General features: G+C 35.5%; 4 protein-coding genes, 1 non-coding gene and 1 pseudogene across 31 annotated transcripts; 5 read left to right on the plus strand and 1 right to left on the minus strand.

Annotated features, from left to right (window-relative positions):
* Positions 1-13,126: 13,126 nt before the first annotated feature.
* LOC141684419 (uncharacterized) lies at positions 13,127-19,638 on the plus strand. Of its 4 annotated transcripts, none has more exons than XM_074489395.1 (13): positions 13,127-13,262; positions 13,365-13,461; positions 13,542-13,670; positions 14,088-14,246; positions 14,582-14,797; positions 14,928-15,005; positions 16,614-16,954; positions 17,052-17,162; positions 17,273-17,760; positions 17,975-18,143; positions 18,612-18,851; positions 18,935-19,069; positions 19,155-19,638. In XM_074489395.1, exons 3-13 carry the CDS (start codon positions 13,547-13,549, stop codon positions 19,275-19,277), a joined length of 2,184 nt encoding a protein of 727 aa, XP_074345496.1. In that variant the 5' UTR covers positions 13,127-13,262; positions 13,365-13,461; positions 13,542-13,546; the 3' UTR covers positions 19,278-19,638. The 4 variants fall into 4 exon arrangements, with proteins under 4 accessions (XP_074345496.1, XP_074345498.1, XP_074345499.1 ...); XM_074489396.1 differs by having other exon boundaries at positions 13,142-13,262; positions 13,344-13,461; XM_074489397.1 differs by lacking the exon at positions 14,582-14,797.
* A 1,028-nt stretch (positions 19,639-20,666) lies between these two features.
* On the plus strand, positions 20,667-33,888 carry LOC141683850 (protein CHROMATIN REMODELING 5-like). Its single transcript, XM_074488638.1, has 20 exons — positions 20,667-20,897; positions 21,869-21,931; positions 22,023-22,137; positions 22,421-22,472; positions 23,831-23,894; positions 24,720-24,806; positions 24,884-25,083; positions 26,959-27,150; positions 27,231-27,298; positions 27,867-27,966; positions 28,057-28,280; positions 29,176-29,264; positions 29,367-29,575; positions 29,647-30,608; positions 30,697-30,918; positions 30,991-32,121; positions 32,208-32,275; positions 32,348-33,460; positions 33,547-33,614; positions 33,687-33,888. The coding sequence occupies exons 8-11, from the start codon at positions 27,031-27,033 to the stop codon at positions 28,066-28,068; spliced, it is 300 nt and encodes a 99-aa protein (XP_074344739.1). The 5' UTR covers positions 20,667-20,897; positions 21,869-21,931; positions 22,023-22,137; positions 22,421-22,472; positions 23,831-23,894; positions 24,720-24,806; positions 24,884-25,083; positions 26,959-27,030; the 3' UTR covers positions 28,069-28,280; positions 29,176-29,264; positions 29,367-29,575; positions 29,647-30,608; positions 30,697-30,918; positions 30,991-32,121; positions 32,208-32,275; positions 32,348-33,460; positions 33,547-33,614; positions 33,687-33,888.
* Positions 33,889-34,892: 1,004 nt separating this feature from the next.
* LOC141683846 (putative 12-oxophytodienoate reductase-like protein 1) lies at positions 34,893-51,564 on the plus strand. 24 transcript variants are annotated; one of them, XM_074488626.1, is made up of 20 exons: positions 34,893-34,958; positions 35,030-35,131; positions 35,858-35,939; positions 36,027-36,094; positions 36,181-36,248; positions 36,321-37,563; positions 38,464-38,563; positions 38,652-38,719; positions 38,806-38,873; positions 43,631-43,757; positions 43,846-43,913; positions 44,000-44,067; positions 44,142-44,220; positions 48,621-48,740; positions 48,937-49,056; positions 49,262-49,330; positions 49,572-49,633; positions 49,777-49,827; positions 49,912-49,986; positions 50,747-51,564. In XM_074488626.1, the coding sequence occupies exons 17-20, from the start codon at positions 49,631-49,633 to the stop codon at positions 51,299-51,301; spliced, it is 684 nt and encodes a 227-aa protein (XP_074344727.1). In that variant the 5' UTR covers positions 34,893-34,958; positions 35,030-35,131; positions 35,858-35,939; positions 36,027-36,094; positions 36,181-36,248; positions 36,321-37,563; positions 38,464-38,563; positions 38,652-38,719; positions 38,806-38,873; positions 43,631-43,757; positions 43,846-43,913; positions 44,000-44,067; positions 44,142-44,220; positions 48,621-48,740; positions 48,937-49,056; positions 49,262-49,330; positions 49,572-49,630; the 3' UTR covers positions 51,302-51,564. The 24 variants fall into 24 exon arrangements, with proteins under 24 accessions (XP_074344727.1, XP_074344729.1, XP_074344728.1 ...); XM_074488628.1 differs by having other exon boundaries at positions 49,575-49,633; XM_074488632.1 differs by having other exon boundaries at positions 34,903-34,958; positions 49,777-49,822.
* Positions 51,565-52,356: 792 nt separating this feature from the next.
* On the minus strand, positions 52,357-98,837 carry LOC141685797 (uncharacterized; annotated as a pseudogene).
* A 12,482-nt stretch (positions 98,838-111,319) lies between these two features.
* LOC141685798 (uncharacterized) lies at positions 111,320-111,877 on the plus strand. The gene is made up of 2 exons (XM_074490883.1): positions 111,320-111,563; positions 111,630-111,877. The coding sequence occupies exons 1-2, from the start codon at positions 111,320-111,322 to the stop codon at positions 111,875-111,877; spliced, it is 492 nt and encodes a 163-aa protein (XP_074346984.1).
* Positions 111,878-137,724: 25,847 nt separating this feature from the next.
* LOC141687868 (small nucleolar RNA R71) lies at positions 137,725-137,831 on the plus strand. The gene has a single exon (XR_012561347.1). It is a non-coding gene; the product is annotated as a small nucleolar RNA R71 (small nucleolar RNA).
* Positions 137,832-144,179: the final 6,348 nt, after the last annotated feature.

Raw genomic sequence — 144,179 nt, forward strand, 5'->3', positions numbered from 1 at the left:
TCTACAAAAGCCTTCAGAGTCTATAATTTGAGAACAAAAGTGGTCATGGAATCTATCAATGTCTCTTTTGATGACAAGAAGATCACTAGACTTGAAGATTGCATTGATCATGATCAGCTGAGATTTGAAAATGAAGATTCATATTCTGATACCTCAAGTCCTGACAGTCTAAGTCCTGATACTGTAAATTCTGATGGATTAAACTCTGATGTTATTGAAACTGTGGTGACTACGTCAAAGGAAGATGCACCAATGCAGGGGGAGCATACTCAAGATATTATCACATCTCAAGAAGCATCAGAACATACATCTGGCTCTTCAAATTCTGATTCGTCAAGTTCTGATAAGCCAAGTACTGACAGTACTGAAAAGCTAAATACTGAAGGATCCAACTCAGAGAGCATAGTTTCAGGGGGAGCATCAGAAAGTGAAACCGAAGACAGCATGAATCATGGGGGAGCATCCAGTTCTAGAGAAAATCTTCCATCTGCAAGGAAGTGGACAAAATCACATACACCTGATTTGATAATTGGAAATCCTGAGGCAGGTGTCAGAACTAGAACAGGTACTTCGAATGAATGTCTTTACAATTCTTTTCTCTCTCAGTCTGAGCCAAAGAAAGTGGAAGAAGCTCTTCAAGATGCTGATTGGGTGAAAGCAATGCAGGAAGAGTTGAATGAATTTGAAAGAAACAAAGTCTGGACCTTAGTGCCAAGACCTAAGAATAGATCGGTTGTTGGTACAAAGTGGGTATTCAGAAACAAAACTGACAGTGATGGCATAATTGTAAGGAACAAGGCAAGGCTGGTTGCAAAAGGATATTCTCAACAGGAGGGAATTGACTATGATGAAACATTTGCGCCAGTTTCTAGGTTAGAAGCCATAAGGATATTCATGGCTTATGCTGCTCACAAAAAGTTTACTGTCTTTCAAATGGATGTGAAAAGTGCTTTTCTCAATGGAAAATTGGAAGAGGAAGTATATGTTGAACAACCTCCAGGCTTTGTAGATTCCAAACATCCAGATTATGTCTACAGGCTTGATAAAGCACTTTATGGACTTAAGCAAGCTCCTAGAGCATGGTATGAGACTTTAGCTCAGTTTCTTCTGGAAAGTGGATTCAATAGAGGAACTATTGACAAAACACTGTTCTATCTCAACCATGGCAAGGACTTACTTTTGATCCAGATTTATGTTGATGATATTATTTTTGGGTCTCCAGATGACAAACTTTGCAAAAAGTTTGCCAAACTAATGCAGTCAAGATATCAGATGAGTATGATGGGAGAACTTAGTTATTTTCTGGGCCTTCAAGTCAAGCAGAGTGAAGAAGGAACTTTTATTTGTCAATCTAAGTACACCAGAAACTTGCTGAAGAAATTTAGAATGCAAGACTGTTCAAGTGCATCCACTCCCATGGCCACTGCAACAAAACTGGATAAGGATACTGGTAATTCAGTAGATATTACTGATTACAGAGGTATGATTGGCTCACTTCTCTATCTAACTGCTAGTAGACCAGATATCATGTTTGCTACCTGTCTTTGTGCAAGATTTCAAGCAGATCCAAGAGAACCTCACTTAACAGCTGTAAAAAGAATCTTTAAGTATCTTAAAGGAACAGCTGATCTAGGATTATGGTATCCTAGAGAATCAGATTTTAAATTAATAGGTTACTCAGATGCAGATTTTGCAGGTTGCAAAATTGACAGAAAAAGCACAAGTGGTAGCTGCCAATTTCTTGGAGGCAGGTTGGTTTCTTGGTATAGCAAGAAATAAAAGTCAATTTCCACATCAACTGCAGAAGCAGAGTATATTGCTGCAGGAAGCTGCTGTGCACAGATTCTCTGGATGAAGAATCAGTTACTGGATTATGGGTTAACATATTTCAAAATCCCTATTTACTGTGATAATCAAAGTGCTATTGCTATGACAGGTAATCCAGTTCAACACTCTATGACAAAGCACATCAGCATCAGGTACCATTTCATCAGGGAACATGTGGATGAAGGTACAGTGGAATTGCATTTTGTTCCCACAGATCAACAAGTAGCAGATATCTTCACAAAACCACTGTGTGAAGCTACCTTTACAAAATTGGTAAATGAACTTGGAATGATTTCAGGTTCTTTCTCTAAATCTGCTTAAACTTGTTCTATGTTATCAGACTTTATGATCAGTATTTACAGAATTAATCTCTTTGTATATTCTGTGCATTAATTGATAAATGTCTTTAAGTACTGACTGTTGTCTGATATATGTTTCTAAACTCTGATAAGTGATATGTCTGTTTCAGTAACTATTCAATCCTATGAGGATAACTGTGCTAGATACTGATCTAGTAATCTTCAATAAACAAATGATTCCATGGAAGAAGTAATTATTTAAGTGGAAATCTTATGACACTAGCAAATTCTGATAACTGAGCTTAGTTAAGTTTACTTTGTATATCTTATTACTAAGTCACAAATTAGAATAATGCTACTCATCTGTTAAGTTCTGATACTAGTAAAACTGCTAAATGTACTAAGTGCTGATAGACCTCTCTTATTAAAAAAAAAAAAATCAAAGAATAAAATCAGGTACTCCTTTGAGATCTAGAGTAAAAATGTGAAAGGGACGACCCAAGTGCATTGCTGGTATTAAGTAAATATGCATTAGAAAAGCAAAATATTTTCTTGGTGACTTTTCACACTCTATGATTACTGGAGAAATACTCTGATAATAGCATAAATTTTGATAAACAGTCGTGACTCACTTACACTGAGAAGCCACTGTAAAATAGAATTTCAAAAGATGCATAAAATTAGCACAAAAACAGTTGAGGTGGACTCATGCATGAACTCATTTATCAGTAGGTTTCAGGATAATGACAGCTCTTTAGCAAAATTTTAATTATAACTTATTTCTAAGATGTACTGAAGTGAATCAGACTTTACTCTTTGTCTGTTATTTAGCTTAATGCACACACTAATCACTCCATCTGAATGATGAAAATTTCTGTGGTGGTCTATGTTATTTTAGATAAACAGTCACTGTGTCCCTTTGCACAAATTCTGAGGACATGTTCTAGTTATATGGTCTGATGATTAAGTCCTGAAGACTATAACTCAGAACTTGTATGAAAACTTACTAAGATAGATATTCCTTGTTCGAGTTAAGACATTATGTTCTGATGACTGTTAAGTTCTGATGACTGTTAAGTTCTAAATCCGAAGCTTCTGGTAAAAAGTCACTTCCAAAACTGAAAGGTATTGTGATTAAAGAAAAGGCACAAACTGAAGCAACATTTGCTAAATCACAACCAAAGATAGATCCAAGATCCAAGGGTAAAGAAAAGGTTGGTGAACCTGTTAAAGTCTATGTACCTCCTGAAGATGAAGAAATTACTGATGACAAAGATAATCTTGCTCTGACTTCAAGAAAAGTTCTTAAAACAACCTCTGACACAGCTCAAGTTGTTCAGAGTCAAGAAATTAAAAGTTCTGATATTCAAAAGAAGCAAGTAACCTCTGACACAGCTCAAGTTAACTTGATATCAGAAGGAAGATCAAATACACTCCTACCAGGATTCACTAAAGCAAAACAAACTCAACCTTTGAAGACTACTGCAAGTCGTTTTGAAGCTAGAGTAGTTACTGGAAAGGAAGCAAGAGATAAAACTGGATTGGGAAGTGCTGATGAAAGAAGAGTACACAACACTACAAATGATCCAACTTCCTTGTGTGAACCAGGAATTGGAGCAACTCCTGAAAGATTGAATCAATTGGAATCTGTACAAATGGTTTACCATACCTACTTGAAGGAACACATCTTGTTGTATTTCATGACAGATGGTAGGGTTTATCATATAAGACAAAATGCCATTCCATTGAAGTATTTTGAAGAATTGGAGCATGTATTATTCTTACTTCAAGTGGATGACAGATTGACAGGGACTGCTGCAAATTATTTGAAAGAACAGATTCAGAGACAGAAAAGACTTTATTCTGTTAAGTCTGACAACATATATGTTCCAAAGTACAGAAATCACAATGGTGATATTGTTGATATGAAGCCTAATACTGCACAGATCAGAACATATCTTGGTATTAAGGGGCTTGAATTCAATCTAGAGTCTAACAAAGCTTATGTCATAAGACTAGATCGGGAGTTGAGAAGAGCAAAGATTAATGATCTCAGAGCTGCAATATTTCAAACTGGTGAAGATACTGCAGAGCTTAAAGATGTCAAACGGAGAATGATTGATGAACTCAGATATGCTGAGAAATGTTTGTTGAAGAATTATCTCAGAACAACTCCTGACATCAGAGAGATCAGAAAATGATGAAGCCAAGTCAAAGATCTACAACTACTTAAATTCTGATGTGTATACAGACTAAAGTTGTTATCAGAAGATGAATTGGTAAAAGCTTTAAGGACTGTAAGTTGTAGTTATCTTGTCTATTTCTCATGCATTTGTACTTAATGTTTTTGACATCATCAAATATCTGTTAAACTTGTATATTTTGCTAATTTACAAGTTGGGGGAGATTGTTAGATATATTTGATAATGTCATGGCTAATATGTTTTATGTTTAGATTTCAGATCTTATTTGAACAGAACAAATCAGTACTTAACTGATCAGTACTTATACTGGACGTCAGAACTTAAGGGATATCAGTACTTATGTTATCAGGACATAAGCATCAGGAGATAGATATCAGAACTTAAGTGCTGAAGGATGATCAGATAAGGACAGTAGCTGATTAAAGTTAAGAAGATCAAGATAAACATAAGAAGAGATATGCATGAAGAAGGAATTCCGTAAAGAATGGAATACTTGGAAGGAAAGATATCTGATTGATATATATTAGGAAGCAGAATTATATTCCATATCAATTAGCGATTATCTTGTAACTGTGTAATATATAAACACAGACATAGGGTTTACACTATAAGTGTTATCATTATCGAGAATATTATTTACTGTAACCCTAGCAGCTCTCGTGATATTTTGTTCATCACTGAGAGATAACAGTTCCAGATTGTAACAGAGTTTATTGTTTCAATAAAGTTTGTTTTCTGTTACATAAGTTCTTGAAGTTTGATTTGATTGTAATAAACACTGTATTCACCCCCTCTACAGTGAAAGTGTGACCTAACAGTATCCTTGAGATGGGCCGTAGAGCCTAGGTACCCGACTGGATCTATATAGTGAGATATAGATCTGCACTGTATCCTGGCAGATCAACATAATATAGGTGCGAACTAGTGTCCAGTCTAATTTATTATTGATCGCCATTAACGGCATTCTCTCTCGAAAAGTTTTGTGATTCCAAAACCGGACAAAACCTTGATTCTGGAGAAGAATCTGGGAATCGCTTGTCACTTTTGGATTATAACTAAAGGCTGGTAACCGCCAATATTTATTCTCTCAACTCCTTCAAATAAATAGAATCGTTTAAAAATTATTTAAAGATTTTGTCTGAAAATTTTCCTTTGATATTGATGTTTGAAACTCAATTATATACTTTCCGGTCATTTTTGGCTCACTCTTGCTTTGTAAATTCTTATTTCTTTCAGAAGCAGATAAGGATAAAAGTGAATAGCTTTCGTTAAACAGCAAAAATTAGAGAAATCTCCGCGGCAAGAGGACGAAGATGTTAGAAAAATATGACAAGGACGTTAGCATAAAGGTATTTACACTTGTATTGTAGTTGTTGTGAATTGTAGAAGGTTAGATTCTTGTTTCATATCATAACCTGTAAACGATCCGGATTCAAGGGGTTAATTGAATATTCTTTTATTATATGTAAAGATTATTTGGTGACACCAAATCTTGACCCCGGATTTGGATTGTTACAACATGCACATTATTTTAGTAATATATGTAGATGATATCCTCCTCGCTAATACTAATGTGAATTTAATGCATGAGACAAAGAGATTTCTTCATAAAAATTTTGATATGAAGGATCTGGGGGAAGCATCCTATGTTTTGTGTAATAACCCCAATTTTTGGAAAATTTTTGAAACCCTTATGAATAGTGTTTTTGCTGAATGAGAAAACTTTTCATGCCACACTATGTAGGGGTTCTGTTATGGATATTCTGAGATTTTATTAGTACTCTATATGGTATATAAGTGTATGTAAAGATCGTCAGAATCCAATTCCGAACACTTTGATTTTTCCCGGAAATCCACTAGATACGGAAAGAATTGAGTATAAGGTAACAGGATAAAAAGGATTTAAATTCAAGGATTATAAGAGAGGATCATAAAAAGGGATATAATGTATTGAGAAAGGTTAAGGGAACCCAAGTAATAAGATCCCGGGTATGATCCCTCAAACGAGAAACGAGAACGAAAGTTAAGTGAACCGTATAACAGATCAGCGGTCATTAGGCAAACAATTAGGAAGCTAATCAAAGAGATTAGAGGGGATGATGTCACCCAACCAATGAGAAGAGGGCAAGTAAGGGATGATGACATAACAAATGTGACATAAACATGACATGAGGGGGAAGGAGGTGTGGTTGATTTAGAACCACACAAAGTTGATGGTTAAAAAGGTAATTAACCAAAAGCAAGCTAAAAACAACCAACCAAAACAAATCAAAGCAAAACACAAATTTTTTTTTTCATCTTCTTCATCTTGCTCTCGGCTTTTGAAAGAAAAACAAGGAGGAGTTTTTCAAAAACTCAAGCTACACACCTTCAAAAATTATAAGGTTTGTTTCTTTAGCTTCCATAATTCATAACTTAGTTATGCTATAAGTTTGGATCCAAGAATCCAAGGTTTACCTAGTTAATCAATTCCTAAAAGTTTAGGGTGAATAGTAACTTTCAAGAACAAATTTTTGATTCTTGATTTTATTTGTAAGGACAAGGTAGCTTAAGCATAGATCAAGGCTTCCATGGGCATTCCAAGGATCTTTCATTTATTAAAAGCTTCAAGAAGGTATAAAACTTCAAACCCTAGCTTTACTTTTGAGTATTAGGAATGGTTTTGATTGTTATAGTTCATGAGGAACATGATCCTGGTATACTTAGAGTGTGGTTGGATTTGTAATGAGTTTGAAGTTGTAAATCTTGATTATTGGTTAATGAACTTAAGTATAGCTTTTAGTTCATGTTTGAGGGTAGTATAAAGTTGATAATATTGAGTTGTTGGGGCTGTTTGAGTGTGTTTTGGATGGATGTTGGTTGTATGATTGATTTGGGGTTGATTGGTGGTTGTTTTGGAATGGTTTAAATTTGGGAAATCGCGTAAACATAGCCGTCGTAATGCCCGATTTACCGTAGACTGTTTTTGTTCTTAACATCAGAACCCTTGAACTCACTGCTAGGTTTTGACCATTGCCATGATTAGATAGTTCATGTTACGAGCTTCGTTTTGATATGTGGTTCGTTGGATTCCGATGAACGGTTTAGGAGAAACGGCCGTTTTAAGTAACGACGTTTCGCGAACGAACCCTTACCCCTCGCCTTACTTTGAAACATAGGTTAAAGACCTTAAAGGACTAATTGAAGTATGAAACATTTATGTAGGGTGTAATAGGAAGTTGGTAAGACACTCGCGAAGGAATCGCCTTAAAACTCGTAATGGTTAAATTATTAAAAATGGTGGAGCCGAGGGGACTCGAGTGACTTAAGAGAATCAGTAAGCGCGAAAGCGAACGTTAGGACTCTAAATGGTTAAAGTCTAGTTTCTTAAGCGACCGGGGTTTAATTCCGACTTATGTTGTTGTTCATAGGTTATCGGACCCACTCTAAGCTTAAGCCTATCCGGGAGCACTCAGGCAAGTTTTCTACCCGTTATACTGTTGTTGTGATGTATATGTGTATATGCATGATCCTGCGATAAATGCATATTTGTTATTAGCAAATTCTTGCGATATATTGTAGCATGTGATATGGTATATATGCATGCCTGTTTCATATTCTTGGATTATATATCTGTTGGTTAAAATGCTTATAGTTGCATAATACCTATGCTAGAGATAAGCGGTATTTGAATTTACCCTTAGTATAGGGGATCAAAAGGTGAACATATTTTTAAACCGGGAGTCAATGTTCCCGAGTATAATATATATATTTTTATATATATATATGGTTATAGTTTTCAAAAATATTAATCGAATAAGGTTTATTCGATAACTTTAACTTTATTTTATTATTGAATATTATTTCGAATATTCATCCGAGGACTTATGACTCCTTTATATTATTATTGAATATTATTTCGAATATTCATCCGAGGACTTATGACTCCTTTATTTTATTATTGAATATTATTTCGAATATTCATCCAAGGACTTATGACTCCTTTATTTTATTATTGAATATTATTTCGAATATTCATTCGAGGGCTTATGACTCAGTTTATATTATTTAATGATTATTAATTGGATAGTCATTTGAGGATGTATTGACTCCTTTATTTTATTTAATGAATATTATTTATAATATTCATTCGAGGTATTATGACTCCGCTTATTATTTAATAATATTCTTTATTTTATTTAAGAATAATGTTCGATAATCAAACTTACTTTTGATATTCAAATAAAGATATTACTTTCGTATAAGTATATCTTTGGTTATTTAATACTCATTTCAAGTATAAGTCTTACAACTTCTACTTCGATTATTTGTATAAAGATTATTCTTTATGGGAATATTATTTAAATAATAATATTCAGACATTTTGTAAATATATTGGGACTGATTTACTTCATTAAATCAGCATTACTCCAAACACTCTTTAAAGTGTTTTCGAGTCTTCAAAATGATTTTTAAAAGTTAGAGCGGATCCCAAAACTCATTTTTATATTTAAGATCTTCCTTTTAAAAAGGGGATTTAAATACTCGCTCAAAACCTGAGGGATCCGGCTCTATGGTGTATTTTATATTCGCAACAAGGTTGCAGTTTTGGTAAATGAATTGATTACTTACCCAACGTTCGGGAAGTAAGTCCATCTATCGAGTCGGCATAAGCAACATGGGCTCAGTGGGCGTCCATGATAGTGTAAGTGGCTCAGTGGGAGTCCATCAAATGCATAAGTGGCTGAGTGGCAGTCCAACATAAGGTCCTATTGCGACCAGGGTGATGACCAGTGGGGAATTCGTCCATCTACTAGTAGAAAAGGTTACTTATTGGTATCTTTGCCTGATCAGCAAGATATCAGGTTTATGCCAAAATTCTTTCCTTTCCAAATTTATTGGATATTGCAATTCTGTTCATACTTTACATGACAGAGGTTTTCAGGAAACGTATGTATATATATAGGTGTATATATATATCGGGACTTAATAAAGTATATCATATCTTCATTTCCTTCAAAATATTTCAAAGATTGAATCTATTCAAGTCTTATCTTGTAGTCTCATCAGTGTGATGAACTTTTGAAACTAATTATAACTTGAACGGTGGTAGTTCAAGTAGTATTTGGAAAAGATATAAGTATATTGGAGTATCTTGTAACTTCATCTTTTAAACTTATATCTAGTAAATGATTATCTTATGCATGACAAAGATTTTTAGAAAAACGTTGAGACAAGGTTAGATATATGAGATCACCTTGCAACGATATTTTTATACAGTTATACACTGGAACTCTGTGTGTATTATGCAGGGAAGAGGACTTCCCATATTTTGAAAAGTATATATGTATATATATATACTGAATATTTTGCGACTTCATTGCATTAAGATATCAACTTGGTTCATTTCTTTTGACCAAGACTTTCTTGAGTACTATGAGAAGGCTCATATATTGTTAATCATTATACATATTATTTTGGTGGGCTTGTTGCTCACCCTTGCTTTCTTCTTTCATCACACAACATCAGATAGACAAGATGAACAAGATCAAGCTCCCAATTCGCGAGCGGATAGGAAACGTTCCGCAGTTTCCTGTAGGCGTTGATGCCATTGTAGCTGAGGTAGGATCTACCAATAGGCTAGGCTTTCAACTTTTGATGTACCATATTTATGTATATTTAAGGTGTATTGGCATATAATTGTGGAATAAAACGACTTGTGATTATTTTTGGATATTCATCTCTGAGACTATAACTTGTGGTGTGTGTGTTTATTGTGGGGTCACAGTATAGAGTAGTTGATAATTTATTAAGATTGGGTGTTATTAAGGGAAATGGAACTCGTGACAACCCGGATCCCCGACCCCGGATTTGGGGGTGTTACATTTTGGGCATTGAAATTTATAGGAATAGATCTCAAGAAGTTTTGGGTTTATCACAGAGAGCTTATATTGATAAAGTTCTCAAACATTTTAACATGAAAAATTATTCTCCATGCGTTGCTCCTGTTGTCAAGAGTGACAAATCTAGCTTGAAACAATATCCTAAAAATCAGCCGGAGTTAGATCAAATAGAGCATATACCTTATGCTTCGCCATTTGGGAGTTTTATGTATGCTCAGGTATGCATACATCCAGACATAACATATAACGTTGAAATGCTAGGGTGATACCAAATAAATCCAGATTCGTCTATTGGAAGGCTGTTAAAAATGTCATGCGGTATTTGCAAGATACAAAAGATTTTATGCTCATAAATTGAAAGACGGATAATCTTGAGGTTGTTGGTTATTTCGATCCTGATTATGCTGGGTGTAAGAATGACTTAAAATCTACTTCATGTTATGTTTTTATGCTTTCCGGAGGAGCTATATCATGGAAAAATGCTAAGCAAACGTTGCATACCTATTATACTATGGAAGCTGAATTTGTGGCTTGCTATAAGGTGACAAAGCAAGCTCTATCATTAGGAAATTTTGTCACGAATCTCAAAATAATTGACACTATTTCTAGACCATTGAAAATTTATTGCGATATTTATGCTAATGTTTCTTTCTCTAAAGACTACAAGATAAGTGATGCGACAAAACACATAGTTATAAAGTATCTTGTAGTGTGAGAAAGAGTTCAAAAACAACAAGTGTCTATTGAGCAAATTAGTATAGTTGCTATATTGGCGGATCCAATGACAAAAGATTTACCGCCCAATCTCTTTCGAGAACATGTTGCTAGCATGAGTTTGGTTGATAATCTTTCTTATTGATATGGATTTTATTGTAAGACACTATTATTATGATCACTTTATGTTATGGTTTTTGGACAAAATATTCAGTTTGTTACTTTTAATTTGTACATATTTGAAGTTTATGGTACACACATTTATCGTGGATGTATTGATTTTGTTGTTATGTATGATATATTATGTAGTTCATGACTTTAAGCCAATATCTTTGTTAAATTTTATTATTATACTTGGATTGTAAGTGGATGACGGTTTTATATTTGTATATTAGTTTGATACTACCTTTAAATCTATTCTTGTATGATGTAAGATTTAGTCTGTCTTATGGGATGCAAAGCTAAATAACGAAAATCTTGTTATATGTATGGTGATGATGAATTGACCCTTGACCAAGTGGGAGAATATTGTATTCGACGGTATCTAGTCCATTATTTGTGGGTCGTCGGGTATTATTATTAATCCTCTATAATAATACTTGAGCCTAATTAATAACTAAATATATAAATAGTACTTAATATATATTTAACTAATACATTAAGTTCTATGGAGACTACTTTTTTTTGGAGACATTGGAGACCACTTATATTCTGCAAGTTAAATATTGCATAAAAATATTGTAAAACATATTATTTTGCGAATCATGTTCTACAAAGATCCTTATTTTATTCAAAATCTTGAATATCATATATCTACTGCATGTAAAACATTACAAAAATATTTTATTCTGCAAAATATGTTAAGCTTGCAGAACATTTGTTCAGCTTGCAGAACATATACATTCTACTTATTAAACTTAAATGATCTTCAATAATTTTAATGAATTAGTTATACTCGTAAAACATACTTCACAAAATAATATATTTTATAGTGTTTTGATTGCAGAACATATGTGGTCTCCAAGGTCTCCGATGAAAACGTGGTCTCAACAGAACTTTTCTCCCAATATATAATATATAATGGCTTAAGTATCCGGGCCCGTAACTTTGATGGACGTTTATGGGTTTAACCCATTGGTCCCATTATTTTCTCTATATAATGAACCTTATATTAGAACAAAATGATACGTTTTCTTATAAAATTCAGAAATACACACACCCCATCGTTACGTATAGAGGAGAATAGTGAAGGTCAAATCACTCAAAAACTTAAGCTTTTCGCTCTATCTCAAGATCATCAATAACCTCTTTCTATTCAGATCCGCTTTCGCTATTAACTTATACTCATAGTTTTGATCGGGATATGCATGATTAGGTCATATTTATATACATGATTTAGTGTAATATAAGTCTCCTTCTCCAAAAACATCAGAACATTATCAGGAGAATTGTCTAACCAATCATACTGCCTCTGACCCAAGGTTTGGAATGAACAGATTCACCAAGGTTTGGAATGAACGTATTCATGAGCTATTTTATTGAAGTTTCCATTAGCAAATGACCAACCAATACTAGTAAAATCTCTAGGAATATGTATAATATTCTCAACAATAATATAAAACTGACTTCGATCTTAGTTCTACGATGAAATTATAACAGTTATCGGTAATTATAACAACAAACTCTTTATAGATACAGATACATTACTCAGAGAGATAATTATTCATATAAAAATTAATATTTATTTTAAATAAATGATAACTAGATCATTTATAAAAAAGTTATGTAATTTTTCTTAATATTACAGAAAATAATCTATAATTTGAATAACTATTTAAAATTTGTCAAAAGTATATAAACTTCATTAAAATTATTAATTTGATCAAAGTTATTAAAAATATATATTCAATAACACATTCTTATTATATTTCAAATTTAAATTATAAAATTTTAATTCAATTATAATTACTTGTATATTTTTGAAAAGTTACTTTCACAAACATTATACATGAATTAAAATATAAATTTAATAATTACCAAGATAATGTAAATATACAGCATTTATATAAAATTAAATAACAAGCATAGTCAAATTTAGGACAAAATTAAAACTCCAAAACAAATAAGGTTTTGATTTGAGTAATTATTTATTAGTACAAAACTACAAATAGCCATAGGGTATATAAATTAAGAGAATTATTATATGTTGTAAGTTGTAAATTGGGGGAAAATACAAGAGCGTTGTGGAGGCTTGAAAAATCTACTAGTGAGATTGCAAATCTGCGGCCCTAGGGTTTGAATTTAGCCCCAACTCTACTCGAGCTTCACTTTTCCCGGTAAAAATCCAATCTTTCGCATATTTACACTAGTCTAATTGTTCATTCCTGATAGATTACTAATTGTCTTATTAATATTAGTCTTGTATATTGTTGTTTCAGGTACTTGTTATTTATTTGAATTAAGATTATTATATTTGCTAATTGAGTTGTGGTTCCGCATTGCATTACTTGGTAGAGGCGGGTTTTAGTTATCAAGGTAGTGCCTTTTTTTATTTGAATTGAGATTAATTGTGTTTGAATACGATGACGGATGAGTAATGTGGATTTCTTTGTTAGGAACCATGCCTCGTAAAGTTAAGTTCGGAGTTGATCATGATGACGATGATGAGTATGATATGTATGACGATGATGATTATGATGATGACTATGATTATCAAGAGGACTCTCCTGGCGTGCAACAGAAGGGTTAGTGTTGATTCTTTTTTTCCGTAATTTTTCTTTTAGTGCTGTTACAGTGTTTTTGTGACGGAATTTGGCATACTTTAGAAGCAAGTTCTGGACTTTGAAAAATTTATGAATAATTACGTAATTGGTGATCAATAGCTGACAATGGTATCGTACGATTGGTGGAGGCGTTGAAATTGTGCTTGTTGTTTCTTGGATCCAGCCTGGGACGATCTCTGGTAGAGTTTGTTTGGGGAATTATTTGTATATAGTATAACTTAAATTTCACTAATTTGGCAGTCTTAAATTTAATCAAGGCGCCATAATTAATAGATGGAATACAAAGTATCTGATGTTATTGTTTTTTTTAAAACCATTGTAGTATGCTTAAGTTATTTCAAGTTCATTGGCATGGTTTGTGCTTTTTTGTTGTAACAGATGTAGAATCTAGAACAAAACATATCAGTATTGATTCAGCAGTATGGCGGTGCCCCATATGCACATATGATAACGAGGAAGATATGCCTTGTTGTGATATTTGTGGAGTTTTCCGTAACCCTTTGGTGAAAAGTGGTGACAACAGCAATGTGACTCCAGGTATGTGTTCGCTACTTGACATGTGTGTTTTGAACAGGTTTCTTACCCTTTCTTAGCTTGATTTATAGGTTATAGTTGCTCTGATTATTGTCATATTTTATGTGTCATTGCATTTTGCAAGCTTTCCATAGCTCAAGTATGTCATGAAATAATTGGTAAATGCAGTATTTTCTAAAAGCCATTTAGTTCCCCCCATTCTTTCTTTTATCTCATCCTACATCCTTGTTTCCCTTTTTTTCTAGCTCTAGGTTACCTATCCGCTGTACATGTGACCTTGTTTCGTAGACCCAATCTCCTTTTCTAGGACTTTTATAGATCAGATCTTTTTCATGCAGTTGATGGCATATGCAAAGATTCCGGAGTATCCATAATGGCCAAATCTCTGTTTGCGTCATTGCCGCACACAAAAAAGGGTGTAACAGTTATACCAGAGAATGTTGATCTATTGGAAAAAGAGGACAATAATACTTACAAGCCTGGAAAGACAAAAGGACAATTTCATGATATCAATAAGGCCTTTAACTCTCAAAATGATTACAAGTTTAAAATAGGTTTGCATTATGTGGAACAGAGGACCCCATTTAAAGATAAATCACCTATAATGTAGAGTATTAAGTGTTCAACCTAGTCATGCTTAACTTCATACAATTAAATATTAAAAACTACTCATATATTTTTCAGTCCCTTTCAAGTTTGATGTTCCATCACCAGATGACATAGTATCCACTGGGATGAGATCTTCAAGATTAGGTTCTAAAGGTATTTAATGTCAACTTTCAATTTCTATGACGAACTCTAAACACCATTTTTTTCTTTTGAATCTCCTTTATGCTTAGCTGTGCAAAGAATGTCCAATAATATGCTTGTGGTTGAATTTCTCAACTGTCAATGCCTAATATAAAGTATAGGTTAAAAGTTGGCTATTATGAGATGAATGAAGAGGAAAGACAATAAAAGTAAAGAATAAGTAGAAAAAAAAAGAATTAATAGAGAGATGGAGAAGAAATCAAGAAAGAGAAAAACTGAAGAAGAAACATGAAACACGATTATAAGAACATTCGATAAAGGAGTTTAAGGAGTCATTTGTAAGTTACAAACTGAAGTCAGGGGCTCAGTTTGATTCCTCTGAAATGGATAGTCAAATGCACTGGGTCAGAGTAAAACAGAACACAAGGGAGGTAAGACAGATTGCAGTTGAGAATGCACCTTGCATTTTTACAAGTGCACTAGGACACCATGAGAACAGTACTTTAACCTTTATGAGTTATTTAGGAAAAAAATCTTTTGGGGTAGTGTAATCCAAGCTTAAGTAATAAGAGGCAAAAGAGGAAAGAAATAAGAGGCGAAGGAAGAAATAAAGAGTTTTAAGCAAATAAAAATTATAGAAACAAATGTAAGCATATCTACTGCTTAAACAGGGATAATACTTCATGTGCTAGGGTTAGCGGTTTTAAAATTCGCAAATTTTTTCTTTTTAAATGTTTTATGACTTGTTTATGTAAGAAGTTGATATTATTCTCCACCTTGTCTTTCTTAATAAAAGATGCCAATTAGAGACAAAAGATGAGACTTTGATCAGTTAAACTAGACGATACAGCTCGATGAATGTAATATTATCGGACTGACTAGGCAAAGTAGGAGATTATAAAGAAAGCATTTGAGGAACTCCAGCCTTGTTAGGTCTATTAGTACATTGAAAAAGTAATGATAAGTAATAACCTTAAAAAATACGTTCCCGTCTGTTCAAACAGTAATGGATTTTTTTTGTGGAAATGTGGTCTAGTGGCTTAGACAAGGAGAAGCAAGAATGCAACACATCAGTAATTTTTTCTCTTTGAAATACTTTTAAAGTCTTTAGCTCTCACATCATCACGTGTAAAACAAATAATGTGAAAGGATAGATAGTTTTATAGATAAAATGGGCTAAGGACTGCCCATTAACTCTAGACAGAATCTCAGCCTTCTGCTGCAGATTGTGTTTCTTTCTTTAGTGAAAAAATAATAGACACACGGGATTGGTTAAGGGGATTCAGTAACATTTTGCAAATCCTGACGCTTTCTCCTAGACCTCAATCTCCCTCATGGTCCGCTCCGTATGATGAATCAAGTTTCTTCAAGTCATGATTATGCTTCTTCTCTCCTCTTTCTATTCTGATTTTTTTTTACATTTTTCTATCTGAAGATCTGTGCTGCATTCCTTACTGAAGTCCTGCTATTATATCCTGTATTGCAATTATGTTTATGAAGAATTCCTGTTTGCGGATATTTTTGTCATCAACAATTTTCTTTCTTTTCCATATGCTTTTAAACTGTTTATTTAATGGGTTTGAACAATCATTAGCTCCATCTTTTTATTAAAACATGCAGCCCCTGCTAGCAAGTTATCTATGTTGCACGTCCCTCCAAGTGCTATGGACAACAGCAAGAATAGTTGTGGCCCTTCGTTAAGAACTAAGCATTCTGATGTCCCGGCAAATGCTTCAAAAATTAATATTGACAGCGCGGAAAATGAGGTTTGTACTTCAATTGATGGAAGTGAGAAACAAAGACTATCCTCTAACCTGAATCAAATGTCGTTGAATGCAAAATCTGAAAACTCGAAGGATGTAAATGGTAAAAGGGTAACATCAGAGTTGCAGTATAAACCCGAGGAATGGATGTTGCCCGAAAAGTCGGAGGATACCTTAAGTCAACTTAATCTGGCTATTGTAAGTCTACCTTCTTTTTTACTTTTTCATGACTCGCATTATTAGCTTTTCTTTAGCTCTGTAAACTGTCAAGGTTATTTATCACACATCTGTTCAGGTCGGCCATGTTGATTCTGGAAAGTCAACACTCTCGGGAAGGTTATTACATCTTTTAGGTCGAATATCCCAAAAGCAAATGCACAAGTACGAAAAGGATGCAAAAAATCAAGTAAGTTTTGGATTATGCTAATTTTATGAATGTTTTAAATATATTAAGCCACCGTTTTCTGAATCTGTAAATGTTCAAATTGCTGTGGTAATTAATTTGTGTATTATCAGGGAAAGGGGTCATTTGCTTATGCTTGGGCACTGGATGAAAGCACCGAAGAGCGTGAAAGGGGAATAACTATGACAGTGGCTGTTGCCTATTTTCAAACAAAAAAATATCATGTTGTTCTGCTTGACTCTCCAGGACATAAAGATTTCATTCCTAATATGATATCTGGGGCAACACAAGCAGATGCTGCAGTTCTTGTTATAGATGCCTCACCAGGCTCCTTTGAAGTAGGAATTGACAGTTCTGGAGGACAGACACGGGAGCATGCACAACTTATCAGAAGTTTTGGTGTTGATCAACTGATAGTCGCAATTAATAAAATGGATGGCGTGGAATACTCTAAGGACCGATTTAGTATGATCAAACAGCAACTTGGAACATTTCTCCGCTCTTGTGGTTTCAAGGATTCTTCCCTATCTTGGATTCCATTGAGTGCTATAGAAAACCAAAATTTGGTTGCATCAGCTTCCGATGTACGCTTGTCATCCTGGTTGGTCTTCTTCTTTTTTCTTGTTATTCTTTACACTGTCCTTTTAAATTGCAACTACAAGTGGTGGTCCATGCTTAAAGTTTGTAACATAAATTAAGTGCTGGTTCACCTTTACTTGTATCTGGTACATCATTTGTGAAGCTGTCCCGACCTTATTAGTTGCATTATAAAAAGTTTTTGCATCTTATTATGAAGTTTGTCTGGTAAATTTCAGGTACAGTGGACCTTGTCTGTTGGATACAATTAATTCTATTCAGCCTCCTACTAGAGATTATTCAAAGCCTCTCCGGATGCCCATATGTGATTTTATAAAATCACAATCACAAGGACAGGTGTCTGCATGTGGGAAATTGGAGGCAGGAGCACTTCGAAGTGGATCAAAAGTATGTACTATGTTGCATGTTTAAATTAAAAAATATAATTTCTATTTTACAGATTTGAAATTATGCAGTCCTCCCTCTCCCACACCCCCTCTCTCTAACTTGCGTCTACGGATATATTGTTCTTGTACAATGACCGCAACTGCCTCTCCTTCAAGTAACCCGCCTATATAGGACTGATGCTTTTTTTTTGAATCCAGACGTCCAATACTGGACATTGTTATATTTTACTGGTTGCTGAACCTTTTTAATGTGTAACGTCCTTACTATCTGAGTGTGGTTTGTCTTCTGTGCGATGTTGTATGCCGAGTGAGCAATGTGAAAAAGTCGTGGTTCATGATAAAAGTATCTTACGAGTGCAAGTTTATTTTGTCCAAAAATGCTATTGCTATCTATTTTCATCATTTATCATCTCTTTTCTGGTTTGGCAAATCAGTTATACTAATTATTTAATATGGATGTTGGTGTTAGGTCTTACTTATGCCATCAGGAGATATAGGGATTGTTCGTTCCTTGGAACGTGACTCCCAAGCTTGTGTTGTTGCAAGGGCCGGAGATAATGTAGCTCTAAGTTTGCAAGCCATTGAAGGGAGCCGGGTCAAGGCTGGAGATGTGTTATGTCACCCCGATTTTCCTGTAGCAGTTGCAAACCATTTGGAGCTGAAGGTTCTTGTATTGGATGTCACCACCCCAATACTCTCAGGCTCACAGGTTGGTTGGACCTCTTTTTTACGTTAAGTCTGATTTTTATGTCAAAAACGATTAAACAATTATTTTGTTTTCAACACAATTAGTTGGAGTTCCATGTACATCACGCAAAGGAGGTTGCAAGAGTGGTGAAGATATTGTCACTGCTTGATTCCAAGACCGGAAAGGTGACTAAGAAAGCACCACGATGTCTACTATCAAAGCAGAGTGCGGTACTGGAGGTATGTAAATAATGGTAATTCTGTAATTATATATTGCCCCATTAAGTCAGAGAGCCTTACCTGATGCGATCTCTCATATTTTTAGGTGGTTACTCATGAGCCAGTGTGCGTTGAAGAGTTTTCAAGTAGTAAGCCTCTGGGAAGGGTGTTCCTAAGATCAGATGGAAGAACAGTGGCTGTTGGTGTAATAACTCGGATACTAGAGTAGAGTTCAATTATAGAATCTTGTAGCCAAGGTCATAATCATAGAATCTTGTCGCCAAGGTCATGATATCTTGATTATGTTGTGCCCGATGAGTGTATATTATGGAAAGGTGATTTCGGTCACTAAAGCATGTGGCAATATACTATTTACAATTTTGGAACAAGAAAGCATTGTGCACAATTATTATGCCTATGCTTAAATTACTAGTCAGCTTGATAGTTTCTCTGTAATTTTCATTTATCTGCGGTTTGTAAACACAAAAATTATACTTCTCAAATAAAGAAAATTTAGGGCCAGTTTAATTTGTAAACACAAAAAATTATAGTTATCAAATAAAGAAAATTTAGGGCTAGATTAACTTGTTTATCGGATTCAAACAGTCTGGTCTTTGAATATGAGGTACCTTTTTTCTTTAAAAAAAATAATTAGTAATATTTGACATCTTAACTTCTTTGCTGATATTAGTTTTAAATCTCGTTGCTGAATCAATGTTTTAATTCTTTCTTGATTTAATTATAAAATAAAAAATCTAGGTTCCGTAAATGAGAGTAAAATATAATAATATATTATATTAGCTCCATTAACCTACGTACATTATAGTATTAGGGAAATTTAAATTTGACCCTATGCTTGCTTTTTCTCAGCAGCTTTACTCAAACCTATATATAAAAATATCATTCCAAGTGTTACGGACATTCCATTCGAATCTAAAAAAAAAATTACCGATAAATAAATGATTAAAAAAGAATAAAATTATAAATAAAAATATTCAATTTGACCATGAACAAAACATGCCTTAGGCAAGTTTTTTTTCCCTAATTCTATATCCTCAATTTCGTGTCAAAAATAAAGTTGATGCCAAATAACTTTTCTTTTAAAATTCATAGTTATAAACAAAAGAAATTTGAGCCACTTAAATAGATGACAACACTGTACTAAATTATATTTTAATTTGATTTAAATATTTTTTTCTCATGTGTGTTCAAATAATACATATAAAATAGTGAAATAAAATGAATATATTAATAAAAATACTATCTAAATGAAGACTAGAATTGTTTGCAATTTTGTAAGGATGAATGTTGAGATATATTTGATTTTTTGAACAAAATTTTTTAGCGTATAAACATGTAATAAAAATTTTATTAATTTGAAATTAATGAACAAACATTCATGAATAGAAAGAGTTTATTAATTTGAAAATTAAATTTATAAAATTTTAAAAAGATATTTATTATCCTTAAAATTAATTAATTGTCAATATAATGCAATAAAAAAATAAGAAGAATAAAATTATTCTTGAAATTAATTACTCGGAAATGAAGAATTAAAACTAATATTTTATACCAGCTATAAAAAACACAACTCTGTTTGTATAAAAAGACTCACAACTCTGTTTGTATAAAAAGAGAGAAAAAAAAGGGTCGAGAGAGAGAGAGAAATAGATTAGAGAGAGAGATACACGGAGAGAGAGAGAGATATGGAGAAGAAAAGAAGGGGTTTTCTTTACAGGAAAGATGGCTTCTAAAGAGTGTCATATTATTTATGGAGAGAGAGAGAGGAGAGTAGAGAGAGAAAGAGAAAGAGAAGAACAGAGACTGAGAAGGACTCGGAGAAAATAAGGTATAATTTATATCTGTTTTTTCTTTTCTTGAATTTTTGCTGTTAATTTGGTTTGAGTTTTGAAGAATTAGGGGTCTTAAATATCTGTTGGGCGTATATATTTTTGTGGGTTTTGAAATTTTTAGTTCTTGATATGAGTTTTTAATGAGTAGCTGCTTTCTTTATGTGTATACATGTAATCGGTGTTCTTGGTTTAAATTTCTGATTAATTCTTAACTTTATCGATTTTCTTGATTTCTGGTTGAAAAAAATGTTCGGGTGTGATATGATATGTGTTTGTATGTATATGATTGATTTTTTATATAGGTTTTTTTTATTCCTAATATAAATTCTTGAATATATGTGTATATATATAGATATATGATGGTGGGTTTTGAGTATATCATTCAGTGTTCTCGCTCTGCTTTTTTATGAATTATTGATGGGTATTTTGTGTGTGTGGTTGAAAACTATCTGAACTTTAACCAAAGGTAAGTTTGCTGAAATTGTATCTGCCATTTTAGTAGGTTGCAAGATAGTAGTTCAGTCCACTATTGTCTGAAATTGAACTACTCTGTTACGTTGTGAGTATTCAAACTTCGAATTGTTGCATTTTTTGTGAAACATGTATGTATTACGTTGTGTTTGTTGTACTTAAATAGAACTTAGATAAAGTTCTGGAATGATCATCTACGTCATGTTTATGTTATTTGTGGCGTTTTGAATTAATCATTTCTGAATTTAGTTGCTAAGAATAGTATCATTGTAAAATTGCTATGGTATAAGAAAGACCTGCCTTGTTACAGTTTTAACAGCAAAAGTTAACGCGGACTTGTTTTTATGAGTGAAAGCCAATGGCTTGAAGCTATGATTCATTGGATTTTAATTTGATAAACATCTTCTTTGTGCTGTGTAGATTTTTGTTCATGTAACATCTTTATTTTCTACAAAGGATGACTTAGTTCTACTTTTCAATTTACCATGTGGCACAGCCTTTCAGATCGAGGTCCATGACATGAGCAAGGAATTGGACTTAAATTTCACAAAACAAAACGGTCAGGTTCAGCATTGATACAGTACTGTTGTTTACGTCATCCATTACTTTTCCATGTCATTATGTGTTAAATTATTTTGATGAAACGTCAGGTGGAAAGGGTAATTGCAGAAAGAATCAGCAAGGAAAGTTTAGATAATTTGGAGTACTTGGTGAAGTGGCAAGGACTATCTTATGCTGAAGCAACTTGGAAATAACCAATTAAAAGTTAATAACACTGCTCTCACTATATACAATCTGCGCATAATTATTATATAAAGTATCTAGCTTCTGATTTTTTTATGTCAGTTTCGGTTGGAAATATCCAAATTGGTCTAATACATGGAAATACATAGTTCTCTGATATAAATGTAATTGTGATTTTTTCTTTTATTTATAGAGAAGGTAGTGGAAAGCTACTCATCTCGCTTTTGTTAATGATTGTATGTGTTATTTACATCTGTACGATATTGTAAATACTCTGACACACAAGTTATGCCTGTCATATTAGGGAGAAATACTTGGATATATCATTTTCTCAAAAAGATATCGATGAGTTTAAGGTAATTCTTCTCCCCATATCATGATTCGTCCTATTTGCATCTTTCTGCTGAGTTTCTTGCTTTTCATTTTTTTTGGAAGTTATGACTTGCATGTCTACTTACCTGTAGTAGTTAAGTAGTGTTGCCTTCTACGTTCAGTACTCTGTTAGTTATTGACCACATTACCATTTGATGATACCCATAAAAAGACAAAGGTGATACAGTGTACTATGGATAACGTAACATTTAACTTTTATAAGAAATACATGAAGGCTCGTAGTCAGTCCCATGATTTTAGAAGTGTTCTTATCTTATGAAAGTGTGATTATTTTTTCACCATCTTTCTTAAGACATGATTTTATTGCATTTATGTCATCTAAATGTTATATGCTTGAAGGAAATTCATGCGTGTATATATGTCTTATGTCTATCGTTCCTATTTTTACCATCAGTTTTTTAGATTCTTTATGTTTCTTTGGTTCAAGTGTATCATTGACTTTTTGTAAGTAAGGAAGATGTGCCGAAATATTAAGTGGTCGTTTAAATTTTCTTACCAATTTGAATAATTCCCCTGTTGTGATCTACTTTAGAAAAAAATGAGTACTATAATTTCTGTTCCCCTTTTTCCACAAGTAGGCAAAGAGTTTTATTCACATAGCACGTTGACGTAAAATTAGCTATATATATAATATAATTTTGTATTTAAGTACCAATTTTTATATTTAAATATCTTATTTTTTGCATCATTTTTTGTTTGTAAGCTCTCAACAAAAGTTAGTCATGTGGTCAAAGGGTTAGAATAGAAGAGAAATGGAAACAATCCTTTTTTTAAGTAACTAAAGGAAGTGTCAAGTACTTTGTGAAAACAACTGTTTCTTGGCTGTGTTGTTAGTCCACATAGAAGAACAGCCCAGGTGGCGTACTTTTAATTCTGAATAGTTTTGATGATCTAAAACATTGTAAACAGTTGCAGTTATCTCAATAAGCCCTATTTGTAAGATATCTGTAAATTTGAAATAGAAGGATAACTTTTTGGACAACCAGAAATCAGGTATGCGAATAAAATAATAAGGTACATTTTTTCTTAAATCTAATGCCAACAAAATGTTGCCCTATTTGGAATCAGATTATAAAAAGTGGTTTGCTCTTAATAAACAACACTTCCTTGTCAGGTATTTAAAAGTGCCACTTAGGGAAAATTCTTTCCTGTAGCTGCACCATTTTTTCATTTGTGTTGCGATTACTTTTCCGTCTGTTTGCTGTTTTAAAAAACATGATACTAGTGACTTGGACATACGCACTAGTACTTCTACTTCTGTAATGATTAAATGAATTCTCGCGTCTACAAAAGAACTTTTGTTTTATGTTGTTGTATGCAGGCCCACGAGGTAGCATTAGAAATACAGGGGAAAATGGTAGATGTTCAACAAAGGAGAAGCAGAGGTGTGCCTCAAACATTGTTTTGTTATATGGATGTTTGCATCTTGTGTTGTCTGTTTTTACTTTTAAGATGTGACTATGAATCAAATTTCCAACTTGCGTGGATAGGTGACCGTGCATATCTGAGCGTAAACACTACTTGATAATGAAACTTGACCCATCATTTTATTCATTTGTTGGGTCAAGTATATTCATTTTACTGAAGGAACCTTATTTAAAATTAATTTTTGCTCAAGAAGAGTCCACTTCTAAGTGATGGTATATTGGTGTTAAAACTTTATACTACATCCATTCTTCTGACAAAGTTCCATTTTGACCTGTGGATTTTTTTTTTTAAATTCATTCTTGTGCCATCGATGTACATTGGAACTCATGTACCTTGGTGGCGAACATGCAGTTTCAAATGCTATATTTAAAATTTACAAAGGATACTTATGTGGAACACATTTTTTTATAGTATTGTAACTAGAATAGTGGTTCTACTATTTAGCAAAATGAAAATTAATAGAGATGATTTTAAGGATTGTTTTCTTGCTAATTTGTGCTTAAAATTTACTTTTCTTGATTGTCAAAATCATCCATTCTAAATTTAGTATGAAGAAACCCTTTTAAAGTTGATTATGTGTATTTTCGATGGAGTCATTTTCTTTTCCTTGAAGTTTGAGGAAGCTTGATGCACAGCCTGAATGGTTGAAGGGTGGTAAACTCAAAGATTATCAGCTTGAGGGATTAAACTTCCTTGTTAACAGTTACCAGCAGTTAGCTTCATGCTACGTAAGATTTTTCAGCAGTGGAATAATTCTAATGCAATCTAGTTTGACAATGCAGTTGGAGCAATGATACTAATGTTATATTAGCTGATGAAATGGGGTTGGGCAGAACTTTTCAGTCGGTTTTATGCTTGGTTTTCTGAAGGTACACTGATAATTCTGTTGCTTTTGTTCTGGAAAAGATGGAAAGTGTTTCTAATAACATTTTTTTTCTTACTACAGAATCCTCAACAAATTTATGGTCCATTTGTTATTGTTGTTGTTCCATTATCGACATTATCAAATTGGGAAAAAGAATTTTAAAAATGCCAGCCCGAAATGGATGTCATTATATATGTTAGAGCCCGTGCAATCCGAGGGGTATCAAATTGACCGTGGTTTAACTGATTCATGTTTTTGCCTATGTATGCATGTTGACTAAGGTAGATTGGTAACACTCTTTCTGCATATTAATTATAGATACATGAAAATTTTCAAGCATATCTGTTATATACAGTGTGAAACAACATTAAATATGGTAACCTGAATAAAAACTGAGCTATCTTAAATTTTACCCTAGATTAGTCAAGCTTGAGGGTTGAGGCTCGACTTGATACTTGGCTACTCTTATTTTGAGTTGTTAACCTGTTCAAATACTAGTATATATATGTGTGTGTGTGTGTGTGTGCATGCAATTAAATATTTTAAAATTTTAGGAGCTGTACAACATTACTAAGATAAAATATGTGTATTTTATTATATTATGTTTGTTAGTATTTTATAAGACATCATTTGATGCTGCCGATGACTTTAAAATTGTAGAAATGATGGCATAATTTGAAAGATATGCAACTGATTTTCAGTAGTCTGCTGGAAATTTTCTTTCTGGCATTGAGGGATAACTTTTGATGATGAAACTAGACGCTTACTAATATTTCCATTGTGTTGATTCTTTTTAATCCGTTTGTTGTGAATGTAAAATTGAAATGTAGAAAGTAATTGAATGTCTTGAGAGATTATTAGCAGGACATTTTGGGGAAAGTTGTGAAGTCAACAGTATTAGTTGAAGTATATGTAATTTTAACAAAACTCTTATACCTATTCATAATCTTATAAAAGTGTGAAGTAGAACTAGGTCTACGGTAGTAAAATGACGTGAAAGCTTGTTAAAAGTCCATTTTGTTATATAATGTGAAGTCAACAAAAAATTCAAAGGATAAATAATTTGTACAAAGTTCTTAACTTTTGTGCATAATCTTGAAAGAACAGGAACTAGAACACTGTGTACTGATTATATTTGTCAGGTTTTTCATGGTTTTAGTGTTTTTTCTGTATGTTTTTGGTGTTTACTGATATTCTAATCAGAGTAAAGAGAATTAGCAGAGATCAGAGAGATTGAAAGAGAAACATAGAGATTTAGAGCAGAAACGAGAGAGAAACGTAGTTTAGAGGGAGATTTGGGATCAAAACCCTATAGGGAGAAAGTAGTTATAGAGAGAGGAAGAAGATTGGTGAAAACTAATTTCCTTTCCATAAATCACATTCATAATCCAAAATACAAGATGCACATCACTATTTATAGACGAACTCCTGTAACTAACTCCTAGAAAGAAAAAGACATACTACCCTTATTAATGTTACCATTACAATACTAATGCAGTACTTCCTGTAATATTATAATGCGTTTTTCAAATACTTTGCCAATTACAGTATTATTTGCAGTAAACAGCATATTTTTTAATCAGAGGTGATATTATTTAGACATTACTGGTTAAATATAAGCTTAATGTAATTGTTATCTTGAAGTAATTGAAGTTTATATTTTGCACTATGTCTTCAGGTGATACCTAAAGAAAAACAAATGACAAAGATGGTCTCCTTGCTTATTTTAATAAAATTCTTGGTTGAACTCATTTGAATTTATATAATCATTTTCATTGCATTGTTATTACTGGTAGCTTTAAAAAATAAAAGATGATAAACATTCCTTTACCACAATCAATATTGAGAAACATTAGGAAGCTTATTACTTAAATGAGAATGTAGATGTTGTAAATGTTAAGTTGTTCTCAGAACATATGCCGCTTAGTTACTTTTCTACAATAACCTCCTTCTGTCCAAACTTCCTATTACTAGCAGCATTAACTTGAATGTAGATGTTGTAAATGGTAAGTTGTTCTCAGAACATTTGAGGCTTAGTTGCTTTTCTGTGATCATCTCCTCACTTAATGGAAGATAATAACCCCCTTATGTCCAGACTTCCTATTACAAGTAGCATTACCTAGTTCATTTTAATAATACATATTTGTATCTTGTAGGTTTGTTAACAATATGAATTCTACTCTGATAATAAGAATGGAAGGGGCATAAATTTTGATGCCCTGTTGACTATGTATGAAGTACTAATGAAGGACAAGGGAGTGCTTTCTAAGTTTAAGTGGAACTATCTCATGGTTGATGAAGCACATAGGTTAAACAACAGTAAAGCTGCAGTATATGTGTCACATGTGGTATTGGCAATTCTCACAGAGCTATAGGTACGGTGCTTACTCTCTGTGCAGATATTTGAAATACAAAATATGGTTTGCAGGAATTCAGAACTAAGATTAAATTGCTTATAACTGGTACTCCGCTGCAGAACAACGTCGAGGAACTTCGGTAATTTCCTTTTGCTTATAACTGGTAAACCACTGCATAACAACATCGATGAACTTTGGTAATTTCCTTTGTCTATTGTAGGGGTCTAGTCAGCATTTTATCTTATTTATTATGTGTGTGGGTTTGAATTAAGTGTATTATTAGGTAAATTCATATCTATATCTTTAAATGATAACAATTAGGTTTACAAAACTATACACCAGCTAAAAGTAGAGAACTACGTGGATTTGATCCCTATTTAACTAGATAGGGTACTTGGGCACCTTGAGAGAGTTTCTTATACTAGCTAATGGAAACTAGCTCAAGCTCAATCCAAAATGTAATAAACATTTTATAAATTCAAGGAAAACCACAAAGTTACAATTTTTTGCCCAAACCGGGGTTTTACTTAATTATATATCTTCGAGGATCCATATAAAGTATTAATAAATATAATATACAGTCCTCAATTCTATAAAATGTGTTTTTTTATTACCTGTTTACTAGTTCAAATATGTATTGATATGATATTAGGTATTAGTAAATTGTGTATTATTTCATATGATTGTATTATCTTTATACAATATAGAATAGGGCAAGTTTATGAACACATCGTAAAAGGGATCCTACATAGTGGTCTTGGTGATTATAATTTGAAGTCATGGTCTGTTGAGGTGGCAGAGGTCAAGGTTAGTCCTCTAAAATTTTAAATCATTTTGATTGAATTTTTATTTTGATTAAAAATTAGTTTTAAACGAGATTGATTTTTTTTTTGACAGCTTCTGCTCTAATCCTTCTACAAAGTTGTTTTGATGTGCTTGGGAAAGAGAGAAGCAACATTTCAGATGCAATTTGATCGAATACATTTTAGATTATTCATTTTATATTTTTTAAAGAATTATAATTAACTTTGACTATTTGGTAAGATTTTGCAGGATTAGAAGTGAGGTTGATGAAGACTTTAACGTATTTGGTGCAAAAGACTTTTTCAGTAAATTACAAGGTAAGTTTTATGTATATTTTGATGTCTATAATAAAACTTTAATAATTACTTTTATTTTGATATATCTTGTAGGATTGAGTATAAACCATAGTGCAACTATGTTAGGGAGATATTGGCATTTCGAAAAGGACCTAGGTAGATCTTTTTTTTTAGAATAGCTCGTACTACGTAGGTAACTTAGGTAACTTAGTGTTATATTTATTAGGGTATTAGATGGACTATATAGTTATCAAGTAGGTTCAATATCTAGATAAAGTGGCATGATAACATACATGGATAATAATAAAGTACGCAGTGTGCCCACATCTCTAGGATCTCGGGTGTAACCTAATAATGCATGATTTTAATCATGTTAAATAAGGAAATGAATACCTAAATCTACCACCAATGATCTATTTTAATCTTAAAAATTTTGAAACAAAATCTTATAATTTCTATAATATATTAATCGTGCGAATAAAATAAATCCGCAATCTTTCAAATAAGTTCACATATATCTTTAAATGATAACAGTTGAGTTTATGAAACAATATACTGACTCAAAGTAAAGAACTACGTGGATTTGATACCTAATTAACTAGATAGGGTACGTATGCACCTTGAGAAAGTTTCTTATACTAGTTAATAGAAACTAGCTCAAGCTCAATCTGAAATGTAATAAACCTTTTATAAATTCAAGAATAACAACAAAATTACAATTTATTGCCCGAATCGGGGATTTTTACTTTATTATATGTATTATTAGGATCCGTTTAAAGTATTGATGACTGTACTATACAGTCCTCACTTCTACTATTGTGTTTACTAGTTCAAATATGCAAAGATATTATATTATGGATTAGTAAATCGTGTATTATTCCATACGATTGTACTATCTTTTTACAATATTGAATAGGGCTAGGATATGAACACATCGTAAATGGGATACTACATAGTGTTCTTCGTGATCATAAAGTGAAGTACTGGTCTGCTGGGGTGGTAGAGGTCAGTGCTTTAAATTTTTAAATCAATTTGATTGAATTTTTATTTTGATTAAAAATTAGTTTTAAATGAGATTAATTTTATTTTCACATGCTTTTGCTCTAGTCCTTCTGCAAGGTTATTTGATGTGCTTTGGAAAGAGAGAGGCAATATCGCACCTGCAATTTGATCGAAGACATTGTAAATTATTCATTTTATATTTTTATAAAATTATAATTAAATTTAACTATTTGGTAAATTTTGCAGGATTAAAAGTGATGTTGATGGAGACTTTAACGTACTTGGAGCAAGAGACGTTTTCAATAAATTAGAAGGTAAGTTTTATGTATATTTTAATATCTATAATTAACTTCACTAATTGATTTTGTTTTGATATCTTTTGTAGGTTTGGGTGTATAACCATGTTGCAAGTACACAAGGGAGGTATTGGCGTCTCAAAAAGGATCTTGGTAGAACTTTTTTAAAATAGCTCGTTATAGTTATTAGGTTAACTTAGTGTTATAGTGTTTTAGTAATTAGGGTAACTTAGTGTTAGAATTATTACGGTACTATATGGACTATATTATTATAAAGTCGGTTAAATATCTAGATAATGTAGCATGATAAATAAGATGTTAATAATAAAGTAAGCATTATGCCCACATCTCGAGGACCTCGACTGTCACCTAAATAATGCATGCTTTTAGTCATGTTAAATAAAGAAATTAATACCTAAATCTACCACCTATGATATATTTTAATCTTGTAAATTTTGAAACAAAATCTTATAGTTTCTCTAAGTTATTAATCGCGCGAATCAAATAAATTCGCAATCTTTCAAATAAGTTCACATATATCTTTAATTGATAACAGTTGAGTTTATGAAACAACATACTACCTCAAGGTAGAGAACTACGTGGATTTGATCCCTGATTAACTAGTTAGGCTACGTAGGCAAGTTGAGAAAGTTTCTTATACTAGTTAATGGAAACTAGCTCAAGCTTAATCCAAAATGTAATAAACCTTTCATAAATTGAAGCATAACCACAAAATTACAATTTATTGCATGAATCGGGGATTTTGTTTCTTTATTATATGTATTATTAGGATCCGTTTAAAGTATTGATAATTATACTATACAGTCCTCAATTCTAATATCGTGTTTTTTGATTACGTGTTTACTACTTAAGATATGTATAGAAATTATATGACGTATCAGTAAATTGGGTATTATTCCATAGGATTGTAATAACTTTTATACAATATAGAATAGGGCTAGATTATGAACACATCGTAAAGGGGATACTACATAGTGTTCTTGGTGATTATAAAGTGAAGTCAAGGTCTATTGGGGTTGCAGAGGTCAAGGTTAGTCCTTTAAATTTTTAAATCATTTTGATTGAATTTTTATTTTTATTAAAAATTAGTTTAAATGTGATTGATTTTATTTTGACAGGCTTCTGCTCTAGTCTTTCTACAAGGTTATTTGATGTGCTTGGGAAAGAGAGAAGCAACGTCGCACATGCAATTTGATCGAAGATATTTTAAATTATTCTTTTTATATTTTTATAGAATTATAATTAACTTTGACTATTTGGTAAATTTTGCTGGATTAGAAGTGATGTTGACGAAGACTTTAACGTATTTGGTGCTAGAGACGTTTTCAGTAAATTATAAGGTAAGTGTTATGTATATTTTAATATCTATAATTAAACTTTGATAATTGATTTTGTTTTGATATCTTTTGTAGGTTTGGGTTTATAACCATGTTGCAACTATGTTAGGGAGGTATTGGCGTCTCGAAAAGGACCTTGGTAGAACTTTTTTAGAATAGCTCGTTATAGTTATTAGGGTAACTTAGTGTTATAGTGTTATAGTTACTAGTGTAACTTAGTGTTATTGTTATTACGATACTATCTGGATTATATTTTAATGAAGTGGGTTAAATATCTGGATAATGTAGCATGATAAATAATTTGTTAATAATAAAGTTAGCAGTATGCCCACATCTCCGGGACCTCGGCTGTCACCTAAATAATGCATGCTTTTAGTCATGTTAAATAAAGAAATGAATACCTAAATCTACCACCTATGATATATTTTATTCTTGTAAATTTTGAAACAAAATCTTATAATTTCTCTAAGTTATTAATCGCGCGAATCAAATAAATCCGCAATCTTTCAAATAAGTTCACATATATCTTTAATTGATAACAGTTGAGTTTATGAAACAACATACTATCTCAAAGTAGAGAACTACGTGGATTTGACTCCTAATTAACTAGATAGGGCACGTAGTCACCTTGAGAAAGTTTCTTATACTAGTTAATGGAAACTAGCTCAAGCTCAATCCAAAATGTAATAAACCTTTTATAAATTCAAGCATAACCACAAAATTACAATACAATATATTGGCTGAATCGGGGATTTTGTATCTTTATTATATGTATTATTAGGATCCGTTTAAAGTATTGATAATTGTACTATACAGTCCTAATTTCTAATATCGTGTTTTTTGATTACGTGTTTACTAGTTAAGATATGTATAGAAATTATACGACGTATTAGTAAATTGTGTATTATTCCGTAGGATTGTATTATCTTTTATACAATATAGAATAGGGCTAGATTATGAACATATCGTAAAGGGGATCCTGCATAGTGTTCTTGGTGATTATAAAATGAAGTCAAGGTCTATTGGGGTTGCAGTGTTCAAGGTTAGTCCTTTAAATTTTTAAATCATTTTGATTGAATTTTTATTTTGATTAAAAATTAGTTTAAATGAGATTGATTTTATTTTGACATGCTTTTGCTCTAGTCCTTCCACAAGGTTGTTTGATGTGCTTGGGAAAGAGAGAAGCAATGTCGCACATGCAAACATGCAAGTTGATCGAAGACATTTTAAATTATTCATTTTATATTTTTATAAAATTATAATTAACTTTGACTATTTGGTAAATTTTGCAGGATTAAAAGTGATGTTGACGAAGACTTTAACGTATTTGGTGCAAGAAACGTTTTCAGTAAATTATAAGGTAAGTTTTATGTATATTTTAATATCTATAATTAAACTTTGATAATTGATTTTGTTTTGATATCTTTTGTAGGTTTGGGTTTATAACCATGTTGCAACTATGTTAGGGAGGTATTGGCGTCTCGAAAAGGACCTTGGTAGAACTTTTTTAGAATAGCTCGTTATAGTTATTAGGGTAACTTAGTGTTATAGTGTTATAGTTTTTAGGGTAACTTAGTGTTATTGTTATTACGGTACTACATGGATTATATTATTATGAAGTGGGTTAAATATCTGGATAATGTAGCATGATAAATAAGTTGTTAATAATAAAGTAAGCAGTATGCCCACATCTCCGGGACCTCGGCTGTCACCTAAATAATGCATGCATTTAGTCATGTTAAATAACGAAATGAATACCTAAATCTACCACCTATGATATATTTTAATCTTGTAAATAAACAAAATCTTATAGTTTCTCTAAGTTATTAATCGTGCGAATAAAATAAATCCGTAATCTTTCAAATAAGTTCACATATATCTTTAATTGATAACAGTTGAGTTTATGAAACAACATACTATCTCAAAGTAGAGAACTACGTGGATTTGATCCCTAATTAACTAGATAGGGTACGTAGGCACCTTGAGAAAGTTTCTTATACTAGTTAATGGAAACTAGCTCAAGCTCAATCCAAAATGTAATAAACCTTTTATAAATTCAAGCATAACCACAAAATTACAATTTATTGCCCGAATCGGGGAGTTTGACTTTATTATATGTATTTATTTGGATCCGTTTAAAGTATTGATAACTGTACTATACAGTCCTCAATTCTAATATCGTGTTTTTTGATTACGTGTTTACTAGTTAAGATATGTATAAAAATTATATGACGTATCAGTAAATTGTGTATTATTCCGTAGGATTGTATTATCTTTTATACAATATAGAATAGGGCTAGATTATGAACATATCGTAAAGGGGATCCTGCATAGTGTTCTTGGTGATTATAAAGTGAAGTCAAGTTCTATTAGGGTTGCAGAGTTCAAGGTTAGTCCTTTAAATTTTTAAATCATTTTGATTGAATTTTTATTTTGATTAAAAATTAGTTTAAATAAGATTGATTTTATTTTGATAGGCTTTTGCTCTAGTCCTTCCACAAGGTTGTTTGATGTGCTTGGGAAAGAGAGAAGCAACGTCGCACATGCAAGTTGATCGAAGACATTTTAAATTATTCATTTTATATTTTTATACAATTATAATTAACTTTGACTATTTGGTAAATTTTGCAGGATTAGAAGTGATGTTGACGAAGACTTTAACGTATTTGGTGCAAGAGACGTTTTCAGTAAATTATAAGGTAAGTTTTATGTATATTTTAATATCTATAATTAAACTTTGATAATTGATTTTTTTTTGATATCTTTTGTAGGTTTGGGTTTATAACCATGTTGCAACTATGTTAGGGAGGTATTGGCGTCTCGAAAAGGACCTTGGTAGAACTTTTTTAGAATAGCTCGTTATAGTTATCAGGGTAACTTAGTGTTATAGTGTTTATAGTTACTAGTGTAACTTAGTGTTATTGTTATTACGGTACTATCTGGATTATATTTTTATGAAGTGGGTTAAATATCTGGATAATGTAGTATGATAAATAAGTTGTTAATAATAAAGTTAGCAGTATGCCCACATCTCCGGGACCTCGGCTGTCACCTAAATAGTGCATGCTTTTAGTCATGTTAAATAAAGAAATGAATACCTAAATCTACCACCTATGATATATTTTAATCTTGTAAATTTTGAAACAAAATCTTATAGTTTCTCTAAGTTATTAATCGCGCGAATCAAATAAATCCGCATTCTTTCAAATAAGTTCACATACATCTTTAATTGATAACAGTTGAGTTTATAAAACAACATACTACCTCAACGTAGAGAACTACGTGGATTTGATCCCTGATTAACTAAGAAGGATACGTAGGCACCTTGAGAAAGTTTCTTATACTAGTTAATGGAAACTAGCTCAAGCTCAATCCAAAATGTAATAAACCTTTTATAAATTCAAGCATAACCACAAAATTACAATTTATTGCCCGAATCAGGGAGTTTGACTTTATTATATGTATTTATTAGGATCCGTTTAAAGTATTGATAACTGTACTATACAGTCCTCAATTCTAGTATCGTGTTTTTTGATTACGTGTTTACTAGTTAAGATATGTTTAAAAATTATATGACGTATTAGTAAATTGTGTATTATTCCGTAGGATTGTATTATCTTTTATACAATACAAAATAGGGCTAGATTATGAACATATTGTAAAGGGGATCCTGCATAGTGTTCTTGGTGATTATAAAGTGAAGTCAAGGTCTATTGGGGTTGCAGAGTTCAAGGTTAGTCCTTTAAATTTTTAAATCATTTTGATTGAATTTTTATTTTGATTAAAAATTAGTTTAAATGAGATTGATTTTATTTTGAGAGGCTTTTGCTCTAGTCCTTCCACAAGGTTGTTTGATGTGCTTGGGAAAGAGAGAAGCAACGTCGCACATGTAAGTTGATCGAAGACATTTTAAATTTTTCATTTTATATTTTTATAGAATTATAATTAACTTTGACTATTTGGTAAATTTTGCAGGATTAGAAGTGATGTTGACGAAGACTTTAACGTATTTGGTGCAAGAGACGTTTTCAGTAAATTATAAGGTAAGTTTTATGTATATTTTATATCTATAATTAAACTTTAATAATTGATTTTGTTTTGATATCGTTTGTAGGTTTGGGTGTATAACCATGTTGGAACTATGTTAGGGAGGTATTGGCTTCTCCAAAAGGACCTTGGAAGAACCTTTTCAGAATAGCTCGTTATAGTTATTAGGGTAACTTAGTGTTATAGTGTTATAGTTATTAGGGTAACTTAGTGTTATTGTTATTACTATATGGATTATATTATTATGATGTCGTTTAAATATCTGGATAATGTAGCATGATAAATAAGTTGTTAATAATAAAGTAAGCAGTATGCCGACATCTCCAGGACCTCGGCTGTCACCTAAATAATGCATGCTTTTAGTCATGTTAAATAAAGAAATGAATACCTAAATATACCACCTATGATATATTTTAATTTTGTAAGTTTTGGTACAAAATCTTATAGTTTCTCTAATTTATTAATCGCGGGAATCAAATAAATCCGCAATCTTTCAAACAAGTTCACATATATCTTTAATTGATTACAGTTCAGTTTATGAAACAATATACTACCTCAAAGTAGTGAACTACATGGATTTGATCCCTGATTAACTAAGAAGGATAGGTAGGCACCTTGAGAAAGTTTCTTATACTAGTTAATGGAAACTAGCTCAAGCTCAATCCAAAATGTAATAAACCTTTTATAAATTCAAGCATAACCTCAAAATTACAATGAATTGCCCGAATTGGGCATTTCTACTTTATAATATGTATTATTATGATCTGTTTAAAGTATTGATAACTGTACTATAGAGTCCTCAATTCTAATATCATGTTTTTTGATTACGTGTTTACTAGTTAAGATATGTATAGTAATTATTTGATGTATTAGTAAATTGTGTAATATTCCATAGGATTGTAGAGGTCAAGGTTATACATAGTGTTCTTCGTGATTATAAAGTGAAGTCAAGGTCTATTGGGGTTGCAGAGGTCAAGGTTAGTCCTTTAAATTTTTAAATCATTTTGATTGAATTTTATTTTGGTAAAAAAATAGTTTAAATGAGATTGATTTTATTTTGACAGGCTTTTGCTCTAGTCCTTCTACAAGGTTGTTTGATGTGCTTGGGAAAGAGAGAAGCAACATCGCACATGCAAGTTGATCGAAGTCATTTGAAATTATTCATTTTATATTTTTATATAATTATAATTAACTTTGACTATTTGGTAAATTTTGCAGGATTAGAAGTGATGTTGACGAAGACTTTAACGTATTTGGTGCAAGAGACGTTTTCAGTAAATTATAAGGTAAGTTTTATGCAAATTTTAATATCTATAATTAAACTTTAATAATTGATTTTGTTTTGATATCATTTGTAGGTTTGGGTGTATAACCATGTTGCAACTATGTTTGAGAGGTATTGGCGTCTCGAAAAGGACCTTGGTAGAAATTTTTTAGAATAGCTCGTTATAGTTATTAGGGTAACTTAGTGTTATAGTGTTATAGTTATTAGGGTAACTTACTGTTATAGTTATTACGGTACTATATGGACTATATTATTAAGAAGTGGGTTAAATTTCTGGATAATGTAGCATGATAAATAAGATTTTAATAATAAAGTAAGCAGTATGCCCACATCTCCAGGACCTCTGCTGTTACCTACATAGTGCATGCTTTTAGTCATGTTAAATAAAGAAATGAATACCTAAATCTACCACCTATGATATATTTTAATCTTGTAAATTTTGAAACAAAATCTTTTAGTTTCTCTAAGTTATTAATCGCGTGAATCAAATAAATCCGCAATCTTTCAAATAAGTTCACATATATCTTTTATTGATAACAGTTGAGTTTATGAAACAATATACTACCTCAAAGTAGAGAACTACGTGGATTCGAACTCTAATTAACTAGATAGGGTACGTAGGCACCTTGAGAAAGTTTCTTATACTAGTTAATGGAAACTAGCTCAAGCTCAATCCAAAATGTAATATACCTTTTATAAATTCAAGCATAACCACAAAATTACAATTTATTGCTCGAATCAGAGATTTTTACTTTATTATATGTATTTATTAGGATCCGTTTAAAGTATTAATAACCGTACTATACAGTCCTCAATTCTAATATCGTGTTTTTTGATTACGTGTTTACTAGTAAAGATATGTATAGAAATTATATGACGTATTAGTAAATTTTGTATTATTCCGTATTGTATTATCTTTTATACAATATAGAATAGGGATAGATTATAAACACATCGTAAAGGGGATCCTGCACAGTGTTCTTGGTGATTATAAAGTGAAGTCAAGGTTAGTCCTTTAAATTTTTAAATCATTTTGATTGAATTTTTACTTTGATAAAAAATTAGTTTAAATGAGATTGATTTTATTTTGAAATGCTTTTGCTCTAGTCCCTTTACAAGGTTATTTGATGTGCTTGGGAAAGAGAGAAGCAATGTCGCACATGCCAGTTGATCGAAGGCAACTTAAATTTTTCATTTTATATTTTTATAGAATTATAATTAACTTTTACTATTTGGTGAATTTTGCAGGATTAGAAGTGATGTTGACGAAGACTTTAACGTACTTTTTGCAAGAGACGTTTTCCGTAAATTATAAGGTAAGTTTTATTTATATTTTAATATCCTACAATTAAACTTTAATAATTGATTTTGTTTTGAGATCTTTTGTAGGTTTGAGTGTATAAAGCGTCTCGAAAAGGACCTTGGTAGAAGTTTTTTAGAATAGCTCGTTATAGTTATTAGGGTAACTTAGTGTTTTAGTGTTATAGTTATTAGGGTAACTTAGTGTTATAGTTATTACGGTACTATATGGACTATATTATTATGAAGTGGGTTAAATATATGGATAATGTAGCATGATAGATAAGTTGTTAATAATAAAATAAGCAGTATGCCCACATCTCCATGACCTCGGCTGTCACCTAAATGGTGCATGCTTTTAGTCATGTTAATAAAGAAATGAATACCTAAATCTACCACCTATGATATATTTTAATCTTGCAAATTTTGAAACAAAATCTCATAGTTTATTTAAGTTATTAATCGCGCGAATCAAATAAATCCGCAATCTTTCCAATAAGTTCCTATATATCTTTAATTGATAACAATTGAGTTTCTGAAACAACATACTACCTCAAAGTAGAGAACTACGTGGATTTGATCCCTACTTAACTAGATAGGGTACGTAGGCACCTTGAGAAAGTTTCTTATACTAGTTAATGGAAACTAGCTCAAGCTCAATCCAAAATGTAATAAACCTTTTATAAATTCAAGCATAACCACAAAATTACAATTTATTGGCCGATCGGGGTTTTTTACTGTATTATATGTATTTATTAGGATCCGTTTAAAGTATTGATAACTGTACTATACAGTCCTCAATTCTAATATCGTGTTTTTTGATTACGTGTTTACTAGTTAAGATATGTGTAGAAATTATATGACGTATTAGTAAATTGTGTATTATTCCGTATTGTATTATCTTTTATACAATACAGAATAGGGCTAGATTATGAACACATCGTAAAGGGGATCCTGCACAGTGTTCTTGGTGATTATAAATTGAAGTCAAGGTTTATTGCGGTTGCGGAGGTCAAGGTTAGTCCTTTAAATTTTTAAATCATTTTGATTGAGTTTTTACTTTGATTAAAAATTAGTTTAAATGAGATTGATTTTATTTTGTTAGGCTTTTGCTCTAGTCCTTCTACAAGGTTATTTGATGTGCTTGGGAAAGAGAGAAGCAACGTCGCACATGCAAGTTGATTGAAGACAATTTAAATTATTCATTTTATATTTTTATAGAATTATAATTAACTTTTACTATTTGGTAAATTTTGTAGGATTAGAAGTGATGTTGATGAAGACTTTAACGTATTTGGTGCAAGAGACGTTTTCAGTAAATTATAAGGTAAGTTTTATGTATTTAATATCTATAATTAAACTTTAATAATTGATTTTGTTTTGATATCTTTTGTAGGTTTGGGTGTATAAAAGGACCTTGGTAGAACTTTTTTAGAACGGCTCGTTATAGTTATTATGATAAGTTATTGTTATAGTGTTGTAGTTATTAGGGTAACTTTGTGTTATAGTTATGTCACACCCCAATTTAACGATAGATATTATACAATCATTACAATAGTTAACAAAAGGAAGTAAATACAACCGGATCCAAGATCTTACAGTTTAAGGTTTGGAACAACCCAATACTATTAACTATTACAACCTGATTTTTATTATCGAATCCTCACACAAAACGATCACTAATTCAACCTGAGCTCGAACATACGAATCGGCATCACAGGTCTTACGCGCTGTCTGCTTGAATCTAACCATATCTGCTAGTTGTAATATCAGGGTGAAAGCAAGTAGTGAGCCAAATGCTCAACAAGCGCTATAATATACATAAACAAGAATGAAAGAATAACAATGGAAATGAAAGATTCAACAATATAGTATCAAGAGATAAACTTTCAGGGTGATGGCATCTTTTCTTGTAATAAAACAATTCAAAACCATTCTTTATCAAAAACCATTTTATGATGCTACGGATTACAGCCGGTGATCAGCCGCGAAGTAATCCCGAACCTCGCTGGGTTCTAAAACATTAATGGGATCCCTAGGCAACCTTCAAGCCTGCAAATTAAGAGGGGAAAGGACTTGCGTCTCAGTCCAGATCCACTATTTAAAGAAAATATTTGTCCCCCTTTGGGACTGAAAATCCAAATTTTAACTTTTAAATTTTAAAAATTTATTTGATGCCAAGTGACGGTTAAACAATGAACATCTTTATCAAGGGTTCTAGATCAACTTTAAAGCCATGATCAACGAGACTGATACCTTATCAAATGGAATCGCAAAGTTTCTATTCTCAAGGAATCTGACAATGAGGTTTCACAGGGTTGTTGGATAGTAATAAGGAACTAAGTCAAACTAGGTTCAAGGTAATGGTTCCAGATAAGACATAGGTATTAAAATATAAAGAAGGTGAGCATCAGTTCAAAGTATAACAGGGTAATCATGTTTTAGGGGTAAGAATAGGGTTATCAAGCAATCATGAACGACTTTAAGGAATAACTGACTTTTAGGTATCAAGATAAGGTTACTGAGTATAACTTGGACAGGGTTCAACATCACAATTACTTTGGTATATTAGCATGGTATGACTTTTGAATTACTTGCATAGAAATCTTCAAGTAAAGTTAAACTACTTGCAATAAATACTTGAGGGTTCATGGTACTTGCATATAATACGAAAGATAGATTTGAAACCACTCGGATCATATATACCAAGGTGAATTAGAATACTCGCATCATATATTAAAGCTGGGCTAACACACATTTGCAGTATAAACAAAAGGTAGGTTGAAACACTTGCCTTGAGAAAGGCTTGACTTGACTGGCAGGTGGGAGCAACTGGAGCTTCACTCGACTTTAATGGCAAGTTTACCCTCGTCTCGAGAGCCTACACAAAATAATAATAACCCCATTATAATATATACTCACTAACTCAACCTAAATACAAACCGAAATTACGCACATTGGCACTTAGGCCTATATACACATACACACTTGTAATCACCTTATAAGCATAATAGTTCACATAGCCACACATGTTCACATAACACATTTAAGTACATAATAATATATCCACACACTATATTGTATCACTAGGCTCGGAGATCTCACTCCACTTACTCAAGTCACTTAGTTATGCCAAACTAGCCAAAACTCTTAATATCGACCTCATAACTCGAAATGCCTTTTCTAAACCATCAAGTTCATATGGACCCTGACTTAGGCCTTACACTCTACTGACCTCATACTATCTTACAATTATGATGGTCAACCTAGGCCTCACTCATAAGTGCCCTAAAACCAAAGGTTAAGTGATTGTGCTCATTATAGTGATTTCAGGATGACACCAATGGGTTTTTGAGTACAATTGACACCTTTACACTTCAAGTTTACCTCCCAAACTTTTACACTAGACTCTTCTGATCATAAGGCAACTCCCAAACGTGGTGTGGCTCAAGGGCCTAGCATGGGCCTACCTGGGCCTAAGCTTAAAGTCCAATGTTCCCTTGTTTTCTGGACAGAAAAGTGTCCTGATTTGCACTAACTTATGACACATAATTCTAACTCAATTCCTATGAACTTTGGCTGGAAAAACTCATCTGACACTCCTTCTAACTAGGGCTAACCAAGGCCTAGTTGCAACAAAACTGTCCCCTGGACAGATTTAGTGTTTTCACTCGTGCACCTAACCAAACAACCTACAAACCTCTAATAAACACCTGAAATCTAAAGTATATTCCTAGTGCTAGCTTCTGGTGACTTGGGCCTCAAAGTGCATTACAATGACAAGGTCAAATCTCACTCTAAACCTCATGGAACCAAACTGAAATTCCGCAGACTCTAATGTACCCCTTTTCACCATGTTCCCACTTGACAAACCAAACCAAACATCAACCAAAACTCAAACCAAACCCCAACCAAGGCAACCTACTGAACTAACACTCCCACACACAACATTGGCTTAGTGGAGATCATCCTTACCTAAGGTGCAATATAGCAAAACAAGAGTTAACACAATATACTAATTACAAGTCATCTCAAATTCGAAAGTAACACTTAAATCCTTCAAATATATACGAATCAAAAACACATAACAAGGAGCACAAATCATATTTGATATCTTAACTCAACTGAAATTAGAGATTATTAACAAAAATCAAACCAAATGATCAAGAACTTTCGAAAATCATGAGTTGAACCTATGCATGCATGCTTTCGAGTTTACAAGCCAAAAACAATATGGTTTCCAAAATAATTTCATAATAAAATCAACATGCAAGCCTAGCATTAACCATAACTATGTGATCACTTAGCATGCAAAGAGTTTTATCAAGTTTTTATTTCCAAAACCAAGCTATTATCACATAAACATTCAAAAATCAACAAAGCAACAAAGAAACACCATTAAGAACCATTCATTTGGCTCCCTTATGGTCATGGCCGAATGAAATGGAAGGGAAATGACCATATAAACAAGAGTTTCACTCTCATGACTTGGCATTTCACCATTCCTTGTAGTTCTCTCAATAATACAACCTTAAATCCATGAGGATCAAGATTATATTTTGAGTTCTAGTTAAAACTATGACATGCAAGATCAAAACATAAACTTTTCACCCTAAACTCTTTGGATTATTAAAGAACAAGATATGGGGAGTGAGATTACTTAAATGGAAGGATGTTTGAATGAAAAATGAAGAAAAGGAGGGGGTGGGCTTCGGCTAAGGGAATGGCCGAGAGGGGGGGGGTTTGCCGAGAGAGAGAGTGGAGAGGGAGGAGAGAGTGAGGTGAGGGTGGAGTGAAGTTTGATGATTATAACATCTTGTACTTGATTTTTATTATTTTGATTTGACTAAAAGAAGTGAGTGGAATTGAGAATTGACAAGAGTAACCTTCAAGCAAACTTGTGCTATTTTGCATGCAAGGATAAGGTAGTAATTTGGCTAGTGAATTAGTAGTTAGTGGGTTTGGAAATTCCAAGTTTACTCTTAATTTGTGTTTGGGAGCAAAATGCATGCATGGACAACTAAGTAATTTGCAAATTAAAAATCAACTAATTTATATAAAACAATTTCTATAAATATAAATGCACATCCATAAATCACAAAATATATGCCATAAAATAGCTTATGATTTTAGAAATTTAATGATATAAAATTTGAAAATTTATTGTTAAAAGATTTTTAAAATCGATTTTTCATATAAATGAAGTACTTTTGATTATCATTTAAAAATACTAAATGATAAGATTTTCCTTTCAAATTTTTTTATATAAACTAATACATTAAACTATTAATTTTTTGGTACTCAACATATAGATCATCCACATTTATAATTCCACACAATTTAAATCTTAATTATAAACACACAATTATATATATAAGATTTAGAAATACCGGTTGTAACAAGTTATTACGGTACTATATGGACTATATTATTATGAAGTGGGTTAAATATCTAGATTATGTAGAATGATAAATAAGTTGTTAATAATAAAGTAAGCAGTATGCCCACATCTCCGGGACCTCGGCTGTCACCTAAATAATGCATGCTTTTTAGTCATGCTAAATAAAGAAATGAATACCTAAATCTAACACCTATGATATATTTTAATCTTGTAAATTTTGAAACAAAATCTTATAGTTTCTCTAAGTTATTAATCGCGCAAATCAAATAAATCCGCAATCTTTCAAATAAGTTCACATATATCTTTAATTGATAACATTTGAGTTTATGAAACAACATACTACCTCAAAGTAGAGAACTACGTGGATTTGATACCTGATTAACTAGATAGGGTACGTAGGCACCTTGAGAAAGTTTCTTATACTAGTTAATGGAAACTAGCTCAAGCTCAATCCAAAATGTAATAAACCTTTTATAAATTCAAGCATAACCACAAAATTACAATTTATTGCCCGAATCGGGGAGTTTTACTGTATTTTATGTATTATTAGGATCCGTTTAAAATATTGATAACTGTACTATACAGTCCTCAATTCTAATATCGTGTTTTTGATTACGTGTTTACTAGTTAAGATATGTATAGAAATTATATGACGTGTTAGTAAATTGTGTATTATTCCGTAGGATTGTATTATCTTTTATACAATATAGAATAGGGCTAGATTATGAACACATCGTAAAGGGGATCCTGCAAAGTGTTCTTGGTGATTATAAAGTGAAGTCAAGGCCTATTGGGGTTGCAGAGGTCAAGGTTAGTCCTTTAAATTTTTAAATCATTTTGATTGAATTTTTACTTTGATTAAAAATTAGTTTAAATGAGATTGATTTTATTTTGACAGGCTTTTGCTCTAGTCCTTCTACAAGGTTATTTGATGTACTTGGGAAAGAGAGAAGCAACGTCGCACATGCAAGTTGATCGAAGACAATTTAAATTATTCATTTTATATTTTTATAGAATTATAATTAAATTTTACTATTTGGTAAATTTTGCAGGATTAAAAGTGATGTTGACGATGACTTTAACGTACTTGGTGCAAGAGACGTTTTCGGTAAATTATATGGTAAGTTTTATGTATATTTTAATATATCTATAATTAAACTTTAATAATTGATTTTGTTTTGATATCTTTTGCAGGTTTGGGTCGAAAAAAAGTCTTGTTATTTGTATTTTAAAATTAGCATGCTCATGCTAGTGGTGGCTACTGTGGCTACTGGTAATGACTTCTGTAAGAATATTTGTTTGTACTCTATTAACATTTCTTTGTATTTAGGGTATTGGATCTTGATGAGGATAGAACACATAATTCATGAGATTCTTAATTTTTCTGATTAATGAACTTTGAGGGACCTCTTAAAATCACTAGAACTTGGAATTTCACGCCGGTCTTTAGAACAGTAGAAACCAGAGTCTCGTGATTGGTCCAAGTGAACTCTCCAGTCTGAATCGCTTTTTTAGAGTCAACGGTCGTTAATGCTTGTGGCTGAGGAGTACCATATGCTTATGAGTTAGGCGTTAAGGGTTTGGAAAACAGCTTTAAATAAAACCGCTGATATGTAGTTTATGTGGAATCAGGAACTTCAGAATATGGTCTTAATCAAACACTTTTCTTTCCAACTTCATTCCTCGACCAGATTTTTTTCGTACTTCTTGAGATTAATATGGACCAGAAATTTGGACTTTGAGATTGTGTCAAATTGCACGTGGAGGCTATGGGCTTCAGAAATTACTAATTATAGTTTAGTAGTTCTCTAGATAACAAGTTGAGACCTAATATTGGCCATTGTCCTACAGTTCGCGTGATATAAGTAAAAAATATGTGACTTAAACCGTCAAAACCTGCATCCTCAAGTGACCTGGGAATGCTTTAATTATGGTGGAAAGTTGTTTAGATTTCATGGGAATTAGGTTTTTTAAATAATATAGGATGACTTATTGTATATAGCGGGTTGTATTGTTTTTTTAATAATTAATGATGACTTTTTATTTAGTTTGTAGCTGAATGCTATGTTTGTGATAAAAAAATTATTTTCCCATCTAAGTAAAGGAAACATGACAATTGGATTGGTTAATGGAAGCTTGATATTGATCAAATATCTTATACAGTACCTGAGGAGATGGACCTGCTTGCTATAGTGTTAGGTTTCCTCGGACATGAGATCTCTTGGTCTAGAACTTTGTAGATCAAGTTGGACAGATTGATGGTAGGAAAGTATAGGTTGGTATTTATCTAAACAACCCATTTGTGTAACATGTGAATAAATACCTTAAAAGAATAGATCAAATGAGAACCTTAACTTCCATCATGGAGTACAATTGATAGAAGTGTCAACTTTAAGTCCAGGAGCAGAGTCCATGTAGCTCCCTATATTTTGACGTTTAGATTTATTCAGAAATACATATGTAAATAGAAATATTGTAAAATTATAAAGTGTATGCTAGAATCTCAACAAGACTAGTGGCTTGCGATATTTAGTCCCATTATTATTGCACATATTTAGTCCCTAGTTGTTCCGGATGATAGCAAATTTGTGTTAACGGGGTAAGTATGTGATCCACTAATGGGATGACATGTAACATTCTTCAATAAATAGGAAAAAAGCCCCGCAGTAAGATCCTTGTTTGGACACAAGAACTCACAGGAGTTTGCTTCAACTCAGACGAGTTTATTCCCGTCACTAGGCCATTTTGGTAGTGGAAGAAGCCCAGTTTTTGCAGGGCAATATCTAAACCTTATGCTTAAAGATGAGATGAGTTAAAACAATGCAGAGAGTGCGAACTGGGAACTCAGGGAATGAGTCATAACCAAGTCAAAGAAGAGCCGTAAAAGAGCTACATTCAGTTCTATAGCTAAAGAAGAGTGAAACAAAGCCATAGTCTCTTTCTTGGTATTAAATCCAATGATTATATTTAATAGTGTTACAGTCAATCCAATTTTTAAGGAAGATGGGGAGCCAAGGGGTTTTATGATTGTGAAACTACTATATGCTACTGATAAATTGTTAATTTTGTTAGGAAAGAAAAAGATTATACAAAATCACAGTGAGATTTATAATTAATAGTGTTACATTCAATCCAATAATTTTGTACAATTCATATTAAATTATGTCTGTGTATAAATGAGACAAATTGTGTTAATTACTTATACATGGAGAAATCAATATAGTTTCATATTTAAATTATTTTTGAATAGATCTAACTTTATGTATACTTGTCTTTGTTTTGTCAATAATAGATACATACACTACTTGTATTCAAGCAATATTTATGTCAATGAACTCTACTTGTATTTGAGAAAAATTTACTTTATTACGTGATAAAATTTGAATATTACTTTATAATCTCAAGATGGGGACTTTTTTTATTTTATTTTTATACATGACATGTAAAATATAGGTGTCCTAGCCAAGTAATATAGCTTAAAAATAGAAAATTATTTAGGATTATGATCAAAGTCTTATTTAGAAATTAAAAGCATATCTTAGATTTAGCAGAACTAAAAAGAAGGCATAGCTTGAATTACTGATCCAACGTCACTAAATTTGAGCTTGCATGGAATGTTTGTTAAGTTGTCACCTTGATTCGAGGTGGATAGCTACTAGATATATTCAGTGATTCGTCTTTGAGTTGAGTGTAGAAAGAATATTTATTGACAAAGGGAACTTTCCAAGGACCACTAGTTGCTTACCTTTGTGTTTGGTAGTATTTTGACCATCTAGCAGGTGTTGGATCTTTTTTAATTAACTTGCTTAGTTTCTGCACACTTATACTGTCCTGCAATCTGATCCCCTATTGGAACATATTTGGGAAGTTACGCCGGTGGCAAATCGATGACATTAAACACATCACAAGAGTCCTTTTCTGGAACTGAGTAGAATTGCCAATACGCATGCATAATAGGGTCTAGCTGCTCGCCACATGCACATATAATTTTTAGTATGAATATTGATAAGCCGGATTGTTTTCGGATTCCCGTTCACAGAAGTAGGCCTCAATGGTGTACATGAACGCTTAGATTGGTATTCCTCCGGCTTCACAGCCGTGGTAGCAATCCAGTTATCTTTGTCCAACACCAGGTACCTGTTATTGTAACTGCATCTACGTCCAGTTCCAGTTCTGGAGCTATGAACTTCGAACAATGCCTCTTGGCTCCCTTCATATTCGCCACGAAAGTTGACAAACTGCTTGTTCTCCCCCTCTTCCTTTACACATATTGCATTAATTTTTTGTTCTCGTGTGACCGGAGCGCAACAAGGCTTGGCAGCGCCACAGTTATTTTAGTCATTTTCTTTTTACTGTATAAATATCAGATTATATATCTTTGAATTGTAGAAAAGAATGCCCAAAGCTTCACATGAATCACCCTTTATATAGCAAAAGACATATACACTTTGTAAAGTTACTGGATAAAAGTATTTACACTTTCTCTGTTTCTGGAAAATGGACTTCAAACTTTGCATCTGCGCGCCCTACTTGTTCACCACGAAACTGGACAGACCCATTCATCTTGCCATTTCCTTTATGTTGCCATAATATTTTGCTATGTTGTGACTGGAGCTCAATAAGCCTTGGCATTTGGCAACGCTACAACTGTTTGACTCATCTATTATATATATCTACTTATCTCTATAAAGTAGTATCTAAGGCGTATGACATGGCATAACTAGAATTGCAGTTTGCTATTTTATATCTATATATCTATCTATATCTATCTATCTATATATTTATATAAAGTACTATCTCTATTTCATTTTAACTGTCTCTTGACTTTTCTGCATACATCTCAAGATTCATTGATCGCATAGTAAAAATTATCATTTTTAATATTTTCCTTTAGTAAATAAAAGTTTAAGTAATATATTTTTATTCATAAAAAGAAAATTTTAAAAATTATTATTTTAACTATGCGGTCAAAGCACTTTGAAATGAGTGCATAAAAATCAAGCGACTATTAAAAAGAAACAGAGGGAGTAATATCCAAGGCGTATGACGTGGCATGGCTAGAATTGCAGTTTGCTATATTATATAGTTTCTAAAGCATCCAGTGTTCTTTCTATAATTTTGGGATAATAGGAATGAAATTAGAACTTTTTCTGCAACTGTTGGTCTTCTTGTTGCTGTTTCATATATTATGGCCAGTTCTTATTCAATTTCCTTGCATGATGGTTCAGCTTTAATGTGGAGAAGAAAATGAACCATCATCCCCTACATATGCATCTCTGCTCATTTGCATTTGCACTTGCAATCATTTTATCCATTTATCTAACCATATTAACTATTGGAGTTAGTTATTCGAGTTTCAGTGACTATAATTTTCTTTGGAATTCAATTTTTACTGGTTTTTTTATATGTGGTTAAAATGCTTACAAAGTGGGAGGCCCCATCATCTGTATTCCGCTTCGGTGACCTTTTGACGTTTTGAAAGATCAAGTGATCTCAAGCCTAGGTCCTGCGATACCAGGCCATTAATCTATAACCTATTTTAGCTTTTTTATTTTCCATAGATATGCTTCGTTGTGCTGCTTAAGTTGTTATTCATGTGCAATTTTTGGTATTATTCTACTAATAGTGGTCTCATAATCTTTAAATTATCTTGGATGTTATTCCTTGTATAAGGTTTACTGTGTTGGATTTACAACATTAATGGACGAGGAGCTGTTTTGGAGTGTCAAGTGGAGGTGTACCTATCTTTCATTACATCTGTCTCTTTCTCCCTCTGTGTGTTCCTACTTATATGTTAGTAGTATTTTTTTCCCCTTCACTCTTCTCTTTTTCATGCAATTTAGCCTTTATAATTCGTACAAAAAAACAGGACCGCATATTTTGGTTCGTGTTTATTTTTCTAAATTTTCAGGCTTGTGATTAGAGGGATTTACCTTGAGGGGATGCATACAATTTTAACTTACATGAGCTCTTCTGGAATCTTTTGTAGGTTAAGGACTAGATGATTGATTTATATCTTGGATCGGAGTTAGAAAACATATTCAGTGCAAAGTGATTTAAAGAAGGTGTATTGATTAAGCTCGAGGTTGGCTAGCTATAACATTTTTAGGTAATTCTCCTCTAGGCGAAAAGAATTAGGCATCATCATCTTATCAGTTACGAACATTACTATAATGACTAAAACTTAGGTACATATATACAAGTCATAGAATAATGTGAAAATCTTCTATGTACTGTGCAAATACTAAGCAATAACCTTTCAACTTAATGGGTATAACCTTTTTTTGGAAATTAAGTTCATTTTTGAATGCTAGAAAATGCTATGGTTTTGTTATCCTAACTGCTCTATGCTGATGGAGAGCTTGTATTTGTATTCATTGCAGGTAACTTTCTCTTATTTACATATATATTGTATATTTTGCTAATCCAGTTTTTAACATAAACTGACTGCCGTACTTTATGAGAATAAATTGCAACAGAAGTATAGGGTGAAATAAACACTACAACCATTTCTTATGGCAGTTTATTTGACTTCCCACCTGCAACCACATTCTTTGGAAAATCAAGAGTTGATGTAATTAATTATCTTATCTTTTTCTCTAACATGAGTTTATTGCTTTGTAGAAGTTCCTTCCCTGTAAGAAGCAAGGTTGGATTTTCAATTAGGACAGCAGTGAGAACAAATGGTTTGTGATAACCACTTGTCTCTTAGCAGATCTGCATAACATCCGATTATTAAAAGAAATTATGTGCATGTTGCAAGAAGAAAGGCAGGATAGTGTTTTGCGTTCACTAACCCCTTCCAAACAATCCAATGTTCTATTTGCAGGACTTGCGTTTAAGAGACTTGGAAGGAGTTTGGGCCATGGTGAAAGGCAAGGTCACACACTTCATTCTAGAGTAAATTTTAATGTCACTCCAATGGTTGTTTAAATATATTAACTGATTTGCTTAGCTGAAACAGAATATATTAACATGCCTCGAAATGGATCTATTAACCAACAGAAAACATATTTATCCAAAGCATGTGCTTTTACAGGTAAGAAATAGACATTGTTGTACATGTGTTGATGTATACCTTTCTGTTAGCATGCTGTAAGAAAATCCTAAATGTTTCTCACTCTCAAGTCACACTAGCTAGCTAGGTTCTACTTTAGATCTGAGATTTCACAAATGACTATAGTTGGGGCATTGTCTTCAACATTCTCTACTGGAGTTCCCCGTTTATGTGAGGTTTAGAAAATTTGAGTTTTGTGGTCTTAAATTGCAACTGTTATGTAAGCAACCACCTGTTCCTGACAATCACAATTCACAAGTGCCGGAAAAAGAGAAGGCTTAATGACCTTTTGGCCCTTAAAGTATGGGCCAATATACCTATCAGCCCCAAAAGTATGGAGTCGTACCCTTTGACCCCTAGAGAATACCGTTCCCTTTAGCCCTTTTCGTGATGAAAACGACATATCGGACTAATCGGAGGGTAACACAGTTGTTATTGTAGAAAATGGCTAAAAGGAACGATACCTAATACTATAGGGGTTAAAAGGTATGGAAAACCGGCTTTTACTAAAATTGTTTCTAATCCAAGTTGTTGTTGATGGCAGGATGATTTTGTAGTTGACATTTTCTTCAATACAATATACTTCTGTATACGGGATGGGAATGAGGGAGAGAAGGATCCATAAATTTAACTTACAAATATGAAAACATTGGCCTATTTCAATGAAATAAATGAATGTTTTGTTCTGTCTATAATTATGGGTAGAAGTTGCTTGCAATGATGGTGCCTTTTTCTTTCTCAGAATCCAGGTTTTGATGGAGTTGAAATCCATGGTGCTCATGGATACCTAATAGACCAATTTTTGAAAGATCAAATCAACGACCGAACAGACAAGTATGGGGGCTCCTTGGAGAACCGTTGCAGATTTGCTTTGGAAGTTGTTGAAGCTATGTCAGAAGAGATAGGAGCGGATAGAGTAGGCATAAGGCTTTCTCCTTGTGCAAATTACATGGAATCAGGTGATTCAAATCCTGAAGCTTTGGGACTTTATATGGCTGATTTATTGAATAAATTTGGTATTCTGTACTTGCACGTGGTGGAGCCGAGGATGAAAACTCTGGGAGAAAGATTCAGATGCTCCGAGAGTCTCGTGCCAATGAGAAAAGCGTTTAATGGTAATTTTATTGTTGCCGAGGGTTATGACAGTGAAGATGGTAATAATGCAGTGGCTGAGAACCATGCAGACCTTGTTGCCTATGGCCGTCTGTTCTTGGCAAATGCTGATCTGCCCAAGCGGTTGGCTACACTGATTATCCGTTTCTTGATGAAACAAACAGTGTTTAACTGTAAAACATGAAACACTGAGGTTAACCTGTTGTATTCTGTCAGTTGGAATTTATTATTGTGTTGTAGTTTATGCTTATGATAAACTGTTCTCGGTGAAACCTGGCTCTTCAGTGGCATTCCATTTAGTCTTCCTACTCGTTGACATGGCAGGGTGGTAACAAGCGTGAGCGAAGTTCTCATCTAACAAACTAGTTTTTTTTAGGGTGAATAATGTTCAAACACATCTGAAAATTATATTCTGGTCAAAATATGGCAGCCTTATAGGTGTGTGCAGAGGTTTTTTCCCCCTAAATAATGACGTTTTATGTACCAACTGTCCTTATCAGTCGTAAGTGTGTAATATCATATTTACACGTCTGGTTGAATTTTACCTTGGAAAAATGCTTCAGAATCAGAAATTCAAATCTAATAAAAATATCCCAAATTACCCTGTAATAGGCGTCATGTCATTTGGAATAATTTTTAGCTACCAGTTACTGATAAAGCTTTACTGATAAAGCTTTACCCTTCACTTAAAAAAGAAAAATTGAAGGCTAAGAAATTGGAAAATGTTTTCAACTTGGCAACTTGTAGTTAAATTCTTAGTTCAAAATATATACGCAACTTACTGCCATGATTGATCTCCTCGAGGCTTTGTTATGAGTTATGACTGAGTTTTGCACTACATATATACGCAACTTAGTGCCCTGATTGACCTCCTCGAGGTTTTATTATGAGTTATGACTGAGTATGAGTTATGACTGAGTTTTGCACGACTGATGTTTGGTAACTTTTTTAGTTATAATTTGTTTTGAACTTGTAGTTGTATCATATAACTAATAAGTATATTATTAAGCCCGTTTTCCATACTTTTTAACGCCTATAATTTTTTTTAGCCCTTTTTTATAATAAAGATTGTTTTACCCTCTGATTTAGTCTAATATGTCGTTTTAATCACGAAAAAAGCTAAAGGAAAAGATATTTAATATTCTATGGGGTCAAAAAATATGACTCCATACTTTTGGGACTGATATGTATATTGACTCATTCTTTAAGGGCCAAAAGGTCATTAAGCCAAAAAGAGAATCATTGTAACTCTAATAGGCTTAATGACATTTTCAGCCTCAATGTTTGCATCAGTGTACCCATAAAGACCTAAGTTTGAAAGCATACATTTTCAGCCCTTCGGTATCTAAAATATGCTCTTTTACCTTTGAGTCAAAACGACTCAGAAAACGGTACGTAACCGCGGGGATATTTTAGTAATTATTCAGCCGATATTCAGATACTTTTGAAACGTACCTTTTGGACGTTAAACTTTGAAATTGCACACATAAACCCTAAAATCTACATATTTCTTAAGGGTAGGAGTGTTCGTATATTTCTTAGCTCAGAGGGATGAAGAACAAGAAGAGGATAGTGAGCATTTGTATATTCGATGAGGTTCAAGGGTTGATAATCGAATTCGTACCTTTCCAATTTTTGAATCCATTGTTGAAGATACACCATGATTTCCACTTTCTAATGGAAAAAACCATCTTTCATGTTTTTCATGTAAACCACGCAGATAATCGATGCTCACATCCCCTTCCCCATTCTCTTATGACAAGTATCAGGGCTTGCTCTTAGATAAATGAAGGCATCTAGGCAAAGGTGACACAACAGGATCAAACCAAGAGTCGTATATGCTAATTTCCATTTCATTCATCCACTTTGCTTGATGAACAACTCGTACAAACACCTAAGGGAAACATAATTAGACATTGTTGTGAATATATTGTGTACTTGATGATCACTTAAACAAAATGTCTAAGTAGATTTTACTTAGTAAAATTATGTAGCTCTCGACGGATAAGAATTATAGTCCTGACGGATAACTCATTATAGTCCTGACGGATGATTAACTTATTATCCATCGAGTGAGTAGCTTATGTAATAATAAGTTTGTAGCACAGTGATGTATGCACCTTTGTATAGAATCTGTAGTAGCATAAAAGTCATGTTGACTTTAACTAGATATGCAGAATATGTTGATTAATTGTACATAAGCAATGTCTTGTAATTCTGTATAAGTGAAATGAAGTCAAGTGCCAAAATAGCTACCGACGGATGATTAACAAAGCCTTCGACGGATGATCAAATAACTATCAACGGATGTTTAACATAGCAGTCGACGGATGATCAATCATGTCATCGACGGATGATCTGAAAGTCGACGGATGATCATATCAAGAATTCGAACATCAGTTGGACAGTGAAAGCTGACACACAACCGTCGAGTTGGATACAAACACACTGTGGAAGCCCATTAACTGGGTAATAGAGGACGAAAAGCAACAAAGATCAAGACTGTTAGATTTTATATTTGTTCAGTCTTTTTGACTTTATAATCTTGGTAATATATAAACCAAGAGAGTAGCAAATAGAAAAATGACTGAGATAGCTGAGAAACACACAAACAGAGAAATCTTTGTAAGCATAATCTTTAGCATTTCCTGTATTCTCAGTAGTTCCATTTTGTAAGCAGCTGTGAGCATTTCTGCACACAGAGTCCTCTCGATATATTATATATATATCTCTGGTGGAATTGTTTAAATCCACCAGAAAGTTTTTAAAGACTCTTGTTTTTAATTACTTATGTTTTGATTCATTCAAGTTTAGATTCCGCATTGTGCTAATCAAAACAAATATATCTATAATCGAGTTGAATATTTTTAGTTCAAGAAAAAAATTCAAGAATTCCATTCAACCCCCCTTCTGTAATTCTTGCTATATTGTTAAGGGACTAACAATTGGTATCAGAGCAAGCTCTTAATCTACAAAGAGTTTAAAGATCAAAACAATTCAGCAAGATGAACAAGAAAGATGTTGGAGTCAAGATTCTTTTTCTTGATAAAGATAATTACCATCATTGGAAGGTAAAGATGCATCTTCATATGCTTTCTCAAGATGAGGCCTATGTGGACTGCATAGAAAGAGGCCCTCATGTTCCAATGAGAGCTGCAACAGGAAATGAGCCATTTGTTCCAAAGCCAAGGCATGAATGGTCTGATCCTGACATTGAACAAGTCGGGAAAGATAAAAAGGCCATGAACATTCTGTTCAATGGTGTGGATGCAGACATGTTTGATAACATCATCAACTGCAAGACTGCCAAGGAAGTTTGGGACACAATACAGATAATCTGTGATGGTACTGAGCAAGTAAGAGAAAATAAAATACATCTCCTGATTCAGCAATATGAGCATTTTCACAATGAGGAAAGTGAATCACTCAATGACATTTTTAGTAGATTCCAAAAACTACTAAATGCTCTTAAATTGCATGGAAGAGTCTATCAGACTAAAGACTCCAATCTGAAATTTCTCAGATCTCTTCCAAAGGAATGGAAACCAATGACAGTCTCATTGAGAAACTCACAAGATTATAAGGAGTTTACTTTGGAGAGACTGTATGGCATTCTGAAGACCTATGAGCTTGAGATAGAGCCAGATGAAAGAATGGAGAGAGGAAAGAAGAAAGGAGGATCCATTGCACTAGTTGCTGATCTGGATAAGGAGAAGGAAGTGAAGATGGAAGCTGTGGAATCAACTTCAAAGGTCTGTGAAAGTAAGGGTAAGGGGCTAGCTGCAGAAAATGAAGATTCATTGAGCCAAGATGACATGGAGGACATTGATGAACACCTAGCATTCCTTTCAAGAAGATAGCCAAGCTCAAGTTCAAGAAGAACTTTGGAGCTGCCAAGCCAAATAGAAACATGGTGGATAAATCAAAATTCAAGTATTTCAAATGTGGCTTGGCAGGGCATTTTGCAAATGAGTGTAGAAAGTCAGATTCCCTATAAGAAAAGATTTGAGTCTGTAGATTACAAGCAAAAATTCTTTGATCTACTCAAACAAAAGGAAAGGGCTTTTATTACACAAGAGAATGACTGGGCAGCTGATGGCTTGGATGAAGATGAAGATGTAAGCTATGTCAATCTAGCCCTAATGGCCAACTCTGATGAAACAGAGACAAGTTCCTCAAGCAATCAGGTAATCACTACAAACCTTGCACATTTATCTAAAGTTGAGTGCAATGATGCCATAAATGACATGTCTACAGAATTGTATCATTTGCGTGTTACACTTAAGTCCCTCACTAAAGAAAATGCTAAAATCAAAGAAAACAACTTGTTTTTGAGTGAGAGGAATAATGTGCTTGAGTCTCAGTTTGTTGAGTTTGAGAAACTAAAAATTGAGTGTAGGATTGCCAAGGAGGAATTAACCGAGTCCTTGAAAAAGGAAGAAATTTTAAAGAAGCAGCTCGATCGTGAACAAGAGGTGATTAAAGCATGGAAAACATCCAGAGATGTTCATGCTCAAATCACCAAGGTTCAAGGAATTGAGTCCTTTTGTGATGAAGCCTGGAAAAAGAATAAGGAGAAACTAGAACCTATTTTGGTAGATGGGTTGCTAACAGATGTAGACTCGACGGATGATGAGGACTATCCGTCGGATAACAAAAAATGTTATCCGTCGAATGATAAAAATCCTCATCCGTCGGTTGTAAGCAAACCCATCAGCAAAGCCAAATTAACCAAGCTAAATGATAAGTATGGGTCTGTTTCCAAGAACTTTGTTTTAGGAGAATCAAGTCAAGCTAAGAAAGGGAAAAAGGGTAATGTCGGTCACATGACTGTCAAACAGTTAAGTGACAGACTTGAGAAAATAGAGGTAAAAACAGAGACTGAAAAGAAAAACAATAGGAATGGTAAAGTAAGGATTAACAAACACAATAACTACACACCTGATAAATATGCTCCTAGAAAGATCTGTGTCAAGTGTGGTAGTGTAAATCATTTGTCTGTTAATTGCAAATCTCCCATGTCTGTTCAACCTCAATTTCCTAACATGAATGCCATGCCTCCCATGCCTGTTAATGCTATGCCTACACAGAATATGAATGCACAGTTTGCTAACATGCCATTTGCACCTAATCCATATTATGCTGCATACAATATGCCTCAAATGCCATTTAGCATGCCTTACTGGAATAACATGTTTGCACCAAGCATGCCATTTCCTGTTAGCCATAACATACATGATAATTCTGTTGCATCTAGTAGTTTCAAAGGCCCAACCCAAATGACTAAGGAAGAATCTGAAATTCCTAAGTCAAATGAGTTAAAACCTAAGAAACAGAAGAAGAAAGCTAACAAGGCAGGACCCAAGGAAACTTGGGTACCAAAATCAACTTGATTTGATTTTGATGTGTGCAGGGAAACAGAAAGAATCTTTGCTACTTGGATAGTGGCTGTTCAAGACACATGACTGGTGATTCTACCCTGCTCACAGAGTTTGAGGAGAGAGCTGGCCCAAGTATCACTTTTGGAGATGACAGCAAAGGTTACACTGTGGGATATGGCTTGATTTCAAAGGACAATGTCATCATTGAAGAGGTTGCCTTAGTGGATGGTCTCAGACACAATCTGTTGAGTATCAGCCAGCTTTGTGACAAAGGCAACTCAGTAACCTTCAACAAAGAAGCCTGTGTTGTGACCAATAATCAAAACAACAAAGTGGTTCTCACTGGTGTGAGAAGAGGAAATGTGTATCTAGCTGATTTCAACTCAACTAAAGCAGAATCTGTAACTTGTCTTCTCAGCAAAGCAAGTCAAGATAAAAGTTGGCTATGGCACAAAAAGCTATCCCATTTAAACTTCAAGACTATGAATGAGCTGGTAAGGAAAGAGCTAGTTAGAGGCATTCCTCTAGTGGAGTTTACAAAGGATGGACTGTGTGATGCCTGCCAAAAAGGGAAGCAGATTAAAGCATCATTCAGGAAGAAACTTGATTCAGCAATTGAAGAGCCTCTGCAACTGCTTCACATGGATTTGTTTGGACCAGTCAATGTATTGTCAATTTCTAAGAAAAGATTTTGCCTAGTAATTGTAGATGATTTCTCAAAGTTCTCTTGGACATATTTCCTAAAGTCTAAAGATGAAGCTAGTGAAATCATCATCAATCACATAAGGCAAGTTAACAATCATCCTGATTTCAAAGTTAGAAGAATCAGGAGTGACAATGGAACTGAGTTCAAGAACTATGTCATGAGAGCATTTTGTGAGGAAAATGGGATCTTGCATGAGTTTTCAGCAGCAAGGACTCCACAACAGAATGGAGTAGTGGAAAGAAAGAATAGATCTCTTATTGAAGCTGCAAGGACAATGCTTGAAGAATCAAAATTACCAACATATTTCTGGGCTGAAACTGTAAACACTGCATGCTACACTCAGAACATCTCTCTGATTAATCAAGCAAGATGCATGACACCTTATCAATTGTTCAAGAACAAGAAGCCAACTCTAAACTTTCTTCATGTTTTTGGCTGTAAATGCTATATTCTGAGAAATTAAACTGATCAAAATGGGAAGTTTGATGCTAAAGCAGATGAAGGAATTTTTGTTGGATATGTTGTTGGTAAAGCATATAGAGTCTACAATCTAAGAACTAACATTGTTGTTGAATCTATACATGTTGTGTTTGATGATAAAAAGATTGAAGGACTAAAAGATGGAGATTACCATGAGAGCCTCAAATTCGACAATGTTGAGATGGTCAGTGATGAAAGTGATGATGAGAGTGATCAAGAAACAGTGTCTAAGGATAATGCAGACAAATTTACCACAAATGAAGCACAAAACTCAACATCCGTCGAGTTACATAATGCTTCATCTGTCGGAAGGCAATCTGTATTATCCGTCGGAAGACAACCTGCCTCATCCGTCGGTACTCAAAATTCACCATCCGTCGGGTTATCAAAAGGAGCAGGAAGTCAAGGCAGATCACCCATAGAAAGTACCCCTATCTCAAATCAAAGATCCACAAACTCAGGGGGAGTTTCTAGCAATCAAAACTCAATCACACATCAAGACAACATTGAGGTCTCTTCATCTAGGGCTAATCTACCTCAACCAAGGAAATGGACAAAAGATCACCCCTTTGAACTGATTATTGGTTATGTTTCTTCCAGAGTTCAAACCAGGAGAGCAACTCAAGAAGAATGTCTATACAGCAGCTTCCTGTCTAAGGAAGAACCAAAGAAGGTAGAAGAAGCCTTGTTAGATCCTGATTGGATTTTAGCTATGCAGGAGGAGCTAAACCAATTTGAAAGGAATAAAGTATGGAAGCTGGTACCCAAGCCTAAAGGAAAGAATCCAATAGACACCAAATGGGTATTCAGAAACAAGATGGATGAAAATGGCATAGTAGTAAGGAATAAAGTAAGATTGGTTGCTAAAGGCTATTGCCAGCAAGAAGGAATAGATTTTGATGAAACATTTGCTCCTGTTGCAAGACTTGAAGCCATCAGAATCTTCTTAGCCTATGCAGCCCATGCCAATTTCAAGGTCTATCAAATGGATGTCATAAGTGCCTTTCTGAATGGAGATTTGGAGGAAGAAGTGTATGTTAGTCAACCTCATGGCTTTGAAGATCCAAATTTTCCAGAATATATCTATTATCTACTAAAAGCACTTTATGGACTGAAGCAAGCACCTAGAGCCTGGTATGACACTTTATCAAAGTTCCTTTTGGAAAATCACTTCACAAGAGGTACTGTAGATAAAACTTTATTTTTCAGAAATGTTAATGGCTCTAGCATACTTGTTCAAATTTATGTAGATGATATTATTTTTGGATCTACAGATGAGAAACTTTGTAAAAAGTTTGCCAAACTGATGCAAAGTAAGTATGAAATGAGTATGATGGGTGAACTAACTTACTTTCTTGGTTTACAAGTTAAGCAAGTGAGTGATGGAATATTCATTAGTCAAACTAAATATATTTTTGATCTTTTAAAAAAGTTTGATCTAATGGATTGCACATCTACAAAAACTCCCATGACTACTGCAACTAAGCTTGAACTAAACACTACTGAAAAGTCTGTGGATATTTCAAGCTATAGAGACATGGTTGGCTCACTTCTATACTTAACAGCTAGTAGGCCAGATATAATGTTTGCTACATGTTTGTGTGCTAGATTTCAGGCTGATCCTAGAGAGTCTCACTTGATAGCTATTAAGAGAATTTTCAGATATCTCAAAGGAACACCAAAACTTGGCATTTGGTATCCTAGAGATTCTGGTTTTGATCTAACTGGTTATTCAGATGCAGATTATGCAGGTTGCAGAATTGATAGAAAGAGCACAACAGGAACCTGTCAATTTTTAGGAGACAAGCTTGTGTCCTGGTTCAGTAAAAAGCAAAATTCAGTTTCTACTTCTACAGCTGAAGCTGAATATATTGCTACTGGCAGTTGCTGTGCACAGATTTTATGGATGAAAAATCAATTGCTAGACTATGGTTTGCAAGTTGAAAGAATTCCTATTTTCTGTGACAACACAAGTGCAATTGCCATCACTGAGAATCCAGTGCAACATTCAAGGACAAAACACATAGACATCAAGTACCATTTTATAAGGGAACATGTAATGAATGGTACTATAGAGTTACATTTTGTTCCAAGTGAGAAGCAACTTGTAGATATTTTTACCAAGCCACTGGATGAATCCACCTTCTCTAGGTTGGTAAGTGAGTTAGGTATGCTTAATTACTCTTAAATTTATTTGAATTATTTTTGTTAGTCCCTTAACAATATAGCAAGAATTACAGAAGGGGGGTTGAATGGAATTCTTTACCTTTTTCTTGAAATAAAAATGTTCAACTCTATTATAGATATATCTGTTTTGATTAGCGCAATGCGAAATATAAACTTTAATGAATCAAAATAAGAGTAATTAAAAATAAGAGTCTTTAAAAACTTTCTGGTGGATTTAAAGAATTCCAACAGAGATATATATTAATATATCGAGAGAACTCTGTGTGCAAAAATGCTCACAGCTGCTTATACAAGATAGAACAACTAAGAACACAGGAAATGCTAAAGATAGTGCTTACAAAGATTTCTCTGTGTTTGTTTCTAAGCTCACTTAGTTTTCTTAGTTCTTTTTCTATTTTCTACTCTCTTGGTTTATATATTACCAAGATTACAAAGTCAAAAGGACTGAATAAATATAAAATCTAACAGTCTTGATCTTTGCTGCTTTTCGTCCTCTATTACCCAGTTAATGGGCTTCCACAGTGTGTTTGTATCCATCTCGATGGCTGTGTGTCAGCTTTCACTGTTCAACTGATGTTTGAATCTTGATATTATCATCTGTCGACTTTCAGATCATCCGTCGATGACTTACTTGATCATCCGTCGACTGCTATTTTAAACATCCATTGAAAGTCATTTGATCATCCGTCGAAGCTTTGTTAAGCATCCGTTGATAGCTATTTTGGCACTTGACTTCATTTCACTTATACAGAATTACAAGACATGGCTTATGTACAGTTAATCAATCTATTCTGCATATCTAGTTAAAGTCAACATGACTTATATACTACTACAGATTCTATACAAAGGAGTATACAACACTGTGCTACAAACTCATTATTACATAAGCTACTCACTCGATGGATAATAAATTACTCATCCGTCGGGACTAAAATGAGTTATCCGTCGGGACTATAATTTTTATCCGTCGAGTGCTACATTATTTCACTAAGTAAAATCTACTTAGATGTTTTGTTTAGGTAATCATCAAGTGCACAACATATTCACAACAATCTCCCCCTATTTATGTCTACTGGAATTGTAGCCATAAATTAAGAGACACTTGATGATAACAAAACATCCTAAACATATATCTTTAAAGATAAGTAGATAAAACTGAAAGTGCTTCAATTTAAACAAGGTATACAAGGTTTGTCTCACAGTCAATTCAAGATGCTCCTCTAGCCTGAGCAGATTTTTCTAGTTTCTTGAAGGTCTGGATCTTCTTCCAAGCTTTCTGTTGTTTTTTTCAATTTGATTTCGGAGCTGTCTGTGGAATTCTAATTCATCAGATTCTGAGAGATCTAACATTTCTTGCATTTCCAAAAGAGTCTCATTGCTAGAGATACTCAATTGGTCTTCTAGTCTGAAGAATCTTCTCACACCTTGTCATCCATGAATTCCATCAGCCAGTAGGGCCTTAGATGCACTCTTCTCCCTGTGTATGGGATGATAAGAGTTTTGGGTAGGGCATCTTTGGCTCTAACACTCCTTAGCTCTTCAATCTTCTTCAACACTAATCTTCTTGCAGTTACATTAAACCCAAAGTTTTTCTTGAAGGATGAATAGACTATGATCAACACAGCTTGGCTTTCTTGAAGTATCCTGTGAAGAGGCCACTGAATCTCCCTTCCTCCTTTGTACTTGAATACCAACCTTTCAGGTAGGTTTCTGTATGCATCAATTGCCCTTACCTCATCCAGCTCCTCCAGATAAAGGTTTAGGTCTGAAAATTCCTTGATGTCACACAAGTACAAGTAGTCTCCCTTGTTGATCTTGGGTTGAGCTTTGACTACTGCCTTGGATTTGAGAGGTGACAACTTCACTTTCTTGACTGCCCTTGATTTTGTCCTTCTTGGCTTGGTGAGAATTGGCAAGTTGAAGTCAGGAATTGGTAATTTATCCCACTCTATTGGCTCATCCTTTGGCACAATAGGCTCTCCATGTATGTTCCTGTAGGGGTCCACCACCCTTATGTCTTCAAATACCACAGAGGGCTTTGATGCTTGAGTTTCAGCTTTAGTGGATTCCATTGGAAATTGATCTTGCAATTCCTTGTTAACAATATCCAACTTTCTTTTTGTTCTTTTAGCCAATTCTTTCTTTCTTAGAGATTTCTTCTGTTCTTCAATCTTCTTCTTTGATCCAGTAGCTTGAGTTGGTTGAGAGGGAATTTGTTGAGAAGAGTTCACAGCCTGTAGCTTGGTCAAGATAGCAAACTGTTCTTTCTTTTGTTTAGACTTCTTTGCATCTAGAGCAGCTTGCCTCTTTTCCTGCTTCAATCTGGCTTTTTCTTCTTCCTTTGCTTGAGCAAATTGTGGATGTCCAGCTACTACACAAATTTTCTTTCCATTTCTGAATATCTTTGCAATTCTCTCTCTTGAGACTGAATCAGCTGGATCTTTGTAGAGAAGAATAGATCTTGACAGAAGCTTCTTTTCATCAGGCTTGGGTGTCTCATACACAGTATCCATAGGGTTCTTCAAAGATGACTTTGGATAGTTTGCCCTTGGTTTAAGAATTATCTCAGCCTTTGTAGTCTTGATGCAGGAAGATTGTCCTTTCTCCAGATAGTTCATGGTCATCTCATTCACATTGATTGGCTTGACATGTGAGTGATGGATTGCTGACTGATCTGGTTCCTTGACTAATTGAAACTTTCTCTGTATTTCCTCATCAATCTTTTTCCAGTTGATCAGAGTCAACTCTTCTTTATCAGCATCTTTCAAACTTGCTGCTACTGCATTTATAAGATTTATACCATCTGCAACTAGTGGCTTGGAGATAGTAATTGAAGGTACAATTACTTTGCTGATTTGAACTACAATGTTCTCCCCCTTAGTTGGTCCTTTCTCCCCCTTACTTGATTCTCTCTCCCCCTTTTTGTTATCATCAAGTGAAGGAGTTAGGCCTTGTGCTTTAGCCAGTTGCATGAGAAGATTTGTCTGAGTCTGTTGATTTTGAAGAAGTAGGGCCACTGAATTCTCAATAACTTGAACTCTGGTCTCCAGCTTGGCTATCTTCTTTTCAGAATCTGATTCTCTTCTCAACCTTTGTAATAAATCATGCATGGTACCATATGGCATTATTGAATCCAGTTTCTCAGAGTTGTATATCTTTAAGTCAGCTATCTCCTTTTTCAATTCATCCATACTGATATTCTGTCTGGAGTGTTGGATCTTCATTAAGTGCAAGGAGTCTAGATGAGCTTTAAGAACAGCCTTGGTACCAGCATCTGAAACTTCCTGAAGGGTTTGTTGAATAGCTGTTACTTGTCTTACCAAAGACACCTCAAATTGTCCTGGTGTAAAGTCCTTTGCCCATGCCCATTCAGGTAAACTTAAAGCAGAACTTTGGCCTTTAGCTCCCCCTAAGTTCATACTTCCATTCAAAGAACTAGAGTCATCATCATCAGAATTTACTCCAAATTCTTCAGATGGCTCTCCAGCTTGAGGAGGCATCCTATTGACAGCAGCTTTATCTCTTTGAAGAGATTCTGTGGTGTGCACTAAGTGTAAAGTCTGCTCTGCCTCAACATTGCCCTGAGCAGCCAACAGTTGATAGGATGAAACAGGGTGAGTAAAAGTGTTAGCATCCAAGGAAATGTTATCAATTACAGCTTTGTAATGTTGCTGAAATTGTCTTTCCTTTTCAGCATCATCCATAATCATTGACTCACTAGCAATGGCTGGTCCATCCTTATTGCTCCAGTACCTGCTTTTCTCTAATGTTCTCTCTTTTGTTGCATCATGGTCTCACCCTGGCTCCCCACCCTCACACCCTCACCTTCACCTACTAAGGTGGGACTCCTCTCACTCACTTTTGCCAATCCTGAATGAATGGATTGCTGAGATTCACTCTTTTCCTCTCCTTTTGCCTGGGAGCAACCCACCCTCTCACTCAATACACTCTCCTCTCTCAATCCTAAGAGTGATTGTATTACCACCAAATCTTCTGTACTTGAAATTATTGAAGTTTGAAGTTGTGCAGAGACACTCGACGGATAAGTGATATCCGTCGGGTGAGTGGTAAAGCTATCCGACGGATAACTGCTGTTAAGCTTATCCGTCGGGATACAATCACTACTCGACGGATGAGCAATATCCATCGAGAGAGTAGAAATGAATGAGGTGGGAAGAGAAACTATTGTTGACTCTGTGTTGATTGAAGTTATTTGAGGCACAAATGTCACAATAGAATCAGAAAGAATTGGCAAGTGAGCCAACAAATCATCTAAAAGATGATGCTCACTTGCACTAGATTTTGGCTTCCCCAACAGAGTTAAAGAAGGGGAATCATGAATTGAAGTGTTTATCATGTCCACTTCCAGTGAGTTGGTTGGTGATTATTGTGTTTCAGTGGCTTCTATCAAGAGAGATTTTGGCTGTGACTCCACATTTATTGGAGCCACATCAATCTGAATTTGAGAAGGTGCAGGGACTGTGTCTTTAGCACCAGTTTGCACTAAGTGTGTGCCCTGTGCATCCCCAGTTGTTTTGGATTTCTTCTTTCTAGTATAAGTTTGGTGTAGACTTGTGTCCCTAACCCTCTTGGCCTGTGCTCTTGGATGAGAGCTTTGTTCAATAGCCACATCCTTGTGGGAGAATGCAGCTAGAAGTGAGCTTCTGTCCTTTTTAAGCACCGCAGTTTGTTGGGAAACTGCAGTGTGGCTAGGCTGGGATTCACTCATCTCTCCAACCTTATCCTTGGGGTTTCTTTGATGTTCACCCCTTCCCTCACCTATCTTACCCTCCTTCACACTCCCCTCTTTGTGTTTGGTAGATTTTTCAACTGGTACCTTTTGAGAGATACCAGAGGGAGTTTTCTTTGATTTGGATTTAAGAATTGCAGTTGTTTTGGCAGCTTTGGTAGGCAACTGTTTGGTCATTGTCACAGTTGCCATAGCTATGCCTGAAGTCAAAGAAATAGAAGGGATTGGAATAGTTGAGAGTGTAGATGAACTTACCTCACTTACCTGAGGTGTCAGCATTATAGGAAAATAGAACATTGACACATCCTTGTGATGGTTGGCTCTGTTCAAATCTGCAATGATTCTTCTCTCTTGAACCCAACAAGCTAATTTGTTGGTTGGATTCTCAAGTACAATCTCTTCACATAGATGGTTAGCCAAAAGCATAAAAAATCTAGCATAGTAAATATTCTTTCCTCTTTTGGCTAAGTCACCTAGTTTATAACCTAACTCATACACAACCAGGTCACTAAAGTTGTAATATTTGTCTGTAACTAGCATGTATAGCATGTTAAGCATGGAAATGTTCATAGAATCAAAATTACTGATTTTTCTAGAAAAGACCTTAGTTACTACATCACACAAGTAACTCCATTCCTTCCTAAGACCTAGTCTTCTAATTTCACTTAGTTTTACAGTAGGAAGTGCATAATGAATGGAATTTAGCATATTGACAATATCAGTGTCAGTGTGTGGTGCAATAACATTGTCATCAGGAATCTTGAAACATGCTTTTATGACATCACTATTGATACAGAAAACATTACCTTTGATGGTCAGAGTGATGGTTTTGTCAGTAGAGTTGTAGATTGCTGTTGTCCACATCTCCTCAATAACTTCACAATAAATTGTGGGTGATTCCAGCATAGCAAAACTTAACTTGCAGTTCTTCACGAAGTCCATCATCTTATGATAGTCTTCAGATTGCTGAATCCCCTTATTGACCAAGGCAGTGAAGTTGTTCTTCTCATAGATGAACCCAGTCTGTGATATGATCTTTACTACGGGTGCCATTGTTAGGGAAGAAAAGCTTGAAGAGAAAGAGGATTTTTGCTTGAGAGAGAATGAAATAAGATAGTTGAATTTGAGAATGATAAAAGAAAATGATTAGAATGAAATAGGCTTTTATACTTTGCTCAAACTCAACGGATAAAAATAATAAAGAGAAATAAATTACCCAATAGAAACTGCCTAAAATTACCGTTTTAAAATAAACTTTAAAAATTCCACCCATTATCCGTCGTGTAATGCTTATAAACTGTAAGTATACTCGATGGATAATGTTCAGGGAATTAACGGTTAAGATTTAGACACTTCGACGGATGAGGATAAAATGTTATCCGTCGAGCTTTAAAATATTCCAGAAAAGTAATTGATTTTTATTTACAATTTGTATATCGACGGATGACTCAACCCGATGGATAATGGTCATCCGTCGAGAGACAAATTTTGACTTGGCCAAAATTTCATCCAAGACTAAAAATCAACTAAATTTCTGGCTTCTTTTCAACTTGCAAGAATAATTCAGATAAATTCAAGAGTAATTAAGCATACCTAACTCACTTACCAACCTAGAAAAGGTGGATTCATCCAGTGGCTTGGTAAAAATATCTGCAAGTTGCTTCTCACTTGGAACAAAATGTAACTCTACAGTACCATTCATTACATGTTCCTTATGAAATGGTACTTGATGTCTATATGCTTTGTCCTTGAATGTTGCACTGGATTTTCAGTGATGGCAATTGCACTTGTATTGTCACAGAAAATAGGAATCCTTTCAACTTGCAAACCATAGTCTAGCAATTGATTTTTCATCCATAAAATCTGTGCACAGCAACTGCCAGCAGCAATATATTCAGCTTCAGCTGTAGAAGTAGAAACTGAATTTTGCTTTTTACTGAACCAGGACACAAGCTTGTCTCCTAAAAATTGACAGGTTCCTGTTGTGCTTTTTCTATCAATTCTGCAACCTGCATAATCTGCATCTGAATAACCAGTTAGATCAAAGCCAGAATCTCTAGGATACTAAATGCCAAGGTTTGGTGTTCCTTTGAGATATCTGAAAATTCTTTTAATAGCTATCAAATGAGACTCTCTAGGATCAGCCTGAGATCTAGCACACAAACATGTAGCAAACATTATATCTGGCCTACTGGCTGTTAAGTACAGAAGTGAGCCAACCATGCCTCTATAACTTGAAATATCCACAGACTTTTCAGTAGTGTTTAGTTCAAGCTTAGTTGCAGTGGCCATGGGAGTTTTTGCAGATGTGCAATCCATTAGATCAAACTTCTTTAAAAGATCAAAAATATATTTAGTTTGACTAATGAATATTCCATCACTAACTTGCTTAACTTGTAAACCAAGAAAGTAAGTTAGTTCTCCCATCATACTCATTTCATACTTGCTTTGCATCAGTTTGGCAAACTTTTTACAAAGTTTCTCATCTGTAGAGCCAAAAATAATATCATCTACATAAATTTGAACATGTATGCTAGAGCCATTCACATTTCTGAAAAATAAAGTTTTATCTACAGTACCTCTTGTGAAGTGATTTTCCAAAAGGAATTTTGATAAAGTGTCATACCAGGCTCTAGGTGCTTGCTTCAGTCCATAAAGTGCTTTCAATAGATAGTAGACATACTCTGGGAAATTTGGATCTTCAAAGCCAGGAGGTTGACTTACATACACTTCTTCCTCCAAATCTCCATTCAGAAAGGCACTTTTGACATCCATTTGATAGACCTTGAAATTGGCATGGGCTGCATAGGCTAAGAAGATTCTGATGGCTTCAAGTCTTGCAACAGGAGCAAATGTTACATCAATATCTATCCCTTCTTGCTGACAATAGCCTTTAACAACCAATCTTGCTTTGTTCCTTACTACTATGCCATTTTCATCCATCTTGTTTCTGAATACCCATTTGGTGTCTATTGGATTCTTTCCTTTAGGCTTGGGTACCAACTTCCATACTTTATTCCTTTCAAATTGGTTTAGCTCCTCCTGCATAGCTAAAATCCAATCAGGATCTAATAAGGCTTCTTCTACCTTCTTTGGTTCTTCCTTAGACAAGAAGCTGCTGTATAGACATTCTTCTTGAGTTGCTCTCCTGGTTAGAACTCTGGAAGAAACATCACCAATAATCAGTTCAAAGGGGTGATCTTTTGTCCATTTTCTTGGTTGAGGTAGATTAGCCCTAGATGAAGAGACCTCAATGTTGTCTTGATGTGTGATTGAGTTTTGATTGCTAGAAACTCTCCCTGAGTTTGTGGATCTTTGATTTGAGATTGGGGTGCTTTCTATGGGTAATCTGCCTTGACTTCCTGCTCCTTTTGATAACCCGACGGATGGTGAATTTTGAGTACCGACGGATGAGGCAGGTTGTCTTCCGACGGATAATACAGATTGCCTTTCGACGGATGAAGCATTATGTAACTCGACGGATGTTGAATTTTGTGCTTCATTTGTAGTAAATTTGTCTGCATTATCCTTAGACACTGTTTCTTGATCACTTTCATCATCACTTTCATCACTGACCATCTCAACATTATCGAATTTAAGGCTCTCATGGTAATCTCCATCTTTTAGTCCTTCAATCTTTTTATCATCAAACACAACATGTATAGATTCAACAACAATGTTGGTTCTTAGATTGTAGACTCTATATGCTTTACCAACAGCATATCCAACAAAAATTCCTTCATCTGCTTTAGCATCAAACTTCCCATTTTGATCAGTTTGATTTCTCAGAATATAGAATTTACAGCCAAAGACATGAAGAAAGTTCAGAGTTGGCTTCTTGTTCTTGAACAATTGATAAGGTGTCTTGCATTTTGCTTGATTAATCAGAGAGATGTTCTGAGTGTAGCATGCAGTGTTGACAGCTTCAGCCCAGAAATATGTTCGTAATTTTGATTCTTCAAGCATTGTCCTTGCAGCTTCAATAAGAGATCTATTCTTTCTTTCCACTACTCCATTCTGTTGTGGAGTCCTTGCTGCTGAAAACTCATGCAGGATCCCATTTTCCTCACAGAATGCTCTCATTACATAGTTCTTGAACTGAGTTCCATTGTCACTCCTGATTCTTCTAACTTTGAAATCAGGATGATTGTTAACTTGCCTTATGTGATTGATGATGATTTCACTAGCTTCATCTTTGGACTTTAGGAAATAGGTCCAAGAGAACTTTGAGAAATCATCTACAATTACTAGGCAAAATCTTTTCTTTGAGATTGACAATACATTGACTGGTCCAAACAAATCCATGTGAAGCAGTTGCAGAGGTTCTTCAATTGCTGAATCAAGTTTCTTCCTGAATGATGCTTTAATTTGCTTCCCTTTTTGGCAGGCGTCACACAGTCCATCCTTTGTAAACTCTACCAGAGGAATGCCTCTAACTAGCTCTTTCTTTACCAGCTCATTCATGGTCTTGAAGTTCAAATGGGATAGCTTCTTGTGCCATAGCCAACTTTCATCTTGACTTGCTTTACTGAGAAGACAAGTTATAGATTCTGCTTTAGTTGAGTTGAAGTCAGCTAGATACACATTTCCTCTTCTCACACCAGTGAGAACCACTTTGTTGTTTTGATTATTAATCACAACACAGGTTTCTTTGTTGAAGGTTACTGAGTTGCCTTTATCACAAAGCTGGCTGATACTCAACAGATTGTGTTTGAGACCATCCACTAAGGCAACCTCTTCAATGATGACATTGTCCTTTGAAATCAAGCCATATCCCACAGTATAACCTTTGCTGTCATCTCCAAAAGTGATACTTGGGCCAGCTCTCTCTTCAAACTCTGTGAGCAGGGTAGAATCACCAGTCATGTGTCTTGAACAACCACTATCCAAGTACCAAAGATTCCTTCTGTTTCCCTGATTGCTTGAGGAACTTGTCTCTGTTTCATCAGACTTGGCCATAAGGGCTAGATTGACATAGCTGACATCCTCATTTTCATCCAAACCATCAGCTGCCCAGTCATTCTCTTGTGTAATAAAAGCCTTTTCCTTCTGTTTGAGTAGATCAAAGTATTTTTGCTTATAATCCACAGACTCAAATCTCTTCTTACTGGAATCTGACTTTCTACACTTATTTGCAAAATGCCCTGCCAAGCCACATTTGAAACACTTGAATTTTGACTTATCCACCATGTTTCTATTTGGCTTGGCAGCTCCAAAGTTCTTCTTGAACTTGAGCTTGGCAAATCTTCTTGAAAGGAATGCTAGGTGCTCATCAATGTCCTCCATGTCATCTTGACTCAAAGAATCTTCACTTTCTGCAGCTAGCCCTTTACCCTTGCTTTCACAGGCCTTTGAAGTTGATTCCACAACTTCCATCTTCACTTCCTTCTCCTTTTCCAGTTCAGCAACTAGTGCAATGGATCCTCCTATCTTCTTTCCTCTCTCCATTCTTTCATCCTGCTCTATTTCAAGCTCATAGGTCTTCAGAATGCCATACAGTCTCTCCAAAGTAAACTCCTTATAATCTTGTGAGTTTCTCAATGAGACTGTCATTGGTTTCCATTCCTTTGGAAGAGATCTGAGAAATTTCAGATTGGAGTCTTCAGTCTGATAGACTCTTCCATGCAATTTAAGAGCATTTAGTAGCTTTTAGAATCTACTAAAAATGTCAGTGAGTGACTCACTTTCTTCATTGTGAAAATGCTCATATTGCTGAATCAGGAGCTGCATTTTATTTTCTCTTACTTGCTCAGTACCATCACAGATTATCTGTATTGTGTCCCAAACTTCCTTGGCAGTCTTGCAGTTGATGATGTTATCAAACATATCTGCATCAACACCATTGAACAGAATGTTCATGGCCTTTTTATCTTTCCTGACTTGTTCAAGATCAGGATCAGACCATTCATGCCTTGGCTTTGGAACTGATGGTTCATTTCCTGTTGCAGCTCTCATTAGAACATGAGGGCCTCTTTCTATGCAGTCCACATAGGCCTCATCTTGAGAAAGCATATGAAGATTCATCTTTACCTTCCAATGATGGTAATTATCTTTATCCAGAAAAGGAATCTTGACTCCAACATCTTTCTTGTTCATCTTGCTGAATTATTTTGATCTTTAAACTCTTTGTAGATTAAGAGCTTGCTCTGATACCAATTGTTAGTCCCTTAACAATATAGCAAGAATTACAGAAGGGGGGTTAAATGGAATTCTTTACCTTTTTCTTGAAATAAAAATGTTCAACTCTATTATAGATATATCTGTTTTGATTAGCACAATGCGGAATATAAACTTTAATGAATCAAAACAAGAGTAATTAAAAACAAGAGTCTTTAAAAACTTTCTGGTGGATTTAAACAATTCCACCAGAGATATATATTAATATATCGAGAGAACTCTGTGTGCAGAAATGCTCACAACTGCTTATACAAGATAGAACAACTAAGAACACAGGAAATGCTAAAGATAATGCTTACAAAGATTTCTCTGTGTTTGTTTCTAAGCTCACTTAGTTTTCTTAGTTCTTTTTCTATTTGCTACTCTCTTGGTTTATATATTACCAAGATTACAAAGTCAAAAGGACTGAATAAATATAAAATCTAACAGTCTTGATCTTTGCTGCTTTTCATCCTCTATTACCCAGTTAATGGGCTTCCACAGTGTGTTTGTATCCATCTCGACGGCTGTGTGTCAGCTTTCACTGTTCAACTGATGTTTGAATCTTGATATTATCATCTGTCGACTTTCAGATCATCCGTCGATGACTTACTTGATCATCCGTCGACTGCTATTTTAAACATCCGTTGAAAGTCATTTGATCATCCGTCGAAGCTTTGTTAAGCATCCGTTGATAGCTATTTTGGCACTTGACTTCATTTCACTTATACAGAATTACAAGACATGGCTTATGTACAGTTAATCAACCTATTCTGCATATCTAGTTAAAGTCAACATGACTTATATACTACTACAGATTCTATACAAAGGAGTATACAACACTGTGCTACAAACTCATTATTACATAAGCTACTCACTCGATGGAAATAAATTACTCATCCGTCGGGACTAAAATGAGTTATCCGTCGGGACTATAATTCTTATCCGTCGAGTGCTACATTATTTCACTAAGTAAAATCTACTTATATGTTTTGTTTAGGTAATCATCAAGTACACAACATATTCAGAACAATTTTGCAAGTTGAAAAGTAGCCAGAAATTTAGCTGATTTTTAGTCTTGAATGAAATTTTGGCTAAGTTAAAATTTGCATCTCGATGGATGACCATTATCCATCGGGTTGAGTCATCCATCGATATACAAATTGTAAATAATAAAATCAATTATTTTTCTGGAATCCTTTAAAACTCGACGGATAACAGTTTATCCTCATCCGTCGAAGTGTCTAAATCTTAACCGTTAATTCCCTGAACATTATCCATCGAGTATACTTACAGTTTGTAAGCATTACACGACGGATAATGGGTGGAATTTTTACAGTTTATTTTAAAACGGCTAATTTAGGCAATTTCTATTGGATAATTTACTTCTCTTTATTATTTTTATCCGTTGTTTTTGTGCAAAGTATAAAGCTTATTTCATTCTAATCATTTTCTTTTATCATTCTCAAATTCAACTGTGTTTATTTCATTCTTTCTCAAGCACAAATCCTCTTTCTCTTTAAGCTTTTCTTCTCTAACAATAGCACCCGTAGTAAAGATCATGTCACAGACTGGGTTCATCTATGAGAAGAACAACTTCACTGCTTTGGTCAATAAGGGTATTCAGCAATCAGAGGACTATCACAAGATGATGGACTTCGTGAAGAACTACAAGTTAAGTTTGGCCATGCTGGAATCACCCATAATTTATTGTGAAGTTGTTGAAGAGATGTGGACAACAGCAATATACAACTCTACTGACAAAACCATCACTCTGACCATCAAAGGTAATGAATTCTGTATCAATAGTGATGTGATAAAAGCATGTTTCAAGATTCCTGATGATAATGTAACTTCACCACACACTGACACTGATTTGATCAATATGCTTAATTCTATGCATTATGCACTTCCTACTAATAAGCTAAGTGAGATTAGAAGACTAGGTCTTAGGAAGGAATGGAGTTATTTGTGTGATGTTGTAACTAAAGTCTTTTCTGGAAAAATCAGTAATTTTGATTCTGTGAACATTTCCATGCTTAACATGCTATACATGCTAGTTACAGACAAATTTTACAATTTCAGTGACCTTGTGGTGTATGAGTTAGGTTTTAAACTAGGCGACTTAGCCAAAAGAGGAAAGAATATTTACTATGCTAGATTTTTTATGCTTTTGGCTAACCATCTTTGTCAAGAGATTGTACTTGAGAACCCAGACAACAAATTGACTTGTTGGGTTCAAGAGAGAAGAATCATTGCAGACTTGAACAGAGCCAACCATCACAGGGATGTGCCAATGTTCTATTTTCCTGTAATGCTGACACCTCAGGTAAGTGAGGTAAGTTCATCCATACCCTCAACTATTCCAATCTCCTCTATTTCTATGACTTCAGGCATAGCTATGGCAACTGTGACAATGACCAAACAGTTGCCTACCAAAGCTGCCAAAACAACTGCAATTTCTAAATCCAAATCAAAGAAAACCCCCTCTGGTATCTTTCAAAAGGTACTAGTTGAAAAATCTACCAAAGCCAAAGAGGGGAGTGTGAAGGAGGGTAAGATAGGTGAGGGAATGGGTGAACATCAAAGAAACCCCAAGGATAAGGTTGGAGGGTTGAGTGAATCCCAGCCTAGCCACACTGCAGTTTCCCAACAAACTGTAGTGCTTAAAAAGGACAAAAGCTCTCTTCTAGCTGCATCCTCCCAAAAGGATGTAACTATTGAACAAAGCTCTCATCCAAGAGCACAGGCCAAGAGGGTTAGGGACACAAGCTCACCCCAAACTTACACTACAAAGAAGAAATCCAAAATAACTGGGGATGCACAGGGCACACACTTAGTGCAAACTGGTGCTAAAGACACAGTCCCTGCACCTTCCCAAATTCAGATTGATATGGCTCCAATAAATGTGGAGTCACAGCCAAAATCTCTCATTATAGAAGCCACTGAAACACCATACTCACCAACTAACTCACTGGAAGTGGACATGATAAACACTTCAATTCCTGATTCCCCTTCTTTAACTCTGTTGGGGAAGCCAAAATCTAGTGCAAGTGAGCATCATCTTTTAGATGATTTGTTGGCTCACTTGCCAATTCTTTCAGATTCTATTGTGACATCTGTGCCTCAAATAACTTCAATCAACACAGAGTCTACAATAGTTTCTCTTCCCACCTCATTCACTTCTACTCTCTCAATGGATATTGCTCATCCGTCGAGTAGTGATTGTATCCCGACGGATAAGCTTAACAGCAGTTATCCGTCAGATAGCTTTACTACTCACCCGACGGATATCACTTATCCGTCGAGTGTCTCTGCACAACTTCAAACTTCAATAATTTCAAGTGCAGAAGACTTAGTGGTAATACAATCACTCTTAGGACTGAGAGAGGAGAGTGCATTGCGTGAGAGGCTGGGTTGCTCCCAGGCAAAAGGAGAGGAAAAGAGTGAATCTCAGCAATCCATTCATTCAGGATTGGCAAAAGTGAGTGAGAGGAGTCCCACCTTAGTAGGTGAAGGTGAGGGTGTGAGGGTGGGGAGCCAGGGTGAGACCCTGATGTAACAAAAGAGAGAATATGAGAGAAAGGCAGGTACAGGAGAAATAAGGATGGAACCAGCCATTGCTAGTGAGTCAATGATTGTGGATGATGCTGAAAAGGAAAGACAATTTCAGCAACATTACAAAGCTGTAATTGATAACATTTCCTTGGATGCTGACACTTTTACTCACCCTGTTTCAGCCTATCAATTGTTGGCTGCTCAGGGCAATGTGGAGGCAGAGTAGACTTTGAATTTAGTGCACACCACAGAATCTCTTCAAAGAGATAAAGCTGCTGTTAACAGGATGCATTCTCAAGCTGGAGAGCCATCTGAAGAATTTGGAGTAAATTCTGATGATGATGACTCTGGTTCTTTGGATGGAAGCATGAACTTAGGGGGAGCTGAAGGCCCAAGTTCTGCTTTAAGTTTACCTGAATGGGCATGGACAAAGGAATCTACACCAGGACAATTTGAGGTGTCCTTGGTCAAGCAAGTAATAGCTATTCAACAGGTTCTTCAGGAAACTTCAGATGCTGGTACCAAGGCTGTTCTTCAAGCTCACCTGGACTCTCTACATCTAATGAAGATCCAGCACTTAAGACAGAATCTCAGTGTGGATGAATTGAAAATGGATATAGCTGACTTGAAGACCTATAACTCTGAGAAGCTGGATTCAGTAATGCCATATGGTACCATGCAAGATCTATTACTGAGATTAAGGAGAGAATCAAATTCTGACAAGAAGATAGCCAAGCTGGAGAACAAAGTTTAAGTTATTGAGAATTCAGTGGCTCTACTTCTTCAAAATCAACAAACTCAGACAAATCTTCTTATGCAACTGGCTAAAGCACAAGGCCTAACTCCTCCACTTGATGATAACAAAAAGGGGGAGAGAGAATCAAGTAAGGGGGAGAAAGGACCAACTGAGGGGGAGAAACTTCTAGTTCAAATCAGCAAAGTAATTGTACCTTCAATTACTATCTCCAAGCCACCAGTTGCAGATGGTATAGATCTTATCAATGCAGCAGCAGAAAATTTGAAAGATGCTGATAAAGGAAAGTTGACTCTGATCAACTGGAAAAAGATTGATGAGGAAATACAAAAAAAGTTTGAATTAGTCAAGGAACCAGTTCAGTCAGCCATCCAGCACTCTCATGTCAAGCCAATCAGTGTGAATGAGATGAGCATGAACTATCTGGAGAAAGGACAATCTTCCTGCATCAAGACTACAAAGGCTGAGATAATTCTTAAACCAAGGGCAAACTATCCAAAGTCATCTTTAAAGAACCCTATAGATATTGTGTATGAGACACCCAAGCCTGATGAAAAGAAGCTTCTGTCAAGATCTATTGTCTTCTACAAAGATCCAGCTGATTCAGCCTCAAGAAAGAGAATTGCAAAGATATTCAGAAATGGAAAGGAAATTTGTGTGGTAGCTGGACATCCACAATTTGATCATGCAAAGAAAGAAGAAAAAGCCAGATTGAAGTAGGAAAAGAGGCAAGCTGCTCTAGATGCAAAGAAGTCTAAACAAAAGAAAGAACAGTTTGTTATCTTGGCCAAGCTACAGGCTGTGAATTCTTCTCAACAAATTCCCTCTCAACCATCTCAAGCTGCTGAATCAAAGAAGAAGATTAAAGAACAGAAGAAATCCCCAAGAAAGAAAGAACTGGCTAGAAGAACAAAAAGGAAATTGGATGTTGTTGACAAGGAATTGGAAGATCAATTTCCTAAGGAATCCACTCAAGCTAAAACTCAATCATCAAAGCCCTCTGTGGTATTTGAAGATATAAGGGTGGTGGACCCCTACAGGAACATACATGGAGAGCCTATTGTGCCAAAGGATGAGCCAATAGAGTGGGATAAATTACCAATTCCTGATTTCAACTTGCCAATCCTTACTAAGCCAAAAAGGACAAAATCAAGGGAAGTCAAGAAAGTGAAGCTGTCACCTCTCAAATCCAAGTTAGTAGTCAAAGCTCAACCCAAGGTCAACAGGGGAGACTACTTGTACTTGTGTGACATCAAAGAATTCTCAGATCTAAACCTTTATCTGGAGGAGCTGGATGAAGTAAGGGCAATTGATTCATACAGAAACCTACCTGAAAGGTTGGTGTTCAAGTACAAAGGAGGAAGGGAGATTCAGTGGCCTCTTCACAGGATACTTCAAGAAAGCCAAGCTGTGTTGATCAAAGTCTATTCATCCTTCAAGAAAAACTTTGGTTTCAATGTAACTGCAAGAAGATTAGTATGGAAGAAGATTGAAGAGCTAAGGAGTGTTAGAGCCAAAGATGCACTTCCCAAGACTCTTATCATCCCATACACAGGGAGAAGAGTGCATCTAAGGCCCTACTGGCTAATGGAATTCATGGATGACAAGGGTGTGAGAAGATTCTTCAGACTAGAAGACCAATTGAGTATCTCTAGCAATGAGACTCTCTTGGAGATGCAAGAAATGCTAGATCTCTCAGAATATGATGAATTAGAATTCCACAGGCAGCTCCAGAATCAAATTGAAGAAAACAACAGAAAGCTTGGAAGAAGATCCAGACCTTCAAGAAACTAGAAAAATCTGCTCAGGCTAGAGGAGCATCTTGAACTGACTATGAGCCAAACCTTGTACATTTTGTTTAAATTGAACCACTTTCAGTTTTATCTACTTATCTTTAAAGATATATGTTTAGGATGTTTTGTAATCATCAAGTGTCTCTTAATTTATGGCTACAATTCCAGTAGACATAAATTGGGGGAGATTGTTGTGAATATGTTGTGTACTTGATGATCACTTAAACAAAATGTCTAAGTAGATTTTACTTAGTGAAATTATGTAGCTCTCGACGGATAAGAATTATAGTCCCGACGGATGATTAACTTATTATCCATCGAGTGAGTAGCTTATGTAATAATAAGTTTGTAGCACAGTGATGTATGCACCTTTGTATAGAATCTGTAGTAGCATATAAGTCATGTTGACTTTAACTAGATATGCAGAATAGGTTGATGAATTGTACATAAGCAATGTCTTGTAATTCTGTATAAGTAAAATGAAGTCAAGTGCCAAAATAGCTACCGACGGATGATTAACAAAGCCTTCGACGGATGATCAAATAAATATCAACGGATGTTTAACATAGCAGTCGATGGATGATCAATCATGTCATCGACGGATGATCTGAAAGTCGACGGATTATCATATCAAGAATTCAAACATCAGTTGAACAGTGAAAGCTGACACACAGCCGTTGAGTTGGATACAAACACACTGTGGAAGCCCATTAACTGGGTAATAGAGGACGAAAAGCAGCAAATATCAAGACTGTTAGATTTTATATTTGTTCAGTCTTTTTAACTTTGTAATCCTGGTAATATATAAACCAAGAGAGTAGCAAATAGAAAAATGACTGAGATAGCTGAGAAACACACAAACAGAGAAATCTTTGTAAGCATAATCTTTAGCATTTCCTGTATTCTCAGTAGTTCCATTTTGTAAGCAGCTGTGAGCATTTCTGCACACAGAGTCCTCTCGATATATTATATATATATCTCTGGTGGAATTGTTTAAATCCTCCAGAATGTTTTTAAAGACTCTTGTTTTTAATTACTTATGTTTTGATTCATTCAAGTTTACATTCCGCATTGTGCTAATCAAAACAAATATATCTATAATCGAGTTGAATATTTTTAGTTCAAGAAAAAAATTCAAGAATTCCATTCAACCCCCCTTCTGTAATTCTTGCTATATTGTTAAGGGACTAACAGCCATGGTATGCTAATTTTAGGTGCTTCGACATGCAAAGGAAATTGAATAGCTTAAACATTTTCTAATTCCATTGCAAGTCAATAGCAGCATTATACTTTACATCATACAGACAATAAGATTTTAGAGGTTATAATGCATACCATTTTATCACTTAAAACACTTATTTCCATCAACCCGAGGGGTTTAATTCCGCCAGAGGACTCCTTCTCCTGCATTAGTCGTGTGACAAACACGTAATTCTGGAAGGTATACGCATACCTTTCAGGCTCAGTATAGAAAACATCCAATATATTGAAGTGATCAGGTCCTATATCTTGCCACTTGTTGACGGGTTCTAGAACAATTTCAACAAGATCCTGTAGTTCCAAGTATTTCATTAGCTATTCTTTGCAGGAAATTGGATTTTCCAACACTGATGTTCCCTACAACACAGAAGGTAAGACGCTTCTTCTGGCTTGTCTTGACATCTAAACTGGAAGTATCATCCCTCAATTATTCATCAACACTCTCTTTTATGTACGTAGTAATTGTTAGGTCACACTTTCACTGTAGAGGGGGTGAATACAGTGTTTATCACAATCAAATCAAACTTCAAGAACTTATGTAACAGAAAACAAACTTTATTTAAACAATAAACTCTGTTACAATCTGGAACTGTTATCTCTCAGTGATGAACAAAATATCACGAGAGCTGCTAGAGTTATACTAAATAATATTCTCGATAATGATAACACATATAGTGTAAACTCTATTTCTGTGTTTATATACTACACAGTTACAAGATATTCGCTAATTGATATGGAATATAATTCTGCTTCCTAAAATATATCAATCAGATATCTTCTATTCCAAGTATTCCATTCTTCACGGAATTCCTTCTTCATGCATATCTCTTCTTATGTTTATCTTGATCTTCTTAACTTTAATCAGCTACTGTCCTTATCTGATCGTCCTTCAGCACTTAAGTTCTGATATCTATCTTCTGATAACATAAGTACTGATATCCCTTAAGTTCTGACTTCCAGTATAAGTACTGATCAGTTAAGTACTGATTTGTTCTGTTCAAATAAGATCTGAAATCTAAACATAAAACATATTAGCCATGACATTATCAAATATATCTAACAATCTCCCCCAACTTGTAAATTAACAAAATATACAAGTTTAACAGATATTTGATGATGTCAAAAACATTAAGTACAAATGCATGAGAAATAGACAAGATAACTACAACTTACAGTCCTTCAAGTTTTTACCAATTCAACTTCTGATAACAACTTCAATCTGTATAAATATCAGAATTTAAGCAGTTGTAGATCTTCGACTTGGCTTCATCATTTTCTGATCTCTCTGATGTCAGGAGTTGTTCTGAGATAATTCTTCAACAAACATTTCTCAGCATATCTGAGTTCATCAATCATTCTCCGTTTGACATCTTTAAGCTCTGCAGTATCTTCACCAGCTTGAAATATTGCAGCTCTGAGATCATTAATCTTTGCTTTTCTCAACTCCCGATCTAGTCTTATGACATAAGCTTTATTAGACTCTAGATTAAATTCAAGCCCCTTAATACCAAGATATGTTCTGATCTGTGCAGTATTAGGCTTCATATCAACAATATCACCATTGTGATTTCTGTACTTTGGAACATATCTGCTGTCAGACTTAACAGAATAAAGTCTTTTCTGTCTCTGAATCTGTTCCTTTAAGTAGTTTGCAGCAGTCTCTGTTATTCTGTCATCCACTTGAAGTAAGAACAATACATGCTCCAATTCTTCAAAATACTTCAACGGAATGGCATTTTGTCTTATATGATAAACCCTACCATCTGTCATGAAATACAACATGATGTATTCTTTCAAGTAGGTATGGTAAACCATCTGTACAGATTCTAGTTGATTCAATCTTTCAGGAGTTGCTCCAATACCTGGTTCACACAAGGAAGTTGGATCATCAGTAGTGTTGTGTACTCTTCTTTCATCAGCACTTCCCAATCCAGTTTTATCTCTAGCTTCCTTTCCAGTAACTACTCTTGCTTCAAAACCACTTGAAGTAGTCTTCAAAGATTGAGTCTGTTTTGCTTTAGTGAATCCTGGTAGGAGTGTTTTAGATTTATTTTCTGATATCAAGTTAACTTGAGCACTGTCAGAGGTTACTTGCTTCTTCTGAATATCAGAACTTACAATTTCTTGACTCTGAACAACTTGAGCCATGTCAGAGGTTGTTTTAAGAACTTTTCTTGAAGTCAGAGCAAGATTATCTTTTCCATCAGTAATTTCTTCTTCCTCAGGAGGTACATAAGGCTTGATAGGTTCACCAACCTTTTCTTTACCCTTGGATCTTGGATCTATCTGTGGTTGTGATCTAGCCAAAGTTTCTTCAGTATGTATCCTTTCTTTGATCACAATGCCTTTAGGTTTTGGAAGTAACTTTTTACCAGAAGCTTCAGATTTAGATGTGACTTTCTCTGATTTAAGTCTGGCTTCTTCTTCCTTTAAACTTTCCAAGTCCATCCCTGGATTTTCTTGAAGAAATAACTGTCTTGACATTTCCTCATCAAGATCTAGAAGTTCATCAGAACTTATCCTTTTACCAGCAGCAGAACTTATTCTTTTCCCAGTATCAGAACTTGTTCTGTGACTAGCTTGTCTTGATGTAAACCTTCTACCTTGACTATGACCACTACCCATTCCAGAGTTTCCTTGGTCATCTTTTCCATCATCCTTTCCTTGCAGTGACTTGTTGGTTTTGCATTTGGACTTAATTACCTTCTCCCCCTTTTTGGCATCAGCAGGTAATAAAAGAGAGATAAGTAGTTCCACTGAGGTCTGGATTTCAGTAAGTTGCGATTGCTGAGAAGCTTGATTTGTCAGAATTTGATCAATCTGAGCTTGTTGCTTCTCTTGAGTTTTCTCAATATAAGCAACCCTGTCAATGGTAGGTTGGAAGAACTTTTTCTTATCAAGTTTCCAAACTTGTTCCTGTTTAATAAAGTTCTCCTGAATCTTGTGTAGCTCTGCATGAGTATTGGAATGAAGACCTTGTAGATGTTTAGTACTCAATGCAGTGACTCTAAGCTGGGTTTTAAAATCATCAGAATTTAACATTTCATCAGCTTTAGTCAAGTGCTCAGCAAGATGTAAAGCATTTGGAACACATGAAACTGAGTTCCATTCCTTAGTCCACTCCTGACCTGCAGGAGTTTCACTCCAAGGTACTGGTGCATCCCTGATAACAAACTCCTTTAGCAGTTCAGACTTAGGAAGAGTCAATGGAGGAGTATGTCCTGAAGGACCTGCTGCATCAGCATCTACAGTTGTAGCAGCTTCACCAGTATCTCCAACATTTGCAGCATCAGAACTTAAAGAATCAGTATCTTCTGATAAGACAACTGTGTGAGTAGCAATGGAGGCTTCAACATCCTCTAATTGCTGATCGGATACTAGGTTCTGATCAACAGCCATATCCTGATGCTCACCTAAAATCTGATCATCATCTTGATGCAGAAAAGGTGATAGTGATAACTCAGGAGTTTGAACAGCATCAGTAACAGGTGTTGTGGAAGGATTATTTGTTGTTGGAGCTTCTAACAAAAGTATTTCAGGCACAACCAAGTTCTGAATATCAATTTCAGCACTTGTGCCTGGATCCACAAGAGATATAGAAGGTGAATTAGCCTTGTCAGATTCAGGTTCCTGAGATTGAGTTGACGGAGAAGAAGTGACTGGAGCAAATTCCTTGTCTTGCGAGATCAGAGATTCCTGATCCCCTTCCTTAGCTGCTTCCTCCTCATCATCTGAAACTGGCCTCTGTGCCCTCTGTTTCTTGTACTTCCTTGTTGATGTGGATTCCTTGGGAGTTGCAGGAACCGTCATACGTCTAAGCCTCTTGAGAAGCCTAGAACCCCCAATTGCAGAATCCTTCTGAGAAGTTGCCTTCTCAGCTTCATAAATCATAGGTTCTGAAGATGGAATCTGATCCTCAGAATCTGATTCATCTCTCAAAGTAATCCTCCGCTTCTTCTGAGATGTTTGAGGAACAGTCTTTGTTCTCTTTGGCTTAGAGGATGTAGGCTTCACAGTAGGTGCTGAAGAAGAAGGTTGAGCATTCTGTGAAGTGGAGAGATAGGATTTGAGATAAGTTCTGAGGGTAGGTTGAGTAGAATGAGAGGTAGGGACTGAGGTTGATGGATTTTGGTTATGGTGAGTTGGTTGAACATTTGAGTAAACAGATTTGTAAGTAGCTGGATCAGCATTTACCAGAATCTGTTTCACAGACTGAGGAATCTGTAATTGTCTCACCATTGATTTCTTTGTGTCAGCATTTATCAGGTCGTTAAAGTACCTTTTTGCAACCTTAAAAGGTGGGGTTTGAGTGCTGACTAACTGGGGTTCAGCAGTACAATACGTATAAATAAGTTGACAGAATCTAGCAAAATAAACAACATCTCGATCCTCTGTCATCCTATCCCCAATAAAACCAATTATTCCAGTTGCAAAATCAAAATGAGTTTGATGGATAATAGCATACCCGATGTGCTGACTTAGAATTGGGATGGCATCAAAATTTGAACACTTGTTGCCAAAGGCCTTGGTGATGCAATCGAAGAAGAAACTCCATTCTCTTCTGATATTAGCCCGTTTCAATTGTCCAAGTTTTGTCAGACTCTTTTCATATCCCAATTCAGCCATTAACTCCCGAAGGGCTGAGTCCTCTGGAACTGAGAAAGTACAATCCTCTGGAAGATGTAAAGCCCTGCGTACTGTACCAGGAGTGACTACAAAAGATGAATCACCCACTTGGAAAATAATACTGGGAGTTCCACGGTTACCACCATCATCAAAAACGCCAGTCCTCCAGAACCTCAGAACTTGTTGACTTGAAAAGAATTCAGGCTGAGTTAAGGCATACCCAACCTCACTATGTGCAAGAAGATCTTGCACAAAATGCAATTCAGATGGAGCTTCAGTATGATCAAGAATTGCAGCATAGTTGTTGGGAACGAACTTTGCTCCATCAATGATTAAATCCTTTGGTGCCATGTGAAAGAAAAAATATTGAAATTCAAGTATGCCTGTTAGGTGTTTGAGATAATATCTGTATGAAAACAACGGAAATAGTAAAGTGAAAGAGAGTAAAAGTAAGAAGAGAGATAGAAGATGAAGAAATTAAAAAGATTAAAGAAATCTTCTCTCTGCTGTACTTATAAAAAAAATGTTACCGTTGGACACCTGTCAGACATGCAGTAATAACGGATAGTTACTGGGCTCGAGAAAACAGTAATCATAACTTACCCATTTGCCGAGTTTCAAGAAGAAAAAAAACTGTTCCTTTTATCAAGGGAAACAATTCAAATTTTAACCCGTTATCACTGATTGGATTGTTTTTCACTGCAACATTAATATTCTGAAAATGAATCATGTTAAAAATGACCGAGATAATTTCTATGAATAAGTGCTGACGGAGAATCAGAACTTAAATAAAAACAAAATTTAAATGGGCATCAGAATATCAATCAGGATTTATCAACACAAGATAAAATAACTCAGAGACAAAATCTTGAAGTAAAGACAGTTTTCATTAATATATCAAGTCAATACATATATGAAATAGAAATTACATCAATACAAGATTTTCCCTAAGCTTCTAATCCTAACATCAACAGTTTTAGTCCTAGCTAAGAAGCCTGACAAAGCTGAGGATGAAGAAGAACAGGAAGAAGACGAGATTAAGTCATCTTCCTCTTCCTATCTTCGACAAACAAGATGGCGAGTCGAATGATTCGCTCTTGCTGACGGATAGCTTCCCGCCTTTCCTCCTCCAGGCGCTCCAGATGGCGATGATAATCCATCTCGAAGAATAGAAGGTGAGCCAGCACCTCCTGTGGGACAGAGTCCCAGATCTCCTCAGGAATGGCTGTTATATGCCACTCCTGCCGCCACTCAGCACAACTGAGTTCCATTGTGAAGGTTTGTGTGTTCAAAAACATGTTGAATCGAACCATTTTGTTTTTGACAGAAGAAGGAGGATAAGTGTGTGAGAAGAATGTGATGGAAAGACTGATGTGAAGTGGTTGTATATATAGGCAAGAGAATGCCAAGAGACGCAAAGAAATTGAATGCTGACAGGTAGAAGTAATTCTACCTCGTCTCCCTAGACTTTGAAAAAGAATAACAGTCATTGGAAAAAGAATGTGCACATGTAACAAGAGTGAACTGTTCAAGGACGAGTGCCATTATGTTTTAACCATAGACTATTAATCTTCTACTTCAACATTTCGAAATTAATCTGAGACTGTTACCAAATTTTATTCACAGATAAGTCAAGTAAAGGGTTAGACTGAAAAATCAGAACTTAGACCTATACCAGAACTTAACAGTCATCAGAACATAATGTCTTAACTCGAACAAGGGATATCTATCTTAGTAAATACTCATACAAGTTCTTAGTTATGAACGTCAGAACTTAATCATCAGAACGTGGAACTAGAACTTGTCCTCAGAATTTGTGCAGAAGTGACACAATGACTGTTTATCTAAAATAACATAGACCACCACAGAAATTTCATCATTCATATGGAGTGATGTGTGTGTGCATTAAGCTAAATAACAGACAAAGAGTAAAGTCTGATCTACTTCAGTACATCTTAGAAATAAGTCATAATTAAAATTTTGCTAAAGAGCTGTCATTATCCTGAAACCTACTGATAAATGAGTTCATGCATGAGTCCACCTCTACTGTTTTTGTGCTAATTTTATGCATCTTTTGAAATTCTATTTTACAGAGGCTTCTCAGTGTAAGTGAGTCACGACTGTTTATTAGAATTTATGCTATTATCAGAGTATTTCTCCAGTAATCATAGAGTGTGAAAAGTCACCAAGAAAAATATTTTGCTTTTCTAATGCATATTTACTTAATACCAGCAATGCACTTGGGTCGTCCCATTCACATTTTTACTCTAGATCTCAAAGGAGTACCTGATATTATTCTTTGATTCTTTTTCTTTTTCTTTTGATAAGTGAGGTTTATCAGCACTTAGTACATTCAGCAGTTTTACTAGAATCAGAACTTAAACAGATGAGTAGCATTATTCTAATTTGTGACTTAGTAATAAGATATACAAAGTAAACTTAACTAAGCTCAGTTATCAGAATTTGCTTGTGTCATAAGATTTCCACAGAAATAATTACTTCTTTCATGGGATCATTTGTTTATTGAAGACTAGTAGGTCAGTATCTAGCACAGTTATCCTCATGGGATTAAATAGTTACTGAAACAGACATATCACTTATCAGAGTTTAGAAACATATATCAGACAACAGTCAGTACTTAAAGACATTTATCAATTAATGCACAGAATATACAAAGAGATTAATTCTGTAAATACTGATCATAAAGTCTGATAACATAGAACAAGTTTAAGCAGATTTAGAGAAAGAACCTGAAATCATTCCAAGTTCATTTACCAATTTTGAAAAGGTAGCTTCACACAGTGGTTTTGTGAAGATATCTGCTACTTGTTGATCTGTGGGAACAAAATGCAATTCCACTGTACCTTCATCCACATGTTCCCTGATGAAATGGTACCTGATGCTGATGTGCTTTGTCATAGAGTGTTGAACTGGATTACCTGTCATAGCAATAGCACTTTGATTATCACAGTAAATAGGGATTTTGAAATATGTTAACCCATAATCCAGTAACTGATTCTTCATCCAGAGAATCTGTGCACAGCAGCTTCCTGCAGCAATATACTCTGCTTCTGCAGTTGATGTGGAAATTGACTTTTGTTTCTTGCTATACCAAGAAACCAACCTGCCTCCAAGAAATTGGCAGCTTCCACTTGTGCTTTTCCTGTCAATTTTGCAACCTGCAAAATCTGCATCTGAGTAACCTATTAATTTAAAATCTGATTCTCTAGGATACCATAATCCTAGATCAGCTGTTCCTTTAAGATACTTAAAGATTCTTTTTACAGCTGTTAAGTGAGGTTCTCTTGGATCTGCTTGAAATCTTGCACAAAGACAGGTAGCAAACATGATATCTGGTCTACTAGCAGTTAGATAGAGAAGTGAGCCAATCATACCTCTGTAATCAGTAATATCTACTGAATTACCAGTATCCTTATCCAGTTTTGTTGCAGTGGCCATGGGAGTGGATGCACTTGAACAGTCTTGCATTCCAAATTTCTTCAGCAAGTTTCTGGTATACTTAGATTGACAAATAAAAGTTCCTTCTTCAGTCTGCTTGACTTGAAGGCCCAGAAAATAACTAAGTTCTCCCATCATACTCATCTGATATCTTGACTGCATTAGGTTGGCAAACTTTTTGCAAAGTTTGTCATTTGGAGACCCAAAAATAATATCATCAACATAAATCTGGATCAGAAGTAAGTCCTTGCCATGATTGAGATAGAACAATGTTTTGTCAATAGTTCCTCTGTTGAATCCACTTTCCAGAAGAAACTGAGCTAAAGTCTCATACCATGCTCTTGGAGCTTGCTTAAGTCCATAAAGTGCTTTATCAAGCCTGTAGACATAATCTGGATGTTTGGAATCTACAAAGCCTGGAGGTTGTTCAACATATACTTCTTCTTCCAATTCTCCATTGAGAAAAGCACTTTTCACATCCATTTGAAAGACAGTAAACTTTTTGTGAGCAGCATAAGCCATGAATATCCTTATGGCTTCTAACCTAGCAACTGGAGCAAATGTTTCATCATAGTCAATTCCCTCCTGTTGAGAATATCCTTTTGCAACCAGCCTTGCCTTGTTCCTTACAATTATGCCATCACTGTCAGTTTTGTTTCTGAATACCCACTTTGTACCAACAACCGATCTATTCTTGAGTCTTGGCACTAAGATCCAGACTTTGTTTCTTTCAAATTCATTCAACTCTTCCTGCATTGCTTGCACCCAATCAGCATCTTGAAGAGCTTCTTCCACTTTCTTTGGCTCAGACTGAGAGAGAAAAGAATTGTAAAGACATTCATTCGAAGTACCTGTTCTAGTTCTGACACCTGCCTCAGGATTTCCAATTATTAAATCAGGTGTATGTGATTTTGTCCACTTCCTTGCAGATGGAAGATTTTCTCTAGAACTGGATGCTCCCCCATGATTCATGCTGTCTTCGGTTTCATTTTCTGATGCTCCCCCTGAAACTATGCTCTCTGAGTTGGATCCTTCAGTATTTAGATTTTCAGCACTGTCAGTACTTGGCTTATCAGAACTTGACGAATCAGAATTTGAAGAGCCAGATGTATGTTCTGATGCTTCTTGAGATGTGATAATATCTTGAGTATGCTCCCCCTGCATTGGTGCATCTTCCTTTGACGTAGTCACCACAGTTTCAATAACATCAGAGTTTAATCCATCAGAATTTACAGTATCAGGACTTAGACTGTCAGGACTTGAGATATCAGAATATGAATCTTCATTTTCAAATCTCAGCTTATCATGATCAATGCAATCTTCAAGTCCAGTGATCTTCTTGTCATCAAAAGAGACATTGATAGATTCCATGACCACTTTTGTTCTCAAATTATAGACTCTGAAGGCTTTTGTAGAAAGTGGATATCCTACAAAGATTCCCTCATCAGCTTTTAGATCAAACTTGGATAGCTGTTCAGGATGAGTCTTGAGAACAAAACATTTACATCCAAATACATGAAAGTATATGAGATTTGGCTTCTTGTTCTTCACCATCTCATATGGTGTTTTTCCATGCTTGTTAATGAGTGTTGCATTTTGAGTAAAACAAGCAGTCTGCACAGCTTCAGCCCAGAAATAGGTTGGAAGCTTTGCTTCTTCAAGCATTGTTCGTGCAGCTTCAATTAGAGTTCTATTCTTCCTTTCAACAACTCCATTTTGCTGTGGAGTTCCAGGAGCAGAAAATTCTTGCTTTATTCCATGATTTTTGCAGAACTCTTCCATTATCAAATTCTTGAATTCAGTGCCATTATCACTCCTCAAAATTTTCACAGAATCTTTGATCAATTTATCCAGATGTTTGACATGATCAATCAGGATAGATGCAGTTTCACTTTTTGTGTGCAAGAAATACACCCATGTGTATCTGGTGAACTCATCTACTATGACCAACGCATATTTCTTCTTTGCAATAGACATGACATTCACTGGACCAAATAGATCAACATGAAGTAGATAATAAGGCTCAAGAATTGATGATTCAGTCTTGCTCTTGAATGAAGATTTTCTTTGTTTAGCCTTCTGACATGAGTCACAAAGACCATCAGGAACAAACACTGATTTTGGCAGTCCTCTCACAAGATCTTTCTTGATCAGTTCATTTATCTTGTTGAAGTTTAAATGAGAGAGTTTCTTGTGCCAATTCCAGCTTTCTTCAGTTGAGGCTCTACTCACTAAACAGATTGCAGAACCATCAGAACTTGTTGAAAGCTTAGCTTCATAAATGTTACCACGCCTGAATCCCTTCAGAACAATCTTTCCTTTAGATTTACTAACTATTTCACAATGTTCTGCAAAGAAATCAACATGATAACCTCTGTCACAGATTTGACTTATACTCAGTAAGTTGTGTTTAAGTCCTGAGACTAGAGCTACATCTTTAATGATGACATTCCCAAGATTGATATTGCCATATCCCAAAGTTTTTCCAATGTTGCCATCTCCATAAGAAACACTTGGGCCAGCTTTCTCCACAAAGTCTGATAGCAGGGCCTTATTTCCAGTCATGTGTCCTGAACATCCACTGTCCAGAACTAAAATATTTTTCCTGTTGCCCTGCAATCAAAAAGACCACTAATTATTAGTTTTAAGGACCCAGACTTGCTTGGATCCTTTGGCCTTTTTAGGTTTGTTAACATTTGCAGCGGATTTAACATCAGATTTTATGTTAACAGTTTTCTTATCAGAACTTATACTAGAAGGAACAACAGAAACTTTCTTTAAAGAAGGTTTTATTTGATAATAATCATAGTACAAACTATGATATTCCTTACAAGTATAAATGGAATGCCATAAACTACCACAATGAAAACAAGGATTTTGTGGTTTGTATCTAACAGACTGACTCTTAACTCCTGACTTTGTAGATAAGGAGTTAATATTCTTATTCTTCCTGCAAAAAGAAGCCAGATGGTTAGAACTTCCACAGTTATAACATGCTTTCCTAGGAGCATCAGGAATAGATTTATAGTTATTGCTTTTATTCACACCTTCCTTTCCATTCCTGTTTTTCCTAGGTGATTTTACCTTGTTTGCATTCTTAACATCTTTCAGCTTATGCTTAAGCTGCTTCTTTGTCATTAAGCCTATGTTAACTTCAGCTGTCTTTTCCTGTTTTAGTTTGTCAGAAGCTAATTCCTTTTTAACTTCTGATTTCTCAGTTTCGGATTTTTCAGTTACAAACTTAACAGGTTTTAACTTCGGCTTTTGCTTATCAACAGGCTTAATTTCTTCAGTTCCTTTTTCATTATTTTCTTCATAACCTAAGCCCTCTTTCCAGTTTCCACTGCTCAGCAAATTTTGAGTTGTTTTGCCAGAGTTAGTCCAAGTTCTGATAATCTCTCTCTCCTTTTCTAACTCAGTTTTTAGAGATTCATTCATTTTTAGCACTTCATCCCTAACATAAAAAGCATCATCTCTATCCTTCTGAGTTTGATGAAACATGACTAACTCTTTTTCTAAGAAATTGTTTCTTTTCTTAAAAGCAAGATTTTCAGAAGTTAATCTTTCACATGTTAAAGTTTGATCTCTATAACTAACAAACATGGTTTTAAGATATCTTCTCAACTCATTAATATCATCAGTATGAAAAGCATAAGTAGTCTGAGGTACCTTTGTTTCAGCAGTTTCAGAACTGCTCTCAGAACTTGATTTTTCAGCATTTGCCATCAATGCATAGTTCTCCTCACTTTCAGAATCTGAGGTGTCTGTCCAGCTTTTCTGCTTTGTGACAAGAGCTTTGCCTTTGTCATTCTTGGTCTTCTTGCACTCAGGAGATATGTGGCCTTTCTCACCACAATTATAACATTTAACATTAGCATAATCTCCTCTGTCAGACTTTCCTCCTTTTCCTTCAGATCTTCTGAAATTCTTCTTATCAGAACTTATGCCTTTCCTGGAAAACTTCTTTCCCTTCCTGAACTTCCTGTATGCAATCTTTGTGATTCCTTTCACCATAAGAGCACACAGCTTCATCATCTCCTCATCAGCATCAGTTTCAGGCAAGCTTTCAGAATCTGAGTCATCATCACTCTCAGAACTTGATGACTCAGTATCAGATTTTATGATAAGAGCTTTACCCTTATCTTTCTTTGAGGAAGGTGGTTTGGGGGATTCCTCTTCAACCTTGAGAGCAACTGTCCTTGACTTTCCTCCTTTTCTCTTGCTTCTTTGTTCCATCTCAAGTTCATGAGTCTTGAGCATTCCATAGATTTCATCAAGAGTTGTTTCATCAAGATTGTAGTTGTCTCTTATTGTTGTTGCCTTCAAATCCCAACATTCAGGAAGAGCTAACAGGAATTTGAGATTTGTATCTTCAAGATCATACTCCTTATTAACCAATGACAAGTCATTCAAGAGTTTGACAAATCTTTCATACACATCAGTCAATGACTCATTAGTCCTAGAGTCAAAGTGTTCATACTCTTGAGTGAGTATTGTCTTCCTGTTCTTCTTAACTGTTTCAGTTCCTTGACACCTTGTCTCCAGTGCATCCCATATCTCCTTAGCAGTCTTGCAGTTGATTACCCTGTTTGACATTACATTATCAATGGCACTATGCAATAAGTGACGTACCTTGGCATCCTTAGCAATAGATGCTATATCTTCAGCAGTGTAATCATTCTTTTCCTTTGGTACGGTCATTGCTGCTTCACCTGGAATTACAACAGCGAGCTTGGTAGGTTTGTGAGGCCCTTCCCTGATTCTATCAAGGTATTCTGGATCTGTTGCTTCCAGAAACATGGTCATCCTTACCTTCCATATGGGATATTCAGATGGTCTCAATATGGGAACTCTGATAGTCTCATATCGACTCTGAATTGATGTCTTTGATGATTCCTCAGTTTTGGTAGGCTTAGTTGGAGTTTCTGTGTCAGACATGACTGTGTTTGGATCTTTAACTGTATGTGTGTTAACAGATAGCTCTGATACCACTTGTTAGGTCACACTTTCACTGTAGAGGGGGTGAATACAGTGTTTATCACAATCAAATCAAACTTCAAGAACTTATGTAACAGAAAACAAACTTTATTTAAACAATAAACTCTGTTACAATCTGGAACTGTTATCTCTCAGTGATGAACAAAATATCACGAGAGCTGCTAGAGTTATACTAAATAATATTCTCGATAATGATAACACATATAGTGTAAACTCTATTTCTGTGTTTATATACTACACAGTTACAAGATATTCGCTAATTGATATGGAATATAATTCTGCTTCCTAAAATATATCAATCAGATATCTTCTATTCCAAGTATTCCATTCTTCACGGAATTCCTTCTTCATGCATATCTCTTCTTATGTTTATCTTGATCTTCTTAACTTTAATCAGCTACTGTCCTTATCTGATCGTCCTTCAGCACTTAAGTTCTGATATCTATCTTCTGATAACATAAGTACTGATATCCCTTAAGTTCTGACTTCTAGTATAAGTACTGATCAGTTAAGTACTGATTTGTTCTGTTCAAATAAGATCTGAAATCTAAACATAAAACATATTAGCCATGACATTATCAAATATATCTAACAGTAATACTCTCAGCATGATTCTTGTGAATTGTTCCAGCTGAACCCTGTAAGAACTCGACCATCTTCTCACTGAATTATTCTTGTAAATTGTTCTTCAGAAGGTTTAGCAACAACAAAAACTAAATCTTCATTCCACAATGGATTTAACATCCGAGATGGACTTATCTTTTAAGCACTAACTTCCTACCTAATTCTAGGATTGATGATTGAATCCGCTCCTTGGAAACTGCAAACACCTGATTCCACTCGGGGTTCAGTTTCTTATCATAAGCATAAGACTGTGAGCATCTATAACTTAAACCAATAGCTTCATGCTACTTCTATAAGGTTGATTTAATTTGTGATGAGATCTTTATTTGAAATTGAAAAATGATTTATTTTGTACATTTATATAAGGTTCAAAACAAGTAATAAAACGAGTTGGATTTAATTTTTCTATTACTGTTATTTCTATAGTCCTTGTAGACTATAAGTTTGGAACTTCTATTCCTCTTTCACCTATTATATTCCTGTAGAATTTATTTGCAAAGTCTATGGTGCTATTAGTTAGATTCTTCTAACAACAAATATTATATGACAAATTCAGAATGTGTTTTATTAGCTTGATCATTCTTAAAATAAAAAGAACATAGTGTTAATGGAATGGTTGAACTAAATATTTTTTAATTGTTTGTAGGAGAGGTCAATTCTTGATATATGTGGAGGCTACAATATTAAATCAATGAGAATGCTCAACATTATTAAATTAAGGAGAATGCTCTTCTTGCCACTTTAGTTGAACATATCAGAATAAAAAAGTTCGGGCAACAGACCTGCGAGTCATGAGCATCTGCTGTGGCAACAAGGTCCTTAGGTATTTGCCCATAATTATTTTTATTTTTTATGGACTTATGGGTGTGCAACAGCCCGCACTTCCGGACTTTTAATTCTAAATCAAAACTAATACAAAATACACTTTTAATCCAAAAGTCTATTACAAAGATTACGATACGAAAGCGCAGCTAAAAGCGGAAGTCCAAAAGTCAATCTACTCCAAATCTAAATCCTCGAATTCCAATGCTATCCAAGTCCAACTCTTTGATAAAACCTGAAATATTAAAAGAATGAGCTTAAAGCTCCGCAAGAAAATAATCGATCCAACTAGCATAAAAAGTAACATATACACATATAACAAAATATGATCTATACAATACGAAACACACACTTTCGAAACATATTCTTATTCTTATTTGATACATACGATACACATAATCATATGATCTTATTCTTATTCTTATTCTTTTAATCCATGCGACGACCACTACAATCCGGTGATAGTGGTCCTAAATTTTCGGAAAACTGTCACTACAATCTGGTGACTACGGTCCTAAGTTCTTATTCGATATTTTCATAAACCATGACACAAATCAAAGTTCCAAAATTATCATCGAAACACACCATACATACACAACAATACATATACTCTAAACATAATACTTTCAAATATATTACCACTTAACCCAAGTTTTGATAATTAAAGATATACGCACAACATATAATTTTGTAAACACTAGTAAGATCGATCGAAAACTTACCTCAAATTCTGACTAGATCTGAATTTACCCTTTTTGACCCACTAAACAATGTTTTCTTGAAAAATACGAAACATGAAAGTTGTAGAGAACGAAAAGACCTTTCCGAAACTTACAGAATCAACAAATTCTGACTAATGATACATTTTCTATGAATTTTATAAGACTGATGATTTTTTAGTACAAAAGCCCTATGAATTTAAACAATTAAAACGAGAAAGACGAATATGGTGTATTTATAACTATACAAAACCCTATATCTTAACCTACAAGTTATCTATATTAGAATCTGATCTAAATTTTAGGCCCATTAGTCTGATTCAAATTTTAAATTCTAGTTCTTTTCTAATTTTAATCCTTTTAAATCTATTATTCAATTATGAATCTAATTCTAAAAATTACAGGATATTACAAGGTGCAATTCTAAATTTTAAGGTCCAAAAGGTACATTTCAAACTAATCTGAATATCGGCTGGCTAATTTGAATTAGCCTCGCCGTTACATAACGTTTTCTGGCTCGTTTCGGCTTAAGGGTAAAAAAACACATTTTGGATACCCGAGTGCTGAAATGATACACTTTCAAATTTCATGGTTATATAATTACATTGGTGCAAATATTGAGGTTAAAAAGGTCATTAAGCCAACTTTAATATAGATAGATAAATAATGAATTTTATTGTAAAAGTACTATTATATAAAATAGTTTTTGGTTTTAGTTGCTAGATAATTTTTCAATGTTAAACATAGGACAAATTAATATATTAAATTAAAAGAATATTTTGAAGTACTCTTTGAGCTATCTACTAAATTAATAAAGTTCTTAAAAATTCTGAAGAATAAGACACCAAAAAATATTTAGCACATAATGCTACTAATTAATGTACAAAATAAAAAAAGTAAATATTTTGCCCCATTTATTATTGAAAATTTTCTTTATAATCAGTAAAAAATTATTGAAACTTTAAAATGAAAGAAAATCAAAATAATATAATATGAGGAATTATTCATTTATTATTTTTTATTTGCACAATAATTTTGAATTAATTTCTTAAATAGCATAAAAATTAACCTTTAGAATCAAATCAAAATTAAAAGATTATTTTGATCAAATTTTAGGGTTTTTAGGTAATTAATTGATTAAAGAATATTAGTTCGAAAAGTATTTTAGTCTCTTTAAAACATGTTATATTAAATTGATTATATAATTATTTTTCAGTTCCTCGATTTTATCACCTAGTTTTCTTTTAATATACAAATTTCAGCATTTATATATTTTAATTAGGGTTGAGCAAAATTTTATATAACCGTATAATTTAACCGTTCCAAACCGAAATTTTATGCTTTAACGGTTTGGATCGGTTTTGATTTCATTTTCTCAACACCAGAAAATAACAGTTTAGTTTCGGTTTACCTTTTATATCGCCCGTTATATTCAAACCATCTGAATATATTAAAATGTTTTAATTATAGAGAATTATTATTTAAAAAATATTAATACATAATTTATTTTGTTGATCATTATATATAGTTATAAATTTAATTACTAAATTAAAAATGAAGTTGTATAATTTTTTTGTTTAAGAATAATTAAAATTTAATTAAATAGTTTAAAGTGGTTGTGCAGTGGAATCACAATAAAACTACACTTATCCAAAATCATTTTACAGGATAATCAAATTTAAAATCAATTTTTTTTCAAATTTCAATTGTGAAACTTTTTATTATATTCAAATTTAATGATTATTCTAAATTAACAACGAATTTTTTATTTCTAAAATAAAATTTGACAATTTTTTGATGAAATTTTATAATAGAATCAAATGTTCTTTATGGTTCTTTTGTCCATATAAGATGTTATCTCTTGGAAAAGGGCTAGATATATTACATGAAATTATTGATATTTATAAGTAATTGTTAGGAATATGTTGTAGACTTGATGATATGCTACAAAAACATCTTAGTAGATTTGATTAAGTATGATTGTAGCTCTCAACGAATAATTTTATTAGTCATCCGTCGAGAGAGTACCTTATGTTTAAATAAGTTTCATCTTTGCATATTTAAACACTGATATATCTATTTTTGTGAGAAGTTCTTAAAATAAAAAAGAAACCGAGAATTAAGTTCAAACCCCCTTCTGGATTATCTCTAAAATCAACTTTTGGACTATGATCTTCATGTAGACAAGATCCCAATCTCCTGTGACAACACAAGTGCCATTGCCATAATTGAAAATTATGTGCAGCATTCAAGGACAAAGCACATTCACATCAAGTACCACTTCATTAGAGAACATGTCATGAATGGTATTGTGGAACTTCATTTTGTTCCAAGTGAGAAGTAACTTGCAGACATCTTTACCAAACCACTTCATGAGTCAACCTTTACTAGGTTGGTAAGTGAGTTAGGTATGCCTAATTATTCCTAAATTTTTTTGATGTCTAAGCAATTTGAAATGCAACCAGAATTAATTTGATTTTTTTTTTTGCATAAAGATGAAATTTTGGCTAAGTCAAATTTTACATCTCGACGGATGTTCATTATCCTTCGAAAATGAATATCCGTTGAATTTTATTATCTTTTGAAAAATCAAATATTATTCTGGGTACTTTTTATCTCGACAGATATCTGTTTAATCTTCATCCGTCGAATTATTGTAATCATAGCCGTTAATTCTATTTCTTATCTGTCGAATTTACTTACAGTCTGTAAGTATATTTCGATGGATAACCTTTAGAATTTCTACAGTTTATTTTATTTTAAACGACTATTTTGGGAAAATTTCATTGGGTACTTTATTTTAGCTTTTTAATTTTTACTTTTCTATTTCTGAGAAAGTATTAAAGCCTCATTTCATTTTCTATTTTACTTTTATCTTTCTCAAAGCAATTTTTACTAACTCTTTTCATCTCCAAAGCAAAAATCCCTTTTTCTGCAACTACTTTCAATCACAGCAATGACACCAGTAGTCAAAATCATGTCTCAAATTGGGTTTGTATATGAAAACAACAACTTTGTAGAATTGGTGAACAAGGAGATTGTTGCTTCTGAGGACTATCACAAAATGATGGACTTCATTCGAGGCTGCAAACTGAGTTATGCTATGCTTGAATCTCCGGTCATCTGTTGTGAAGTTGTTGAGGAGATTTGGACTACTGCCGTGTTTAATTCAAAAGATAGGACCATTTCCTTCTCTCTCAAAGATTTGAGCAGGATTAATCTCAACAATGGAGTGCCTCTCAACTATCTTCCAATCCTTGAGGCATAACAGGTAAATGAGGTAATTTCTTCTACTCCAATCTCTACCCAACCACAAACTTCTTTGCAAATAACTGTGACTATGACATCTATAACAGTGACCAAACACATGCCTACCCAAGCCACAAAATCAAAAATATCCAAATCCAAGTCAAAGAAAACCCACTCTAGTTCCTCTCAAAAGAAACTAGTTTTAAAATCTACCAAACACCAAGAAGGGAGTGTGCAGGGTGGTGAGCTAGGTGAGGGACAAGGTGAAATCAAAAAAACCCTAACGATAAGGAGAGTGAGGTAGATGAAACCCAAACTAGCCACATTGCAGTCTCCCAACAAACTATAATGCTTAATAAAGATTTAAGCTCATTGCTAGTTGCATCATCCCAAAAGGATGTGACTTTGAAACAAGCTCTCAACCAAGAGCACAGGCCAAAAGGGTTAGGGACACAGAACAACCTCAAACATACATTAGATAGAAGAAATCTAAAATAATTGGGGATACACAGGGTACACACGCAGTGCCAACTGCAGTCAAAGACTCAGTTACTGCACCATCTCAACGTCAGATTGATGTGGCTTTAATAAATGTGGAGTCACAACCAATATCTCTTATAATTGAAACACCTCAAACACAAAATTCTCCCACAAACTCACTGGATATGGACATGATAAACTCATCAATTCCTGATTCTCCATCTTTAACTCTCATGGAGAAGCCAAAATCTCAAGCAAGTGAGCATCATCTTTTGGATGATTCTTTGGCTCACTTGCCATTTCTTTCTAATTCTACTAAGAAATCTGTGCATAATCTCAAATCAATCACCACAGATTCTACAGTAGTTTCAACTCCAAACTCTATCATTTCTACTCTCTCGACGGATATCCTTTATCCGTCGACTAGTGATTGTCTCTCGATGGATGTGCTTAACAGTAATTATCCGTTGAATTTCTCAACTACTATTTTGACGGATGTCCCTCATCCATTGAATGTCGCCGTACCACTTGAAATTTCTACATTTGTTACAAGTGCAGATGACTTAGTAGTAGTTCAATCACTACTAGGATTGAGGGAAGAGAGTGAACTGGGTGAGAGTCTGAGTTTCCTCAGGCAAAAGGAGAGGAAATGAGTGACAAAATACATGCTATTTCTTCCAGTATGGCAAGAGTGAGTGACATGAGTCCCACCTTAGATGGTGAAGGTGAAGGTGTGAGGGTGGAAAGCCAAGGAGAGCCCTTGATGCAACAAAAGAGAGAAAATGAGAGAAATGCATGTACAATAGAAGAATGGGAAGAGCCCATTTTTCATGAGTTAAGGGATGTTAATGAGGCTAAAAAGATGCAGCTATTTCAGCAAGATTATCAAGTTGTTTGAGACTCTGTTTCTTGTGAACCTGAGGCATTTAGTCATCCTATTCCAGCTTATCAAATTTTGGCTGAACAGGACAATGAGGCTGCTGAGAGGACACTGAACTTGGTGCACACAACAGCTTCCATGTTAAGGGCCAATGATACAATCAACTCTCTTCCACCTACAGCTGGTGATGATTTTGAGTTAGAGTCTAGTGGTACATTTGGAGACGCTTCAAATGATGAAGATGATTGCATGGACATAGGGGGAGATGCAGGTCCTAGCTCAAGCACACATACTCCATCCTGGATGTTTAGCAAGGACAACAGTGACCATCATTTTAAATCAACTCTATTCCAACTTATCCATCAAAATCAAACAGCTCTTGAAACTACTACAGATGCCAACACCAAGAGTCTTTTCCAAGCCCATCTTGACTCTCTTCAACTACACAAGATTCAATCTCTCAAACAGACAAAAGATGTAGATGAAATTAAGACCACCATTGCACAAGTCTAAACTTCCCGAAACTACAATGAGAGACATTCACCAAAAAATCAGGAAGGCTTATGACTTAAATAGAAAAATTGATTCTATAAACACTAGGCTGACGGCTCTGGAAAGTTCAATCACCAAAATTCAGGTCAACCAAGTTCATCAGACATTCCTTCTTTAGAAATTGGTGGCTGCTCAGACATCAACCCCTGCCTTACTTGATGCTAACAAAAGGGGGGGGGGAAGATGATATTGTCCCGGCTAATGAGGGGGATAAGGATGTACACATTCAAGTTAGCATAGTGATTTTTCCAGCAATTACCTTCTCTAAGCCACCAGTTCTAGACATTATTGACTTGATTAATATTGCAGCAGCTGAGCTCATGCTGAATGAACAAATAAAGAAGATTGATGACAAGATTGAAAAGGTGTTTGGTCCAATTGAATAAGAAGATAAATATGTGAAACATTTCACATAATTGAGATAAATCCCTATAAGTGAAATGAGCTTGAGGAACATGGAGAGAGGTCAAACCTCTACTAGAATACAGCCAAAGGCCAATGTGATCTTGAAGCCCAAGAAACATTCATCAAAACATTATACCAAGAATCCTTTGGACCTAGTCTATGCAACTCTTCATCCAGATAAAAAGAAACTATTTGGTCATTCTATTGCTCACATCAAAGATCCAAGAGATTCATTTTTAAAGAAAAGGATAGAAAAAGACTGCAGACATGGAAAAAAAATTTGTGTGATGGCTGGACATCCATAATTTGCAGAAGCCAAAAGATAAGAAAAGCTGAGACTTAAGAATCAGAAAATGCAGGTTGTCTTAGAAGCTAAGAAAAAGGCTGAAAAGGTTGCTACCAAATCAGAAGCTGAGAAGCCTGCTACTATCACTGAAACTGAGAAAAAGGAGGAACCAAAGCAGAAATTTGGAAAAAGGATGAGAAAGGAAACAGCCAAAAGGAAGCTGGATTTTGGAAAAGAAGAAGAGAAAGAAGATGAACATGAGCCTACCCGGTCTACTACTTCAAATCAACCAACCTTGCCCATAATGAAGCAAGCTGAATTCAAGGTCAATTCTGAGATGAATTTTCATGATGAACCAATAATTTCTAAGGATGAACCAATAGACTGGGAAATCCTACCAATTCCTGATCTTAATCTCCCAGTCCCAACCTCCTCCAAGAGAAGAAAGAACATTCCAAGCAAGCCAGTCAAATATGTCCCATCTAAATCCAAAAATCTGCCCAAACTAAACCTACTGTCAACAAAGGAGATCAACTATTCATATGTGGCATTAATGAGTTCTCTGACATCAATCTTTACTTGGATGATCTAGATAAAGTTAGGGCTACTGATGCTTATAAAAGACTTCCAGAAATATTGGTGTTCAAGTAAAAGGGTGGCAGAGAACTCACTTGGCCTCTTCATAGGATTCTCAATGAAGGCTTCTCTGTCTTAGTGAAGATTTTCTCCTCAATCAAGAAAAGTTTTGGTTTTAACATTGTTGCCAAGAAACAAATACTCAACCAGATTGAAAGAATAAGAGAAAGCTGAAGAGACCCAAACGCACTCCCAAGAGTCTTAACTATCCCTTACATTGGGGATAAAGTGCATTTGAGGCCATATTGGCTATTGGAGTTCAAAGTTAGATGATCAACCAAAAATATCAAGCAATGAAACTCTCAAAGAAATGCAGGAGATGTTGGATCAATCAAATGAAGATGAATATGAGTTCTACAGACAACTCCAATACCAGATTGAAGAGAACAATGAAAGGATGGGAAAGAAGAGTAGACATTCAAGGACAAAAGATTCACTTGCCCAGGCTAGAGGAGCACCTTGAAAATTGGCTTGTGAGATTTCTATGAACTTTCTTTTGTACAATTTTCAATATAATGAAGCACTTATCAGTTTTAATCTACTGTTGAATAATCTATATGTAAAAAGGTATTTTGTTATCATCAAGTCCCTCTAAATTTATGCCTACAATTCTAGTAGACATAAATTGGGGGAGATTGTTAGGAATATGCTGTAGACGTGATGATATGCTATAAAAATACCTTAGTAGATTTGATTAAGTATGATTGTAGCTCTTAACGGATAATATTATTAGTCATCCGTCGAGAGAGTACCTTATGTTTAAATAAGTTTTGGTAGCACATTTTTGCATATTGTAAAACCTTAGAGAACTAGAAGTTGTAGGATATTCTAAGTCATGTTGACTACTAGATTGATATGCATGATAGGTTGGCAAATTGTAAATATTGGATGCCTTGTAATATTGTATAAGTGAAATAGATTTAACTTCCATAAAGATACTCTCAACGGATGTTCCATAAGGTTTCAACGGATGATCAACTAGAGTTTCAACGGATGATAAACCAGACTCTCGATGGATGATCCAACAAAGTCCCAACGGATGATCCAACAGAGTTTCAATGGATGATAAAATTTAAAAGCAGTTGATAGTGATTTGACAGTCACATGGGTTGATTATATGCAAATGGAATGTGGCATCCTATTTACAGGTTTTAGAGAACAAATAGGCATTTCCATTGCCATGCTTACTTGAAGAAAATCAAAGATACTGGATGGAGAAATAAAGAAGCATGTGATTAGACAAAGACATATTTTATTTTATTAGTTTATCTTATTCACTTGTATCTTGGTAATATATAAACCAAGAGTAGCTAGTAGTAAATAACACAATCAACTAGAGAAATGGAAAAAGCTGTATCTGTGAAAAATTTCTTTGTTTCTTGTGATTCTACTTGTAAGCAGCTGTGTACAATCTTTGTATCACAGAGTTCTCGAAATATATATCTCTGGTGGATAATTTCAATCCACCAAAAAGTTTTTAATCCTTGTGTTTAATTACTTTATGCTTGAATACATCTTTATTTTTATTCCGCACCTTTGCATATTCAAACACTGATATATCTATTTTGTGAGAAGTTCTTAAAATAAAAAAAAACCAAGAATTACATTCAACCCCCTTCTGTAATTCTAGTTGTTAAATTATTTGGGAATAACAGTAGCTGAATCCCTATTATGTCAAGTACACTTATATTAGGGTTTAGAACCTATATCCTGAACCCAAAATGGGTGATTTTTTTTCAAATTTTTGAACCTTAAAAAAATAAAATTTGTTAAATTAGGCCACCTCTTAAATTTTAAAAATATTAAATACAAAAAGGATGTAAAAAATATAACATTAAGTGGTATTTCCGAGCCACTGAACAACACGTCATAAGAAGCTAAAAAATAAAAACAAAAACACTCCATGATGTAGCATTTAAAAATAAAAAATAAAGACAAATTGCTACATCGCGTAACGTATTAGCTTGTTTTCAAAAGTTACATGATATAGTGTCTATGAGTGATATTTTCGGCTATTTATTCAATTTGTTCTATTTTGGACATTTTGTCTTTAAATTATGTTATTTTAGTCCATTGTTTTGTATAAACTTGGTTTCATCGAAGGCTAGGAAATACTTTTAAATGTTGTACCGAAAGCCACATCTTTCTAGAAAAGTAAAAATAATTTTTTAGTACTAGGTTAGATCCCTTAAGCATATTCATAGCTGAAAATAATTTATAATTATCTTTCATACTTCTAACTACTTTCTCGATAAAATTTTAATATCTAAATTTAAATTCCAATTTTTTATTTATCTCCAAAATCCTCTCTATCAACTACATAGGTAGATTATTTTATAACAATTCAATTATGATATAAAATGTGACAATCCATAGAGGACTCCCATGTTCGTAAAGATATATTATTTTAAAATATATAATACACATAAATAATTTCAAATATATGACTTGTGCTTATTTTAGTTTCATCTCTGTGGTTATAACTTGTTGAAGTTGATTTATACAAGTAAAAATAGTAGAAAAAAATAAAGTTTACAGAAAGGACAGGAAAATGTTACCACTACCCCATAGGGCGAACAACTAGTCTTTCTCCTGACTACTAGTTATCAGTAGTTTGGGAATATCTAAAGACACTAATTTTCCATAATTTATCGCATGTTCAGGCTCAAGATTAGGCATCAGTAACCTAGTTGGGTCGACTTTGCGCCAGACCCTGAATTTCGCTAAATAAATGTTGGAGATGTAACACCAGTTGGTATGACGTTTCTTATTACTGGAATTGGTGAAGCACTAGTCCTCCCGGCCAGCTCTTCAGCCAATGGTATAAAAACCCAGACTTCTTCCGTTTTTTCGGAAGTCGTAGTGGAACAAGAATAACTTGGTTGAAGGCTTGATTTTCGCTTCCAAGCAAAGGTACTGGAAGTTGTTGATATGAATGAATCCGTTCGGATCCATCTGGGTGAAGGCAATTTTTATTTGCTTAAAGAGGGTCTTTAGCATCTTCAGGAGGGGGAAACGAAAGCCGCATTTAAAAGCAGCTTCAGAAATCCCTACTACGTAATCTCCTCAGTTTGTAGGAACGGGGAGGGTGTTATGAACCCGATTCGAACTCTTCAAATGGTATAAGTGATAAACCCTTCGAGGGATCTGATACTTGTTATATGATTTCTCTCTGTCTGCCTTCCTTAACTGGGTAGGGTTGTTGGCTACGGGAAAGGACTTGATATCGCTGAAATGGGCCGAACCGCTTGGTATCAGAACCATTGTAGAAGGCCATGCTTCGTTATTGGACCGATCCATGTTCCTGCATCCGAAAATGAGGAAATGTTAGCTATATACTCGAATTGACCAGATAAGAGTAAAAGAGAGAAAAGAGAGAAAAGAGAGAAAGGCCGAGTACAACAAGCCAGATTGGTCCAAAGAAGAGAGGTGGAAAAGCTAGTTTACAGAGGGCTAAGGGATCGACTCCCAAGTATGTTTTAGGGCTTGGACGATCCGAAGATAGTTCAAGGCTAGTAACATACCTGCATTCCATCTTTAAACCCCGAAGAGTCGTTGTAAAGTCAGAAGGAGTCTGAATGGGACGGTTCCCGAAGAGCATTTCAAGGCTTGAATGTTAAGAAGAAAGTTCAAACCTAGATTTGCCTCCACGTACCCTTTTTAAGCCCCTCCAGGCAGAAAAAGAAAAAGAAGACTAAAAGATATGCCATATACTGGACTTCCTACCTGAACAACGCTTTGCAAATCCCAAATTCATAGAAAAGTTAACCCCCATTGTGCGAAAATGAAATTACTTGGAAGAAATCATGTAGAGGAATGGACAAAAAACTTACTGTTAAAAAGGAAAGTAGATGCGGTGTTGGGCCTTGGGGGAGTTTGGATTTGTTGTTCCCCGTTTCTTGGTGCTTGATGGAGAATGGTAGAAATGAGATTTGTTTCTTTGTTGCATTTGTAAAAATAACTAAATGATGGAACTGTAAGGAGGAAAAGTATTTATATATAGCGGTTAAAAGACTTGATGCATGCATATATGTGTCCAAGAAAGCATCTAATTTGAAATCAACGATCAAGATTAAAAATGCTTGAGATTCAACGGCTTGATGAGAGTGGCAATCTCGAGGCAAAATAGTTGTGATAATTAGAGCAGAAATAACTTTCCAAACGATGTTGTCCACCGAAGACAACAAAGTGGGCTGAAGAGGTTGGACTTCACCCAAGAAATTTTCTCCTAGCCGAAGTCCAGAGACATGTTAGAAACCTACTTCTCTCACGCCCATAATACGTATTTGGGATGAAGACAGAAAGGCGTTGATTGTGCCGAGAAGGAGCTAGCCCAATAATAAGGACGAGGGATTAGTCCAGTAAAGGCGAAAACGCAGTCCCCTGGCCACAACGTCCATTTTTCCTAAATGGAACGAACCGAAGACTTCGGGAAGGCACCATTAACTTAGTACAGGTTATATACGCGATAGGAAAATTTTAATACACACACAATTCATATCACAGAGAGACTATCTTGCATTTCGATTTACTCACAAAAACCAGCTAACTAATTCTCACACCAGAGGTGAATCGGGGGATCATCACTCGCATTTTTCTCTTTGCAGGCCGCAGTCAATCCATATGGACAAAGATTGGTCAGTAGAAAACTGGTTCCAACACCTAATAAAGTTTATCAAGGCTTGACGTGGCAGAGGGAAAAAGAAACAGCATGAAGCTGGGTAATTAAGAGGTCTATCCTTTTGTGTGATCCTGAGAGTGATAGTAAATATGATCAACTTCATAATTCTTTTCATAATACTTATATGTAGTTTTTATCTTATTATCACGGTTTTAATTAATCATCCTGAGAAATGTTTTTTCTATCTAATGGAAAGAAGGATTTTATCAGATAATTTGGCCCATGTATCACCTTGTTATGCTGCAATGTAGCACCCGTATTTGGACTAAATATGCTCTCATGATGCGCTTATCTTTAGTTTAATATTTCATTCCATCACAGTACAAGGTAATCAAAGATGATACAACAGTTTCAATATCTCTGGTTTGTCGCTTTAACCTTGCAACAGTACCATTTGTTATCCTTTTGATCATTAAACATGAAAATTTTCACAATTCCAACATATAATTGCGATAAAAACACATCTTTAGTCGATGAGTCTGAGCCTCAAATATCCAAACTTAAATATCATTTTACGAACATTAATTTATGATAAACTGGCTATTTCACTGTTAGCCTTGAAGTGTGTCATAATCTGGGTGATGCTTAACACTTAACAGTGGTGTCCACTGTCTTGTCCTGAATATATTACTCCCTCTGTCTTTGATATGACTTCAAATACAGGAGGAGACGTTAAGCTTAATACAGTCTTATATACTTTTTAAGGGTCGGATTCTACACTATCGAAATATAATATTTTCGTGGCTTATATTTCCTTCATGTTATAATGTTGTTGGCTCACTAAATGGAGATGAGTCATCCACAACAACTAAAACTTTACTCTCGGGGGAAACCAAAACTCTCTCTCTATTTCATCTAATCTGAACAAACAGAGCCGACAATACACACATCGATTCATCGATATACACACATCGATTAATCGATTCGATATACACACATCGCAATTATCTCTTCCGACTTCCGACTATAATCAGCTTAGATTCCATTAGATTTGTTGGATTAAGGTAAATCCCTCAACCACTAAAGTGATCTAATTTGTGAGATTTTCGAAACTAATTGAGTGTTGATTTTCCTTTTTGGTATTATTTTCTCTATTTATAGTGATGTAAGTTTCCAATTTCTTCAGTTTGTTGTGTCTTTCTCTTTTTAATTGGGTTTTGTATGTGATTCCTCTCTATCAACATTAAAATTAAGTAAGAAAAGTCTTGTCATCTGACATGTTAGACTCTATGAGATTATAATCTCTTCGTTTATTTTGGTGCAAGTTATTGTTTTGTTTACATTGTTCATTCGTCGTACTCTTTGTCTTCTCAATGGATAAACAACAAACATACATGCAAGAAATATAGGAGGCTTTTGCAGCGGTCCAAATAGAGGAGGAGGAACAACGTGGACTCTGTTATAAAAATACAAATGATGGATTAAGCGAGATCGATACAAGGTGGTGTCTAGTTGGACATTTTCTTACTGACTCTCATATAGATTTCCAAGCCATGCAGCACAAGATGGCATCTCTATGGCGTCAGGGAAGAGGATTGTATGTTAAACAACTGGATTATAACATGTTTCTTTTCCAATTCTATAATGAAATGGATATCAGGAGAGTCATAGAAGGGAGCCCCTGGTCGTCTGGCCATTTTCATCTAGTAATGGAACGATTAAAAGATGGAGACAACCCTAGAACACTGGAGATTAATAAGATTGATTTATGGGTTTATGTGACGACTGAGAATTTTGCGACGTAATTAAGTGAATAAAGTGCGATTTATGTGCCGTGATTATAAATTATATGATTAAGTGATGATTAATTGTCTTTATTGAATATTAGTATATGGGAGCATAGATAGATGCTTCCAATTTAAAGAGTCAGCTTAGGAGTTAAGCTGTGTTGTCGGGCCGTCAGGTAGAACGGAACTCGTCCTAAAAAGGGATTAAAGTGTCTAAAATGTGGAATATATGTTATTATGTGAAATGAAATATTTAAGTAAAGTATTGCATTCTAGTGACGTGTCGGTTGGTAAAGGTAATTAAGAAGCGTAATTGAAACGCTGAGCGTCGGGCCGTCAGGCAGAACGTGACCCGGTACGCGTAAAGAGGAATAACGATAAAAATGGAATTTTTTTTATGATCAGACATGAGTTGTGATGTATGAGTATATGTGCTTTCTTGTATGTATGCATGATTACGTGTTCTGTTAATATTTTTATGGATTTAAGGGAATTATTTAATTTAAATAAGGTTTATTTAACCTTTCCACATTTTTATGAAATTACTCGAGTAAGGTCATGGCGTGGAATTTGTTTTATTATCTTCGAAATAGTCCTAGGGACTTTCTAAAAAGGATAAACGGATTTATTTCATGATCGTTGCATTTTAAAATGATTTTATGTATTAAAATGCTATTTTTAGCATAAACTTGTAAAAATCATATAAAATCAACCGTACGCTCAAAAGTTTATTATGAGTAATGGTTGGAAAGTTAATTTCGAGATCTACGTCTTAAAATTGTCATTCGTAATATTTTTCAACTTTCTGAGAGAGATATATTTAATATTCAATTTTTATTTTATTGGAGTAAAAAGAGAAAGGAAATCATTTAAAAGGGGATTAGTAATTTACTAAACTACCCATGCCCTCTATCATATATACTAGCTCATTCCTCCCCCTTCTTTCTTTTTCTTTCCGTGACCCTCTCATCTCACTCTCTTTCTCTCTATCACTCTCATCTCTCTTGGCTTTCTTCTCTCTCTCTCTCTCTCTCTCAGTATATCTCTCTTTCCCTTGCCATATCTCAACAATCCTTCATAAACCCCTTGATAATCATATATATGTAGGTAAAAGTGTGTGTATGTGTGTATATACCCTTGCATGCGAGTATATGCGTGTATATAGGTTCGAGATCGAGTTGATTATCGCGTGTACACTTCTTAAAAACTGAAATGATGTGGCTTCCTTGATGTTTGTGCTTTGTATGTGTGTTATTGTGATTGTTCAGAGGTAATCAGGGGCTTAAAGGTGGAGACCCGAATTGGGCACCACCGAGAAGTCACCGCCACCGGCTGTGAGCTCCGGTGAGCCTGTGATGAACGGTGATGTAGTTTCTGAGTTCTATAATCCGTAAAACCCATGTTTAGCTCTTGCATGTAACGATTTCTTGAAAAGTTCAAAAATGGTTTTGTATTTCTTTTGGAAATTTAAGGGTGTTAGTTGATAAAATGGGTTTGGATAATTGTGTTAGAAAGATTTTAACTTGTTTAATTGTTTGGTTATATAAGAAATCAAAATTTGAGGGTTGCATGTTGAATTTTGGTTCGGTTTTAGTGTAAATAAAAGGGAATTGGATTTTTGTGACTTAATCTTGTATAAACTAAGTTTAATTAGTAATAAATGAGACTGCATGTTGTTTTAAAAGAGGAATTAGTGATGCATGTCATTATTTGGTTCTTGAATTGTGATTTGTGGTTTAAGCCGAATGAAAAATGGGTCAAAAAGGGATTGGTTTGATGCTAAGTGAATGCATGTATGTTTAATTGGAAAATTCGATTAGGGTTTGAGTCACTAAATGATGTTTTGATGTGTAATTCGAAATTATGATTAAAATGAGTGTTTGATTTAATTAAGAGATGAATTTGAATTGCATGTAAGCATATATGTATGATTTGGTTCGAATTTTGTTGATAAAGAAAAGGGTGTTAGTTTAAATGTTGGATTATGCTAGAACCAAAGTTGCATGGTATAATTTTGACAAATTTGATTGTATAAATTGGGCTATGGTTCAAAATTTGATGATTAAAAGAACGGAAAATGATTCTTTTAAGGTTTTTTGAATGAGCTATATGTTTATGTGAACTAAAGTGAGTATTTGATTGATTTTGTACAATAAGGCCGAATAGGCCATAGGGATTAAAAGTCAAAACTTGGTTTTGATAATCGAAAGGATGATTGGGTATGTATATGTGAATATCTATGGATTTGTTTGTTTAGTTGTGGTATATGGTTCGAATTAGGGGATAAAAGAAAAGGGAACTAAGTTGTTTGATTTTAAAAGAGATATAAGTGATAGTTATGGTCGTAAAGATTTAGTTGTTAATGAATCGTGTACTCGTATGAGTTATAATAGTTTGATTTGAAGAATAGTCGAGATTAAGCGACTATAAGTTGATTATTGAGTATATAAAGATATAGAGGCTATGAGAAAAGAATGTGTTATGTGCTATGTGCATGTATGTATAAGCTATACTCGTATAGTTCGAGTCAAGAGTAGAATCAAGTTATCATATTAAGTGAACGTTCCGAGAACGTGAGTTGAGAAACTAATTAAGGTTTTGGTTTTGAATTGTAGATTCGGAGCATGAGGGCATTCAGGCTAGGAAAGGGAAAGGTATACTAGGTGGCAGTAGTTCAACCTTCAGGAAAGCGAATTCATGCAAGTAACTCTATTTACTTGTGTAAATGGTTATAAAGAGGATATTGTTCATGCCATGTAGAGTATTGAACTGTTAAAGTAATGTACCCCTGTTATTGACTTTGAGATACCCTGTCATTGATCTTGTGAACTTGTTATTGATAAGCTTATTAATCCAACCTTTTGGTAAACCCTTTTTCCTATTCTGGTTACTTATTATACCATGAACTGTTATAAACCCTATAAGTACCTTTACGAACCCCTTGTAATGATGCTTCATTCCTTATTTACCTTATACTCTATTGATCCTTGAAATGGATTTGATTTCCCTAACTTGAGTACCTAGTTACCATTGATCAAGATCCCTAGAAATGAACTTTACTTATCCTTGATTCATTTCCTTAACTTTGAATTCTTGAAATTGAACATAAGAATGAGTTTCGACTTGAAAGAGTCTGAATGATTTCATATTCTTGGTAATGATAAAATGAATTTAGTAAACCTACTTTTTTTCCAACTCAAGGTTTTCCAAACGAATTCCTGATGGATTGGATTGGGACTTAAGAGGCTAGTGGGACTAGTCCAGTCATAGTAAGAGGCTAGCAGGGCTAGTCCAGTTTAAGGCTGAAATTATGCCATTGGTACCTTAAAGACCGGATGGAGGTCGGTACGGGCTGATCACCCGTATTATTATTATGAAATGAAAGATAAAATGGTCCATTCAAGGGTTCCATAATTATTTAAAAAGGAATTGAAATTTCCTACTCAGTAATTGATTCTTTGAAAATGAAAAAGGTTTATTGCTTTAAAAGAGTTGATTATGATATTGTGAAGCTTATAGCTTGTGAACCCTGATTTTGATTCTGTTGATCATATAATTAATTTCTTATAATGAAAAGATTGTCGCTTTCCATTTGAAAGATCATTTGTGATCTTGTTAATGATTTGTGATGAATGTCGGCTTCCACCCTGCCTTGAGCCTTGTTCCTTGAAAGCCCAAAGTTTTCTTCATAACCTCTTTCATAGCCTAAACGATAGAAATTTGCCACCTAGAATTGATAAAGTAGAATGCCCTGAGATCAGTAAAGTATAATGTGGATTTCAGATCATAGAACTGCTTTTAGTTACTTGCTGAGTTTTATACTCATATGTTTTTTTTAATCTAACCATGGAAGTTAAGCAAGAAGATGGCCAAGCTTAGGCGCACTTCTCGTAAGAGCGTACTCGGTGGTCCCTATCGTGTTGAGGGCTTCCTGTTGCCAGAGCAGGTAGTACAGTTTTTGAGTGAGCAAGCGCTTAGTCAAAGAGTTGTAAAGATACAATGGGTTATCTGTCGGTTCCAAGCCGGGATTGACTATGTATATTTGGTTTTATTTTGGGTTGTAAGTTATATTCTATGGTTGGTAATTGTAATCTTGTCTCATACTTTATCCTGTTTGATCCTGTTAATAGCTAATCAGGGTTTATGCTTATTTATTAGTAGTTTAAAGGTGTGTGGGTCCTCATTTCCTAACCCCGAGATTGAGGGCGTCACAGTTCAGCTACACGGTATGTCTGCAGGATTCATGTCACAACGAGTGGCTACAGATATTGGTAACTACATTGATACATATGTTGTTGGATATCCCAATAATTTTGTGGGAGTCTAGAGAGAGTACCTAAGGATTCGAGTAACTTTGTCACCAGATAACCCTATTAAACGGAGAATGAAGCTCAGGAAATCAGAAAAGGAATGGTGTTGGGTTAATTTCCAGTATGAAGCTATTCCCACCTTTTGTTTCATTTGCAGAATGATCGATCATGGTGAAAGGTTTTGTGACAGAGTTTTTGATACTCCAATGGAGAAAATCGAGAAACTATATGGAGCTTGGCTTCGTGCAGATTTAAGGAGGAAAACCCATACGATAGGATCAAAGTGGCTTCGTAGTGGTGGTGCTTCTTTGGCAAATAATTCTGGGGGAGAGGTGATGTAACCGCAGATACGCACAATCCCGTAAAAAATGCATTGGTTCAACAAACTAGCACCAGTTCAGGATACGGTTCACAAGGAAACATGACAACTCGGGGAGAAATTGAAGGTAAAATCACTGAAATGTCGGGGAAGGTAAATCATAATATCCCTAGTCAGATATTCATACATAATTCAAGTTTAAGTTTGGAGGGAAACAGTAATGGGCCGGATACTGCTGAGTTAAATGTTTTGGACTCAAAAAGACGTAGAATGGACCCTGTCCACAATACTGTTACACTTACAAATCAGACCCACGACATAAATATGGAGGTGTTGATGACAGATTCCACTGAACCAAAAAATGGATTATTGGCGGGTGCTGTTTCGCAGACCCGCCAGTCATCATGAATGCACTAGCTTGGAACTGCCAGCGCTTGGGTTCACCTGGAAAGATTCAGTTCCTTCAAGAAGTAACCCGTAGTGAGAAGCCGTCGTTTGTCTTTCTTTGTGAAACCATAAGTCGTTATGAGAAAATGGAAAAGATATGTAGTAAGTTAGGGTTTGAAGGTTTTGTTGCTGTTGAGCCTCAATTGAAAAGTGGAGGAATTGCTCTATTCTGGAAAAATGCAGAGGCTGTGAACCTGTTAAGTTTTTCTCGTACCCACATTGATATTTCTGTATACAGGGCGGGATAAAAAAGCTGGCATTTGACAGGTATCTATGGAGAGCCTGCGTGGACACAGAGGTTTAAAATATGGGAGCTTTTAAAGAACTTATCTCGTGATGCGGATCTACCTTGGTGTGTAATGGGAGATCTCAACAATATTTTGTCTCAAACAGATAAGAAGGGTGGTCCTCCATACCCAAATCATCTTATTGAGGGATTTAATGACTGTGTTCACGAAGCTAATCTTCAAGATCTTGATATAATAGGTCACCAGTTTATATGGGAAAAAGGATGAAACACAGATTTTTGGGTCAAGATCAGACTGGATCGGGTTTTAGAAAATACGCAGTGGTAAAATGTTTTCGATATGGCTAAAGTCTACTATATGCGGGGCTCCCCATCAGACCATAGCCCGTTGCTGTTATGTCCGGAAATGCAGTTGAGAAGAAATAGGAGAAGGCCATTTCGGTTTGAGAATGCTTTGTTTACCGAACCAATGTGCTCTCAAATCATTAAAGATTGTTGGGAAGAGGAGGAAGACAGTACTATTCTTCAAAAACTGAGTAAGTGCGCAGAGAGTTTGAATGTATGGGGAAAAGAAATTACAGGTTCTTTTAGTAGCCGTATTAAGGATTGTAAAGCCAAGCTAAAGTTGCTACGAGGTAAACGTGATGCATGGTCTGTTGCATAGTTTGAGGACACTAGACAACAACTATTCTTAGTGCTCGATCAGAAATAATCTTTTGAAGGCAAAGATCTAAACAACTCTGGTTACAAGCAGGGGAGAAGAACACCAAGTATTTTTATGCTTCTTGTAAAAAGAGGAAACACAGTAATCATATTCAAAAACTCAAGAAGGCAGATGGAGCTTGGGATGACTGGGACTATGGTTTGCAAGATTTAATTAGGGAGTATTTTCAACACTTATCTACTGAGGAACAGGCTCATAGTGAGATGGTGTTAAACTGTATTTCAAAAAATGTATTGGAGCAACAGAATTCAGAGTTCCTAAGCGTTATGACCAATAAGGAAGTGAAAAATGCTGTGTTTCATATGCACCCAGATAAAGCGCCGGGACCAGATGGCATGACCCCAGATTTTTTCCATAAAAATTGGAATACAGTAAGGGAGGCAATAGTGCAAATGGTAAGGGATTTTTTTGAGACAAGGGGTTCTTATGGAAGGTACTAATATTACTAATATTGTTCTTATCCCTAAAAAGAGAAACCCGTTCATGCTGTTAGAGTTGAGACCTATTGCTTTGTGTAATGTGGTGATGAAAATAATTACTAAAGTAATTGCAAATCGTCTCAAGTGTGTGTTGGATTCGGTGATCTCAGACACTCAGAGTGCTTTCTTGTCGGGCAGATTAATTATTGACAATATCATGATCTCCTTTGAGGTCATGCATTATCTGAAAAGGAAAAAATTTGGCAAAGATGGTTTTATGGCTCTTAAGTTGGATATGTCCAAGGCGTACGATAGCATCGAATGGAAGTTCCTGCAAGAAATGCTTCTTTGAATGGGTTTCGATAGTTGGTGGACTCATTTTATTTTACAATGTGTGTCAACAGTTGACTATACCATTATTCATGGCGAGCACGAAATAGGTCCAATTAAGCCAAGTCGTGGCCTACGACAAGGAGATCCTCTATCTCCTTACCTCTTCATTATCTGTGATGAAGGTCTGACTGGGTTAATTAGGCAGTATGAAACTATAAAATGGTTGCATGGGATAAAACTTCGTAGGAAAGCCCCGCCCATCAGTCACATGCTATTTGCTAATGATACCTATGTTTACTGCAAGGCAGAGTCAGAAGATGCGATGAAGGTGTTGGAGTTATTGTCGATATATGAAAAAGCTTCAGGCCAGCGAGTTAATAGAGGTAAATCCACTGTTTTCTTCAGTACAAATGTTATTCCATATAACAAGGAAGAGCTTTGTCAGGTGCTTCAAATTCCTGAGGCAGATAATTCTTCAAAGTACCTGGGTTTTCCAAATCTGTTAGGCAGGAACAAGACTGCAATCTTTGGCTACTTGAAGGACAAAGTCAATGCCAGTATCCATAGCTGGAATGAAAAGAAAGTGTCTAAACCAGCAAAAGAAATTCTTATTAAAACGGTGGCTCAAACCTTGCCTTCTTATGCCATGAATGTCTTTCTTCTTCCATTAGAGCTTGTTCGTGATATGGAAAAAGCAATGGCAAAGTTCTTTTGGAATACTTCAAAGAAAAAAACTCTAAAATCATATGGATGGCCTGGGAAAGAATGTCCCGTCACAAACATACTGGTGGTTTAGGTTTTAAAAGCTTACGAGATGTAAACCTTTCGATGTTAGGGAAACAATGCTGGCATTTTATTACTAATCCAGAAAGTCTGGTGGCCCAAACTTATAAATCTAAATACTTTTCCAACACAGAATTTATGGAAGCAAAGCTGGGGAGTAGTCCTAGTTTTATCTGGTGAAGTATCATGGAAGCGAGACAAGTGTTTTCTTCAGGATCATGTTGGAGGATTGGCACAGGCATGGAGATACAAATCACCGGACAACCTTGGCTGAATAATGTTGATAATCCTTATATTTCTACTAATTCACCATCATTGTTAAATCAAATAGTGGCCTCTCTATTTCATACTAGGACTAAAGAATGGGATATGGAGATCATTAAAGATATTTTTGACACAAGAGATCAGCACTATATTGCAAACACGAGGGAGGAACAAGATCCGAATAAAGATACTTTGTACTGGAAGATGGAAAACTCTGGGAAGTATTCAGTAAGAAGTGCGTACAAGCTTCTACACGAACATAAGGTTCGTGGAATGCAGCTAATAATAATTTCATTTGGAAGAGTTTGTGGAAGATTAAGGCTCCTCTAAAGGCTCTAAATTTAGTTTAGCGAGCGATCTCGTACTGCTTACCAACTAAGATGCTCTTGCAGAATAAACATGTTCAAATCAACAATATTTGTCCGGTTTGCCATGAGGAGGCTGAATCAGTTTTTCACAGTTTGGTGCAATGTAAGGTTGCAGCTCTGTGTTGGAAAATCCATAATCCTAATATTAGTACGAATGATACAATGGAATTTGCTGAGTTACTGAAGAGGAACTTATCAGGACAACCAAAACAAGCTACGGCAACGATCATCACCTTGTGCTAGTGTAATATATAATAGATGATGTCAAAGATTACTGATGCTGACAATGTCATTAGCAATCAGTTATATAATAGATTCAGTTATATAATAGATGATGTCAAAGATTACTGGAGCTAACCAATGTCATTAACATGATGATGTCAAAGATTACTGATGCTAACAATGTCATTAGCAATCAGTTAAGCTTGGGTCCAACCCTAAGATTAGTTGTATTGTAACCTTAATCTGTAATTCATACTTGTAACACTTAATATTTGTAAAATGTAAATGGAGCAGACTGGAGCATTTTTCCCTAAACAGTGTCAAGCCTAAAAATTCTATCTGGAAGAAGATCAAGAAGGTCATGCCTCAGAAGAATTATGAAGAAGCTTAGAGTTGAATAATTCTGTTTGGTGAAAAACATTCTAAGTCAAGATCTCTACAAGTCACAGAATTAGTGTTATAGAGAAGTCATTCGAGAACTCAGAAAGACCTATCGAGAACTCAGGAATTGCCTATCGAGAACTTAGGAATTGCCTATCGAGAACTCAGGAATTGTCTATCGAGAACTCAGGAAATGCTATTGGAGATATCGATAAGTCAGATACCCATTCGAGAACTCAGAGATATCGACAAGTATACATTCATTGAAACTCTGAGTTATCGATAAGCCAAAGTTCATTAGAGAACTCTGAGTTATCGATAAACCAAAATTCACTAGAGAACTCAGAGTTGTCGATAAGTCAAGTCAACAATTAAGTTTCAGAGATATCGACAAGCCAACATGCCTATCAAAATGTCAAGTTCTCTACAGCTTAATTGGAGATCTCGAAGTGAAGAAATTTCTCTAAGTACAGAATTGCAGAACAGTTCAATATCCAAGGTTGCAAATCAACAAACAAATTCACACAGCTGAATTGACTAGTCTACAAAAAGCAGCTTGAGAGATGTGCAAGATCAATGGCAAAGATTAACTGACAGAGGAGATTAAAGTAAACACGGGATGCTAAAGATATGCTAAGCCAGAAATGGAAGATTTGCTTTTCTATAAATAGAAATGACAAGTGACAGTTTAGAGAAGCTAATAGGATGTTTATTATCCTCTGTGTAAACCATCAGTTAACTGAGTTATAAAGTTAACACCGGTCCTCTAGTCAGTTGTAACAATCAAGATAGAAAATCTTGTATTCTCTCTCAAGAAAGGAGCTAAGTTCTAAAACAAGAACTTAGAGATTTTGTAGCAAAACACTGCTTGATTTTTAATATAAAATTAAGTGAGTTTTGAAGATCTTTGTTTTACATATTTGCATTGTTATTTATGTTTAACATCTATTCTAATAAATCATTGATTACAACCAACTGCTAAAGCCAAAGTCGATCAAAAGGTAAACATTTAAGCCAAAACACATTCACCCCCCCTCTGTGTTGTATTCATACCTAACAAGTGGTATCAGAGCAAAATCTGAAAGTAAACAGATTAGATCTTGGAAAAATAAATACATAAAAAATCAGTAGTATCAAGATTCCTCCCTTTGATAAGGCCAACTACACTTTATGGAAAAAGAAATTGTTGCTGTTTATAAGAATGGCTAATCACCTTTACATTCAGATCCTCAAGAATGGGCCCTTCACTCCTATGGTGAGAGTTGATGAAACCACAGATGGTGACATGGTTATTCCAGCTCATTTTGCTCCCAAGGATCCCTTTGAGTATACTGATATTGAAAGAGAGAGTTTCCCTAGACAGTGCTTTGCAACTGATACTAATTGAGTCACTTGACAATGTAATGTATAATAACATTGTCAACTGTGACACTGCTAAACAGATCTGGGAAAAGATTGAGATACTCTGTGAAGGAACTGAGGAGGTTAGGTCAAATCAAAGAAGGATATTGATTTCTCAGTATGAGGGTTTTATGGCTAAACCAAATGAGGGTATTACTGATGTGTTTGAAAGGTTTAATAAGCTGATAAATGACTTGCAGCTTCATGATAAATTTTATGATGTTGAAGAAGTGAATTTGAAGTTCTTGCTTACTCTCCCTGATCATTTGGAACAAAATATCTCTGCAATCAGAGAAGGAAGAGATTTGAGTAGAATCACACTGGAAGTGCTCTATGGGGTTCTGAAAACTTATGAACTTGAAATTATTCAAAAGAAATCATTAAGGGCTGGTCAAGGATATGTACTGGACGGCTCAAGTGCACTGATTGTGAATGATGGCCAGACCTCTAATGATGAGCAAAGATCCCAAACTCCAGAAATTTCTACAAGTGAGAAAACAGTCAATGACACTAAAGAGCAAGTCATACTGGAATTGGATGAAGAAGATGAGTTCTACACTCTTGATGAGCTTGATGAGCTAGACAAATCAATGGCTTACTTGGCTAGAAAATTCTCTAACATTAGAGTGAAGAAACCAAGATTTTTCAAGAGCAAAGGACAGTCCTTCAACAAAGACAGCAGCTGGAAAAGAAAAGGGAAGTACACTCCTGATAGCAAAACTTGCTACAAAATCGGATCTGTTGATAGATCAAACATAAGGTGCTTTAACTGTGATGAGTTGGGCCATTTTGCTACAGAATGTAGGAAACCCAAGAAGGCAAAGAAAGACAAAGCCTATCTTGAATTGGAAGCAAAGTATGATGCTCTTCTAAAGAAGCAACAAGGGAAAGCTTATATTGTTGAGGGCAAGAGCTGGGATGATTCAGATAATGATGAGGATGAAGAAGTTGGAAATTATGCACTCATGGCCTTGGAGCAAGGAAACTCTTCATCATCTAAATCACAAGTACCAACTCTTACCATAATTGATTTAAATGTGAGTCAATATAAGGAAACTATTGAAAAGATGAGCACGGAAATGTTCCACATTCATACAAGCATGGTTGCTGCAAATGAGGAAGTTAGCAGATTGAAAAAGATCAATGAAAAACTTGAGAGTGAAAAACAAGAGACTGAATTGTTGCTGGTTGAGCTTGATACTGCTAAGCAAGAAAATGCATACTTAAAGAACAAATTAAAGTGTGCAACTGAAATTGAAGCAGTATTGAGAGAAAGGCTGGAGAAGAATGAAGTGAAACTGAAATCCTTCAAAAATGCTTCTGAGTTAATTGGCCAATATCATGAAAAGAACAAGCCATGTGCAAACATTGCCATTGGTCTTGATTATGAGGGTTTGAACAATTAAAAGAAGTCTGTCAGTGACAAAGGAAAATCACCTGAAACTGAGGATGTTCTAATTATTTTGAAGAAAGTTGAATCACCTTTGTTCAAGGCATGTGAGGTGAACTTCAGTGAAGAAGAGTTGATCATCAAACAGGAGATAGCTGATGAGGACAAGGAAAAGAAAAATGATGAGACAACTCAGTCTTCCATCTCTGTTGAAACACCAAAAGCCAATCAAGAAACTAAGGAGCCTGTGAAGGAGATTAAAACTGAACAGGTCAAAAAAAGAAGAAGAATAGAAATGGAAAGATTGGGATAAACAAAAACAATAATTTTGCTTATGTTGCAGATGCTCCTAGAAAGAGGTGTGAGAATTGTGGATCAATGAATCACCTAACTCATCTTTGTAAAAAGATTGTTAGCAATCCACCTAAAGGAGTCTACAAGTACAATGAAGCTAAGGCTAATGATCCCTATTCATTCTGTGACAAGTTTGATTGCATTCCCTGCAACATGAAAGTGATGAAGAGTTGCCACAAATTGAGAATTGATCTCATAGAATCAAAAATTGGTTCTATATCTGAAAGGGAAAATGCTCAACAGTCTATGAATTCCATTTTATCTCAAAATTCTCATTCTACTTCTGCAAAATCAGTTAACAAGAAGAAAGTGCCCAACACAGCTTGGGTAGCTAAACACACTTAATCATCAGTGTGTGCAGGGCAAAGGAAAGAAGGTCATATGGATCATTGATAGTGGATGTTCCAGGCATATGACAGGTGATAAGGCCCTGCTATCATAATTTGAGGAGATGGTTGGCCCCTCGGTGACCTTTGGAGACAACAGCAAAGGATTCATAATGGGATATGGCAAGATTGTTTCTGGAAATGTTGTCATTGAAGATGTAGCACTAGTTGCTGGATTAAGAGTAAATCTTCTAGGAGGTTTTCAAGTTATTTTCAACAAAGAAGATTGTGCTTTTATTAGCAAAAAGACTGGTGAAATTGCTCTTAAAGGAGTAAGAAAGGGAAGCTTGTTTGTTGTAGACTTAGACTCAACAAATAAGGATGGTGTGTGTTGTTTCTACACCAAGGCATCAGAAGAGCAAAGAAAATTATGGCGTAAGAAGCTATCTCACTTGAATTTCAAAACAATCAACACCTTAGTCAAGAAGGAGCTAGTGAGAGACATGCCCAATCTGGAATTTGCTCAACTGGAAGTTTGTGAAGCTTGTCAGAAAGGAAAAATAAAAAGATCAAGTCACAAGTCAAAATCTGTGAATTCTATAAGTGCACCTCTGCAACTTATTCATATGGACTTGTTTGGGCCAGTAAATGTCTTGTCCATTTCAAGGAACAAATATGCCCTTGTCATGGTTGATGATTTTTCAAGATACACTTAGGTTGAGTTCATGTACTCTAAAGATGAAACTCCAACCATTATAATTGAGCACATCAAGAAAATTGAGAAGCAAGCTGAAGGAAAAGTTAGTGTGAAAAGATTGAGGAGTGATAATGGAACATAATTCAGAAACTCAACATTAAGTGAATTATGCAAAAGCAAAGGCATTGTTCAAGAATTTTCAGCAGCTAGAACACCTCAACAGAATGGAGTAGTTGAGAGGAAAAATAGAACATTGGTTGAAGCTGCTAGAACCTTGCTACAAGATGCTCAATTGCCAACTAGTTTTTGGGAAGAGGGTGTTAATACTGCATGCTACACTCAAAACAGATATCTCATCAACAAATCTCATGGTAAATCACCTTACTCAATCATGTCTAACAGGAAGCCTACAGTGAAGCATCTACATGTGTTTGGAAGCAAGTGTTATATTCTAAAAGACAACTCTGAATATGTGGGAAAATTTGACTCTAAAGTTTTTGAAGCAATTTTTCTGGGATATTCATTGGAAAGAACAGCCTACAAAGTTTATGTCATTGATCAAAAGAAGATTATGGAAAGAACAGATGTGACTTTTGATGATGACAAGTGTCCAGGCTTGGAATTCCTTGATGTAAATGATGCTGAAGCCCTTGTATTTGAGAATCTAACCATTGATAGTGATTCTGATGAGGAAGATGAAGTTGTGGCACAACAAGTGACAAATGAAGAGACCTCTGAACAAAAATGGGAATGAAAGCTCTCTTCAGACACCAGAATTTGATGGCACAAACTCAGGGGGAGAAGAAGGGAATGGAAATGACAGTCATGGTAATACTGAAGAAAATGATGAAGGCACTAGTCAACAGACACACACTAGAAAGTGGGATAGTTTTCATACAGTAGAAGCTATTATTGGTGATCCCTCAGCTGATGTGAGAACTAGAAGTGCAACTGCTAATGAATGCCTATATGCATGTTTTCTATCTCAAGTAGAGCCCAAGAAAACTGAAGAAGCCCTATTGGATCCTGATTAGATATGTGCTATGCAGGAGGAGCTGAATCAGTTTGAGAGAAACAAAGTTTAGAAATTAGTCCCTGCACCAAAGAACAGAAGCATAATTGGAACTAAGTGGGTGTACAGGAACAAAATGGATGAAAATGGAATTGTTACTAGAAACTAAGCAAGGCTGGTTGCTAAAGGCTACTCACAAGAAGAGAAAATTGACTATGATGAGACTTTTACTCCTGTTGCAAGACTAGAAGCAATAAGAATTTTTCTGGCATTTCCTGCACACTCAAATTTTAAGGTGTATTAAATGGATGTCAAGAGTGATTTTATTAATGGTGAACTAGAAGAAGAAGTTTATGTGCAACAACCACCTGGCTTTGAAGATCCAGAATTTTCTAACTTTGTTTACAAATTATCAAGGCTCTATATGGATTGAAACAGGCACCTAGAGCCTGGTATGACACACTGTCAGAATTCCTACTCAAACATGGTTTTACCAGAGGTACTATTGATAAGACTCTCTTCTAGAAGAAGCATGGTGAAGATATGATCCTAGTTCAAATCTATGTGGATGATATCATCTTTGGATCTACAAATGAAAAGCTTTGTCAAAGATTCTCTAGGCTAATGCAGAGTGAGTATGAAATGAGCATGATGGGAGAATTGAGTTACTTCCTTAGCCTTCAAGTTAGTCAAAGAAGTGATGGTATTTTCATCACCCAAACCAAATATGTGAATGACTTATTGAAGAAATTTGGTATGGTGGATAGCTCACCTGCATCTACACCAATGTCTACTGCAACCAAGTTGGATGAAGACAAGAAAGGCAAGAGTGTGGATATTTCAAGCTACAGAGTGATGATTCAATCATTGCTTTATTTGACTGCTAGTAGACCAGACATCATGTTTGCTACTTGTCTATATGCCAGATTTCAAGCCAATCCAAAGGAATCACATTTGATGGCTGTAAAAAGGATTTTTAGATACTTAAAGGGAACTCCAAACTTGGGATTATGGTATCCTAAGGGAACTGGTTTTGAAGCTGTTGGATACACAGATACAGATTTTGCTGGATGCAGGGTTGATAGGAAAAGTACTAGTGGAAGCTGTCAATTTCTTGGTCAAAGACTTGTATCCTGGTATAGTAAGAAACAACAATCTGTGTCAACTTCCATAGTTGAAGCTGAACATATAGTTGCTGGAAGTTGTTGTGCTCAGGTGCTTTGGATTAGAAATCAACTAATGGATTATAGTCTAGTGTTACACAAAATTCCTATTATGTGTAACAATACTAGTGCCATATCTATAGTAGCTAATCCAGTTAATCATTCTAGAACAAAGCACATTGATGTTAGGTACCATTTTATCAGGGAACATGCTGCAAATGGTACCATTGAGCTCATTTTTGTTCCAACAGAGAAACAATTAGCTGACATTTTTACTAAACCTTTGGATGAAGCAACCTTCACTAGACTTGTGAGTGAAATTGGAATGCTCAATTCTTCATCCTAAGGCAAGAACTCAGCTAATGTGTTGTAGCAGATTAATTTCTAATAAATCAACCTAGTTTGATTTAATTGGAAATTAACTGAAATATGAATTATAAATATTTCAGACTCTCTGTATATTTATTTTTCTTAAAAAAAACTCAAAAATTAACTTAGAATATTTCAAATTCTAAGTAAACTACTTAGTTGTTAATTTATATCTTAAATGTGTAAAATTAACACAAGGCAAAATAACAGTACTCAAAGGTATAGAGAACCGAGTTCTCAATAATTCAAAATGACTTATCGACAAGTTATTTTAGAGTTCTCGAGTGAGTCCTCGATAAGTCTATTTATAGACTTCTCGAATGAACTTCTTGATAAGCTCTATTATGATTTATCGATAAGACCATGTAGAGTTCTCTAATAGTGTTAATTCACAGAGTTCTCGACAAGGATATCTTGAGACTTATCAATAACTCAGAACTAAAATAATTTAATTCAATGAATTATTTTAGACAAATACTTTTGGAAAATTTATTCTAATTTCAATTTGATTCAATTCAAATAAATTACAATTATTTCAGTCCTTTTTGGACAAAATGGGCATTTATTAGAGTTCTCGATAAATCATTTCTTAGTTCTCGAAAAGAATTAATAAAATGACTTATCGAATGTACCTTTTTTTTCTAATTCAAAATTACTTCTCGATAAGTTTAATATCAAACATTTATTTGAATTTTCGATAAGTATTTTACTTTTTCTATAAATACCCAGACTTTTCGATTAATTTGAACTTGGAATTTCTCAAAATTCTAAGTAAACTGAATATTTATTACTTCATATCTTCAGTATATGAACTTAAGAAATAACAGATCAAAAGAAGCAAAAAGTATGAAAAACTGAACAAATTTAATTCATAAATTCTGTTCATAAAAATACTTTTGACATACTTTGTCTCTAATTTCTCTGACTTATTGACACATTTACATGTTTATATGATTTCTTGTTTACATGAAAATAAGTTAGTCTAATGTTAGTAGACTAGTACATTATCTGTGTTGTTTTGAGTATGCAGATAATGGTAAATTTATTTGACTGATTGCTGATAGGATGAGTTACTTTTTGTGTAGGGAGTACGTGATTATTTGCATGGGGAATAGTCACTCTTTAAAATAAACTAATATTCTTGAGTACTTGCATGGGGAATAGTAACTAGTCTTTTCTAGCTGTCAAGTATGCTTATGTGATTATTACTCTTATTATCCGGGCAACTCAAGAGTCTCTTGGTTTCTATCGTTACTCCCTATATAAATTAAAATGCTTCACTCTTTATCATTTATCACTACTCTTATTCTCAACAAACATCTACTTTCAAACTCACCTCCTATTCATCTCTCTCTTACTCAAATGGATGCCCCAGTCTTTTACAGACTTGTTCATGGAGTTTACCCACCGGTCCATCATTTGGATGATGACCTAGTTTATTTTGATCCTATCGGACTTCGTGTTCGTCTCAAGGGGGTTGTTTACAGCCCCTTTGATATTCCACTTGAGGTCTTTTATGAACTCTCATGGAATGATCAACTCAGCATTTTTTTCTTTGAAGAGGAAGTCTCTCTGGAGATGGAGAGACGTGCAAGGGTAGCTGAGCAGCAACGCCTTGCTGCTTTGGAGTTGTAGGAGAGGATCTGTTAGGAATATGTGTATTAGTTTGATGATAAGTTAAACAAAATACTTAAGTAGAAATCTAGTGTTTGTAGCCTCAACGGATAAGACCATCTTGGCTATCCGTTGAAGGAGTAGCTTTACTTAGCAGTAAGTTTAGTATTGTAGCACATTTCATTCTCTGGTTTCAAGTTGTAATTCTTAGATGTTGTAGGAAATTATCAGTCATGTTGACTACTAATGGATATACAAATAGGAGGGCTAATTGTAAATATTTCATGCCTTGTAATTTTGTATGAGTGGAGAAGTATCAACGAATATTGAAGACCTTCAACGGATAAGAAACAAAGCTTCAACGGATGACTCTAATGCTTCAATGGATAATATCCATCAACGGATAAGTGCTTCAACGGATAAAGACTTCAACTGATAATGCATCAACGGATAAAGCTTCAACGGATAAAGCCTCAACGGATAAGGCATCAACGAATGAAAGCTTCAACGGATGCTTGGTTCATTAGCAGTTGATAGTGACAATTCACAAGCTGACAGAGGCACATGGGTTGACAGAGACAAACTGGAATGTGGAAGCCTCTAGGAGGAATCAAGAAAATGCAGCATTCCCATTCTGATGCAAACAAGGAAGTATTCAAAGATTCTCAGATTATCCTAGATTGTATTTGATAGAGAAATGAAGAATAAACATGTGAAGAATCGTTTTAATTGTATTTTACAGTTTTGTCTTCACTTGTAAACTTGGTAATATATAAACCAAGTAGCAGCTAGTAATTAGACAAGAATTTTTCCTGAGCTGTTTAGAAATATCAAGAGAGAAAATCATCTAGTTTGTACTAGGAAGCAGCTGTGATTTAATTCTTTGAATCACAGATTTTCTGAAATAACACATCTCTGGTGGAACAACAAATCCACCAGAAAAGTTTTTAAGTTCTTTGTGTTCTTTACATTTGTGTTTGAATATATATCTGTCAGTATCAGCTTCAAGCAATTCACACACATTTGTTCACTTAAACACTTAGCCTTAGAAACTGCTCAAAACTTGAAATTTTTTTGAGATTTACATTCAACCCCCCTTCTGTAAATCTCATTGTTAGTCCACTGGGAATAACAATTGGTATCAGAGCAAGCTCTTAACATACAAAGAGTTTAAAGATCTATTTTTCTAACATCATGAGTGCACAGAAGAATCCTCCTGCTACCATCATGAGTAGGAAGGATATTGGTATAAAGATTCCAGTCCTGGAAAAAGATAATTATCATCACTGGAAAGTGAAGATGCATTTACATCTTCTTTATCAAGATGAAAGCTACATCAACTGTATTGAAAATGGTCCTCACATCCTTCACAAAGTAGCCACAGCTGCTACTGCAACAGTTGCTGTTGGACAGTCCATTCCCAAGCCAAAAGCAGAATGGACTATTGAAGACATGGAAGAAATCCGCAAGGACAAGAGAGCCATGAACATTTTGTTTAATGGCTTAGATCAAGATATGTTTGACAATGTCATCAATAGCCAAACTGCAAAGGAAGTTTGGGATACTGTACAAATCATCTGTGAAGGTACTGAGCAGGTCAGAGAGAACAAGATGCAGCTTCTTATTCAACAGTATGAATATATTCACTTTGAAGAAGGTGAATCATTAAATGATACCTTCAACAGATTTCAGAAACTGTTAAATGGATTGAAGCTGTATGGTAGAGTGTACTAAGTCAAGGATTCCAACTTAAAATTTCTTAGGTCTCTGCCAAAGGAATGGAAGCCCATGACTGTCTCTTTAAGAAATTCTCAAGATTATAAGAACTTCACACTTGAAAGATTATATGGAATTCTGAAGACTTATGAACTTGAAATGGAGCAGGATGAGCTGTTGGAAAAGGGAAAGAGAAAAGGAGGAACAGTTGCTCTTGTAGCTGATAGTGAGAAGATGGAAGCCAGGAATGAGGAGAAGACAATGCCAAGTCTCAAAATTGGCACAAGCAAATCAGAATCAAGCAAGGGTAAAGAGCAAGCAGCTGAGGATGAAGACAATTTCAGTCAGGATGACTCTGATGATGTTGATGAACATCTGGCTTTTCTGTCCAGGAGGTTTGCAAAGATGAAGTTCAGAAAAAATACAAAGTTCACTAAGCCAAACAAAAACATGGTGGACAAATCAAAGTTCAAATGTTACAACTGTGGCATTAGTGGACACTTTGCAAGTGAGTGTAGAAAGCCAACTCCTGATAAAAAGAAATTTGAGCAAGTTGATTACAAAAAGAAGTATTTTGATTTACTCAAATAAAAGGAAAGAGCTTTTCTCACTCAAGATGATTGGGCAGCAGATGGGGTCAATGAAGATGATGATATGGAATATGTCAACCTAGCCCTGATGGCTAATTCTGATGAAAATGAAACTAGTTCATCAAGCAACCAGGTAATTACTACTGATCTCTCTCAGCTTTCTAAACATGAATGCAATGAAGCCATAAATGATATGTCCAATGAATTATATCATTTGCGTGTTTCCCTTAAATCACTAGCAAAAGAAAACACTAGGATCAAGGAGAATAATGTGTTTTTAAGTGATAGGAATGTTGTGTTAGAGGATCAGGTAATTGAGCTTGAAAAGATAAAACTTAAATGCTTGACTGTTGAGAATGAACTAGCAGAAGCTGTTAAGAAAGTAGAAATTCTTTCTAAACAGTTAGAAAGTGAGCAAGAGGTAATCAAGGCCTGGAAAACATCTAGGGATGTTAGTGTTCAGATTGCAAAGGTTCAGGGAATTGAATCATTCTGTGAGGATGCCTGGAAGAAAAAAAAAGGAGTTAGAATTAATTGATGGATTGTCAACGGATTTGGAATCAACGGATGATGAAAGTTATCCGTTGAAGGAAGAAAAGGAGCATCCGTTGAAGGCTCATCAATTAAAACAGGCAAGTTCTTTTAAAAATAAAAACCTCAATAAAAAGAATGATTCAACTCTCAAGAACTTTGTCAAAGAAGGAGCTAGCACATCCAGAGATGTTAGTAAGGTGAATATAGGACACATGACTTTAGATCAGCTGAAAGATAGGCTTAAGTTGGTTGAGGATAAGAAGGAAACTAAAAGAAAATCTAAAAGAAATGGGAAGGTAGGGATTAATAAACATAACAATTACACACCTGATAGGTATGCTCCTAGAAAAAGCTGTGTGCATTGTAAAAGTGTTAATCACCTATCTGATAATTGCAAATCTGTTAAAAATGCTCCCATGCCTTCAAATCCCTCCATGCCTAACATGTCTATGTCACCTCTGCATGCTATGCCTGTTATGTCTCACCAGAATCCCCATGCATATTTTGCAAACATGCCATATATTAATAATCCTTATTTTACTGCATTTAGTATGCCTCAAATGCCATACAATATGCCTATGTGGAATAACATGTTTGCACAACCTATGCCTTATCAAATTCAATCAAATGTGTTAAATGATTCTGTGACTAACCCTACACTTCAACCAACCACATCTGAGACCAAGGTTGACCCAAAGTTACCTAAGTCAAAAGATGCAGGAGGAATGAAGTCTAGGAAAAAGACTAACAAGGCTGGACCCAAGGAAACTTGGGTACCAAAATCAACTTGATTGATTTTGTTGTGTGCAGGGACAAAGAAGGAATCTAGGTACTTGGACAGTGGTTGTTCAAGACACATGACAGGAGATTTCACCCTGCTCACAGAGTTTAAGGAGAGAGCTGGCCCTAGCATAACCTTTGGAGATGACAGCAAAGGATTCACTATGGGATATGGCTTGATTTCAAAAGAAAATGTCATCATTGATGAAGTTGCATTGGTTGATGGTCTCAAACACAACTTATTGAGCATCAGTCAACTTTGTGACAGAGGGAATACTGTCTCCTTCAATTCTGAAGCCTGTATTGTCACAAGTAAGAAGGATAATAAAGTGGTTCTAACTGGAGTTAGAAAAGGAAATGTGTACCTAGTTAGAGGAATGCCTCTAGTGGAATTCACAAGGGATGGACTGTGTGATGCTTGTCAGAAAGGAAAGCAAAAGAAAGTATCATTCAGTAAGAAGCTTGAATCTGCAATTGATGAACCATTACAACTGCTACACATGGATCTTTTTGGACCAGTCAATGTATTGTCAATTTCAAGGAAAAGATATTGCCTAGTGATTGTTGATGATTTCTCTAAGTTTTCATGGGTCTATTTTCTTGGATCAAAGGATGAAGCTAGTGAAATCATTATCAATCATATCAAGCAAGTCAACAATCATCCTGATTTCAAAGTAAGGAATATTAGGAGTGACAATGGAACTGAGTTCAAGAATTCAACCATGAAGTTGTTCTGTGAAGAAAATGGGATCATGCATGAGTACTCAGCTCCAAAGACTCCATAACAAAATGGTGTGGTGGAAAGGATGAATAGATCACTAATTGAAGCTGCAAGGACAATGCTTGAAGAGTCAAAACTCCCAACTTACTTTTGGGCTGAGGCTGTTAACTGTGCATGTTACACTCAGAACATTTCTCTAATCAATCAAGAAAAAGGCATGACTCCCTATCAATTATTCAAGAGAAGAAAACCAACTTTAAACTTTCTATATGTCTTTGGTTGCAAATGCTACATCTTAAGGAATCAATCTGATCACAAAGGGAAGTTTGATGCAAAGGCTGATGAAGGAATATTTGTTGGTTATTCTGCTGGAAAATCATATATGGTCTACAATCTAAGAACCAACATTGTCATGGAATCTGTACATGTTGTGTTTGATGATAAAAAGATTGATGGACTAACAGATGAAGGACATCATGAAGGACATCATGAAGGACTCAAATTTGACAATATATAGATATATTGTGATGATTGTGAAGATGAGAATGATGAAGAAGGCATCTCAAGAGGGATTCAAAATCTGCCTTTGGATAATGCACAGAATGCTGCATCCGTTGAAAGTCATAGCTCAGCTTTCGTTGAAAGAAGCAATGCAGCATCCGTTGAAAGACAAAATGCATCATCCGTTGAAGTTCATAATGAAGCATCCGTTGATCACAGTCTGTCAACGGATAATCAATTCACTTCATCAGTTGATAGAGCTCCCAATTCCTTTCAAAGGATCAGCAACTCAGGGGGAGTTTCAACCAATCAACATTCTATTTCACATCATGACAATACTGAGGCAACCTCATCTAGAGCTAATCTACCACCTCAAAGGAAATGGACCAAGAATCACCCTTTTGAACTGATCATCGGTGATGCTTGTTAGGGCGAAAATACGCGCTAATATTCACGCAAGTATAGCGTTCGCAAGTAATATAGAATACTTTCTAGTTCGTTCCCTCAAAGACTCAGACTAAATTATTGTCTAATTAAACTCACTCACCAATGTATGATTACTTCTCAATGTTAAGATACTAACACTTAAAATTGTTGATTAAATATTAACTATAATTAACTACTTAATTAATCACTTAACTAACACTTCAATTTATCAATAATAAAATACTCATGAGATCACAACTTCATTATTACTTCCTTCTATAGCCATTGTTATTACCTTTAGCATGTGACAGTGATGATATTAATCGAATAACACGAAACTGATAAAAGCCAACTTTCATTGTACTAATACCATTCTATCAAGCATCCACAATTAAGATAGAAGTTGAATAGTCATCAATTATGTTGAGTTCCCATATGTCTACAGAAATTGACAACACAACGATTTAAGCACAAGTTATTCCTTTTGATTACATAGGGCAAATAAAACTGTTAGAGTTACCCACTAATCATATACAACGTACATGAACCTATGCTAGCATGGCAAGTTCTAAATCTCAAGATCCACCGTCGCTTCACAAGAGATTAACACCCTATCTTATATGTTCGCGACGCACATAAGATGAATACGCACAACCAATACTAGATATCATGCAATCATCACACACTAAAGTATTAAACAATTAACTAAAGAATTCCATAATAAATCCGTTGCAACCCCATGATCACGATTAGCCCATAATAGCACTCATCGTCATCATGGGTTCATATGAAATCATGATAAACAAACACAAGAAAATAATAACTAAACTAATTATATTAAAACAGAGTACGTCACAAGAGTAAATAAGTTCAAAGCAAGAAAACTAGCATCCAACGTTACAACGAAACAAGAATCACAAGAATATATGCTTCCTCTTCGTTGCGGTGTGCTAAATCGGTCTTCTTCCTTATCTCTTTCGCTCCTTGCGTAAAAACACAATCTTCTTCAATCCACACTTGTGAAAACGTCTCAAATCTACTTAAATAATAGTCCCATAAAACTCAGATTACATAGAAGTGGAAACCAAACAGAAGTAGAAGTCCTAAAATAATTTATCTTTTTTTCCCGACCCTGCGCGGCCCGCTCAGCGCGGCCGCTCAGCATAGCTGAGCGGGCGGGCGCTCAGCTTGCTGCGCGGCCGCTCAGCAATGCCGAGCGGGCGCTCAGACCTCTACTGGAAAAATTCTGATTTCGCTCCGTTTCTTCACCGTAATCTGCCCTTTTCTTTCCTCTCGCAATGGTGAACACATGCCAAGGCTTATTCTTGATGATTCCTCCCCCGAAATGTAACTAAAACCCTGAAATGCATAAACACTAGAAAAACACATCAAATACACAAAATACTTGATTTCAAGACACCAATTTAAGCCATTTTAAGATGTTCTAAGTGGTATAAAATGCCACTTATCACACCCCCAAACTTAAATCGATGCTTGTCCTCAAGCGTCACAGACTCAAAAACAAATAAAAACATGCATGAATGCAATCTATATAAAAATGCAGCGATCCCCCTTACTACAATTAACCAACCAAATTGTCACATCTCAATGAATGCAGTTAGACAACTAAAGATCAATAAACTCATGCAAACGGACATACAGCCAGAAACGTGGTGTGTGCAAATGCTTAACAGATATGCTTCGGAACTAGACCAATTACTATGACTAGACTATCCTCAAGGCAATCCTATGATTATACAAAGAACAAAAAATTCTAGGCACAAAGTGATATACAACACTACAAGAACTCTGGAGCTTACTACGGAATCGTGCTTTTTATTTACAACTCAAATGCTTATTTGACCGTGCAATGAGTGAGGTCCACAAAAGACTTATACAATGGTATCCATGTAACGAGCGTTAGGTTAGCGGATCCCAGACTCTAAAAGCCTTAGGTCACTAGGCACAAAGTCCCCTAAGAACTTAATAACTCGAATACCAAAGAGCCCACTCTTGATCAATTATGCAAAAATTTATATATATATATATATTTAATACTTCTGAGCAAGTGCGTTTCGCTCCATCTTGCTCAACCCTAGACTACTCGCACCATATGCGAGCCGGCTACTAGCCATTTGACGCCTAGCCACAACTAGCAACAACTTCCATATTTTTTTCTCCAATTTTTTTTCTTTTTCATGCCTTTATCACTAAGAACCTATAATCGAATTCTAAGCATAATAAGCAGATTGACCTTGAAAACAACCAAATCATAACAACAATCTAGCCCTTACGCATTCTCTAAGACTTAGTGAACTTACAATTATTTCTAGCATGCAGATCAACCTACACAACTTCATATCACTTTAATGCTATCACTACACTCGCATCAATATCACAATTCAGTCGATAAATCATTGCAAAAGGGATCATGGTACATGCATGAGCTATATGACATTCATAACAAATAAAAAATACAATACTATATGGCATAAATTATGCAACTATATGAACTAAACTATCATGAATATGCAACTAAATGACACACACACAATATTCCTTAACTACCACCCCCAAACTAAAAATCTTCACTGTCCTCAGTGAAAGTAGTAGAAAGGAACACAGGGTATACCTACTCGGAGTCATCATCATCATCACCCTCAGTGGGTGGAGTATCAGGCGGCGGGTATGCAGAGTCCTCACCAAAAAATGGCCACTGGATATCAGCTCCAAGGCCTCGAAAAGCAGTCCCTAACGTAAGGGTGAGCTCCTGAGCAAACCTACTCTGCGTTTCATACATGGCATCCATCCGCCGTGAAAGCCTCCTATACTGGGCATCAACCATCCCAGCACCCTCCTGAGCTCTCGAAGAACCAGCCTCATCACGCCCTGGCCTAGCCATAGTAGCATCTCGTGCTGGACGCCCTCCTGGAAGATGATAACCCAGCCCATTCTCCTCAGGCTCACCACCGGTCCACTCCTGCATCCCATTCAGAGTGCCAGAATCAATCGGAGCTGCTGGCAACTGCAACTGCTCATGAGCCGGCCAGTTCACTCCCACTGCTCGGCATAGCTTCGTAACCGTAGATGCATAAGGGATGTTCATATGCTTCGCTCCCCTCAAAAACTTCAGAATTCCTTGGTAGATAAACTCACCAAGGTCCACATAGTGTTCCTCATTCAGAATTCCCCACAACAACTGTGCTCTCTCAACTGTGACCTCGTGTGCATGCGAAGAAGGCAAAATATTAGCACAAATAAATGCATTCCATGCACGGGCATACCTGTTCATGGCGATCGCCGGAAAGTGACGATACTCATTAGTGCCGGTCCTGCATGTCCAAACTGTGCCCGGTCGACATAGAGTCGCACAAATCAAATCCAAGTCAAAATCCTCAGCAGTCTTTTCATTCTAGTTCTCCTCCTCGGGCTTCCTCTCTCGCTGTCCAATCACACAGTGAATCGCCGCAGGATGATAATCAACCGTCAGCCCACGAACCACAGAAAACCCATTCTTTTCAGCCTTCGCGTTCGCGTAGAACTCGCGAACAACGCTCATCGGTACTGCTTCGGGTGACTCACAAAAAGCTATCCACCCCTTCTCTGCAATCATGGGTAGCAACTCACCATCCCTCCCCGATGGTAAAAACCCCCTCTCCTTCAGAATCGGCTTTCCCAACAGCCTAGTGTACTCCTCCTCCGCAGCTCTGTCAGTTAACCGAGGCCTTGCAGCAGTACCCCTCGATAAATCAGCAGTAGGAACTGTGCTGCTGCTGTCAATAGTGCGTGCTCTCTTGGGTGCCATTGATTCGTGAATAAAAGTGTGTAAGAACTGATTTTTTGATGTTTGTGAGAGGGTTTAAGTGTAGGAAGTTTTGTGGGAGATATGTAGGATAGGTGTATGTATATATAGGGTGTGGATTAGATTAGGGTTTGGGAATTAAGGAGTAAAATGATGGGGTAGTGGGAACAAATCGTGGGTTTATGGGCTAAAAACTGTTTTTGTGTGTGTGTGTTTTTTTTTTCTGAACTGAAAAAAAAAATTCTGGTACTCGACCCCTGAGCGGTCGCTCAGCAAAGCTGAGGGGGCGCTCAGCTTGCTGCGCGGTCGCTCAGCAAAGCTGAGCGGGCGCTCAGGGGGTCACTGGAATTTTTTTTTTCAGCCCCTGTTTTCTGATTTTTTTGTGTTTTTGGATAGGTTATTAACTTCTAAGGGTTCCTGTAACAAGAATTCATGGGTTGCCTCCCACGCAGCGCTTCTTTTTCGTCATTAGCTTGACGTTTCGTACCCTTCTCAAGTAGTCAACAAAATGGCACTAACCACTTCTCGGTTTGCCATGTCCCCATAGTAGTGCTTCAACCGCTGACCGTTAACCTTGAATGCTTGGTCCGGATCATTCTCAAAAATTTCCACCGCTCCATGTGGAAACACAGTTTTGACAATAAAAGGTCCAGACCACCTTGATTTCAACTTCCCAGGAAAAAGTCGGAGCCGAGAGTTGAATAAGAGAACTTGTTGCCCTGGCACAAATAACTTTAGATGTAGCTTCCTATCGTGCCACCTCTTCACCTTTTCCTTATATATTTTGTTATTTTCGTACGCTTGAAGTCGAAATTCATCAAGTTCATTAAGCTGAAGCATTCTTTTCTTACCAGCTGCATCTCAATTCAGGTTCAACTTCTTCAATGCCCAGTAGGCCTTATGCTCAAGCTCCGCAGGTAGATGACATCCCTTACCGTACACCAACTGATACGGTGACATCCCAAGTGGAGTTTTGTATGCTGTTCTGTAAGCCCAAACAGCTTCATCGAGCTTTAAAGACCAATCCTTCCTTGACGGACAAACAACCTTCTCTAGAATGCGCTTTATCTCTCTGTTAGACACTTCCGCTTGACCATTTGTTTGCGGATGATAGGCAGTAGCTACTCGATGATTCACATTATAATGCTGCATCATAGAAGTGAACTTACGGTTGCAAAAATGCGATCCTTCATCACTTATGATTACCCGAGGTGTTCCAAACCTTGTAAAAATTTGCTTATGAAGAAAATTTAGCACTGCCTTTGCATCATTTATCGGTAAAGCTTTAACTTCGACCCATTTTGAGACATAATCGACTGCCAGCAAGATGTACTGATTATTGCAAGATGAGATAAAAGGCCCCATGAAATCGATTCCCCATACATCAAAGACCTCGACTTCAAGCATCACATTTAATGGCATTTCATCCTTCCTTGACAAATTTCCCACTCTTTGGCAACGATCACACCTTAAAACAAACTGATGAGCATCCTTGAACAAAGTAGGCCAGAAAAAACCTGCTTGCAGAATACGAGCTGCCGTTTTCTCACCACCATAGTGTCCACCATAAACCGTGGAATGGCAGTCTCGTAATATCCCCTCCGTCTCACAGAACGGGATACATCTCCTGATGATCTGGTCAGCTCCCTGTCTAAACAAATATGGTTCATCCCACATATACCACTTCACCTCATGCAGAAACTTCTTCTTTTGAGCGGATGTCAATTTAGGAGGCATTATATTGCTGACGAGATAGTTTACAATATCTGCAAACCATGGTTCTTCCTCCTGAATTGCAAACAACTGCTCATCCGGAAAAGATTCATTGATTAACTTCCTATCTTGTGAATTAGAATCGGGATTCTCCAACCTAGAGAGATGGTCAGCTACTTGATTCTCAGTACCTTTTCTATCTTTGATCTCTAACTCAAATTCCTGAAGTAAAAGCACCCAATGAATGAGTCTCGGCTTCGAATCCTTCTTAGAAACCAGATAGTGAATAGCTGCATGATCAGTGAATACTGTTACTTTCGTACCAAGCAGATAAGATCAAAATTTCTCAAAACCAAAGACTATAGCCAAAAGCTCCTTCTCAGTAGTGGTGTAGTTCAATTGGGCACCATTTAAAGTCTTACTCGCATAGTAGACCACATGGAAGAGATTTTTCTTGCGCTGTCCTAGAACTGCACCTACCGCATAATCACTCATATCACACATCATCTCAAACGGTTCTGTCCAATCTGGTGCTGTAATAACTGGTGCAGTGATCAAACTCTTCTTGAGAGTCTCGAATGCTGCCAAACATTCATCATCAAATTTGAAAGGCACGTCTTTCTCAAGCAAATTGCATAACGGCTTAGATATCTTTGAAAAGTCCTTGATGAATCGCCGATAAAACCCGCATGACCAAGAAAACTACGGATTCCTTTCACAGAATTAGGTGGTGGAAGATTTTCAATGACTCCCACCTTGGCCTTGTCCACCTCCAGACCCTTGCTAGAGACCTTATGTCCAAGGATAATGCCTTCACGCATCATAAAATGACATTTCTCCCAATTGAGCACCAAATTAGTTTCCACACATCTTTTGAGTACGGCGCGCAGATTATTCAAACATTCATCATATGAGTGTCCAAAGACGGAGAAGTCATCCATGAACACTTCGACGTTATTTCCAATCATGTCAGAGAATATAGCCATCATACATCTCTGAAAGGTGGCAGGGGCGCTACATAACCCAAACGAAACTCTGCCAAAAGCAAACGTGCCAAATGGACAAGTGAAGGTAGTCTTTTCCTGATCCTCTGGTGCAATACAAATCTGATTATACCCGGAATAACCATCCAGAAGACAAAAATACTCATGACCCGCCAATCTGTCAAGCATCTGATCAATAAATGGAAGAGGGAAGTGATCCTTCCTTGTGGCTTTGTTCAATTTTCTATAATCCATGCATACTCTCCATCCTGTAACTGTTCGAGTAGGGATGAGCTCATTCTTTTCATTTACGACCACAGTGATACCTCCCTTCTTAGGTACACATTGTACAGGGCTCACCCACGAGCTGTCAGAAATAGGATAAATGATGCCTGCATCTAGCCATATTAGAATTTCTTTCTTCACCACCTCCTTCATGATGGGATTCAGTCTTCGCTGCTGTTCCACAGTTGGCTTACTACCTTCCTCTAGCAGAATTTTATGCATACAATATGAAGGACTTATCCCCTTGATGTCTGCTATGGTCCATCCTATAGCCGATTTGAATTCTCTCAAAATCCTTAAGAGCTTGTCTTCCTCACTACCTGAAAGGTCAGATGAAATAATAACAGGTAACGTAGATGAATCACCTAAAAAAGCATACCTCAAGTGCTCAGGTAATGGCTTGAGCTCCAAGGTAGGTGCTTCCTCGATTGATGGTTTGAGCTTCCCTTCAGCGTTCTTAAGGTCAGAAGTACCAAGAGATTCAAATGGTATGTCCAGCTTTCGCTTCCAGGGAGAAGCGTTCAGATATTGTAATTGCTCGTTGCTATCTTCATCATCGCTGTCAAAATCCCCCACTAAGGCCTTTTCCAATGCATCAGACATTAGCATGTGATCGAGTTCCGAAGTAACCGCAGAATCAATCACATCCACTTTTAAGCACTCCTCATCTTCTGTAGGGAATTTCATTGCCTTGAATATGTTGAAGGTCACATCCTGATCTTGGACCCGCATAGTAAGTTCACCTTTTTGCACATCTATCAAGGTACGGCCAGTAACCAAGAAAGGCCTTCCCAAGATTATGGGAATCTTCTTATCTTCCTCAAAATCCAGAATAACAAAATCTGCTGGAAAGAAGAGCTTATCCACCTTGACGAGCACATCCTCAACTATGCCCCTTGGGTAAGTAATGGAACAGTCAGCCAATTGTAGTGACATGTATGTGGGTTTTGGATCAGGCAGATCCAGCTTTTAAAGATCGACAACGGCATCAAATTAATGCTTGCTCCCAAGTCACAAAGGCACTTGTCGAACGTCAGATTGCCAATTGTGCAAGGAATGGTGAAGCTTCCTGGATCTTTCAGTTTTGGTGGTAACTTTTGCTACAGCACAGCGCTGCATTCTTCCGTGAGAGCAATGGTTTCAAGGTCATCCAGTTTCACCTTCCTTGAAAGAATAGTCTTCATAAACTTCGCATAACTAGGCATTTGTTCCAGAGCCTCAGCGAAAGGTATATTGATGTGAAGTTTCTTGAACACCTCCAGAAACTTCCCGAACTGTCTATCCAGCTTTTGTTGCTGCAATCTCTTAGGAAAAGGTGGTGGAGGATAGAGCTGTTTCTCCCCTGTATTAGCCTCAGGCAGAGTGTGTTCAACAGTAGTCTTCCTTGGTTCCGCCGCTTTCTCCTTTTGCGTAGATTCTTCACCTCTAATTTCAGCTTCTACTTCTTTTGCCTTTTCAGCATCAACTACTTTTCCAGACCTTAAGGTAATAGCCTTGACTTGCTCTTTAGCTTCCTTCCTGCATGGTACTTCCGTGTCACTGGGAAGAGTGCCAGGTTGACGATTGAGCACTACATTGGCTAATTGACCGATTTGATTTTCCAAGGTCTTGATAGAAACCGCCTAACTCTTGCACAACAGCTTAAGTTCCTCAAAATCAGCACTTGTAGGTACAGCTGCACTTCCCTGTTGAGGATATGATTGCCTTGTGGCATACTGCTGTGGTTGCTGGAATCCAGGTGGGTTAAACTGTTTACTCACTCCTTGCTGATATGGTGGCTGAATAGCATTCTGATTATTTCCCCAGTTGAAATTTGGATGATTTCTGTTGTTAGGATGATAGGTCGCTGGCACAGGCTGCTGTTGTCGCTGAAAATTATTCACATACTGAACAGATTCATTGATAAGAGAACACTGATCCGTAGCATGAGAACCTGCACAAAGCTCACAAACCATAGCTATTTGATTAACTCCATACGTAGCCAGAGAATCAACCTTCATTGATAGCGCTTGGAGCTGGGCTGCAATAGCGGTGGCTGCATCAACTTCCAGAATACCTGCTACCTTGCCTGACGTCATCCTCTGAGTTGGGTTTTGATGCTCATTTGCAGCCATCGTCTCTATAAGATTATACGCCTCAGTATAGCTTTTAGCCCATAAGGCGCCTCCAGCTGCTGCATCGAGCATGGGCCGAGATTGAGCCCCCAAACCATTATAGAAACCAGTGATCACCATCCAATCCGGCATTCCATGATGTGGACATTTTCTCAACATTTCCTTGTAGCGTTCCCAAGCCTCGCACATAGATTCTGTAGGTTGCTGCGCAAACTGAGTAAGAGCACTCCTCATAGCAGCAGTCTTTGCCATCGGATAAAACTTCACCAGAAATTTTTGCGCAAGATCTTGCCACGTAGTGATGGACCCAGCTGGTTCAGAATGTAACCAGTCTTTAGCCTTATCCCTCAGTGAGAATGGGAAAAACCTCAACTTGATAGCCTCATCAGTCACGCCATTATACTTAAAAGTGCTGCAGATCTCGACAAAATTCCTTATGTGCATGTTGGGGTCTTCAGTTGCTGCTCCTCCAAAAGAAACAGAATTCTGCACCATCTGAATAGTGCCCGGCTTGATTTCAAAGGTGTTAGCTTGAATAGCCGGATGAAGGATGCTTGACTGAATGTCATCAATTTTAGGTCGAGAAAAATCCATCAGAGCTGGATCAGCTTGAACAATACGATCTCCCATGTTTACTGGTTCTTTCTGTTCAGTTCCTGAATCCGAATCCTCAAAATCTAACTTCTCCGGAATATCAAGAACTTCGTCTGTCTCCTCAGCTGTATCTAAAGTCCTCTTGCGAGCACGAGAACGAGTTTGCATAAACGCTTGCTAAAGTACCTGAAACACAACCGAAAAAATTAAGTAACTACTACGTCCTAATCACTGAGTCCTAATGACCAATGATGGTAAGTACATAAACTAAACAACTACGCCGAGTCCCCGGCAGCGGCGCCAAAAACTTGTTAGGGCGAAAACACGCGCTAATATTCACGCAAGTATACACGTTCACAAGTAATATAGAATACTTTCTAGTTCGTTCCCTCAGAGACTCAGACTAAATTATTATCTAATTAAACTCACTCACCAATGTATGATTACTTCTCAATGTTAAGATACTAACACTTAAAATTGTTGATTAAATATTAACTATAATTAACTACTTAATTAATCACTTAACTAACACTTCAATTTATCAATAATAAAACACTCATGAGATCACAACTTCATTATTACTTCCTTCTATAGCCATTGTTATTACCTTTAGCATGTGACAGTGATGATATTAATCGAATAACACGAAACTGATAAAAGCCAACTTTCATTGTACTAATACCATTCTACCAAGCATCCACAATTAAGATAGAAGTTGAATAGTCATCAATTATGTTGAGTTCCCATATGTCTACAGAAATTGACAACACAACGATTTAAGCACAAGTTATTCCTTTTGATTACATAGGGCAAATAAAATTGTTATAGTTACCCACTAATCATGTACAACGTACATGAACCTATGCTAGCATGGCAAGTTCTAAATCTCAAGATCCACCGTCACTTCACAAGAGATTAACACCCTATCTTATATGTTCGCGACGCACATAAGACGAATACGCACAACCAATACTAGATATCATGCAATCATCACATACTAAAGTATTAAAAAATTAACTAAAGAATTCCATAATAAATCCGTTGCAACCCCATGATCACGATTAGCCCATAATAGCACTCATCGTCATCATGGGTTCATATGAAATCATGATAAACAAACACAAGAAAATAATAACTAAACTAATTATATTAAAACAGAGTACGTCACAAGAGTAAATAAGTTCAAAGCAAGAAAACTAGCATCCAACGTTACAACGAAACAAGAATCACAAGAATATATGCTTCCTCTTCGTTGCGGTGTGCTAAATCAGTCTTCTTCCATATCTCTTTCGCTCCTTGCGTAAAACACAATCTTCTTCAATCCATACTTGTGAAAACGTCTCAAATCTACTTAAATATAGTCCCATAAAACTCAGATTACATAGAAGTGGAAACCAAACAGAAGTAGAAGTCCTAAAATAATTTATCTTTTTTTCCCGACCCTGCGCGGCCGCTCAGCAATGCTGAGCGGGCGCTCAGACCTCTACTGGAAAAAATTCTGATTTCGCTCCGTTTCTTCACCGTAATCTGCCCTTTCTTTCCTCTCGCAATGGTGAACACATGCCAAGGCTTATTCTTGATGATTCCTCCCCCGAAATGCAACTAAAACCCTGAAATGCATAAACACTAGAAAAATGCATCAAATACACAAAATACTTGATTTCAAGACACCAATTTAAGCCATTTTAAGACGTTCTAAGTGGTATAAAATGCCACTTATCAATAATTCCTCACCTACCAAACTATTTATATCTTGATCCTTTACCTCTTTCTGGCATTTCTTTATTTCTTCTCCAATAACTCCGGTTGAAAAAATCATACCGTACACTTTTGCTTCCTCAGGCTTGCAAATTTTAATCTCCAATTCCAATTTTTGAAATTCTTTATATATCTCTTCAGGTACGGATAACACATTTAACTTTCCTTCCGACTTAACGCATCTGCTACAACGTTCGCCTTACCGGGATGATAATTAATCGAGCAATCATAATCTTTGATCAATTCTAACCATCTCCTTTGTCTCATATTAAGTTCCTTCTGGGTAAATATATATTTCAAACTTTTGTGATTCGTGAAAAACTCACACTTTTCTCCATACAAATAATGTCTCCAAATCTTCAAAGCGAAAACTATAGCTGCTAACTCCAAATCATGAGTAGGGTACTTCTGTTCGTGTGGTTTCAATTGCCTTGACGCATACGCAATCACCTTATCGTGCTGCATAAGAACACATCCTAATCCTTTGTAGGAAGCATCGCTATAAATTATGAAATTCCCTTGATCGTCTGGAAGTGACAAAACAGGTGTCGTGATTAATCTCCGCTTTAATTCCTGAAAACTTTCTTCGCACTTGTCATTCCATATAAACTTTTCATTCTTTCGTGTAAGCTTTGTCAATGGTGTTTGCAATTCTTGAGAAATTCTGAATGAATCGTCGATAATATCCTGCCAATCCCAAGAAACTTCTTACCTCAGTGGGTGTTCTCGGTCTTTCCCAATTCATAATTGCCTCAATCTTTGCCGGGTCCACTTTGATCCCTTCATTACTGACTATGTGTCCTAAGAACTGAACTTCCTGTAGCCAAAACTCACACTTCGACAATTTAGCATATAACTTCTTTTTCCTTAAAATCTCCAAAGTTGTCCTTAAATGTTCCGTATGATCCTCCTCCGTCTTTGAATAGATCAAAATATCGTCTATAAATACTATAACGAACTTGTCCAAATATTCCTTGAAAATTCTGTTCATCAGGTCCATAAACGCTGCTGGGGCGTTGGTCAATCCAAAAGACATCACTAAAAATTAATAATGCCCATACCTTGTTCTGAAAGCTGTCTTTGGTATATCTTCTGGTTTGATCTTCAGTTGATGATATCCCGATCTTAAATCGATTTTGGAGAAATACTTGACTCCCTTCAATTGGTCAAACAAATCATCAATTCTGGGTAATGGATACTTATTCTTGATCGTCAACTTGTGAGCTCCCTATAGTCGATGCACAGTCTCATGCTTCCATCCTTCTTCTTGACAAATAATAACCGATGCACCCCACGGGGATACGCTGGGTCTAATTATCTCCTTTCTCTAACAGCTCTTGCAATTGCTTTGCTAACTCTTTCATCTCAACGGGCGCCATTCTATACGGGGCCTTGGATACTGGTTCGGTTCCAGGTGCTAAGTCGATTGCAAATTCAATTTCTCTATCTGGAGGAAGTCCTGGTAACTCGTCGGGAAATACTCCGGAAATTCATTTACAACTGGAATATCTTCAAGTTTGCTGGCTCCTGACTTCTGTCGATCACATATGCTACGAAATGCTCACATCCTTGTCGTAGTAACTTCTTGGCTTGAATCATCGTTAAGAACTTCTTTACCTGCTTCTGTCCCTTGAACGTTACTATTCTTTCGTCTGGCGTTTTCACCATTACTTTCTTATTTCGACAATCTATCTGAGCATCATGCTTAGATAACCAATCCATTCCTAATATAACGTCAAATTCTCCTAACTTAAACGGTATCAAATCTACACAAAACTTACTACCGGAAATCTCAATCTCGCAATTCCCACAAACTTGGTTAACAGTTACACATTCTTGATTTGCTAATTTCACAGTCATTATTTCATTTAAATACCCAACTGGACAATTTAACTTACTAACAAAATCTTGTGAAACAAACGATCGAGTTGCTCCCGAATCTATTAACACTTTGGCACATAAAGACATTAAGCGTACCTGCCACGACATCCGTATCCTGGATCGCATCCTTTACCGACATATCAAAAACTCTAGCCCTCGGAGTCTCATTCACTGTTGGGGTAGATCCCATAATCCTTAATGCATTACTGACTTGGGGTTGGTGTCTTGCAATCCCTGGCCATATGTCCTGGCTTCCCACATTTAAAGCATGTAAATCCAATGACTGGAACTTTCACTGCTGGATTCTGGATAGGCTGATCCTTATTTGCTGGCTCTCTTGCTGGCTGATTTCGGCACTCCCCTCGAGTAGTGCCCTTTCTGGTTGCATTTAAAACATACCACATTCAACTTATTACAAACTCCTCCATGCTTCTTTCCACAAACTTGACAATCCGGAAAAGTTAATCTCAACTGATTCGGCTGATTCACATTAAATGAAAGATTGCCCTGGCCTCCGTCTCCTGCATTTTGTCTCCTGAAATTAAAATTTCTCCCTGGCTGAAACTTGCCCTTCTTAAAATTTGGAAACTTCCCTGTTTGTGACTGACCCTCACTTCCCTCAACTTTCCTTTTCTTGCTTTCCTTTTCTTTCTGGAATATCTCACTCTCTGTCTCTGCGATCATAGCTTTCTGTACAACCCCGGCATAGGTATCCAATTCAAAAATAGCTACCTTCCCTCTGATCCATGGCTTCAAGCCTTGCTGGAATCTCTTAGCTTTCTTTCTATCAGTATCAACATACGACGGCACATACCTTGACAATTCCTCAAACTTCCCCTCATAATCTGTTACCGACATGTTCCCTTGCTTCAATTCTAAAAACTTCAGCTCCATTTGATCCTGAACAAACTGAGGAAAATACTTTTCTAAAAACAATTCCTTAAACCTTTCCCAAGTAATAACATCTGTGCTTTCCAATGTCTTCACCATCTCCCACCAATAGGTGGCCTCATTCTTCAGATAGTAACTTGCAAATTCAACGTTCTGCTCCTCTTTCACTTTTACCAAGGCAAAAGCCTTCTCTATTTCCTTTAACCACACATTGCTTCAATTGGCTCTAAGGAACCCTTAAATTCTGGTGGGTTTACTGCCTAAAAAGCTTTGAAAGTTACCTGGGGATTGGTCTGTCTCTGCTGTGTTGTGCCAGGTGAACTGTTTGTTGGGCCAAGATTGAAGAATCTGGGCTATTGCTGGGTCCATGGGTCCTGGGTTCACATTCTGGGTTTGTATCATCTTGGGTATTATTGTTGGTTTCTTCATTCTGGGTGTTGGTGCGGGTATTTCTTCTGGGAGGCATTTTCTGTAAAGAATCAATCAATTTATTTAGCTTTTGAATCAAATATTTGTATAAAGAAAGTTTTGTGAAATAGAAATATCTCTTTTGAAAATAGTTGTAACTAAGTAAATTGCATGCTTCTTTACAGAATATAAACAGTTATGGAAAACAGGGTACATGGTATCACAGGGTATACTGGTGCAATAATAAGGTAAAGTAAAACAGGTGCGATAAAGTAAATAACATTGTTGGAAATGAAAGGTACTGATATATAGATCAAAGTTTTAGGTAGTACAAGCGTAAAGACGCTTCGAAAGTAAAATAAAAAAGGGTACAACAACCTACTCACTAGTCAGCATCGTTAGTCTATAAATATAACTCAAAAGTCTTCTGATACACACTACATACTACTGTCCATACTACATAACCATAACAACACTGCTCAACATCTCCATCTCAAAATCTCTAACTCAGCTCCAAGGAAACTCTGGTCCTGCCAGCCTCTTAAAATCCTCCATCACCTCAGTAGCCCAGCCCATCAGTGCATCAGGGCCTCTGCCAGGTAGTGTAGCTCCATGTAGCCTAGCCTCAAGAACCCTCCGTGTCACATGAATCTCCTCTCGAAGCTCCCTCACACCACGATCAACATCGGTAGTCCTAATGATATGCTGTAACTCTCTAATATGAGCCAACAAGGAATCACGCTCCAATAAAAGAGCCTCATACCGGTAATAAGGAACTGGGGGCAATGTAGACTGGAATGGGGCACTCGCTACTGAATGCCCAGTGGAATCTGAATCAGCTGGTGGGGGTCCTCTGACAGGTGGCCTCATGCCTGGAGGTGGAATAGCCTGCAATGGTACGGGCTTGCAACACCGGTGGAGGTAGAATAACCAATGCTGGTGGAATCACAGGACGTGGATCCGATGCTGGTGCTCCAACTGAAGGCTCTGAGTGATCAGCTGATACGGGAATAAAAGAGTCGGCCATCTCTGCTATCTGAAATCATATCGTAA

The sequence above is a fragment of the Apium graveolens genome, chromosome 9 (assembly GCF_009905375.1).
Source record: "Apium graveolens cultivar Ventura chromosome 9, ASM990537v1, whole genome shotgun sequence".
NCBI lineage: Eukaryota > Viridiplantae > Streptophyta > Magnoliopsida > Apiales > Apiaceae > Apium > Apium graveolens.

Excerpts from the sequence above, each read along its gene's own strand:
- LOC141684419 (XM_074489395.1), top strand. The coding sequence starts at position 13,547 with ATGCCTCGTAAAGTTAAGTTCGGAGTTGATCATGATGACGATGATGAG. Across the intron at positions 17,163-17,272 it reads AAAAGGATGCAAAAAATCAA|GGAAAGGGGTCATTTGCTTA; the intron begins GTAAGTTTTGGA and ends GTGTATTATCAG. Across the intron at positions 19,070-19,154 it reads AGCAGAGTGCGGTACTGGAG|GTGGTTACTCATGAGCCAGT; the intron begins GTATGTAAATAA and ends TCATATTTTTAG.
- LOC141683850 (XM_074488638.1), top strand. The coding sequence starts at position 27,031 with ATGTATGAAGTACTAATGAAGGACAAGGGAGTGCTTTCTAAGTTTAAG. Across the intron at positions 27,151-27,230 it reads CAGTATATGTGTCACATGTG|GAATTCAGAACTAAGATTAA; the intron begins GTATTGGCAATT and ends TATGGTTTGCAG. Across the intron at positions 27,299-27,866 it reads AACAACGTCGAGGAACTTCG|AATAGGGCAAGTTTATGAAC; the intron begins GTAATTTCCTTT and ends TATACAATATAG.
- LOC141683846 (XM_074488617.1), top strand. The coding sequence starts at position 49,695 with ATGTGCATGTTGCAAGAAGAAAGGCAGGATAGTGTTTTGCGTTCACTA. Across the intron at positions 49,848-50,746 it reads GTCACACACTTCATTCTAGA|AATCCAGGTTTTGATGGAGT; the intron begins GTAAATTTTAAT and ends TTTCTTTCTCAG.
- LOC141685798 (XM_074490883.1), top strand. The coding sequence starts at position 111,320 with ATGAATGCACTAGCTTGGAACTGCCAGCGCTTGGGTTCACCTGGAAAG. Across the intron at positions 111,564-111,629 it reads AGAGGCTGTGAACCTGTTAA|GTATCTATGGAGAGCCTGCG; the intron begins GTTTTTCTCGTA and ends GGCATTTGACAG.